The 141,315-nt window shown below is 45.2% G+C and overlaps 5 protein-coding genes across 6 annotated transcripts in view; 2 read left to right on the top strand and 3 right to left on the bottom strand.

The window, feature by feature from the left end:
* The window catches only part of HSPA12A (heat shock protein family A (Hsp70) member 12A), a 150,212-nt gene extending 134,003 nt beyond the window's left edge, over positions 1-16,209 (top strand). Inside the window, exons 8-13 of one of the 2 annotated variants that reach the window (XM_032878921.1) lie at positions 4,955-5,126; positions 9,101-9,187; positions 9,739-9,843; positions 10,725-10,983; positions 13,827-13,930; positions 14,849-16,209. In XM_032878921.1, coding sequence (XP_032734812.1) covers positions 4,955-5,126; positions 9,101-9,187; positions 9,739-9,843; positions 10,725-10,983; positions 13,827-13,930; positions 14,849-15,486 — 1,365 coding nt within the window. In that variant the 3' untranslated portion in view covers positions 15,487-16,209. The remainder of the gene's footprint in view (positions 1-4,954; positions 5,127-9,100; positions 9,188-9,738; positions 9,844-10,724; positions 10,984-13,826; positions 13,931-14,848) is intronic. The other variant, XM_032878931.1, reaches the window with a different exon arrangement.
* Positions 16,210-20,399: 4,190 nt separating this feature from the next.
* On the top strand, positions 20,400-27,261 carry CUNH10orf82 (chromosome unknown C10orf82 homolog). Its single transcript, XM_032878953.1, has 6 exons — positions 20,400-20,432; positions 21,853-21,918; positions 24,089-24,307; positions 25,727-25,913; positions 26,427-26,527; positions 26,649-27,261. Exons 2-6 carry the CDS (start codon positions 21,864-21,866, stop codon positions 26,792-26,794), a joined length of 708 nt encoding a protein of 235 aa, XP_032734844.1. The 5' UTR covers positions 20,400-20,432; positions 21,853-21,863; the 3' UTR covers positions 26,795-27,261.
* A 9,733-nt stretch (positions 27,262-36,994) lies between these two features.
* Positions 36,995-54,898, bottom strand: LOC116879209 (pancreatic lipase-related protein 2-like). Its single transcript, XM_032877249.1, has 12 exons — positions 54,850-54,898; positions 52,155-52,309; positions 51,258-51,383; positions 50,213-50,347; positions 49,384-49,495; positions 47,955-48,074; positions 46,691-46,810; positions 44,249-44,367; positions 42,112-42,241; positions 40,500-40,611; positions 39,466-39,633; positions 36,995-37,109 (listed from the first exon to the last, which is right to left on the bottom strand). The coding sequence occupies exons 1-12, from the start codon at positions 54,896-54,898 to the stop codon at positions 37,046-37,048; spliced, it is 1,410 nt and encodes a 469-aa protein (XP_032733140.1). The 3' UTR covers positions 36,995-37,045.
* A 7,118-nt stretch (positions 54,899-62,016) lies between these two features.
* Positions 62,017-77,190, bottom strand: PNLIPRP1 (pancreatic lipase related protein 1). The gene is made up of 13 exons (XM_032877261.1): positions 77,175-77,190; positions 77,007-77,055; positions 76,265-76,419; positions 75,622-75,747; positions 73,288-73,422; positions 71,870-71,978; positions 70,292-70,411; positions 70,069-70,188; positions 68,422-68,540; positions 67,520-67,649; positions 65,904-66,012; positions 65,137-65,304; positions 62,017-62,136 (listed from the first exon to the last, which is right to left on the bottom strand). Exons 2-13 carry the CDS (start codon positions 77,053-77,055, stop codon positions 62,073-62,075), a joined length of 1,404 nt encoding a protein of 467 aa, XP_032733152.1. The 5' UTR covers positions 77,175-77,190; the 3' UTR covers positions 62,017-62,072.
* A 9,796-nt stretch (positions 77,191-86,986) lies between these two features.
* On the bottom strand, positions 86,987-104,921 carry LOC116879223 (pancreatic triacylglycerol lipase). Its single transcript, XM_032877274.1, has 13 exons — positions 104,667-104,921; positions 104,482-104,527; positions 103,156-103,310; positions 98,282-98,404; positions 96,146-96,280; positions 95,282-95,393; positions 93,974-94,093; positions 93,747-93,866; positions 93,102-93,220; positions 90,640-90,769; positions 89,011-89,119; positions 88,285-88,449; positions 86,987-87,070 (listed from the first exon to the last, which is right to left on the bottom strand). The coding sequence occupies exons 2-13, from the start codon at positions 104,525-104,527 to the stop codon at positions 87,007-87,009; spliced, it is 1,398 nt and encodes a 465-aa protein (XP_032733165.1). The 5' UTR covers positions 104,667-104,921; the 3' UTR covers positions 86,987-87,006.
* Positions 104,922-141,315: the final 36,394 nt, after the last annotated feature.

A 141,315-nucleotide genomic window follows, 5' to 3' on the forward strand; every position in this document is an offset into this window, starting at 1 on the left:
AACATCACTCCAAGTATTTGCTGTGAGGGTATTTTTGAATGAGATTAACATTTAAATTGACTGACTAAATAAAGCAGATTGCCCTCCCTAAGGTAGGTGGGCCTCATCCAATCAGTTGAGGGCCTGACTGGAACAAAAGGCTGAAACTCACTAGAATAAGAGGAAATTCCTCCTGCCTGCCTGCCTCTAAACTGGAACATTGTTTTTCTCCTCCCTTTGGCCTCACACTGAAACATTAGCTCTTCCCAGGTCTTGAGGCTGCCAGCAAGGGAATGATACCATAAGCTCTCACGGTTCCCCAGCTTGCCAACTGTAGATCTTGGGACTTGTCAGTCTCCATAATGGTGTGAACCAATTCTTTACAGTAGATCTCTTTCTGTGTTTACATATGTCTTACTGGTTCTGTCTCTCTGGAAAATGCTAATACAGAACCTGAGCAAAAAACCATAGTTCTTGGGTCAGCCAGCTTCTGAGATCTGAGGATACCCACCATCCCTTGCCCCCAAAGTGCTGTCCATCAACCTGCCTTCAGGAGGAAGAGCTGGAAAGATGAGGTAGGATGGAACTCCATCAGGGCAGCTGGGAAATTGGTCACATCTCCCCTGCTTGCATGCAGGAAATGGAGTCCTTTCTTCAGGCTCCTTGGCAGCCCCATGAGCCCAAGTGCATGGCACAGTCAGATGCGGGCTGAGCTTCATTCCTCCACTGGCCTGGTGGGGTTGGGGGAAGAGGCCTGGATGCAGAGCAAGAGATGAGGCTCTGGGCAGCATCTCAGAAGAAACAGGCCTGGAGGGGATGGTTCCGGAGCACTTTACGGGAACGGTTTTATCTGTGAAACTCCAAAAACTCCTCTTGTGTCAAATCCCTGTTGAAAAAGTAGGTTCAGTCTCTATGTTTTATAATTCACTGCTAAGAACCCCATTAAACCCTCCAGGAGCATTCACTGAACAGATCATAACAGGAAGAACAGCTGATCCTCTTCCGAGGCCTTCAGGAAAGACCTAGAGTGGGAGACAGTTCCAACTGAGTCTTGAGGGATAGTCCTAGTGGACGGGAAATAGTCTAGTTGATTTTTAGAGGCATTTTGGCAAAAATGTATAACCCTCGTGGGTTCTGGAAACCTGTCAAATAAAAGACATCCCCTTACATAGGATGATCTCATTTAACGTGGAGTTACACTTTGCACTGCTGTGGAAAGGAATCACATCGGAGGGAAAATAACAGCCACAGCGGAAGGTTGTCATTCAGCGTTTTGGAGACAAGGGCCAGGACATCACAGAAGGAAGGCTGGCTGGAGGGACGGGGGGTTCATTCTCTCCACAGCTCCCGCCGAGCACCCACTGTGTGCTGCCCTCGGAAAGTGTAGCGTCTTGCAGGAGAGGCGCGGTGCGTCTGCATGATCTGGAGCTGGAGACAGAATAGGCTAAGTGCCCGGCCAGCGGGGCCCAGCGGACAGAGAGCTTGCGTGGAACCAGCGGACAGAGAGCTTGCGTGGAACAGCAGCTGCGAGGTACCAGCTTCTGAGGCAGAATTCGCCAAAGCAGCAAGCGCTCCCCTGCTCTGGTGGACCCGGGCCTGATCCTGGGACACCTGACAGCTGCCAGGCTATGGGCTTCTGCTGAGAAGGACTGCGAGTGTTTATGCAGGAAGAAAGCCTACCCTTCCAGGCCCTGGGCCCTTCTGCCCAGAGATAAAGACATCTGAGTTTTTGAGCATCTGGCAGATTCTTTTGCATTTCCTCCTTCTCTTAGAGTCCAAAAGCAGCTCTGGGACCCGTCCTCGGGAGCGGGAACCTGGCAGAGCCAGCCGCCTCCTCTTGCCTCAGCCCTTCAGCTCTCTGCCGTGGCCTCCATGGAAGGACATGGCCCCTCATCCTCTCTGGGGAGCAGGTTGGGGGCCTGTTCGAGCAGAGGAGTGTGGTTACTTTGTCCTGGGCCTCTCACGGATCTTACCTCCCACCCCCCGCCCCTGGTTTGAAGTCCTCTGCACCTCCATTCCCCATCTGCATCCTCTCCTGGGTACCATGAGGAACCCTCTGTGGAAACGGGTCAAAGCTTTTACTGTGGGCCTGAGGCCAACCCGGCTGGCGGGGGACAGATGAAAGGCCTCCCTGGAGGGGTGTGGCCATGCTGCTTGGGGCATTCTGGGGTAGCCTGTGTGTCTTTCATGTCTTGAGGATGTGGGAGCCTCCCGGGGGGAAGCTGGATTGTGTAAGTCACATACCAGGGACCTTCGGGCGCCTCAAGTTGTGTAACTGTACTCCATGCTTTTCACTTCTCTGGACTTCTTGATTTGGTTTTCTGTATAAATACTTCACAGCTGTTTTTTTTTTTTTTTAAGTTTTATTTATTTGGGGGGGGAGCAGAGAGAGGGGGGAAAGAGAGAATCTCAAGCAGACTCCTTGCTGAGCACAGAGCCTGATGAGGGTCTCGATCTCACGACCCTGAGACCATGACCTGGGCTGAAACCAAGAGTCAGACACAACGGAGCCACGCCAGAGCCCTGATCTGTCACGTCTGCCTCAGAGTGGCTGCTCACCGTCTCAGGGAAGGGGTGGGGAGGGATGAAGGCAGTTATTTTTTTCTTCTGTTCCCCTCCACTCTCCCCCTGCCAGGTTCAGGCCCCCCAGTGCTCTTCCTGGCCACGAGGAGGGAGACTGCCTGGGGGGTGGACATCCCAGGAGGACACAGGGCAGTAGTGAGCCTTCTCCTCCTTTCCCACCAGCCCCGGGCACGGCCCTGGCGCTCTGCTCTCCTCGCCCCTCCTCCCAGGCCTTTTTCCCTTCTGAGCTTCGGAAGACCATCGTAAACGCGTCGGCCTAGTAGCAACTAGTTTTTCCTTCTTTCTCACCCCGTTTTCTGGGAAGCTGGACCCGTTAGCTTCTATTCTAGGAAGCCCACAAAGGTGGAAAAGTCAGTCTTGGAGAGCGAGTCCTTTAGAGGGGGGCTGCTTTTGGTTTTATTTTGGATTTCTTCTGGGATCCTGGGGCCTAAGGCTCAGAAGTTTCCTCTTGCCTGGCGACACGTAGGTCTGTAAGCCTTGTTCCGTCATTGGGCGCTGCAGCTGTCTTGGTGCCAAGAATGTCTAACGTGACCCTGTGGGAGGCAGGGGGAGGGGGACTTTGAGTCCCTGGGGTCAGGAGTACTGGGAGATCTTGTTCTGCATCTGGGTCAGGGGCCTGTTGGTGGGCAGCAGGCCTCCTTCCATGCGGAGACCAAACCGATGGACAAGGAAGGGAGATGCTGCCGTGTGGTTGGCTAACAGCGGAGGGCGCAGAGCAGTAAGGAGGCAGTTTTCCTGCGGACGGTGTGGGCTTCCTAAAGTCGGTCTTCCAGAAGGGCTCCCACCGCTTGTGAGGCATCTGCTGTCGGCAGTGGGGAGAGCAAAGTCACCTGCCTGCCAGTGGTTTCTCATTAAGACACAATTAACTGGTTCACGTGGGGCATGGTCGTTGCGGAAGATTGACTGCACGCACTTAGAGGCGGTGTACCGTCTGGGCTGTCCCAGTAACTGGGTACAGAGATCCTACCTTGAAACCAGCAGAAGGAGGATCCTTAGAGACACCCTGGGAGTTTCATCCAAGTCAAAAGGCCTGGGTCCCACCCTGGTAGCTGGAGTCAATGAAAGCAGGAGAACAAAGAACCAATTAAAGAGCTGGTCTGCGAGGTTAAGACTGGGTCTGGGCTCGCTCAGCCACATACTCTTGCCACAGCCATGCACTGGAGCCTAAGACTGTCTGAGTTTCAGCCCTGAGAGCCCATGTCCCAGGAACCCCGGGACTGTTGGTCACCCTACTTCTCTAAGCCAGGCTTTCTTTCTCCATAAAGTGAAGGAGTTGAATAAAAGGCCAAGAAGGGCCTTTGCATTTCTAATACTATAACCTGAACCCCCTCCCTTCCTTGTCCAATAACAGAACCTTCTAAGCCCCTTCCATCTGTGACTCTAGGCTGGCTCCTCCTGGGCGGAGGTCACCGTGCACGTATGACATTAGGCAGACGGTTCACCCCCGATCTACAAGCTGAGTCCACCACCCCTTGTAGAATCGAGTCTCCTCCAAAGTGGGTGAGGTGCGAGGGCAGCACCCCGAGGTTCCCTAGGGAACAGCAAAAGAGACAGCAAACACAGTGGTGAAGGACACATAGCACGTTTCCGTCCCGTCATGCTGGTGACCCGGAAACCCTTGGGGCTTGAATGGCTTCAGCGAGTGAGGCCTCGTGCTTCAGTTCAAGGCCATAGGAGGTGGGCAGGGACCTGGCAGAGGCCATGCCAGGCTCATGTCTCCGATCTCCCTCTGTGGGGTGGTCCTGGAGTGTCCTGGCGGGCTCTAGTCACAGGGGCTGTGATTGGAACAAGCCAGATGTCAGAGCAGAAGCATGTCTACCATTAAAGGGGTAACAGCTTTGAATAAAATAACTGCCAGCTGCCTTCTGACCCATATTCTAGAAAGTGTGAGACTGTGTGATTCCAGGAGGGCTTTCTCCAGAGCCCCGGGGCCCTCCTTGGTGTGCTGGAGGCCCACTGGATTCCCAGACAGCCAAAGCCGATGCTTGTATAGCTGAGGTCCAGCGATGGCCCATTTGCTTTGCAAGCCACCAAAGATGGGGTCTGCCCTTATACCCTTTGGCCCATTGTAACCAGAAAGAGACCACCTGCCTTCCATCCTCTGATAGTTTTCAGAGTTTGGGGGCATCTTCCCCTTCATGCTGCTCAGTTCTGGGCCCAGGAAGTCCCAAATGAAAGAGGCCCAGGGCCCAGAGAGCCCTGCATTTCCCAAAGGCACCCATACATTTTCTTTGCCCCTCCACCACGTTTGGGGACCCAGGGGTCACCCCGTCACCACTGAGTGTAAGCCCTGCAGGGGAATTTCCCAGACAGACTCTGAGTGTCCCTTCCTGGAGGGCGTCAGCGCAAGGTGTGTGAGTGTCCTCAGAGTGGTCCCGCCTCTGTCTTCCAGGCAGGCCTGGCCTCCCCGGAGAATGCCGAGCAGCTCATCATCGCCTTGGAGCCCGAGGCGGCCTCCATCTACTGCCGGAAGCTGCGGCTGCACCAGATGATCGAGCTGAGCAGCAAGGCCGCGGTCAACGGGTACAGCTCCGGTGACGCAGTGGGAGCTGGGTTTGCACAGGGTACCTCTGCTCTCTCTCTCGCCTCCCGGCTCACTCCCCTCCGCCCCTGCATGGTTCTCGGCCCTGATTACCGAGAGGCCCTTAGCACTGTAAGGAAGGATCAAAATGCTCCGGAGAGGTCAACTCTAAGCGCCTCTGTCCTGGCCCCCTGACCTGGCCTCCCCGGGCACCCTCGGAAGCTCTGCGGTAGTTCCCCGGGGTCCTCACCTGTGCCTCGGGCAGGGGGAGGATGCTTGTCTCTAAGCACCTGGGGATGGCCGCAGAGAGCAGCTCTTGGTTCTTACATTTTACTAGGTTCTTAATTTTTCTTGTTTATTAACTGATTCTTAATTGAATCCCACTTGTCCATTATTAATTCCTCCATTAAGACTGTTGATTTACTGCTGACTCACTCATTAGGACCGCTTCGTGTATGGTGAGCTCATTCTGGGTCTTAGCCATGAACCTGGCAGAGTTTAAAACACAGATGATCAGCGCTGAGGCTTCCTGACCTGGCTGATGCTCATTTAGCTGTGAGAGGGGGACCACCTGGGGGGCTGGGATGGGAACTTCTGCTATTTAATATTTACCTGTGTGCAAGCTGGTCACAGCGTTGGTCTTCAGATCTGACACCCTAGGTCAGGGACAGAGCCACCAGCATGAGTGAGCACAGGCACTAAGGGGAGTGCTGTGGGTGCTGTTCCCAGAGGAGGGCCTCAGGGCCAAAAGCCACCCATCCCATGCCCACCCCATCCTGGAAGGCCCAGAGGAGAAGGAGAGGGGGAGAGCGATATCGAGAACTGCCACCCCCTGCCCCCACAACCCCCCAGCCTGGGTCCAAGTTTTCCTTGGTCCCCACACCGAGGCCTGTCTCTGCTCCGCCCATGGCATTGGGCCCAGGTTTCCCCTTCTCAAGGCCCGGCAACCTCTCCTCCAGAATTCTCCTCTTCCTCTCCACACGGTCACTCTGCTGCCCCAGGCTGCGGGTGTGTGTGTGTGTGTGTGTGTGTGTGTGTGTAAATTCTAACACCTCCCACCGAACTCACCTGTGGCCAATGAGAGACACTGCCCTTCCACTGAGGGCATGATTTGCCTTTTTTATTTTTGGCCATGCTTGGCCTCCCCCAAAACAGGCAGAGGCTAGCCTTCCTGCCAACTAAATCAAAGGTATTAACATTTTAAATACTCATGATGACATTTATTTACATTTTAATCGGAAAAGAGACCCAGGACTGACTGGGCTTTCCTGCCTTGCATGTGAGCTGTTACTGGTTCTCTCTCTCTCTCACACACACACACACACACACACTCACACTCAGGTTGGAATTAACTAATTGTAGCGCAGCTCTTCTTCATACGTCCTAAGTGTAACACTCACATTTGAAGGGGAAACTGTTTTCGAAAGCTAGCCTTCCCCGAGAGCTCAGTGTGGGGGTTCCTTTCCTTTAACTTTTTATTATTACTATTTTTTAAAGATTTTATTTATTTATTTGACAGACAGAGATCACAAGTAGGCAGAGAGGCAGGCAGAGAGAGAGGGGGAAGCAGGCTCCCTGATGAGCAGAGAGCCCGATGCAGGGCTCTATCCCAGGACCCTGGGATCATGACCTGAGCCGAAGGCAGAGGCTTTAACCCACTGAGCCACCCAGGCACCCCTCTTTCCTTTAACTTATCCTGCCCACCCGCACATTGCTCCGCGTCTGTGTCCTGTGCCTTGTGGAATTTTCTCTGGTCTTGTGCTCAGAAGGTCTCTTGGGTTTTTGAAATGCTCGCACTGCTGGGCACCACCCCTCAGAGGGGCAGAGAAGTAGGGGTTCCGGCTCAGCCTTGTCTTGTAGTTACGGCCCATCTCCCGGAAGGAGGGGGAGCTGCCTGGGGAGGCCTGGCAGAGCCCCTAACCAGAAGTTCCCTGGATGGCATTGGGGCCCCGAGTGCTCCCTCCTCGCCGTTCTCTGCCCTCTGCTGCTTCTCCATGATGGATGCCCAGTGGACACTACTGAGGGGACTGGGGCTGGCCCTCTGCCCCCAACACCACGGGGTTGCTCTCCACATTAATTTGCACCAAAAGGATTTCATAAGATCAGTAAAGGATCTGTGTTTTTTGGGGGTTTTTTTGTTTGTTTTGTTGGGTGTTTTTTTTTTTTTTATAATCTCAGGCTTAATTTGCCAGAAAACGTGATTTTTGGTTGTTTTGTTTTGAGAGGTCAGAATATGTTTTATTAGTCTGGCTTGGCCATTTTTAAATGAAAGACATCTAGATTGTTTTAGCAAACCAAATGCTCGCTGTGAGGTCTGCAGTAGAAGTTCATCCGGAGCCAGTGCTGGGAACAGGAGAGAAGCCCTGAGTTTGAGGATCCCTCCCAGGCCGGCAGAGACGCTAACCAGGACGACCTCACCCCTGGACATCAGGGCCCGAAGGACTTCAGAGCTGACTGGCTCTTCGCATTCTAATCCCCAGAGAAGACGCAGTTTTGCAAACAGGGTGCTCCTTGCTAGAAGAGGCTTGAGGGTCAAGGGTCCTTAATTAGATAACCAGCCACAGACGGATTTGTAGGACAATTCAAAGTCAACAGCACCAGTTTAAGGACTAGAAAAATTGGTGGTGGGGGCTGGGGCAAGGTTGTGGGATGGGGTAGCAGAGCAGTGGACAGAGCCTTTATCTGTAAAATTGGGGGCTGTTCTCAATTGTTCATTGTAGTGATCGTTTGTTGGGTACTGGCTCTCAGACTTGGTGTTTTGCCTTCCTTATCACCTACTGTGGTGTGCCCGGCGTTGCACAGTGCTGGGATGAAATCAGAGAATCAGGCCCTGCTCTGCCTGTGAGGAACTTAGGTCAAGTGTTATTTTTTTTTTTTTTAAGATTTTATTTATTTATTTGACAGTCAGAGATCATATGTAGGCAGAGAGACAGGCAGAGAGAGAGAGATGGAGAAGCAGGCTCCCACTGAGCAGAGAGCCCAAAGCGGGGTTCGATCCCAAGACCCTGAGATCATGACCGGAGCCGAAGGCAGAGGCACCACTGAGCCACCCAGGAGCCCCTCAAGTATTATTATCCCCATTTTATGGATGTGGAAACCAAGACCCGCTTAATCAAATTAATCACTTAATTAAATTAAGTGATTTGTCCCAACTGGGTACCTTAGCTGTGCCCCGATGATCTCCAGATACCCTCTCAGAGCACCTTGCTCATCTCTTAGCATTCGTGTTCTGCTTTTTTCACTGTAAATTGTTAAATCTCAAAGGCATGATGGTGCATGGTCCCAGGGTGGACTTGGAGCTGCGAGACAGTGGTGGGAACTGTAAACCCCTTAACCTGTTCTGACCAGGTTTCCTCCTCTAAACAGAAGGACGATGATTTGTGCCCTGTCTGCCTCCCAGGGCTGGCCTGTGAGAGATGCAGTCACCCCGCGCAAAGCGTCACAGCCACTAAGTGGCCTGAGCCACAGCCCTGTGGTTCCCCAGAGTTAGGAAAAAGGCCGCCAGGGCTTTGCTGGGTTCAGAGGGGCCGCCCTGTGGCTGAAGCGCCACCTTGTGGCGGAAGAGCAAACTGCCTGCGCCGGGGTTGGGAAATGGCTCCAGTCCCCTTTATCCAGGATCCAGATTAGGAAAACATACCCGACATTCCTTGCATCAGACAGAGTTCCTTGAGGTGAAGCTATTTAACCAAGCGCACTGCTAGCTACTTGGCAGACAAGTTCCTCCCTGGGACAGCAAAGCCAGGAATCTGGTCGAATTATTAACCCCTTCCCCCCAAACAGTGTCCAGGGAGGAAGGACTTCTTTTCCAAGGCGGCTGCCATGCAATGGATAGATGGAGGCTGGTGGAAATGGTCTGGCTTTGTGTTACCCGATGTCGTATTTATGTAACCATTTTGGTTAAGTATTGCTAAATGTTCTGTCCTTAAACCTTCTCATGCTGTTGCCTCCACTGACAGCAGATGACTGCCTGCTTTTTCATGCTTTCTTACCCGTCATTTTCGTTTTGTCGGCCACTAGCTAAGGAACACATACGGCGTAATCGGCAGAGTCGGACCTTTTTGGTGGAGAATGTCATAGGAGAAATCTGGTCGGAGCTGGAGGAAGGTAGTGTCCTTGAATGTCCTTTGCCCTTTGCTGGATTTGTTCTGTATGCTGCCGGCAAACATGCATTCCTGTTGGTTCCTTTGGCACTTGGGGAAGATGTTCGGAATCAGGTGGTTGTAAAGACCACCCGCCCAAGGAGAGCTCTTTTGGAGCTATAATTCTGCATGTTATAAAACCATACAGGCTCTTTAGAAGCGAAGTGGGAATTGGGACTGTCCAGCTCCGGATTAAGTCTTGTGTTAAACAGGAGGTCATTTTATGGCGCTCTAACCTTGGCTGGCAGTTGTCTGCTTGTACATGCCAGGGATGCAGCGGCATGTGGCAGGAATGCTTCCGTCTTAAAGATCCCCTCATCTAGGTTCTTTATCGTCCCTGGTAACCGGCACTCCCGGGCAGACATCACTGCATTCTCTTCAGTCGCAGACAACTTTGCTGTGCAGCTAAAGTGCAAAACCGTCGTGCTCACGAGAAGTGTTGATGGGTGTTGAGCTGGGAATACCAGGATGGGGCTGACAAGCGGTCTGTGTAAAGGATGGCTGTCTTTGTCCCAGGTGACAAGTATGTGGTCGTGGACAGTGGCGGGGGCACCGTAGACCTGACCGTCCATCAGATACGGTTACCGGAGGGACACCTGAAAGAACTGTATAAAGCAACAGGTGAGCCCCGGCATGGCTGATTTTCTCATTCCTGACAATTCTCTCTTGTCAGTTTTCTCTTGGTACTTCCTCCTCTTGGTTTGCTCCCGGCACGTGGGGTTCTAGGCCCGAGAGGGTTCCTGAGTGGAACTGAGGAGCAAAACGCAGTTAAATGTTCTCTAAAACACAAACCACCATAACTTGGGTTTTGGCATAAAATGAGCCTGTTTTAGATCCTAGACATGGGAATTTTTTTTCTGAAAGTTCTGGAAGGATCTGATGGTCCCCTGATTATCACCTGTGATTTCATGCTATGGTTAAGCTTTCTAGGGAGGTCTCGGGATACCTGGTCTTGGATCAAAGCAAGCCACAGGCTCTCTGCCTCAGTGGGGGGTGGGAGGATGAGTCTTTAACAGATCCGGGGATCTAGGTGGGCCTACTAATTTTCAGACCCTGTCCTTAGATTTCTTGGGTCGTAATACTGTGATGCTCCTACTTAGTTATATGTATCCATTTTATTTAACATGAAGTGGTATTATGGGGCTCCCGACTGGCTCGGTCAGTAGAGCATGAGACTCTCCAGCTTGGGGTTCAACCCATGTTGGGTATAGAGATGACTTAAAAATAAAATCTTTAAAAAATAAAATAAAATGTAATGGATTTTGAACAGCTTGTTGACAGGTAATTCTGTAGGAAAAAGTTTCTCCACCTGGTAGGAGAAGAACCTAAGGGTTTTAAAGCAGAAGTAAAAATTCAGAGCTGCAGTCTGTTGGCGAACTGGGTCTACGTCGCACTACTTGGAGTTTCCGAGAAGAACACATAGTACGCAGTTGCCCAGAGTTTGGATTCAGTCTGGCAGTTTCTAACATGGCGGGCTTTTGTTCCTTTTGTTCCTGACCCAGGCGGACCCTATGGATCCTTAGGAGTAGATTATGAATTTGAAAAACTTCTGTGTAAAATATTCGGAGAGGATTTTATCGAACAATTCAAAATCAAGCGTCCGGCGGCCTGGGTTGACCTAATGATTGCATTTGAGTCTCGTAAAAGGGCAGCTGCCCCAGACCGAACTAACCCACTGAACATCACCCTGCCCTTCTCCTTCATCGACTACTACAAGAAGTTCCGTGGGCACAGCGTGGAGCACGCCTTGAGGAAGAGCAAGTGAGTTGGACTCACCAATGGCTTAAGCCATTCTAGAGGGTGGGTGGTGTTGATGGGAGGGAAGAAGCGGGTGTAGACTCTGCCTTCCAGTCCTACAGAGAAGCTGTTTGACCTGGGGCAGGTGACTCAACCTCTCTGTTCTTCAATTTTGCATCTGGAAAACGGAGATGATGGTTCCACTTACCTCAAAGGGTTGTCGTGAGGATGAAGTGAATTCATACCTTAGGCACTTAGCACAATGCCTGGGACCTGGAAAGTACTATGTGTGTGTGTTAGCTTTTATTAGGTACTAATAATTAAGTTTTGTGAAAGCAGGGAATTTTGTGGGTTTTGGTCCCTGCTGTATCCCCAGTATCTGCACCAGAATCTGGTATAGACAGAGCAGGTTCTCTGTAAATTTTTGTTGAACGAATCCCGTGGGATTCTGGGTTTCCTGCTGCCCTGAGTCCCTTGGCTGCAGGCAAGTTTCTGTCGTTCAGCTTGTTGCAAAATGAACATTTCGAAGCTGTTTTAAAGCTGAATTACAAAATGAATAGACAAACATCGTAAGTTTCTCAAAGTCTTTTTAGAGTGAAAAATTTCAAACATTTCCTGTGCAAAATGAACCTTCATGATTCAGCTTCAACAGCTGTCAGTTTCCGGCCAACCTAAATCCTTGTGTACGCTCCCCAAGCATTTTAAAGCAAATCTGATTATCATCTAACCCGTAAATATGTTGGTGCGTATCTCTAAGGGGGGTGATGTTAAAATCATAACCCTGACACTATTATCACTATCACACTTAAAACAAGCCATTCTTCTATATCCTCAAATACCCAGTTAACATTAAAATTTCTCCCATTGTCTTCTAATTTTCTTCAGTTTGTGTTAATATCCAAAAGATGGCTATATGTAGCAATTCTCTGATATGCCCTTTAATATGGAGGCTCCCCCTCTTGTTTTTTCCTGACGGTTTATTAGGTGAGAAAGCTGATTGTCCCATAGCGTTTCCTCCAGTCTGGGGTTTTTGCTCAGTGCACACCCATGTAACATGGTTGGCCTCCTGGTATCTTTTTTTTTTTTTTTTTTTTTTTTTTTAACAAATTGACAGATTGAGCTGGAGATTTAGTCAGAGTCAAGTTTGAGTTTTTGGCAGGCCTACTTCCTGGGGGTAGTATTTCCCCTTACTTCACCTCAGGGAGCACGCACCTGCACGTTTGCTGGTTGTTTCTTTTGAGATGCTAACAGCCCTGGAGGGTTGTTGTCTTGAGAGAAACTCTTCTTCTCAGTGGTTTTGCCCCAACATGAGGACATGACGTTCACATAGGAAAGACAGGATATAGGCTTGGTTCCTTCCTTTCATTTATAAACTTTTTGTTAAAAAATACTGTTGATTTCCCAGCATTCTCCTGAGTGACAAATGCATTTTCTTTCTTTTGTGGGGACACAAGGGGAGTATCGTTAAGATTTCATGGATTTAGGCATAGTTGATGTATATGAAACTCTGGCGGTTTTATCCTGATGGATAGTCAGAATGCCCCATCTTGGCCAGTAGGAGCCCTTCAAGTTGGCTTCTGTGTCCCGTTGATTCAATGTGTTGATCTTCTGGTCTTCTGGTCGGACTTCTGGTTAGAAAAGATGCTCCCGGCTCATCTTGTATATTCCGCATCCCAGACCAGCAATTGGCCATTTCTCTAAGAAGCCTGGGTTCTGTTTAAAGGAAACAAAGCAGATGTGATTTTAGGTCTTCTTGCCCTTGGAGCAGGGTCCTGGCCAGACTCATACTAGGCTCATGTTCTCTCTGTCCACCAGCCACCCCCACAGAGGGGAATTCTCCAAGTTGAATCTCAAGTCTGCTCACACAGTGCTGGGGCCTGTCAGCTCTCCTTTGGGGAAGACTGGCCACAACCAGCCACCGGGTCATTCTACACCATCCCACACTGTCCTACGGCCGGGGCCGCAGGAAGGCTGCCTGGTCAGGGAGCCCAGCAGCATCTCGACTGTGATGCTAGGAAGCAGCTGATGCATGCTTTGCTTTACGGAGAGAGACACCATTCTCTTGGCCTCTTTGAACTTGAGAAAGGGCTGGTACGTGCAGTAATAAACAGTCTCTGGCATTCCTTTAGTGCCAGAAAGTTTCCAAAGTGTTTTCACAGACATGGTATTGAACTTCATCTTCACAACAACCCCTGTGAGGGGGATAAGACAAGTTGTATTATCCTTGATTTCCAGACCAGAGACTAGGGCTCAGAGAAAAGGCAACCCAACTTGCCCCAAAAGTCCCATAACCTCTGGGCGGTGGAGGCCATCCTGGAGCCCAGCGATCCTGACTCCCAGTCCAGTGCTCTTTCTGTTCCAAGCCATTGCTTTGGATTCTGCGCCTTTGACGGAGAAGGGGCATCCCGGTAGGCTTGGGCTCATCACTGTCATGGGACAGGTGCCTGCGGGGCTGAAGGGAATGCACCTGAGCCCCCAGGCTCGTGGCCTCATGCAGCACAGTGGACGCACCCTGTGAGCCTTTAATGGACTCGAATCGGACTATTGCTCGATTAAAACATGTGGTCATTCAAACGAGAAAGACCCCTTTCATTCTTTCCCTATCTTTTGCACTGGACTTTGGCTTCTACCACCCCAAGGGAAGGTTGGCCACAGCACGAAGCAAAGAGACACGGAAGAGGCTGAGTCTTAGCTTTTGCGCACGTAAGGGTCCAGGTTCTGGCGGTTGAGGATATTTCTGGGGACTTTGGAGCCCTTCTGCTCCCTCCAGTGTGACAGCTCTTCTGACAGGGCCCGTCTCTGTGCACCTAGACTGGGTATCGTTCTCACACTCACTGCTTATTTCTGTCTGTGCCACATCCCCGCAGTGTGGATTTTGTGAAGTGGTCCTCACAAGGGATGCTGAGGATGAGTCCAGATGCCATGAACGCGCTTTTTAAGCCCACCATTGACAGCATCATTGAGCATCTCCGTGAGTATCAGCCAGTGCTCAGCCACTCAGTGGGGCAGAGCCAGGAAGGGGGAACGGGCTTTTCTAGCATCACTAGCTAGTGTGTGTGAAGTCAGACTGGCAGGGGGTCTGGGACTGGGAGGCACAGGTTGGGGCCTGGGCAGGGGCAGACGGGGCCTGGGTATGTGTGTGGGAGCTTTCTGGATACAGGCTTTCCAGATGCTTCCCCGCAGGTACTATAAAGCAGCCCAGAGCCTGTCTTCACCTTGGCCTTGAGTTTGACTTCAGAAGTCGGTGCTGGGAGCTCAGCAGCATTATTTTCCTGGAGTGACAGGGCCTAGGGAATAGATTGTCTTTGCCTGGTCAGGACGCCTTAGGGTCTGTAATCTTTGCTGGGAAGGAGGACCAGCCATGTGGGCCATGGAAAGGTCTCCTGAAAGGGGGCAAACATTCTGGCCGTGTGGTTATTTTTCTACCTCCATGGCCCTCTCTTGGGGACATGCAGGAGACTCACTGGGGACCTTTTTTAATATCCCAGCCCGCCATCCACTTCCTACCCCACACCTACCAAATCAGAACCCCTTTGAAAACCAAAGGATGGTTTTTAGAACACCCTTCCATGACTGCCTTCAGAGGACCCCAGGCGGGGAGAATGTTGGGAGTCTTCATCTATGCCCAATAAATTACTACTTCAAATCGTCCCCATCTAGCCATAAAAATGAGTTTCTACTTATCAGCAGCTTTGGTCATTATTCCTGAGCGTCCTGGTGTGCAAACCCCAGACCAGCTCTACAAAGCTTTGGTCCCACCAGCTCAGCCATATCTGTCTCCCGGGGGCCCAGGGGGGTTGGTCTATTGCCCCCCATTCTTGGGGCCACCAGTCCCCCTAGCCAGCTGGCTTTGGGTGCCAGAACGTTGTCCCTTCCTCTTCGTTCTCAGGGGACCTGTTTCAGAAGCCCGAGGTGTCCACGGTCAAGTTCCTCTTCCTGGTGGGAGGCTTTGCCGAGGCACCCCTCCTGCAGCAGGCAGTGCAGGCCGCCTTCGGAGACAAGTGCCGCATCATCATCCCCCAGGACGTGGGCCTCACCATCCTCAAGGGCGCCGTCCTCTTCGGCCTGGACCCCGCCGTCATCAAGGTGCGCCGGTCGCCGCTCACCTACGGGGTGGGCGTGCTGAACCGCTACGTGGAGGGCAAGCACCCGCCTGAGAAGCTGCTGGTGAAGGACGGCACTCGCTGGTGCACCGACGTCTTCGATAAGTTCATCTCTGCCGACCAGTCGGTGGCCCTGGGGGAGCTGGTCAAGCGGAGCTACACCCCGGCCAAGCCCTCGCAGCTGGTCATCGTCATCAACATCTACAGCTCCGAGCACGACGACGTGAGCTTCATCACCGACCCGGGGGTGAAGAAGTGCGGCACCCTCCGCCTGGACCTCACGGGGACCAGCGGCGCTGCCGTGCCCGCCCGGAGGGAGATCCAGACCCTCATGCAGTTCGGGGACACAGAGATCAAGGCCACGGCCGTGGATATAGCCACCTCGAAGAGCGTCAAGGTTGGGATTGACTTCTTAAATTACTAACAGGTCTGCCCCACCCCACCGCCTGCCCTCCCTGGGACTCCGCTCCCCTGCATCCGCTGACCTCAACCCTGACTGTTCTTTCTCTGTCCTTGACCCTCAGCATTGCCCACCTGAATTTCAGCAGGGAAGATGGGAACCACTAGGGCTAAAAAATGATTAGGGATTTTTGAGGGCACACTGGAGTCAGAAAAAGCTGTCGGAAATGGAGCTTGAGGTTTGGGAATAAGAATTTTGAGGATCCCGGGAGAGCAGCTGGTTTCCATAGGTACCCAGTGGTGAAACAGCCGCCCGACACAGGGGTTCAGCCCGTTTCTGTAGCAGCCACTCAGCTTGCTTTGAACGGATCTCTGTTAGGGTGCCCTCGTCTATTTGAGACTTTCTACGTTTTTTGGATGGCAGTCAGTTTAAAATGCTGTCCCTCTGCAGTTCATTTCTTTTTGTCCTCACGTGATGAGAAGCGAGGACTCAGTGGGAGCTGGGAGCCTGTTCACCCGGCGGGAGAGGCCTGCCCACGCTGGGCACTATTTTAGAGTCTCATAATTTCCATTCTGAATAGGTTCAGGGAGGAGTTAAATATCGCCTGAGCTAATCTGCGAGGATTCCAGTGAGTGGGAGAGCTGACAACTTCACTTTTCAGCAGGTGAAAGCTTGCTTGGAGGGAAATGGTATTTAGGCGCTGCTGATTTATCCCAGATCATCTGCTATGGCATCATTCCCTGATGCCAGATCCTGATTTCTGAATTCATAAATAATTCAAGTCATCCTTGGGAGGCTTCTGTGCGGGGAAATGGGCGTGCTGTTTGCCTTGTTCCCATCCCCCAGCCCAGGAGTCTGGAACAGCCCCTCACCTTGACAAGGGTCCATATTTTAAATTAAGTACCCCCTCACCCTCATCTCCCAAAGAGTTTTGTCCCCACAGTACCACATTTCAAAAAGAATACATTGGTGATACATGGGTAGAGAGTCTGTACTATAAAATCTTCATTTTTTAAAGCTTAACTAAAAGAATTCATCGTCTATACATGACGAATTCAGCCAGGTCTTTCCAAAGCTGATCTGTGGGCCCCCCTCCTGAGAACTGCCTGAATGCCTCTTAAAAGCAGGTTTCTGGATCCTATTCCTTTTACAAATTGAAGTCAAGTCTTGGGGGATTGTGGGGGACAGGATTTGCATTTTCAGTAGACACCACAGGGGACTGTGGGTCCATGGGAATCTGAGAACGCCTAACTTCAGGTTTTGTTGGAAGCTGAAGTGTACACCAGCCCCTGCAGTCTACCCCTTGGGGAGAGGATTTCCAGGTGAAGAGCCGGGGGTCCTGTGCCCTGCCCTTTGTGAGTGGGGTTGGGGCTCCACGTGGCTTGGGGGTGGTTCTTTTCATCCTCATGCCTGGGCCTGTGAAGGAGGACGGTTGGAAGGGACCTTAAGAGAGCTGGGGAACCAACTGGTGTGTCTGCTGGAACTCACTCCGATTTGAAATCCCTGGAGGCATGCATAATGAATGAAGGGGGGATACACTAAGGCGCTGGCTCCGAAGGCAAGCTGGATTCGCAAATCCATTACCGTGGCCAGTCCGCAGATTCGAAATAGCATTTCCAGTTTCATTGGAACTTGGCTTTCCACACCGCCTGCTGCAGAATTCCCTGCTAGAATGTGAAACACGAACAAGAACACGCCGCTGACCTAGAGGATGCTAGCCACGTCCTTTCACTCCATAGCAGGATTGCACGTCTGGGCACACAGGTGTGTTTGCTGGGGTTCTCTTACTGCCTGCTCTGCTTCAAAAGCTAAATGTTCTGGGTCTTTCTTTGGTGTTGCCAGCCGTACTCTGCAAATAAGACTTCTCAAGTTAGTTATAAGTAATATAATTTTATGTACATATGATATTAGAATATTGTACAGAATCTTTATTTCTACAATGTGCTTTTCTTGTTAAAAAAAAAAGGAGAAATGCTCTTTGAATTTTGTTGATGACATTGCTGCCTTTCTTTTCCCATGGCTTCATTTCTTTAATTGCACTTACTTACCGATTTGCACCTGATACTAAGCTTATGGACTATGTATGTGGGACCGAGCCAGAGTCAGAGGTGCCGAGGCTCCGAATACTCTGGAAAAAGAAAAGGGGGACACCAGCGGGATCAACAGCTTCATCAGACCTTGCTTCCCTCACATCCTTCCCAAAGGCTCACAGTTTATATTGAAAGGAGCATAATCATGTATTGATTTTCCCCTCCAGTCTTTGAAAGCTGAGCATTCTGGTTCTATGCACCACGTGACTGTGCAGAACAATATACGAAAACTCTGTGCGTCCCTGCAGGGGGGTCACCTTCTTCTTATGGGGCAGAGCAGTTGCTCTGATGGTCCGGTGTGGTCTCCATGTGCAGGCCTGTCAGTCCAACAGGGTTCGAGGACGGGATCGAGTGGTGCACAAATCCAGATGTTCCACTCGATTACGTGTACGTATGAGTAATTTAGTGAAGTCTTTTTTTTTTTTTTTTTTTTGCTGATGTAAGACCTTTCCCACCTTGCACTGAGGATATCTCCTTGTCTGATTTCTCTTTAGCAAGTTGGTTGAATTCTGCACATGGCAAGCAGGTGTTGGAGAGGGTGATACCTTCACTGGACTTTGTTCTGGCCCCAGAAATGCAGCCCCGATAGTCAGTCTTCTTAAAGGGACTCCCGCAATCCATCCCTCCTCTCCTTCCTGCCCACGGAAATATTCTAGAATGAGAACACTGGATAAATACACGTGGACACATTTTCTGATCTTAGAAATTTTCTAAAAGGCCTGTTGTCTTGACCATTTCTCAGCCGTCCTTGACATATTATGAGGTTCGTGTTTTCGCAGCAGAACTTTGGAAGGATTGCCTTTCTCAATGCCCTCTGTACACAGCAGGCAGTAGTAAATGCTGAATGCCAGACAAGTCACAGACAAGATAGGAAAGAGAAGGAGACACACAGGCACTCGCCCAGAGTCGGAGATGGAGTCCAGATTGAGTCTGGACTAAGCTTGAGTCCAGATTGCAGAGCCTGCCCGCCCCCTAGGATGTTATTTAGATCAAGTTTAGCTTTTAGAGTCTAGGTCTGGTTAATTGCCAGGGTGGCAAAGAGTCGCATGCGCCCATATAAACAGGAGTCCAAGTGCACTATTAGTCGAAGATCGAATTTCACATTGTAGAGTTGAAGCAGCTGTAAGCTGCGTATTTATGCTGAGAAATGAATAAGTGGATGACTCGTATAAAAGTTGTCCGTTATGTCACACCTCTCATCTGCTTGGAACATGGAACTTTATTCTAAAATATCAGCCATTGGGGTCTTGTTCACTGAAAGATGAATTCACATTCCACGGAACTTTGCAGCTGTTCACGACGTGACGAGATTGTACTGTAAGCTCTGTCTTCACAGATGTCTAATAAAGCAAAACTCTGGATCTCGTGTGGCCCCCAATTTTTTTTTCTGCATATGAATTCGTGAATGGAATTATGGATGCATCATCTCTGATTTCCCCCTCCTCCCTGTCTCACTCAGATGGAGACTGATTTTCAGGTCTTTTCTTAAATGTTGCAAGCTTTTTAAAATTAACTTTCATTCCAACAAGACTGGGTCCTTTGCTGGGAACCAAGGCTCCATCCGTGTTCATGAGCCCCTTTTCCCTCCAAGCTACAGAAAGTGGGCTAGGCAGACAGAAGGCAGAGGAGCTGGGGCGGCTGCTGACCAAGGGTACCACACCCAAATGCAGATGGTTGAAAACAAAGCAGACGCAGACGGGGCTTAGCCCTCCCATCCTAGCAGGCATGCCAGACAGGCTGTCAACTAGAGCCTTGAGTTTACTCCAGGCTCTGTGTCTGGGTCATCCTCCAGAGCTGGCTTTAGAAGCTTCTGGAGAGTCTGTGGTGGAGTGCTGAGGACACCGACGGGGGTTCAAATGGGTCCTTCCTAAGTGGGCAGCTCCCCCCAGCTTTCATCTGAAGTTCAACTCCCAGGAAGTAGGTGTGGGACAGGGGGAGGCTGGGAGAGGCAGGGAAACAAATCTGTTGGAACGTAGTGCTCTTGGGCGATCAGGGGTCAGTTGTAGGCACAGAGCCCCCCTGGTACTAGCTGTCTGGAAAGGCCCTCATTCCCGCTGTCTGGGTCGCAGGTGGGCATCCTGGCTTCAATCCAGTATGATGAAGGCTCAGGCCCCCTTTAGCTCCCCCAAAATGCGGATGATCAGAAAGCAGTATGGCTCCACTTCCCTGGCACCGCCCTCTTCATTTTGGGGCATTACTCCTTTTCTATCCCCCTCCCTGTTCCTGCCCTCTGAAGACAGAGGACTAGGGGGAGGAGTGTGATGGGAAGTCACCACCCACACAGGCCTCTCCTTCCCTCCCAGGCTGCTTGCTGCCCCCTTACAACCCCTCTCTGCCGCTCTGACTCCCGAGAGGAAGGCGGGGTGCCAACCCTCTTACCTCCTGCCCCGCCCCAGGCCGCGCTAGTGTTGGTCAACAGCAGAAAAGGCGGCTTTGACCTAGATCCTCTCACGTAGCTCTGCCTCCAGTTCCAAAACCCAGAGGGGCCCAGCGCGGAGAGACCAGGTACCAAGAATCAGATAGGAGAACAACTTCAGAGGCCAAGTATCTGTTGGGAAACCCCTGAACTTCACGCCCGGGGGCTGACGCTGAGCGGGGATCGCGGCGGGGTCGGGGGAAGGGCCCCCCCATCCATTCGGGTTGATCCAAGGGCCCCCCCATCCATTCGGGTTGATCCAAGCCCCAGGCCGGCCGGGCGTGCTCGCGTCCTGTTTGGGCGGGCTCGCGAGGGGGAGGGGTAGCAGGGAGGGTCCGGCGCCTCCTTTCCCCTTTCTCCCCCTCCCCCGGGGCGCTGGTGAGCGCACAAAGGCCTGGAGCGCTGGCTGACAGGGTCGGCCTGGAGGGCAGGAGGCCTGGCTGGCTGCGTCCGGGATGGTCAAGGTGAGGACGCTGGAGTGCGGCTGCCCCGGGACAGGAGGCGGGGGGGAGGGGGGGGCCGGGAGCTGTGGTGGAGCTTACGGACCCCTCAGGGCCCCCACCCCCAGCACACGTCCTGTCCACGCTCTTCCTCTCCGATTCCACCTCCTCCAGGCAGCTGCCCGGGCTGCCACCCACCCTCACAGGACTCAGCCCCCTCCCCAGGGCCACGCCTTCGGATAACATAGCCCTGCCCTCAGAATATGGATGTCCTGTGTCCGTTCATAGTCCTTGGATGGGAGAGCCCTCAAATAAGTTACTTAGCCTCCCCGTGCCGTTTCCCCTCATCTATAAATGGGAGACAGAAATGGGAACTAATCCTAGGACAGCGAGGGTTTTACAGGAGTGCAGGCCCCTGTCAGCGGTGTTGTAGCAAGTGTCCTGTAAGTGTCTGACTGTGTTTAAAATTCCCACCACTGCTGACTAAACGCGGACGGTGGCCCTCCCCTCCACCCCTGAGACCACCCATCCTGGCCACGAAGACCCCACTTCTGAGAGGTGAATCGACTGGGAGACCTGGCATTGGACAGCATCAGCGGAAGCCCAGGTGCAGGACCTGGCCCTTTGCCGGGACCAGAAGCCATCCCGGAACGGGGATGGGGTCTGGCTGGGGTGGCAGTAGCCACATAAACCAATGCCAGGTGGTCACCCCCCCGCCACCCTCTGCTCACCCATCTTGGACTCCACGCCAACTCTTAGGGACCTCTGAGCCCTTCCAGCCAGAGCTTATTCTAATTCTTCCTTGTGGGGCTGCCCAGTGTCCTGTAGGATGTTTAACAGCATCCTTGGCCTCTTAAGTCACTAGGTACTAGTGGCGCCCCATCCCCCAATTGTGATAACCCAAAATGTCTCTGGACACTGCCCACTGTCCTGAGGGGGGTGATGGTGGGGAGGGGCAGCAGACATCCCCATTGCGACCTTTTACCCCCCGGAGAAAGAAAGGCTCTGGGAGTGGGAGTTCTTCATCTCTTCCCTCTTGGAGGTTTAGGGGTTCACAGGGGGGCTTCTGGGTCCCGCTCATCTTTATGTTCCTAACCACATCGCCATTGTTGGCCACGGTGTGTGTATGGTTCACCATGGCTGGCTGGCCGGCCCGCTGGCTGGAGGGTTGGCTGGATAGAGGAGGTCCCAGGAAGGGAGACGCTCGTGGATGGTGATCAGACCATATGTATGTAAACTCATGTAATAGGGGAACGCCTCTTGTTTTTATAACTGACACCAACTACGCTTGCCGGTTCTGCGTTAAGATGGCGGTGCTGCCTCTCTGTCCCAACCCCCCGGGCAGGGTCATTCTGCTCCCGAGGGCTCTCGCCACACACACAGTGAGTTCCGAGGCAGGGACACTGGATGAGATCATCTCATTCCCTATTCCCTTCATTAACAGCAAGCGGGATCATGGAGTCTTCCAGGACCTTCATGAGACATCTGCCAATCACACCAGGCTACAGTGGTAAGTAGAGATGTGCCACGTGGATCTGCCTGGCAGGGGAACCACGGTCCTGCTTGCCATCCCTGCCCTAGTCCACTGTCTGTGTCCTTCTGACTGGCTGGGCCAGTACGGGCACTTTAGCTTTTTAAGATACTTGTTGAAAACCTCCCTTGCTGAAGATGGCTGATAACTGAGTTCAAACTAATGGAGAGATAGAACTCAGGCCAGGTCTCACAGGATGTGGTTGGGCCTGTGGGAAGCACTTAATGGGTATCAGTGCCTTGGGGCCAAGATAAGGGATAGATGCAATGGATAAGGTCCTTTTTCCCAAGGTGAGATTTCTCAAGTTTTGCACTAGGACTGTTCTTAGGGTCCCATTCCTTCCTGGGTCCCCTAGAGGGAGAATGATCCAAGTGCCCTGATTTGTCTGGAATGGCTCTGGTTTTAGCACTGAAAGTCCTCAGTCCCAGGAAACCCCTAAGTCCTTGGCAAATAGGGATAGCCGGTTACTACCTAAAGGTTCTTGTCCTCAGGCTTCTGGGTTACTGAGAACTTACTTCCTGCATTAAGTAAAAATGTCTATTAAATGGGTGTATTAGTTTCTTAGGCCTGCCGTTTAATACAAAAGATCGTTATCCTCTCCCAGGGCTGGAGGCAAACAGTCTGAAATCAGGTGTCACTAGGGCCATGCTCTCTCCGAAGGCTCTAGAGGAGGGTCCTTCCTTGTCTCTTCCAGTTACTCGTGGCTTCGACTGTTCTGTGACTTACGGCAGCATGGCCCCAGTCTCTGTCCCCGCCACCCCCTGGTCTTCCCACGGCTCTTCTCGTGCCTTCTGCCCTGCACCTCTGTGTCTCTTCCTCAGATCCCCCTCTCTCTTCTCTTATAACAGAGTATTTTCAACAAGTGTCCTAAAAAGCACAAGTGCCTGTTCTGGCCCAGCCAGCTGGCCACACTAGACAGGGGACCAAGACGGAGACAGCTGGATTTAGGGCCCTTCCCCAGACAAGGATAATCTCATTCCCAAATCCTTAATGATGTGTGCAAAGACCCTATTTCCAGATAAGGTCACCTTCATGGGACCCATCGGTTAGGACTGGGACATATCTATTCAGGAGACACAATTTCAGCCCTCTACACAGGATAACGATAGGTCTCTCCTAAGATTGTCCTGGCCCTTAGTAAGATTCTGGGAAGGTAGCTTGAATTCCTCTGTGTGTACATATATACAATTACGTAAAATCTATCCAGGCACCAGGACCCCTCGGTTTCTACGATCTCCCCCAACAACACTAGGGTATCTTTTAATTGCCCCAGGGTTGAGGAGCCTCTCTGATGGGTGGAGGGCTTCGGGAACCGCCTCATAATCAGATTTTTCCAGAAGCGGCTTCTCGCAGGATGTGGGAGGCAGGGTTGCTACTCTTGACTCTGAAATCAGGTTTTCTTGCGGGACACAGGCGAAATGTGGGGCTTTGGTAATGAGCGAGGGGTACTTATTTATTTATTTACCCATCGAAAACCAAGTTCTTAACCAGTTTTTCTTCCTTTTGTGCTTTCAAAAACTAGTTTTATTGTGACAATGGTGTAGGCCCTGGGATTCAGCCTCCAGTTTAAATAAATACTTGTGTTTTACCCATACTAATTGTAATGATTATATGTTATTTTGTGGGAAGTGGTAAAAAATTGTTCTAGGGGATGGGCCCCACAGATAATGAATTTACCTTTTTTTGTGTAATAGGTCTCAGCTTTTAATAAGCCCCGCAATTTCCCGATGGTCCGACAAAAAAAAAGGATCCCAAATTGCATTTGGGAAGTGTCAAGGAAAATAAGCTTTCTCTCTAAAAAAGATGAATAATTTCAATTACTCCTCAGACTATCATTTTGGCCCATTAAATGCTTTCCCCATTTGTGGTTCAGACTGACATCAGGGTCTTTGCTATCAAAGAATATTACTGTCATCGTCTTTGTTGAAATGGGCCTTCCCTCCCCAGCTCCAAGGTCATTTTTTGTGTGTGTGTGGCCTTGGGAGGGCCCAGTGTGGTGCAGACAACAGCACTGCTTGTATTAATGGCCTTTGGGGAAAGGCAGTGCTGTCCGCTGGGGAGGAAATGCCACGGAGCGGGCTGGGACTCTGGGGAGCATCTGTAGGTTCCGACGGCCTCGCTGAAGGCTCCCATTCGTCGGCTCTTGCAGGCTTTGTGCCCTACCTCAGCTGCCAGCAGGCCACCAGCAAGGACAGCATGGCCCACTGTCTGAAGATCTTCCAGGAGATCACACAACGCTATAAAAACCAGATGGAGGAATTTCGTTGCTCGGTAGCCACTGCCCGGAGGCTGAAGCCCGTCTGCTCCGAGGAGACCGTCCTGCGGGCGCTGCACCAGTATTACCGGCAATATCACCCCCTGTGTCTGGGTACCAGCCCCCCGGAAACCAGTCCCCTTCTACTGGGGCCCAAGTGCAGGGCCCAGCAGGCCCACTGGGCCGGCCCAGGGAGCAGGGAGTCCAACCCACTTCCAAATCCCCAGGCGGTGTGGTGCAAGACGGAAAGGCTTGGTTTCATCCAGTGAGAAAGAAACATCTCCTGGGGGAGAGAGGGACCTGGTCCTGGTCAGGCCAGAGGGTGCTGTGAACGGAGACCCCCTTCCCCCTGCATGTGGCCACTATCGCTCAGACCGCACCTGCTGTCTCAGGATGGACGCTCTGGGGTTGCTTTCTCTGTGCTGGGCACCATTATTTCATGAGGTCAACATGATTATTCCCATTTTAGAGCTGGGGAAAGTGAGGCTGCGAAGGTAATGGCCCTTGTCTGAGTGAGGTTAGACCTCAGCTGGAATCCAGCTGTGGCAGGCACTGGAGAACAACCATGATAACAATGACAAAACCAACTTCTGATGTGATTCTATAAGGCTAACACAATGATTTGTCCTGGACCGTTCTTAAGGTCTAAAGATCTATAAGAAAAGTAATGGACTCCAGAACTGTCTTTATTATTAGAACTATAGTTGTGGGACGGCTAACCACACATTTGTTGTGCTTGAAAGTTTTCCGAATCATAACAAAGAGCATCTGCCCAAGAGTTTGAGATTTCGCCCAGCTCTGTGACTGTTTGCTGTGTGAACTATGACACATTGCCTCCCCTCTCTGGGCTGTAGTTCCTTCCTCCAGCGCAGGGAAGGATGGATTAGATGCTTCCCATAGTGCCTTCTGGCTCTGAGATTCTGGGACTCAGTGGCCTAATTCTATTCTGACCGCAACTGGAGGAGGCAGGCAGACAGGAATCTTTTATCTCACCAGTGGGAATTGGGCCGGGTCAGCCAGTCAGAGTCGTTCATGACCTGAGGCAGATTCCTGGTGCTGAGTCTGATGTGCTTTCTTCTGACCTGGATGCTTCTCCTGCTTCTTTTCTGTAAACTATACAAGAGGCAATGTGTGAAGCTTTTTTTTATTAATCTGAACGAGGAGCAGGATCTGTTGAAGACAAAGAACCTGAGACTCAGACAGGTGCAGGTTTGAAGCTTGGTCCTACCACCTCCTTGCTGGGTGACCATGACCAAGACTCTTAACCTCTGCAAGGCCTCCATGTCCTGTTCATAAGGTGGAGTCAATAATGGTGTCAGCCGTCCCAGTGTGTGAGAGAAGGAGCTCCGAGGGTATTTGAAAAGCCCCTATCCAGGTGCCTGGCTCACAGAATCAACCAACCAGGGGTAGCCGCTCTGAGGGCCTCTAGAGGCCTAGCGGCTCACCGGGGTAGCTGTAGGGGTGCAGGCTACCTGGGGAGGAGCCACTGGGTGGCTTCTCAAAGCCCTCAGGAAGCATGCTATCTTTTTACAGAATGCAAAAACATCAAGAAACCCCTCTATGAGCCCCCAATCCCGGGCTGGGCTGGCTACCTCCCAAGAGCCAGGGTCACCGAATTAGGCTGTGCCACGCGGTACACTGTCATGGCCAGAAACTGCTACAGGGACTTCCTGGGCATCATGGAGCAGGCCAGGATGGCACACCTGAAGCCATTTGAGGAGTGAGTCCAGCGTGGGGCTGGCGTGGGGCACAGCCACAGGTGACGAGAACCAGGGCCAGAGCTGGGGCTGGGCTGAGGGGGGCGTTTGTAGGGGCCCCACCCCAGTTCTACGGCTGCTTTTCTGTTTGGTTGGTTGTACAGAAGGAGCCTTGTTGGTAATAGCAAGGCCTTCACGGTAAGCAGCGACCCTCCACTCCCCGCCCCACCCAGAATTCTCCAGAAGCCTGCTTGCGGTCTTTGCTGGTTGCAGGGAGAGACCAGGAGTAAAAACCCACTGGGCCACCTGTCCTGGCAGCAACCTAAGTCCTGAGGAGGGGCATGGTAGGGCCCTGCAGAGGGGGGCTGTTTGGCCTCAGTTTTCCCTCCTGCATAATGGAGATAAGATAATCCTTTAAGTTTAGGATAAATCCCCATCAGGATTAGAAAGTAAGCTGCTGTGCTCACACAGGACAGATTGTATTTCTTTTCTTTATTATTCAAAAGAGGAGTAAGTCTATGACTTTTGTCCTTTAGAATGTATGGCGACAGGTCCACCCAACCTCCTTCCGTCCCTTCTCCAAAAGTTTTGCAGCATGAAGGACCGCTGCCCAAATGTCTGGAGTTTTCTGTCGCAGGTAAGGGAGCGCTCTTTCTTTCTTTCCTGCTACTTTTATAAAGGGGATGAGATGTTTGCAGTAGCCTCCCTGCTTAGCGGCGCCGTCGGCCTGTAACTCGTCAGGATGGTTTCTTTTCCAGGTGGCAGCTGTCTTGCCCACGGGAGACCCCTGACAGAGGAACCCAGACCTCCAGTGACATGTGGCTGTGCCCAAGGGACAAATATGTTGTGCAGCGGGAAGATTTACCTCGAGCCACTGTTCTCAGCAAAGTATGCGGAAAGCTGAGGCAGACAGCCTGCCAAGGAGAGGTGAACGTAGCAGGAGACTCAGAAACTCATCACTCTTGCATGAGAACCAGCCCCTCACCCACACCCAACAGGCCCTAGGAAAATTTCAAAACCTAAGAATCCTTTCAACTGCCACCGGCTCGCTGTCTGTTTGGCAACAGCATGTCATTAATGATAAAGACCTTTCACTGCGGTGTGGGAATAAAGAAGCTACTTCTCAGCATGCTGAAGGTTTCTGTGGGGGCTGGGGGTTCCTAGGTTGTGTTGACCTTGAGAAGAGCCGGGGTGAGGCTCATCTCTTCCTTACCTTGAGGTGACATTGTGCACCTGGATCAGACTCTTATGGAAGCCCTAGCCCAGCACACTAACCAACCAGCGGTCCCTGTCAGCCATCTTGGGTCCTGACGTGGTGGCACGACGGTATGCCCACCCAACCCTGGTGTTTCAGAATCCCACTCCTCAGGAGACCCCAACTGGCGGACACAAGATGTATTTGTTTCACAGCACTGCTGTAACAGTACCTCACACTGGATGCCATAAGACAACAGAAGTGTATTACTTCACGGTTCTGGAAGCCAGAAATCCAAATTCAAGGTGTTAATAAGGCCGCGCTTTTTTGGAAACCTCGAGGGAGAATCCTTCCTTACCTCTTTCTTTCCAGCTCCCAGTGGTTTGCTGGAAATCCTCGGCCTTCCTCGGTACATAACTACTATCCCTATCTTTATGGTCCTGTGATGTCCCCTCTGTGTCTCTGTGTCTTCACATGGCTGTTGTTTTATAAGGATGCCAGTCACCCTGGATTAGGGCCCACTCTTTTCCAGGATGAGCGTGTCTAAGCTTAGCTCATTATACCTGCAGTGAGCCCCTTTCCAAAGAAGTCCTAGGCTGAGGTACTGGGGGTTAGGACTTCAACCTTGCGCTATTGGGGACACAGTTCGGCCCAGCGCACTGGCTCATACTTGTTGCCACTGACAGGCACTCTCTCTGACCTCGCTCGGCATCCAGCGGCTTCAGAAGACCTCAAATGCAGCTCGTGGAGCAGCGAGACCACCGCAGACATCCAAAGGCTCAGTAATGGGCAGAGCCACAACAGTACAGCACTCGGGTCCTGGGAGACCTGCCCAGGGCAGAGAAATCAGATGCCAAATCTTAAACTCTAATGAGTACAAAGGACTTTGATGAGAAAACAATCACCTCTCTGTTTTTACGAACCTCCCAAGTGTGATTTAGCATTCCCTTCCCTTAACACAGCAAACCACAGGCATCCTGTCCCGTTGGCCTAATAGAAGCCACAGATCTGTCTGTATCATAACGTTGGCTGCGTGCAGTGTCGCAAAATGTTAGTGTTGATCGTACTGTATAATGATGTAGTTATTAGAGTGACTGTATCGACACTCTAACATATGGCTATTCAATCTGTGCAAGAAGAAGCTCATGGTTGGGGGGTGCCTGGGTGGCTCAGTGGATTAAACCTCTTGCCTTCGGCTCAGGTCGTGATCTCAGGGTCCTGGGATTGAACCCCGCATTGGACGCTCTGCTCAGCAGGGAGCCTGCTTCCCCATCTCTCTGCCTGCCTCTCTTGTGATCTCTGTCAAATAAATAAATAAAATCTTTAAAAAAAAAAAAAAAGAAGCACGTGGTTGGTTCATAGAATTGTCCTAATACTTGGATTCTATTTCAATGTAATTAGTTACCCTTGAAGTGTCACGTATTTTGCTTTCTGCATTTAAACACGTTTATTGTGAGAGGAGGCCCTCATAGTTCACCCGCCAGCCAGAGGGGCCTGGCCCAGACACGATTTCTCCTCCAGGGAAACAGCCAAAGATGATGTCCAGGGTGATTGTCATACAAAACAAAGCAGCAGCCCAAACCCCACAGGATTTGGGATTACCATCTCTCCCACTACCCAACAATGATGTGATAGAAGATTACTGTTACGGACAGATACTTATAGAACATGAAAAACAGGCCTAAAAACAGGCCATAAAACTACAGTTTTATGAACAATTGTTCGAGAACAATAAACCCATGTACACACACACACACACACACACACACGCACACACACAATGATCCTATTTTTTCATTTTTAAAACAGTGGGGGGAGGGGGGAGGACACTAGCCCATAATGCTTGTGGTGGTTATTTGGATGATGGTGTATCGTTAGTTATTTTTATTTTCTTGTTTGAGTGCCTTCCAATTTTCCACAGCCCATGTGTATTGTTTTCACAATTAGGATAAAAAAAAATCTTTATTTTAAAGATTTTAATTTTCTTGAGATTGTATGTTTACAGGAAAAAAGCCACGTGTCAATAGAGGGTAGCTGGCAGCTTGCTCAAAGGGCTGGAACAAACCTCAGTGAACATAGTTAATATTTTTTTCAACTTTGTTAAGACCCTGGAAGAATGACCCCCCCCCCCCGCCTGCCCCTGCCTCCATCCATGATGAAAGCAGGAGATAGATGGGACCCCTGCCTGGGGTGGGCGGGCCAAACTGCCACCGCTCTGGCCCCTTGGAAATGAGGGAGGTGGAAGCCGTTTCTGCCCAGCCACCTGTCCCAAACCCACAGAGTTTGTAGATGACGGCTCTGGACTGAAGGTTCTTGAGCTCTGCCCGTGAAATTAAGGGGTGCCAGGATTGAAATGATTCCTTGCAAGGAGCCCTCATCCTGATCTTGGAATCCTATTGGGCATCAGTGTTCAAGTCACTGACTAAATCAGTGGGTATCACCTTTGAAAACTGGCTTGAACTGTAAAACAAAAGCAAAAAACAGCAACCCAGGGACAGAGGTAACAATTGAATAACGGCCATCATAGCATGTAATTCGGCTACAACTTCATGATTAAGATTGCCTAGTTCAGTGTGCAAATCTGCAAGTCCTTTTGTGGACACAGTTCCTCACTGTAATTCTTTTCCTTAATCTTCCCCCTCGCTGCTCCTCCCTAGCCTGTAATTTCGGGAGCATCGTGTGTCGGTCGAGGCAGAGAGGTGATTTCTGCAGAGTATGGTATCATTATTAGCACAAGCTGCATCCGTAATGAGCTCATTCCTGCCACTAAAAACAATTCCGTTACCTGATAAGACAAATGTCCCTGGGTCTGGAGACGTGAAGAAACCAAAGTGAGGGTTTGTGTGTTTGCTGATGGACCACAGGGCCTTTTGTCGGGATCCTTTGGCTTCCCTAGCATTAAAGTGCTCTTTTGCGGTCACTTCTTTATCTTCCTGTGCCAGAATCCTCCGGAAGCAAGCTGTGGGGAGGGCCTGTCCTGTTGCCTGTCCTGACTGCCCCACCCCCGACCCCCCACAGACTGGGGACAGGCTGCCTCTAACCAGGATCTTAATCTTGGCTTTAACGTCGCTCCAGTATAGCTGTGAAGCCTGTGGCCAGGAGGGAGACTCCCTGAGTTCAGATCTCAACTCTGGGTTTTTCTGGTTGTGTGGCTCTGGATGCTTGCCTTAACCTCTCTGATCCTCCAATGCCTACTTTGTAAAAGGAATGAAGATAACAAAACAGCTCACTCAGGCGCCCTGTTGTTTATGGAAATAGGGAGCTTAGGCAGGTAAATCCAGCCCACACCTGCTCAGGAAGGATTGTCAATTACCCCTGGGGAAAAGGGACCCAAGAACTCAGCTGACATGGGTTGGGGATGGGTTGGCGTTATGTCCCTCGTGGTGAGTTATTAACACAACGCGGTTCAGAACCCCGGGCTCCTGCCCACGAATGGAGACTCTTTACCACTGGACGTTCCTCCCAGGGATTCTACCCCAGGAGGGAGGCTGCTCGGGCATCACTGACCAGTAATAAAACCAGCAGCAGCTGCTAATGTGCTTGCTTGTGTCAGGCTCTGGCCTAAGTCCTTCCCCTGGAATAGCTTATTTAATTAGTATTCTTTAAACATTTTCATCTTATGAATGAATAAATTGAGGCACTTGGCTCAGGGTCACACAGACAGTAAATGGCAGGAGGTCTGAGGTCAGAGTCGGCACGCTTAACCTTCATGCCACACTGCCACGTCAATGCCACGTCGTTGCCACGTCACTGCCACATCACTGCCACATCAATGCCCCATCGTGTGATCCTCTGAGGCCACTATCACAACATGAACTACTGCTCCAAGAGCTGCTGGATCAATTCAGAAAGAAAAGAGACGAGAGAATTCATGAGAAACCCGGAAGTATACGAAGTGCGAGAGTTGGTATAATGGGGTTCAGGATGTCGAGGGCTAGGCTCTGGGAGGCCTCACACCTGTTTGTGTCATGTGGCTGCTGTGTGATCTGGCAGGAAAAACTCACCCACTCTGAGCCCCAGTCTCCTGTTATGATGATGTAATGATGACGCCTTCTTCATGAGGTGATTTGAGAGGATTAAATGCACATGAACATGAAGGGCATGGCCTGGCATTTTGCCGGCACAGGGCTCACGGGCAGCCCTTGACCGAGCTGAAGGCCCTGGAAAGGAACACCACCACCAGAACAAAAGTTGAGAGGTTTGAGTAAGGCCAGAGCCTAGAGGGCCTCATCTCCTTGCCCTGCTCTAGGCCTTGCTCATCAGCCTCTCTCCCACCCCAAGAGTTTCAAGAGCTGGGGTCTTGGCTCCTTCCCAAAGGGCCTCTGAGTTCCTCAACCAAATTACCCCCATGTCACCCCGGACTTCTCCCCCAACAAATACCCAAAGTTTCCCCTGGTGCCCAGCCCAGAAGCAGTGCTCTACAGTAGGAGCCATCGTTAGATGGGAATACCCAGCAGGCAGAGTCCCCAACTGTCCTCTCCTTAAAAGTCTCTTTTTCTAAGCTGATGGAGATGAGCTTGGTGGGGAGACGGGGGGGTACACCAGCCTCCATAAGTCTTCCAAAAATAGCCCCCCCCCGCAGAGGCTGATATGTCCCCAACAAAAGCCTGTGTTTGCATCTGGATTTAAACTAGATTTTTTGAATTCTCCAAAGGCTAAGAGCATATACTCTACCTTCCCTGGCTAGTCTGGGGTACTATCAGGAAGGGGCACCAGGTACGCCATGACCTGAAGGGGCCGAACACCTAGCCCTTGTTTAGCCCTCGTTTCCAGTATGTGTTCTGAAGGTCACACCAAGGGCAAATCTCCCCAGGCTTCTCCATCTGGCTGAGGCACCCCCTGCCTTCCATAGCCCCGGTCTGGGTGACTGGCAGCTGCTAACAGATGTCTGGCTTAAGGCCATTTGAACCAAAGCCACTCCCATTTGCTTAAACTCAACACAGTTTTGGTGATTGCTTATTTTTCAACCCATTTGTCTAAGGACATTTAGGACTTATTTTATAATTTTATAATTTGTGTGCACGTTGATCACAACTGCAGCTTTGTGAAAGTTGGGGTTGTTTTATTTCTTGGTTCCCCTTTTTTCCTCATTTTTTCTAAAAACTTTTATCTAACATCTAATAAAAGGTTGAGAACCTTTTAGCCAATGCATCTATAAAGCTTTCTATGAAATTGGTCGTGGCGAATGCAACGTTTTATTTGAATGCTCCCTCAGCCCCCTGCCCTGAAGGTGACAATCCTTTTAATAAAGACATAAATTACTAAGGCCCTTCCTTTTAAACCAAGGTTTGAAGACTTTCTCTCTAAAGGGCCAGATAGTTAAATTTTCAGGCTTCTGGGCCATCTGGTCTCCCTCGCAAATACTCAGTTCTGTCATCTTAGCAGGAAAGCAGCTATAGACAATATGTAAATGAGCAAGGGTGGCTGTGTTCCCATCAGAGTTTATTTATAGGCACTGAAATGTTAAGTTCATATAATGTTCATGTATCACGAAATAGTATTCTCCTTTTGATTTTCATTAAAAAATTTTTTTTTAAATGTGAACATTTTTAGCTGGAGGGCCATACAAACAGGTGGCCCATGGGCCCTCATTTGCTAGTCCCTGCCCTAAACAACGAGTTAAACCAAGGATATGATGCTAGCCCGGGGCAGTCACAAATGATGCATCTCATAAGTAATTTGGGTCAAGCAGGGGCCCTCTTAAGAGAGACCCCTTTGGGGGCTCTGGAAAACAGAACCGCCATGCTCCCAGGACACAGAACTTCGTCCAGACCAGGGCAAGGTGATATGGAGCTCAGATTAGCCGGGAGGAAACCTGCAATGGGTCGAGAGAAAAGGTAGAGACAAAGACCTGGCAGAGGCTTTTCATACCCTGCATTACAGTTAAAATCTGATTTAGGTGAAAATAGATGCACAGAAATTAAATGTGCGTGTGAGGCTTTGGTGGCTAAGTTGTGTGCCCGTAATGACAGCGTTGCCAAATTTACTCCTGTGGCTGGGAAACAAAGATGCTTTTTGAAATTTGATTTTGTTGTTTTACAAATTGTTTTAGCTTTGTGGATAGTGCAAACCTCATTTCTGATCTGCCTGAAACAAAAATAGAACATTAAAGCGTTTAAGATTCAATCAAGGGCTTGCTGTGAGTGGCACAATATTAAAATAACAGAAAAATCAATTCAATTTTTATTTTGAACATGATTTATCACAAATAGCATTCTAATAGATAACACTGATTATATACCAAGCTCTACGCCTTTGTCAGAGTCATCATTAGGAAATTTGACACATATGCAGGAGAACAATAAACGTCAACTGAAATATATACCAGTTAGATATAAATGGGATGCTGAAATGTGCGATGCTGTCACACGCTGTACTTATAAGTAATAATATGCAGTCTAAAGTAGCTTGCGTTTTCAAACAAGAACTCTTTTTACGTTGTCATTTAAAATATCTCATATATCTGAAGGTCAGGAATAAATGGCACTACTAGCATTAAAAGCTAGTAAAAGAAAAAGTAATTTGTTGTTCATTTAACATAACATGTTATGTAATAGCTTTGTAAAGTATTCATTATTTTTCCCCCATGGAGGCTGAGAAGACAGGACGAAGACGCCTTGGTTCTTAATGGAGGGCTTTGTATCACACTCTTGTTACCATTCAATCTTGATTCAGTGAGATCTTTGCAGGAATTACGTGGTTTGTGGCAGGGGCAGGTAAACGCTAAGAAATAAAGCTGTCTTTCCCAATGAGGTCTCTGCCGGCTCTGGCAGGCGGTTGCCCGGGTCCTGGGTTTTGTCCTCATCGGTAGTGCCATTTGGTACAGGTGTGACCAACAGGACACTGGGGACGAGTGGCAAGACTGTCAGAGGCTGAAGATGGAGGGTTTTGATGTGATAGATGCAAGTTCCCAAGATAAAGAGGAGGGAGGCGCTTGCTGTGCATCTCGGGAACAGTGGCTGATAGATCAGGATTTGAATGCAAATCAGACATGGAACCATCTTGGGGTTCCAGAAACCACCCAGTCACCTCTCACCGGCAACCCCTCCTACCAGCCACAGCTTCTGAACTCCAAAATATTGTAAACCTCTCTTTCCCTTTTTTCTTTTAAAATTGGATACAAAATTAAAACTACAAAAAATAGCATTGACAAACACCTCTCTGACCACCATGTGAATTAGCAAAGATGAATGTTTTTGTCATATTGGCTGTGCATCCTATTGTAACAAAAAATAAATAATAATAATTATGTAATTACAATTATGGAAGTTAATAATAAAGATTCTGAGTGTCCATGTTTTGATATTTCGTAGTGTGTATGCGGTGGGGTAGCAGTACTTGTGCAATAATAATGTACATAAATGGTAATTTCTGTATCCAAATTGTGTCTTCCCAACATTTGCTTTTCTTCCCAACAGAGCCCTGGGGGGAATCTACCCATATTGATATATTGACCTACCCATATTGATACATATGGACCCTTCATTTCTTTTTTATTGCTAAAAACAGTGTGATGAGTACAAATGTCATGTTGTTAATTTCATTCATATTCTGCTTGTTACTGGCAAAGGTAACTCAAACATTTATTTTTTTAGACTTTTTTTTTTTTAAAGATTTTACTTATTTATTTGACAGACAGAGATCACAAGTAGGCAGAGAGGCAGGCAGAGAGAGAGAGAGGAAGGGAAGCAGGCTCACTGCTGAGCAGGGAGCCCGATGTGGGGCTTGATCCCAGGACCCTGAGATCATGACCTGAGCCGAAGGCAGAGGCTTTAACCCACTGAGCCACCCAGGCACCCCAAACATTTATTTATTTATTTATTTATTAAAAGACTTTATTTATTTGACAGAGAGCAATCACAAGTAGGCAGAGAAGCAAGCAGAGAGAGAGAGTGAGAGGGAGGAGGAAGCAGGCTCCCCGCCTAGGAAGAGAGCCCGATGCGGGACTCGATCCCAAGATCCTGAGATCACCACCTGAGCTGAAGGCAGAGGCTTAATCCATTGAGCCACCCAGGCAGCCCCCCAAACATTTATTTTTTTAAATTAGAAAAAATTTTAAACATTTTGTTTTATTCATTCCCGAGAGAGAGAGAGCGAGAGAGCACAGTGGGAGGAGCCGAGGGAGATGGACAGCAGACTCTGTGCTGAGCGCAGAGCCTCATGTGGGGCTCAATCTCCCTCTGCCTCCCCCCCAGCTTATGTTGTCTCGTTCGCTCTCTCCCTCAAATAAATAAATAAAATCTTAAAAAGTAATAATAAAAATAAATAAAGTAAAAATGAGATGAAAAAATGCCTAGGATTGGCCAACAACTTGGACAATGTACAGAGAAAGAAAGACAAAGGCCATTAAACACGGAAAAGATGTTCACCCTCATTCATAGGAAAACAAACACAAATTACAGTTTACGGAACAACAGCACTTCAGTCTACCGAGTTCAAAACTGGTTAGACAATTGCCCATGTGCGGAAAGGTGCGAAGCACTCTCCAGCTGGAAGGAACCGTGTGAAATTACCAGAATTTGGCTTTCTTGGCCTACGAGGCCTGCAAAGCGGCCTGGGTCCGTCCCCGGTGGTGTTGGCTGGAGTGTTGGTTGGTATGTTGGCCACAGAGGGCAACTTGGGAATCCTGACCAAAGGAAATCTAGCCTCAACATTTACCGGACCAATTTTTACGATGTAAAAGCATCACAAAAGATAGTAGTTGCATGAATATTCCTAATGGGGAAGTGCTGGAAAACACTTCTACGTCCATTAGCATAGACACCCGCCCCCACACATTCCTCAGTGGAAACGATGAAGCTGTAAAAAGAATGAAGAGCCTCTCTCCATATCATGAGAGAATGATATCCGGTTTATTGAGAGTGCAAAAAGCAAAGTGGATGGTACCTATTGTGTGCTACCCTTTGTCTGAAATAAAAAATGTGGGGCTGGGACTGGGGCTGGGGCTGGCTGTGTGAGATGGCCACACGTGTGTATGTGTTGAATATTTCTGGAAAAAAAAAACTGGTTGTCTCTGGGGAGAGGAACAATAGACTTGGCGGGTGAGGGCAGACAGCGACATACCTTGTATAAGAATACTCTTCTGGATCTTTTGCATTCTGGGCCACATGCATGTATTAATTTTTTTTAAGCCCCTCTTCCCTCATGCCATGGGAAGGCTTTAATCTAACTAATGATTGCGCTAGGGCGCCTGGGTGGCTCAGGTGTTAAGCATCTGCCTTTGGCTCAGGTCATGATCCCAGGGTCCTGATATCAAGTCCCACATCAGGTTCCCCGCTTGGCAGGAAGCCTGCTTCTCCCTCTCCCACTCCCCCTGCTTGTGTTCCCTCTCTCGCGGTGTCTTTCTCTGTCAAATAAACAAATAAAATCTTTAATAAATAAATAAATAAATAAAGATCGCACTGAGTTCTGCTGCAGGCTGTTTTGACATAGGGTCACTTCTTCCCCTAACATGTTAAGATTTATTTATTTATTTATTTGACAGACAGAGATCCTAAGCAGGCCGAGAGGCAGGCAGAGAGAGAGGGGGAAGCAGGCTCTCTGCTGAGCAGAGAGCCCGATGCGGGGTTCGATCCCAGGACCATGGGATCATGACCTGAGCTGAAGGCAGAGGCTTGAACCCACTGAGCCACCCAGGCGCCCCTCCCCTAACATGTTAAAAGCTGGGTGGGCAACACATGGGAGCAAGGATGACCTTATCAGATAGGAGAGACATTCCTTGTCTAAGGAAACAAAATACGAACAGGCCCCACAATGCACCCTGAAAGAGAGAGATGGTGGCAGGGGAGGGCTGGTGGCAGATTTCAGGTGTTACCTCTGGTCAAACGTGGCATCTGTCCCACAAATCATTTCTGAAATGTGACCCCAGAACACGGAGAATGTCAAATTAACACCTGGACGTCCAACAGAGGGCATTAAAAAATTTATTACAGCCAAGACGCAAGAGAGAGGACCACATTTTTAACAAGGGTAAAGAGATTGTAAAACATCTTCTTGGACCGTCTCACTGCTACAGAAATTGTACCTGTGGAGGAAAACATTCTCAGCATGAGACTCATTGACACATGGAAACGGGACCTCAGGGGAGCAGTTAACCAGCCCCCAGGACTCTGATCCCTCGGACCCAAGGGCTCTGCGACACTGAGCAGAGTCCAGATGATTCTCCATAAGCAAAACCCCTCAAAGAACGTCCTCTTCTCCTGTGGCTTCTTAATGAGCTGAGAATGAATCAGCTGAGTCAGGCCAAGGATTTTTTTTTTTTTCCCCAAAACCAAGAGAGTCTTTGACGCTCTGGTGGGCCTGCACTTGTAGACCTGACACTGTGTCCCCAAGGTTGCCCTAGCCTGCCCGCAGACGACTTTCCCTATAGAGTCAAGATCATGAATGTTCTTCATACACTGCTTCTGGGAACATAAAATGTGGAAGCCACTCTGGAAAGGCAGTCTGGCAGTTCTTCTAGAAGGAAAACCTAAAGTTCTCCTATGACCTAGTAATTCTGCTTCTATATATGCAAAATAAATGAAAATGAATGTCCACATGGAGACTTGGATATAAGCGACAGTATTCATAAAGTGGAAACCACCCAAACATCCGCCAGCTGATGAATGGATAAATAAACTGTGGTCCTTCTAGATGATCTAATTTGGTAATAAAAAGGAACGACTAAACAAGACTGGTACAGGCTGCACACGGAGGAGCCTTGCAGACCCTGTGCTGTGAAAGAAGACAGACATGAAGGACTGTATCTTCTATGATTTCCTGTGTCTGGAATGTCCAGAGCAGAAAAATCTAGAGACAGAAAATAGACTAGGGTTGCGTAGGCCTGCGCAAAGGGATAGGGAGATGAGCGGGTGATGGCTAATGGGTGTGAGGTTTCCTTTTGGGGTAAGGAAATGTTCTACAATTGCGAAGATGATGGTAAACTCAGTGAATATGCTAGAAGTCCCTGAATGGCATGCTTTACATGGGTTGAATTGTACGGTATGGGAATGATCTCTCAATAAAGATGCTTAAAAAAAAAAAAAGACAGGGAAGGGTTGTCACTCCTGAGCAGTGAAGCCTGGTTGGGGCTGGATTGGGGCTGGTACCCAGACATGAGATGCAGGGTACCCCTGGCCTCTTCCTGCCCTGGTGGTATCTCTGGCTAGAGAAGATGGCTGACCACCCAGCCTTCCTCGGGGCTTGGCTTCAGAATATAGCTTCTTGACGGGGGATCCCTTATGTGAGGGGCTGACTTTGGTACTTGCAGTATATCATGTGTGGGCTCTACTGTACTTGAAAACCGTGACTCCACCCAACCGCTACCTCATGACTCTGAGATCCAGACTATTCCGCAATGCACCCACTACCAGCCCTGATCAATTCTTAGCTCCACGTCTGGCTGTAGACGGGCCCCAAGGCAGGTAGACAGGACTGGCTGTCAGAAGACCTGGATCCAAGTCTGGGCTGCGCTAATGCTTGTGCTCTGGTCTTGAGTGTACAGAGGAAGATGACATCTGATCCTTCCAGCAACACTCAGATGAATCGGGATTAGTATGGCTGACCTCCAGCGCAATTAAATGACGCAGCTGAGCAAGATCTTGGTGTGTGTTTTTGAACACATTTTGAGGTCTAGTTGTCTTCCCTCCAGCTTCCTTGTGTGGCCTTAGACAAGTTGGATGACTCTCCATATCTGGCTTTCCTCATCTTAAAATGAGAGCAGCTGAGAGGGGATACCTAAGTTTCCTTCAGACCTTAACAGCCTGTTAGTTTATGATGATCTTCTTTGAAGGTGGGCTTCTTCCTTCAGTATTTTAAATACAGTTATATCCTCTCCCAGCCCTGACCAAGTAAGATTCTGTTCCCTTGAAGGAGAAGAGAATCTCGCCCCTGTGAGCGAGATCCCAACCCAGTTTCTATCCTTTTCATACCACAGTCTCCAAACAAACTAGTTTACATTAATAACTGCTCCCCAACTGGAATTAACTTCGAGATTTCCTACAAGTTCTGCCCAGGCATTTATCTCATTGTTCGAGGCCAAACAGTCTCACGTTCGCCTATTTCTCAAATCTATGCCTTATAACTTACTGATGCCTTGCTCCATTGAATTTGGGTAAGGGAAATGATATTTGATCAAATGATATTTGATCTGTCAAAGTGAATCAGAAGGCTAGATGAGGAGTTGAGATGAATAGTGGGGTAGATAATGGCTGGATGGCCAGAAGACTGGATAGATGACTGATGGCTGAATGGATGGGTGAGAGGTTAAGCAGATGGACAGAAAGGGAGCGACGAACGGCTGGTGACTGGATGGATGGACAGATGGGTGGATGGATGGATGTGTAGCTAGATTGGTAGGTAAATATAGATACTAAGATGTAGGTAGAATAAGAGATACGCACTCGGTCCCATTTTCACCACTTTGCACGGTGATTTGCGAAGCCCCCAGCTTGGTCCGGAAAAGATTTATCACATGGTTGTTCCAGAGAAACTTAACCTTCTGGATTTTTCCAACATTGAGGTCCATATCAATGTCACGGATATGATTTGCATGTGGTTTTAGGGAGCCTCTGAAAGCACAGACATAGAATATTATCTCAGCTGGATGTATGAATACATAGGATGATAGCAATGGCTGCTGTTGGTTTCTGCAAATACCCTGAACGACGTCATGAGCATCCAGGAGCTGCTAAAACACTAATATATTTGTGAAGCACACATCTGTTAAAAAAGATAGGACTCTAGATTTCTACTGTCTTAATTTGTCCTTAGGGGAAATCAAATGTTTGAGGAGGCATATTAACCTTATAATTATACTATAAGACTAATTAGTGCAATGTCTTATGTTTAAAGATGTATGTGGCTCAGCAGAGATCTTCTGTTAGGAATTCATATGGGGCATAGAAAGTTGTCAAAAAGCTTCAACTTAACATGAAAAGTATTATGGAAAAGTTAGTATAAAAAAACACAATATAATTTTACAGCCCACTCACGCATTCATCCAACACGTATTTACCAAGCACTTCATCTGACCAGCAAAAGCTAGTGGCTAAGGCTACCACCACAGCAAGAAGGTAGGTACGCCTGTGTGGGAGGTGGAGAGTACAGGTGTTGGGGGTAGTTGCCACAGAAACGTACCTTATTGGAAGAGAATTTGATACCATAAAACCAAAGTCAGAAAGCCATGACTGACCTTCCAAAAGAAGTTAGCACATATCTGATCTTAAGTAGTGAAGTCCCCCTCTGGGCCTCACTCTTCTCATCCGCAAAATGGGATCACTGGGTCAGCTGCCAAGATTTTCCTCCATCTCTGACATTCTAGGATTCAATGGTTCTCTCTAATAGATGGCCAGATTTAGAAAGCATTTTATGCCCAATCTCTTATGAATACTCAATGATGAAAAGTCTGACCATTTCACGTTACTGTTGAACTTACTTGAAAATTTCATATTGTTTTGAGTTTCTGTTACTTCCATACAAAGCAATCCTGATATACCCACTCGTTTTCTTTTTTCCAGCCAGCGTGACTGATACCCTGTATCTCCAACCTGTCCAAAAACATATAACCAATTCAATGAACTCATCTCGTTGGGAAAAAAAAAAAAAAAAATCACCCTATGGAAGGATTCTCGCTCCTAGCTCTGCATCTCCAGCCTGAAATGTCAATAGTGCCGAGGTAGAGAAACCCTAATCTAGAGCTTTCTCTGAACATTTACACGTACACAGATTAAGTTTACGAAAGAACATCCAAGCTTCTTTTCCCTTCCACAAAGAGGATGTGCCAATTTCTCTATTGTCTCCACCCATCCCCTCCCCAGACTGATCTGCCACCCTTCCCTACCTCACCCTGTGCTCTGGAAGGCCACCCCACCAGGGATCTCACCACTGGCGTTCAGTTGAGTTCAGCTGATAAGAGACTTATGCAGGAGATTGGAAGACAGGAGGAAAGGGGGGGACCCGTCTCTCATGCTCCCCTGCTACCTCCTGGCTCTGGTACTGGATGTCTGGTGGTAACTTCCCCTCTGGGGAAGCCATGCCACTCCAGGAGCCCCACAACCACCCGAAGCTGGGCTCCTTGGCATCCCTTGATTACTCCTTTAACCCCGACTACACCTCTCAAAGTAGACCCTTCAATAAAGTCTCTTCATTTGAACCATGTCGCTGCGTTTTCTCTCCTGTTGGGACCCTGACTGATACACTTTGTTTGCACTTAATGTATTGATACGTGTTTTTTTCGCCCATTTGCCTTTTTGCATGCTAGAGAGGATTTCTCTCTTCAGTACATAGAGCTATCTCCTTGCTTTCAACGGTTCACAGAGTAGCTGGTTGTCTACCAATTGGTGGGCATCTAGGTTTCTCCTCGCAAACTTTTGGTGTTAAAAACAATGCTGCAGTGAACGTCCTTGAGCACACCTTCTTGGCAAGTGTTGTCCCAAGGTATGTCTGAGAAATGGAACGTCGGGTTGAAGGAATATGCACAGGAGACGTTACAGACACTGCCCATCTGTTGTCCTCCACCATAAGTATTGTGAGGATTACAGGAGATACTACACGGGAAAAGTGCTATATCATTTTTTTAATTTAAAACTCCCTTGAAAAATAATGCTCTTGTATTCAGCCACCATGTATTATCACTTATGACAAATGAATGTTGATGATGTTACTATCTTGTACTTTTTTGGTGAGAAGCTGGGCAAAACAACACCAACACAATGTGTGTGTATGTGTGGATGTGTGTAGCATGCGTGATTGTGCAGGGAGACTAGTATGACAGATGATCACAGGCATGTCTTGACTTACAGGGATTTTGCCCCACATGACCCTCTTCTCCTGTTGATGGATTCACCCTTCCCGCTTCTGGGGTGGACAAACACGTGACCAGCCTGTGCCAATCACTGCACTTCACTCCGTCGATCAGGCTTATTGGCTAAATAATGTCCTTCTATTACAGCTAAGCTGGTTGGAGTTGTTTCTGTCCTGACTAATTAGGCTGGTACACCTTCCAAATTATTTGCAAAAGTTTTTAAATGAGTAAAATGGAAACTTACGAGTAAAGTTACCACTGTCTCCTGTGTTCAGGAAAAAGGTTTGTCCCACGGCACTGGTTTTCCCCTGAAACCGGTCAGCGTAGTGGCCCATTTGGGGGCATCCCCCAGTTGGACAAGGGAAACAGCTACTCTGGTGAAAAAACATAATTTGCTTGTTAGTGGTGGGCTTTGACTGAGTCAATCAATCAAGAAATTCATCTTCCCATCCATCCTCCTATTTATCTACCCATGTACCCCTCTATCCCCCAACCATCCTCTCATCTACCCACCCATTCAACCATCCACCCATCCGTTCTCCCACCCCTCCACTGACATCCATGCACTTATCCTCAGAGTCATGCACAGAACTGTATGAAACCCTGTTGTGTACCCAAAGAAGTACCCAGAGATCCTGGAGTATAGTTGGGAGACAAGTCATATCCAGGGAGCAATAATGTTCAAGTATGGAAGGGAATTGCAAGACATCTTCCAGGAGGAGTAAACTGGACCAATAAGTTCTTTCAAAAGAGCAGAGGAAGAGAAGGTCTGTGACCATCTTCACTTTAATGTGAATTATCTAACTGATCCCTGGGTGATGTTCCTCAAATAGTAGCTCATTAGTGGGGGCTGGAGGAGGTGGTTTGCTCTGTTCAGATCAGAGTAACATTTCAGGCTACAATGACACTGGTCTTCTTGCCCTCACCAAATCCACCTTCCATGGTGTGCATGGCTATTTTGCAATTTGGAAAGCACGAAACAAATGCTGGAGGCTGTGTATATTGTCATCCACACCCCCACAATAACGACCACAGCCAGGACTATGCAATGACTACCCTTGGACCCCGGGGATGGAACATGATGTCCTTTTGACCTTAGTTCAACCCAAGAACGTTACAGTCAAAATCAGCTTTGGAAGGAAAACGTGTGCGTATAAATATATTTTTATTTTTACTTTTGAGAAAAAATATTTTGAAACTTCAAACGTTTGCATCCCCAAAGTACCAACTGATTCAGGTAAGAAGCTCAACCTTTCATACTGGTTTGTTGTTGTGAACACTGTCACCTCGGGGGTAATGGGACTTGGAGAAATCTGGCAGATTTTTAAAATTTTTTTAAAGTCATCAAATAATGAGACAAAGTTCCACTAAATGAATGCCAATGCGTCTGGTTGCGTACACTGAGGACTCGAGAACACCCAGTGAATCGTGAAGAAATAACCAGACAAGTTCAGACTGTGGTTACTCTACCGAACACGTGGTCTGGAATCCTCACAACTGTCAATGTCTTGGAAGACCAGTGGAAGATGTAGAGCTGTTCTGGATTAAAGGAGCCTAAAAAAGGGGGTCTGGCTGGCTCAGCTGGTTGAGCGTCTGACTCTTGGTTTTAGCTCGGGGCATAAGCTCAGGGTCATGAGATCGAGCTCCACGCTGGGTTCTGTGCTGGGCCTGGAGCCTGCTTAAGATTCTCTCTCTATCCCTTCCCTGCCTACTCATGCTCACCCTCTCTCTCTCTAGAGAGAGAGAGATTAAAGGAGACTTAAAAAAAGGCCATGCAAGAAAAAGAAGGGAAGAAACTAGGGAGGGAGAGAGGCAGAGAAGAGAGGGAGGGAGGAGGAGAAGAGGGGAGGGAGGGAGAATGGAAGAAAGAAAAAGAAAGACATAGCTCTAGAGGACATTGGCTATCTGGAGAAGTCTGAATACGGACAACATATTAGAAAATAGTAGTGTATCAATGCTAAATTTCTTGGACGTTGTTCTATAGGAGGATGATCTTGTTCTCAGGAGATGAATGTATTTATGAGTGAAGTCTTAAGTTTGCTTTCACATAATTTAGAAGAAAACTACACATAGGCACACATTTAAGTGTCAACAATTGGTGCATGTAGGTGATGGGTAGACAGATATTCACGTGTTCTTGTTTCGACTCTTGTGTAGATTGGGAATTTTCCAGAATAAAAAGTTGGGATGGAGGGAAGGCCCAGCAGTCATGTCCCCTCCTGCCCACCCTGCTTCTGGGAGAAGTCTCTGTGAGGCTCCGATGTGTGGTCCCTCCTCCCATCAGTCATGAGGTTACAGCTGTGCTCTCTGCCAAGCCACAGGAACAAAACCCCCATCACCCATAGGGCCACGGACATCTTCCCCCTACTGGTGTGACCTACCTCCTGAAACTCATTGTAGGAGGCACACGGGTAGCCCAGGAAGCCATCAGGATTGAGGATGCTGCTGGAGTAATACTTGTAGCTTCTCAGGTGATTGCAAGCCACAAAGTCTCGGGTTCCTGAGGAAGCAAAGGCCATGGGAGCTCACAGGAGGCATTTCACTTTTAAAGGCTGAACCATTCGGACTGAGCGAGGAATTCCCTCCACATTGCACAGATGGGTGTGAGGGCGCAGTCTGAAAGTTCTCCTGTCAGTCAAGGGGGTTGTTTAGTAGCAAGGGTTGACCAGATGTCTCTCCTCTCCCTCCACTGTGTCCGTTAGCTGGGAAGCTGCAGGTGTTGGGGAAGCTGCTACTCAAGGGCCAGCAGGTGTTGGGGAGTGGCCGGCGCTAAGGAGCACATCTGTGCAATCCTGGGGGGCTGGGCAAGTAATGTAAAGGAATGATGAGGGCGGCGGGCCATGCAGGGGCAGTGAGAAATGTTATGCAGAGAGAGAGATCAAGAGATAGGATAATAATTGCGCAATTGCCTTTAAGGGGATCCTACACGGTCCGGTCAGTCGTTTTATGGTAAAGGCCCAGATTACTTGTTCTAAATTTTCACAAGAAGCCAGAATCTTGACTTTTCCGTGAAAATCTTTCCATGCTCAAATGATAGCCGTACCTTCCCACTTCTAAACAGTGACAGTGAAGGCCGGCCACATACTGCCGGGGGGTGCGATCTGCACGAAGGCTGGGCCTCAGTTTGCGAGCTGGACACAGCTGCCTTCTGAGGGAAGCAGGCTTCCCTATGCCTTCGGCCCCAGGCTGAGAACTCCTTCTTTCCTCCTATTCCAGGCACAAGGCAGAAGCAGTGGCCAGTACAATCACTGTGGCCTCTGGGCACTCTGTCACTGCGTTTTATGTGCCATTTTTTTCTTTAGACCAAAGTCCTCTTGTTTGGAAAATGGTTTTTCACTTCTCCAGCTACTGGGTGCAAAACTTCCTATGAGGTAATCCCTGGCAACAGCAGAGGTAGCTGGGGGGTCCCCTTGGGAGGGTCTGGTGGCTTCACCCACTATTTAGGGAGAAAGGCACATTCCCTTTGCATCTGGGAAGCAGCGGTAGGATCAGCCCCCCCACAGCTTTGGGCTCCATGTGCTACCCACCCCCATCCTGTCCCCAGTCCAGAAACTTCCTGCAGAAGCTGGTTCCATGTGCCCCACACCGAGGCTCATCACCAACAACCGAACAACCAACCAATTCATCCTGAATTGTTTCTTTCGTCCGGAACTGTGGCCCTGGGATCCCTGCGGCCCTGGGATCCCAGCCTCTGGCACAAATGGCTTTCACCGTTCCTCTGCTCCGCTCCTGGATCACTCGGAGCTGCACACACACTCCCGTGTTCATGGGCTTCTTCACTCTAACTTGTCTTTTTAATTAAACCTGGGCTCCCATTCTGGCTGGCCTGCTCAGCACTTCTGGTAGGGGGCAGACCTTCCTATGACTCTGGAGGGGCCTCCCAGGGAGCCCAGCAGCCGCATCCTCCTTGGGATCACTGGTGCGGAGCCCGGAGAGGGTTAAAACTTCTGTGGCTTTAGCAACCTTGCTCTTTAACATCAACATACAGAATAGAAAAATGCCACCAAAGGTCACTGAGCCCTGTGTAATGGACTGCACTGGGTGCTTGCTTTGGGCTAGACCCCGGTGGGTCTGGGAGGCCCTTGACACAGTCCCTGGCTTCAGGGAACTCCCAGCTCAGACAAATAAATCCTAAAATGAAATGATCACAGACTCAAAGCCTCCACTCTCAGGGAGGATAGTGAAGCCGATCTCAGGGCTGGGCCACAGGAATAACCGAAGGTCAGAACAAGGGCGGTGAACACAGATGATGCTTTAGGTCACCTCCTATTAGGGGCACTGAGCCCGTCCTCTCAGATGAATGGAGGTCCACACAAGCCTCATCCCCTAGAGCCCAGGCCTCGTTCTCCCAGCACGCTCTCCCCAAACCCGCAGAGCACGTCCCCCTACTTTGTCTTCCTACCAGCTCAGCTCTTTTCCGTACCTGGAACGTGGGCACAGTAAATGGCAAGAAAGTCTAAGCCCCTCAGATCTTTGCTTATACCCAGCAAGCAGTCCTTCAAGAAACAGGTATGGAGGACAGAAGGCCAAAGCCAGAGCTGGGTCTTTGCCGGTGAACTGGTCCCCTCCTGCCTCAGCATCTGGCCAAGGGGAAGATGGTGCCAGATGGCGCAAGAGGTCGGGGCTCTGCAGCCAGAAGTTGGGCTTAAACCTAGGGAACCCTTGGGCAAGTTTTATACCTGTACTGACCCTGTTTCCTTGTCTGTAAAATGGGACTGATCAGAGTAAAGACCTCAGGACATGGCCGTGGAAATGCCCGGCACCGAGCACACCCTGTTTCTCCCCAGGTGGACAGCAGCTGTCTTGCTTCTCTACTTACGTACCTTCCCACAGGCCGTCTATGTCAACAATGGTCGAAAGACTATTTTTCTGACATCCGGGCATTTGCTTTCCTCCATTTGGATAGAAGTCCAGATGGCCCACCTTTTGGCTCATTCCAAAACCTGAAATATTATAAGCAGAGGGGAGCAGGGAGGTGAGCGGTCCCAACATTAGGTTGTGGCCACAGACAGTATTGGTTCCTTCCAACCACAGCGAGAACCTTCTTGGCCAATTCTCTCCTTGGCCTCGCCATGCTGTCTGTGACTCTGCAGAAAGTGCTCAGAAATGGGCATTTGGCAAGAAAAGAAGGGAGGAGAGCACACAGGGAGAAGAGGGGGAAGCTGGGCTCTGGGTGTGCTTGCACACAGGTGTATTTGTATGTATGTGTGTCTGTCTGTCTTGGGGAGAACCTAAGCAGTACCGTCAGGCCCTGACACCACTATGTACTAGGAGCTGCATATCAGGACTGGTGCAGCTTTTATTCCTGTATTTGTTTAAGAATTTTGACTTTGATGTTATATTGTTCTACTGAGACCACATTCCATTATACCGCTATATTGAGAGCCCAGAGCAATGGTAGGAGTTTTGGTTTTTGAAGCATTCAGACCTGGGATCACAACCTATTCTACTTATAGACTTCGCCGTCATGTTGGGCAATTACTTGACCTTGTGAAGCCTTCGTTCCCTTGGCAATGAAATCGTAATAGTAATACCTACTTTTTAGGGTTGTTCCGATTAATGAGCTAATGTGTACAAAATATTCAAAGAAGCATATGGTAAGCATTCAATGAGTGATATAATTTTCATTAAAAACATACTTTCATTGGCAGTTTTCATGAGTGGTTGTACAAGAAAATCATGAAAAAAGAACATTTCTTTAGAAGAACCAGATAAAAGGATATATTTCATCTCCAACAAAACAAACTATAACCATAGCTTTGACAAAAGAAGTAAAAAAAAAAAACTCAAAAATTAACATTTGCATTTTGCAAATACAGGTGAAACATCAAGAAGAAATTTAACTGTCCCTCTGGATTTTGGTAGATCAGAAAGGACTAAAGTTTTGAAGACTGGTGAGGCCCTTCCAGGCTGTAGAAGTGTTTCAGGCTCACCTGGGCCGGTAGGCCAATCCCCTAAGGCTGGGGCCCGAGGTCTTCCTGTGGTTGGCCTTTTTGAATATCACCCTTGAGGTAAGCATGTGGGGTGCACCTGGACCCACTCCCATCCGTCTCAGCTGGTCACCAGGAGGTGCAGGGGGGAACTCACCTAGGAAGGGGATGATCGGGGCAGAATCCGTGTGGATCACATCCACAAACATGGCATCAGACGGGTCCAGTCGAACCTCCTCAGGCGTGCCCTGGAAGCATGGCTGTGCGGGGTCCAGTCCTGAAATCGGGGAGTAGGGTAGTCAGACCACACTCTAACACAATACAGGCTCTAAACCCTCTACACACAAAATCCATGGGGATTCCTGGGCCAGGAGTCCCAGAGCCCAACAGCCGTGATTTGGGGAATTAACTGGTCTGTAGCTCCTAGTCTGCTCTGGAGAGAGGAGTTGAGACAGAGAGGCTAAAAGTGGGGTCACTGACTGTCAACAAACATCCAGAAGTCCCCAGTGCCTGACTCTGAGCAGGATCTAGGGGGGTCCCCTTGCCCCCTCACATCCTTTGTCCTTTTAACCCTCACCTGTTACCAAGTGGTCACAGCTCTCCAAGACTGCAAGCTCCCCGGCCTCACCCGGCTCCACCCAGTGCCCAGTGCCCATTCCCCAGTCCCCACACTGTCCTCTGTGGCTGCTTCCGCTTTCCCCAGCCTGCTGTTCACTTCCCCACATCCTCTCCTAATCAATCTGTTCTCTCCAAGACTGGGCTCAAACACCACCCCCTCAGGGAAAACTTAGCCTCTCCTTTCTCAGTGCATGCCACCCACAGTGTATAGGGTTATTTTGTGTTTAATTAATTTCGCTCTGAATTTACTTGCCTACTTAACTGTCTGCCTGCTGGACCAGACTGTGGGTCTCCCGAAGGGGGCTGTGGCCGCTTCGCCTTTGAAGAGAGGCAGAGGGTGGAACCCACAGGGCACCAGGGACTCAGGGACCTATATTTAGCCCTGGTTTTCTGCTCAAGGTCAAACACCTGTCCCCTCCGACCCTCAGTTTCCTTGTCTGGAAGGTGTCGTGTGCGTTCATTTTGCCAAGTGACTCATTCATTTATTCAGTTATTTACTGAGCACTTCCCATGGAGCAGGTTTCAGGTGGCCACTTTTCACTCTCTGCCTGTGCATGGCTCAGCATTCGTATTTGTGGAACTGACGCACTAATTTAAAAAAAATCAGTTGTTGTTGTTATTACTGTTATTATTATTATTATTATTATATTACTCTTGCAATAATAACCCTGAAGTTTTGAATTCTCAGTCAAGTATTCCCTAATGAAATCATGGACAGTGACTTTCTGAGTGTGGTGGGGGCAGCCCCGACAGCCTGCTCCCGAGGGGCCTGCCAGGGCGCTCTGCCTGGGCTCCTGCGTGCGCCGCGCTCCCGTCTCGCCCACTCCGCTCCCCCCCCCCCCCCCCCCCCCCCCCCCCCGCCCCTCCCCCGCCCCTCCCGCCCCTCCCCGCCCCTCCCCGCCCCTCCCCGCCCCCCACCGTCCCGCCCCCCAGCCTCCCGCACCCGGTCGGGGCCGCGCGCCGCGCACCTGTGATCCTGCCCGCGTGGCCGCGCAGCCTCCTGCCCGCCTCGGCCGCCGCGTGCGCGCCCAGGCTGTGGCCGATGAGGTGCACGTTCTCGGGGCTGTAGCCCCGCACCGTCTGCGGACGGATGGCGCGTCAGGTCCCGCCGGGTGGCGGGGATGCGCGCACGCGCGGGGCGCGGGGCGCAAGCTGCAAATTCCGGAGGGGACCCCTCCAGGACGCCGGCGGGGACTGCACGACCCGGCCCCAAAGTCTGCATGGCCCGCGGGCCGGCTCGTGAGCGGGGCAACAGTGCTGACCAGCGGCCACCGAGTCAACTGCAGGCGGCCCGGGCGGGGACCAGACGTGGGCAGCCTGCTGCCACACCCCGCCGCCGCGGGGTCACCTCCCCTGGACCCTGGCGGGGGTCGGGCCTGTCGGGGAGAGCGCGGGTAGTGGGCCCGGCTCTGGGATTCTCCAGAATAGACCTTCCAGAAGGCTGTAAGGGGCCTTCCCGCCTGGGCTGTCTGAGAATGAAGCCTCATGTGGTGTCCCAGCGTGCTCTGGAATTCCCAGAGAAGCCTACAGGGAAGGCTTTCTTCCAGATGGAGAAACTGAGGCTCAAAGAGTTTAGTTCGCCTCCAGCCCCATAAGTAGGAGTCTTCAGGACAATCCAGGAGGGAGAAAAGGTGCAACTGAACCTTAGAAAAGGCCTTGCTTGGGCTTTTAGGCCCTGCCCCAGCCCGGGGGTCCTTAGGCTGCCTCTTAGGTAGCAGGAAGGTGGTGCTCGGGGGAGGGGGGAGGGGGGCCCTCTCTGCCCGCTCCCCACAGGATGTGGCCCAGGCAGGGTTTTACCGACAGATTTTGTATGAAGAAAGCTATCTCTGCTCCCACCACGCGAATGTTGTGAACGGCTTGGGTATATTTGGTCTTTGCCCCTCGTTTCCAGTCCACAGAGATGCAGTTTACCTTCTCCACTTTAAACATTTTCTGGGGAGGACAAGCAAGAGGGAGAGACCGATTTACCAACAACGATAAACTGTACACTCCAGAGATAGGCATCCACACCCGTCAAGCACATAGCTGTGCCAGAGCTCTAATATTCCTTGCACATGTCCAAACTTCTGCCACATCACTATTGATTGGGTGTGCTTATCCCCACTTAACAGATGTGGAGACTGAGGCCCAGAATGGATTAAATGACTTGTCTAAGGTCTCACAGATACTTAGTGACAACAGCCAGATCAAAAAGATCACTTCCTACATCAGGGGTTAGACTATTACGATAGGGCCAAACCCACCACTTTTACAGATAAAGTTTTATTGGAACGAGCCACACCCATTTGTTTACTTAACTGTTTACCTCTGCTTCTGAGCTGAAGCAGAGTTGAGCTGAAACCCTATGACCCAAATTGAACACAAATGCTAAAGTGTCTGCTACCTGGTTCTCTACGGGAAAAGTTCGTGGACCCCTATCGTAGATAGTCCAAGCCCTGGGTAGTGCAGCTGTTATGTACCCAACAGTACTCTAGGTGTTCTAGCCTGACCCCGGCTCCTGATTTGGACAGTGCAGATATAGAACATTCCCAACAGCGCAGAATGTTCTATTGGATAGCAAAGCTCTACACGCAAATTCAAGTTGCTTTCCTGTCTGGGACTTTCTGATTGGACCCTGGTTCCTTTCAGCCTCGAGAGGAGCTGATTGGCCAGAAGTTGTTGGGTTGGGAGAACTTGACAATGGATGCCCGGGGAACCCAGGTTTTCCTTGGTGGTTTTGGCAAAGGAGGGTTCTTTCCCTATTTCCTTTCCCGACCTCAGGGACACTGGGGCTGTGGGGTTTGCATCTGGGTGCTGATCTCCGTCTGGAGTGGCTAGGTGCAGGGTGGCGGGGGACCCCTACCTTGCACATGTCCAACAGCCAGTTCTCTTCCCCCTTGTCTATGAAGCCGTGGATGATAAAGCGTGTCTTGCGGTCCAGTTGGAAGTTGGAAGCCTCAACCGTGGCTAGATCAGTGGCCGTGATCAGCTGGTTTAATAACAAAAAAAGTGCTAAGCAAATGCCTGAAGAAGGATCACAAAGTAAAAACAGCACCATGGCCACGTCCAAGCAGACTCCCAGCTGGGAGCAGGGCATTGGTCCCCTAGAACCCCACAGTGGGCGACCTCATGGACCTATAGATAGACACCAGCTCTCTGAACTCTCTCAGGGAGAGCGGGGAGCTACTTGGATCCTGATCATGTCCCTCCTGGTCACTTCTGACCACCTGTAGGAAGCCTGTCTTGCTTCCACCTAACAGGCCTTCTGGGAACTGAAGGGTACCCCAGGGTTCCCCACCTTTTGTCTTTTGTGGCTATGTATTGCTTCTTTCCATCTGTCCTCTAGCTCCTCGAGAAGGATTTACTGTTCCCCACTCCACTCCACTGAGGGGCTTCTCTCCCTCCCCAGCCTGGTGCAGGAAAAAGACAGACCCTCTCCGGGAACGCCAGGCCTGGGCTTCTCCATAAATGCCACACAAACCTCCCCAGGAGCAGGCTGCTGCTGCTGGGAAGCTTCTGCATGTCCGTGCACGAGTGTGTGTGGATGTTAGTTTCTGGGTTGGGCGTCCATCGATTTCATTATTTATGCATAGCGGTCTGTGATCCTGAGAGCTAAGTTGGCTCTAGGTCTACCATTGGTGAGGAAGCCTCATCTGGAACGTTCCAAGGCTGTGCATTTTTTTCTTGGACGACCACGTGAAGGCTCCAGCGGGGGCAACCCAGTCCACCCACCATGCAGTGTTTCCACTCCCACTCTTACTTGGAAGTTGTTCGGATTTTCATTTGTGTACAGGAGAAAGTGGGTGTCAATGTCCTTGGGATCCCAGGGAAATAACTTTAAAGGCCGCTGAAGGGTCCCGCACCATGGCTTTTCATCGGAAAAGCAGCCAAGATGTCCATAACAGATCTCCTTTCCTGGGGCAGGAAGAGCAACGAACAGGGCCCTTGTGAGGTTCTGGAAAGAAGCCCTGTGTTCTCAGCTACACAAGAGGATTCTTCGGGGTGAGCCCAGGGCTGGCTCTGGCCAACGCTGGTCTTCACCTTTGCTGGCCGTTGTTCCCCAAACTTCAGTGGTGATGGGAATCACATGGGGACTGGGAGTGACTATACCTGTCACGTCTACACAATCCCAGGCCCCTCCCTCAGAGACTCTGATGCCCCTCACTCCCTAGGATGGGGTGTGGGAATAGCATGTTTAATGCTGTTTAACCCTTATCATCTGGCCAGTTGGGGAATCACTGAGAATTCCTGGGGCCCTTCCTCCTTAAAACTATTTCTCCCAGGAAACTCCCAGATGGCCTTGGACTTCTCTTCATCAAACATCAGGTAATTATCCCAAGTGTGAAATCTGTGGCTCGGTGCTCCCTGATTCCCCTTGACTTCTCCGTTACAACCACCACCAGCCGAAGCCAACTGTAGGCGTTCGTGGGTATTTGTCCCATGTCATCCTTTTACACACACTTTTGCCCCCAATTATGCTCTGCCATTTCAGATTATAATTCGCCTTAAAAGGAGAATTTTCTAAGAACGGGAATGATTTCTTGCTGCATCATACAGTGTGTAGTAGGGGTCCAACCCGCACAACTGATGAGGGCTTAACCGTAAATGCTGGTCCTTTCTGTGCCTACAACACGTACATTTCCACTAGCAGTTGTCACTGGGAGGGGGGGTCATAATCAAATCCGGAGGATTGCAGTGGGTCTCTGTCTTAGGCTTCCTCAGCTCCTAAACTGGTGGGGCCAAATGTTGGCCGTTAATTCAAAACTGGTGGTGGTTAATACTTGTTTACTGGGCGTCAGAGACCATGCTAGCAATTTACCAGTATTATCCCACTAAAGACTCAAAACAGCCCTGTGAGTAAGGAATTTGTATTATTGCACCCATTTTACAGATGAGGAAACCAAGGCACAGGGGACAGCCAGCGGTGGAGTCCGGATCTGAACCTGCGAAGTTTAATTGGGAATAAAGCTAGGTGTTGAGGAGATCAGGTTCAAACCCTGCTCTGAGAGCGAGAGGAAATCTAACAGGGAAGGAGGGACTAAAATAACTCTTGCTTCAGGTGCTAAATGCAGGGGCTTGGGGGCCTTGTGAAGACACCTGGGCTGTTGGGGGAAAGTGGGGAAGTGCTGGAGGGCATCGAACTGGTGAATCGAGGGGGCCCTGCTTCATGAAGGAGTTTTGTGGAATCTCGTGTAGGGGGCTCAGAGGAGGGAAAGCCTGGGAGAGGCAGGGGTGTGGAGTGGGGCAGTGCAGGGGCAGGGCACCTGGGGCGGTCAGAGGCAGTCTAACCTCTGACAACAGTGGAAATTAAGGCAAAGGTGAGGAGATGGGGGTAGGAGGTGACGTCTGAGCCTGGTTTGGAAAAAGTGAGTTTGAGGCATGGTGGGAGGTCCTAGAGCTCAGGAAGGTGGGAGGCCAGAGGCTAGGCAAGGGGGAAGCCCCAAAGCAGAGAAAGAAAGGTGGGGTGCCTGGGAGGGACTTTTGGGGGCTGCCCAAGTCTGGGGCAGGAGGTGGCAGCAGGCCAGCAAAGGGGACCAGAGGGCCCAGAAAGACCTGAGATGCAACCGCACCCATTCCAGACTCTGCTGTCGGGAGCCAGGTCTCCTTACAGGGCTGGGATGGGTAGGAAGACCCGGAGCGGGCTAGGGACAAGCCAAGGACCCCAGGGGGAGGAGTCTGGATGCAGAAGGAAGGCTCAGTAGGGACCCGAGGAGACCGTGTCTGCAGTTGTGGGAAGCATTCTCTAGCAGGGTCTGGGGAGGCCCAGCCAGACAGGGAGGGGTTCTGCGTGATGGGAGGAAGTGAGGGAGAGAGGGAGAGAGCCCCCAGAGGGCACCTGTGAGGTATACCTCTGTGAGGTGGGGTGATGGGCAGTAGGCAGTCTGGAGGCCCCAGGGGGCTGTGGCGGCAAAGGAGGTTACTTCTGTTTGAGGACAAGTAGACCTTGGCTTCTGTATCTGAATCTGGACAGAGGCCAGGGGACAGGGACTGATCGGAGCTGGGGAGACAGAGACTCTGTGAGGGGAAGGAGTGGGGGCCGTGGGCGGGAGGGTGGGCTCACTTGGCAGGCCTGTCCCATAATGTCAGCTCTGTGACATTAGTCTGCGGACATGTGCTTGGCCACTGGACGGACTGAGGATGTGGGGGGCCTGCCCAAACCGCCTGCCCCTCCCCCTGCCCCGGCAGCTGCCACCTCTCCCAGCCCCTCACCGCCCCAGAGCCTCTGCAGGAGGAACAGGACAGAGCAGGAGGATTGCCCGGGATTATCTGTGACAAGAACATTGCCACAGAGTCAACCCTCCCTGAATGATAGCAGTTAGGTTTTTCTTGAAATAATGTAATGCTGTAGTTCATGGCGGCAGTAATCCCGATGATAGTGTCTCCAGTGGCCTCACCCAAAGGCCAACCCAGGCACCGTCCCTTGCTCCCCCAAGGGATGGTAACAGCATCCTCACCTCTGACTGTGGCCAGCAGGAGAAGGCCGATGGTCCAAGAAGGCAGCATCTACGTGGAGGAAAACATAGACACACAGACACACCTGGGCACAGGTACGAGGCTGGCGGTTGCTCAGCCCAGAGAGGGCAGGAGGCCCGGGAGCACAGGGTGTGTGGAACCGAAGCCCAGCGCCTGGGCCCCCTGGGACTCCCCGTGGGGCTCCCCTGAGTCTGAGGCCTCCTGCCTACGCACATGGCATTGGGTGGCCCTGCTCTGAGAGCCGCGGTTTCTGGGTCTCCCCTCCGCAGTGACCCCCCCCGCCCTGTTCTGGGCTGCGTCCCTCTGGCAGCCCCAGCGCCCCCCACCCCGGATCTGGGCTGTGACTTACTGGGCAACACCAGGGCGTTGTCTCACAGCCCGGCCGATAGGCTGTGGCTTTTATACGCAGGCGTCTCCTTTGGACTCCCGAGATGGGCGGAAGGGAGGGCTAGATAGGGCTATGCACCTGCGTGCTGGAACATAGGTTATCACAAGCACGTGATACATACACACAGCTACACATTCGACCAGCTCAGCAGAGTGACCCAGATGCTCAAAAGAGGAAAACTTAAAAGGGGCTCCACTCTGGCTTTGTTTGGAAACAAACATAGTCTATTTTAAGACCCTTTCTGAGCTGTACTAGAGATAAGAGTAAGACTGACTGACTTTAAGTAAGATTGACCTAGAGATAAGAAGGTCACTTCCTTCACGGCTGAGAGGAGGGCCCGGGTGAACAGGCAGGTGCCGCCCTGCCATTTTTTTTTCAAATTGACGTATAGTCTAGATATACCACAGTGCATAGATCTTAAGTTTAAAGTACAGCATAATAAGCCTTGACAGCTGTGTACTCCTCTGCTAACGTCCCAGGTCAACATAAAAGATGTTTCCAGCAGCCAGATGTTTCTCTCATGATCTTTTTTTCCCCCTCTCATGATCTTTTAGCATCAAGCCCACACCCGTGCTTTGATTTCTATCACCATGGATTAGTTTGCTCTGTTCTAGACTTGCTTATAAATGGAATTATACCGTGTGTGCGCCCTAAGTCTTGCTTCTTTCCCACAACCCGTTTTTGAGATCCCGCCATGTTGTTACATGTGTGAGTAATTGGAGGGTCACTTTATTACTTTTAATTACTTTTTATTAGCTTTCTGTTACTGTGTCATATTAATTTATTTTTAATTTAACTAATTTATTTCTGCGTGAATATATCAACCCAACCACAGTTGGGTTATCCATTCTTTCATTGGTGGGTTCTTTCTAGTGTGGGACTATGTGGAACGATGTTGCTAGGAACGTTCTAGTCTGGATCCGGTTTTTAGGTAGACACATACAGTCATTTCTCTCAGGCTTATACCCAGAGGTAGAACCGCCCGGTCCTGTGGCGTGTCTATAGTTAGCTCTAGAAGATGCTGCCAGGCGCTCTCCTGAAGTGGCTGTTGCTCACAGAGTCCCACAGGCAGTTGGGTGAGAGTTCTAATTATTCCAGGTTCCAGTCCTGCCCTTGGGCCAATCCCAGAAACACTGACGTTGCCAGCCATTTCATCTGAGGGGTTTGAGTGTAGAAAACGGCTTCTTTTTTTTGGGTGACACTCCCTTCTGAGAACTCTGAAGTGAGCTGAGGGAAGCTAAGGACTGAACTTCCATTATCTTGAGTAGGCTTCAGAGAAGTTTCTGGAAAGGATAAAGTGATGATGAAGACTGACAAGGATGCCTGTGCCTCAAAGTGACCCCAAAGCCTAACGTTGCCCCTGGCGGTATCCAGCAGCAGAGAGAGGAGGTGAGGTCCAAGGTTCATGAAGGACCCCAGTGAGGAGCCTGGAGTGACATTAGGCTGAATGGAAGCCCGAGACCCGTGATAAGGCACCAGTGTGGTTACCCATTACTTTTGAGAAAACCCTAACTCCTTACCATGGCCCTTAGGGCACCTGGACCTCACTCCCCTTTCCTTCCTTACCTTGAGACTTGCTCACTGAGCTCCGCACACGCCAGTCATGGGCCATCTCTCTTGAAAGTGTCCATCTCTGGGTCTTTGCCTACTCTGTTTCTTCCTGAAACACACGACCCTCTCTCTTTAACCTCAGGGCTCCCCTTCAATGTCATACCCTCAAAGATGCCTTCTTCGATGTCATACCCTCAAAGATACCTTCTTCAATGTCCAAAGAAGAACCAGACCTTTCTGGACAACTATCACTGTCCTTATTTTTTCTTTCATAGAACAAATCCCAGTTGGTAATTTTATTTCCATGATTATTTGTTTGGATCTTGCCTTGATGGCAGGGTCAAGTTCTCTATAGGCATTTCTGTCTTTAGAGCCTAGCACGGTATCTGGTAGATTTGGGGTAATCAACAAACATTTGCTGGGTGAAAGAATGGGACATTGGAAACTGATGACTCATTGGGTTGTTGAGCTGGATAACCTCCAGATCTTTCCTGCCATTTCCTCCCTGCTCTGTGCCCTGCTCCATGGACTGCCTCCCTAGGCTACATGCCTTTGGCCTTCTAGTTGGCTTGAGCCAACTGGAGGCACCATAGGGAGACCAGAGGGCAAGAGGAGAGAGTATTTCTTCCCAGGCTCCCTCCCTTCTGTGCCATTAGTTGGACAATATCGGCACTTATTTCTCAATGTAGGGACATTGTCTCTGCACCAAGCTGCCCCCAAGGAGGGCTGGGCACCGCTTCCACAGTCACCAGTGGCCGAGGGCTGACACTGCTGGGTGCTCCCATGCATCCCAGAGCCTGATTGGTCTCTTTGGGAGGGTGGCCCAAGACAGGACAAGGCAGCCCCCCTCTCCTCTCTGGGGGCCTGAGGTCCTGAGGTCTAACATTCTGCCAGCTGTCTGTCTGTCCTGGGAAGGCAGGGAAGGCCAACACCTGTGGGAAAAGATGTTTATTTTTCACATGTTGGCAGGCACCAGGGTCAGGGCCTGGAGGAGCCCTCCAGCTGCTACAGCAGCCGCCCAGGGAAGGGGACGGCTGGGTTCTCCTTCTCCTTCTCCTTCTCCTACCCCCTAAGGTCTGTTGAAAACGGTCTGCTTCTCTCCTTCAGCACCTCTTCTGTCTGCTCCCTCCCCTCACTCCTCCTGCTCTCGTCCTGCAGCAGCTGGCTGGTCTCACCTCTCTCTCGGCCAAAGCATCTCCCCTCCAGGTCTCCTCCCCAGTCTCCTTCCAGCTTCGATCCTGTGGGGGGGCTCCTTGTTGCCCTCAGGGGTGTGTTTGGTGTGTTCTCTCCCTCACTCAGGCTCCTTGGTGTGTGGCTGCAAGTGCTGGGTGCTCTTCCAGCCTTGAGGGCACAACAGCGAACAGAACGGGCTACTTCCCTGCTCTCAGGGACGGCCGGCCCCCTGGGGCCCCAGCACGGATCACCTGCAAATAAATACACAATTACACACGATCAAAGGCGCTAAGAAGAACAAAAAGCACACCAAGGAACTTGTACGTCAATTGTATAATTTGGGCTGTATGCAAAGAGAGTAATTTGGGGATATCCAGTGGACAGGGGTCAGAATTTAACAGACCCCGAGGTCGGGTATGTGAGGTTGTAGGTTGAACTGTGCCTCTCACCAAAAGATATGTTGGGGTCCTAACCCCCAAGACCTCAGAATATGACCTTATTTGGAAATAGGATCTTGACAGGGATACATGAGGGAATTAGGGTGAGTCCTAATCCAATGGGACTGCTCTCCCTAGAAAAAGGGGATATCTGGACAGAAAGACGCGGACGCACAGGAAGAACGCTGTGTGAACACGCAGACATCGGGGCACAGTTTCTGCCAGCCAGGAAGCACGAAGAGTGCCAGCAACTGCCCGAAGGAGGGAAGCATGAGCAGATTGTCTCTGCACAGCCCTTCCGAGGAACTGAGCCGGCACCACCTTGGTTGCACCTGTAGCCTCCAGAACCGGGAGAGAAGGAGTTTCTGTTGTTGAACCGTGCAGTCTGTGGTACCTGTGAGGCAGTCCATGCAGACTAGTGTGGCCACCACGGGGGCCTCTGCCCAGCATGGCTCCAGCTGCTGCCCAGATCGCCTTCCCACCCTGCACGTGCTTAGACGGGAGGGCTCAAGGTTCTGGAACGGACCTGCCTATGTCCTCTTCTGAGCTCCTGCACCTGTGGTTGCCCTGTCAGGGATGGCTCTGTAGTCCCCCCACTCCCAGAGATGCCCAGGTCCCCCCAGGCCGTCCTCCTCCAGTCCTCTCAGGGCACAGACGCCCCTCCCCTCCAGGTCTTCCTTCCAGGGAACAGACTCTGCTCTCAAAACAGACTCTGGGACCTGCATGTCTCTCCACTTTCAGACCCAGATCATATTCAGACCTGAGTAAATAAATATGTGGGTGTCACCCTCACTAAAGATTCTCACAACCCCTGGAACATTCCCTTAACCTCACTTCATGGCACATCAACTCGGGAAACCAAGGTCTTGCTGCAAATGACTACAACAAGGAAAGCTTTGTCTCTATAACTGGTAATAAAACCAGACTATCCTCAAAATAAAAACACAAAGGCCACCTGGGTGGCTGAGTCAGTTAGTGTGTGCTCTGGCTCAGGTCATGATCTCAGGGTCCTGGGATTCCAGGTTCCACGGTTCCAGACAGAGCGACAGGGGATGCAACGCAATTTAGGAACTGGGCCTGGTTGTAACTGGTCAGTCAGGGCCTGTGGCTATTATGAGATGGTGGGTCGCTTAACGAGCCTGTGTGCATTCAGCTCGCTGGTCTCTGTGGGCCCTTGTGCCTTGATCGGGTTTCCACTGCTGAAGCCTCTTGCCTGAAAGTGGCCTCTACAGAAACTCCTTGTTCCAGGTCACCTTGACTGGAAGGTGGCTTAACGGGAACCCCGTTAGCTCAGTGCCTTTTCCCTTGCTTCCAACCAGACTGAATGTCCTCTGGGCTTTATGCTTATGAACTGAATGTGAACCTGGGGTATTTTCATCACCACACTGCCCCACTTTTGCCATATAAACAATAAAACAAAAACAAAGCCCAATCAAACTGGCCCCAAGGAGTGCCTGAAATCTGGAAAGTGGACCCAAGTTGGCCCAGGCACTGCAGTTGGACCCCCTGGGTAACTACAGAGAGCCCTGAACTCCCTCTCTCCCCGGGATGGTGTTTGGGTTGCAAATCTGTGGGGCTGAGCTTGGTCTTCCCCGTGGTGTGGGGAAGTAGATGCCCCATGACCACACTGGTACATAGCAAAAACGCACAGCAGGGATCGGGAACCTGCTGTTCTCTGCCTTCCTGGGAGTTTTTTCCAGCTGTGTATCTGATAAGAGGACATACATTTGAGGAAAAGGACGCGGGAGGAGAGAGCAGGGGCCTAGCCCCACTCAAGCTGGGGTCTCCACCAATGGCTCCCCGACCCTGGAGCATAGGGCCATCGCTTTAGCAGCAGGTGGGACACAGGTCACCCCAGGTCTCCTGTGGCTCAGGGCAGTGCCGGGCTGAGTGCCCATGATGTGGCCCAAAGCCTTGGGGATTCTCCCTAACTGGCTTCCTCCCACTATACCGCATACTTTTCTCAGTTTTCTCTTTGTTTTAAAATAATTTTTCCCCAAGTCTTAAGCTATTTCTGTCGGTCTGGGGAGCAGGTGAAGCCGGTTGTCTTTGGCCAGAGAGAAGGGCTCTCGCGGCCAACCAAAAGACCCACCCCTTCCGTTATACCTCAGTTCCACTTGCCGCCTTCACATGATCCTCATCACCTCTCCTCTGCATACCTCTAGAGCCTCCTCCTCGTAGATGGCCTCCCAGCCTGCAGTCTTGGTAGGACATCTTCCTGCAAACCTGGGCCTGGAACCAACAGCTCTCTGGAGACTTCCTCATCTTGCTCCTCCCACTCCTGGACCACCCTGTCCTGGGACATGCTTGCTTTTTGCACCATCAGGCGGCGTGGTGGTGTTTATCTAAGTGGTGGGCTCCCTACAGCTGTTCACACCTCCAGGACTGAATTCAGGTCTTGTGCTTCCTCGAGTTCTAGAAGCTGGTGCAGAGCTGGTGTTTGGTGCTGTATGTGGAGTCTACATTCTACTGGTTGAGCTCTTCTGCCAACATGGTGTGGCCTTGCTCAGGGGGTGGGTCCACGGCCAGCGCTGGGCAAAACTGTGACAAAGGGGCCTCCGGCCCAGGCTTCGTGTTCTCCCGTTCGGTGCCCCCACCCAAGGTCCTTTGCCTCCCTCTACCACCACCATCATTCATCCTCACCCTCCCCATGACCACTGTGGCTGAGCACTCACCTTGTGCCCTTCGCTATGAGACCCTGACTACAGGTGCTCCTTTAATCCTTACCCAGCATCTGCTTTCAAAGAACAATCTGGAGTTTGAATTCAAGTTTTGAATTCAAATTCAAGTGTGAAGGTCAGTCAGAGCTTGACATGCCACCAAGGGTGAAGAACAGAGAGGCCACGGCACCGAGACGGTCGTGATGGGATGTGAGGCCTGGTGACCAAAAGGGGAGTCACTCAGGGGAGGTGGTGACCTTCCTGGTCTGGCAAAGCTCCAGGGAATGATTACGGGATAGCCTGAAGGACACTTTCTCCTGTGTAGATGGGGCTTATGGCAAGTTCTGATTGGCTGAGTGCTCCCCGGTGACCCCAGCTGATGGATGACTGAGAAGTCCCTTCTCAGCAGAGGGGTGCCCAAGGCACTCCTCCCAGAAGCCATCCTTCCTCGGTGCCGAGCCCTGCCCTGGGACAGCCCCTGCTGGGGCCCAGGAAGAGTAGGGGCTGGAAGCCTGTTTGTGCTCAGCAAATACACCATCTCTGGATGCTGGGGCATCTTAGACCTTACCAAGACGTGGGGCTGCTGGGTAGCATGGCCTTTCCAGTCAGGGGAATGGACCCCCCAGCCCCCAAGGGGCCCCGGTTCACTCTGTGCTTGAACACCTACCTCCCCCTCTCCGGGCCTCCATTTCCTCACCTGTGAGATGAGGTGCAGGGGGGCTATAGGCTCTGCTGAGGCCACCATACGCCCATCCCCCAGTCGTTCTGTGTCACCCCCTGAGGTGAGGAGCAGACAGTGGACACGAGGACCATGGACCACGGTGTGTGGTCAGAAGTCAGTGGCAAGAAAATCAAATGTCTGGAAACACTTGGGACTTAAATGATCGACTCCCTAATGTCCCCAGGGGCCAGCTGACATCAGTGACAGACGTTGTGAGTGTAGATGCATCAGTGGTTTTATTGCTGTAACACAGTGACCGGATGGCACCTGGACGCTAACAGGGCATGAGGGTGAGCAGTACGTCCTCCTTCACCGTGCTTTCGCTGCAGAAGCTGTGCCTGCAGACAGCAATGAAAGCCTCGTGAGTGCTGGTGGCTTTACGTGGAGTTTCCAGTTGTTAAGAAACGGTAATGGCTGATTTTCAATTCATAAGGAATGAGGGGGACATTAGGGTTGTAGCTTCAATCAGTCCCTGGAGAACCAATTGGAGCTTGGAGCTTCAGGTGGCTGGTGTCTGGGACAAGGTCCCCTGTGGGCTCGTCTGCGACAAGGTCCCCGAGTGGCCCCCGTGTCTGGGACCTCAGTCTGACAGGACAGTCAGGACTTGAGACAGCAAATGGACCTCTCACTGGCCTCCTTCTCCACAAGTACCCGTGGGCCCTCCTTGAACACAGCAGACTGGTTTACAGATGGGCTTGCTCTGGACGGAGCCCCTCTGGAAATGGGATTTGACCTCCTAAAAGCGACAGTGAATTGAACTCCTACTCACTCCTGGCAATGGCGCTGAGCTGTGGAGACTTCACCCTCACAACCCATGTGTGAGGGGGTGTTACCATGAGTCGCCCAGAAAAGGAGAGGAGGCTGAGGCACAGAAGGTTCTCAGTGTGCAGAAGAACCAAGGTGCAAAGACAGGTCCAGTGTCACAGTCCACATTGTCCAGGACGGGGTCATCTTTCACATCTCCCTTGACCCTGCCTTCCACACCTGGACTCAGTGGCTCTTTCTCTTTGGGCTCCCCACTCCCTGCCTTCCAGCGGTGACACGGGGCTGGTTACTTGAGTCCCTGAGCCTCCATGTCTTCATTTGCGGAAGAGGACACATTTCCCTCCTGGGATTGCTGAGAATCCCGTGTTAATAATACAACATGTCATAACAGTAAATGTAAAAATGTATAAATTGATTTAAAACAATGCAGATAGAAGTGACCGTCATGCCTGTTATTCCAAGAACCACAAACTTGTTGAACCTCATCACCTTTGATCTCTGAGGCTTTGCTGGGGTTTCTCCCTCATCTTCACCATGGTCCCTTTGAATTTCATTTGTCTTTCCTTGCTGCCCTGACTCTATCCCTGATCCTACTTTCTGTTCTCCACACCTTGAGTCCTGTCGCCTGTGTTCAGGGCTCCCCCCGCCCCTCACACACCAAGCCCATTGCCCCTGCTCACGTCCTTTCCAGCGGACGTCCCTCAGCCCAGGAGATCCTTGTGGCCCCCTCTCCCCTCGGTCATTGCCTCCCCTGGCCTCCTGGCTCTGCCTTCCTCTCCAGCCACGCTCTTTGGGCTCCTCAGGTGAGTTGTTTCTTCGTCATTGACTTTCCATGTGAACCTGAGGTCCGTGGTGCTCAACAGCTATCGAGCAAACTCTTTGAGAGCAGGCTCGACCTTTGCATCTCCTACTGTTTGCCAGGCATACAGTAGGTATTAATAAGGTCAGACGGAAGGTGGGGAGAAGATGCTGGAGGCAGGGAAGAAACTGAGAGAGGGAGAACTACATTCTTCTTTTGAAGCCACATCACTGTGGGGAGGAACTCTAGTCAGCAGGCTCCTTAGTAGGACTTGCAATCCTAATGGGGCCGCTGGAAGAATTTGCAGGGTATCTGAGAAGAGCTTGGACTAAACTCTTGATTTTCCAAAGCCTCCCAGTGATGATGCTGATTTTTTTTTTTAATGTTACTTACTGATTGTTTTACTAACAGCAAAATATTTGAGTAATTTGACAAATTCAGCTTTTTTTTTTTTTTTTTTTACTTCCCAAACTCATTTGTGATGTTTGATGCTGTTTTGATTGAACTCTATTTTAAGAAACCTGATGTCCAACATCTAGCTTCCCTTAAGATAGATTTCTTCTGCGGTTGACAGGCAGGGGACTCAGGGACTCAGGGACTCAGGGGAAGAAGGGACTCAGGGATTCAGGCCACTGGAGGGTCCAGGTGGCAGTTGATGGACTCAGGGCCTCAGGGGTAGCCTCAAGTACATTCTGTTCCATTTCTAGAAAGTGCAGAAAGTTATGGCCTTTCCTCAGAAAACCTGGAAGCTACAATGCCCTGACTGATTTGGTCTTGTATCTCTTTCCTTCTTCAAAATCTGCCTGTGAGCAAGTCATCACCTGGAACACTCTGCATTTTTAAGGTTCTAATGATACCATCTTCTCCTGACACCATTTTAACCACACAGTTCCAGGATCCAGGCTCCAGTCCATTTCCTAACGGGGCCTTGGAAACTCACTTTAGAGGCTTATCGTCCTCCGAGGGGGGTGGGCAGGGAGGCCCCGGGTGATCACCTGGCTGGACCAGTCCCTTTCTCCTCCCTGACTCACAGGCATAGGGAGGACCCCACAGGGGTCATCCAGCCTGAGATGTGACTGTGACATTGGCCAACCCACCCTTGCTGCCTGGGGGAGTCACATTCTCTGAGGCCCGAGTTGAGCAACCTCACCTAACCTCCCAAACTTCAAGACCATCAGTGACCACGTTTCCAGGATCCCCTTCCGCAAAGAGACCCCAGAAGGGTTCTATTGATGACAGTTGTGGTTCCAGCCTTGGGGACAATCACTCTGCTCCCCTCAGGTCACCGTGCCCACATCCCTCCAGCTGTCACAGCAGAGGACTCTGAAAGTCAGGATAGAGATTCTGTAAGGATCACTACCTCAGCTCTCCCTTGTCCTATCTCAGATTTTATATCTTTTCCTCAAATTGCTTTTTTTATTGGCCTGAAATTTCATGATCTTCCTTCCCCTCTTTAAAAGGTAGCTACTCTTTAGCTTATACTTATAACTTTATACCCTCAGAAATTATTTCTTTCTTCTCTCTCTCACTTTTCCTCTTTATCTTTCTTAAAGGCAGGTGATACCATATGTATCCTTCTCAGATAGGGCTGGGAACACCCAAAAGCAATGCTTTATGCAGCCTGTCAATTGTTTGCCTGCAAAGAAAGGACCCCAGGTGGGTAGATGGTCTTGGCTCTTCTGGCTGAACCATGACTACCCTTGGGGCAAGTTTCCGTTACAAACACCAATCTCTACCAACATCCTTAGGCACAAGCCAGCAACGATATACATACACTGTCTTCTCATCTCCTTTCTGCACCGTGATCTTGGCCGCGCCCACTTTGGGGAAGGTTGGGTTTATCACGTGGTTATTCCAGAGAAACTTGACTTTCTCAATCGTTCCAACATCGAGCTTTGCATCAAACTCATTGGTATGGGTAGAGCCTGGTTTGAGAATCCCCCTAGAAATAAAGAGAAACATTCCCATGCATAGAAACAAGCTCTAATGACAGATTAAGGCCAAACCACTTTATTCTACTCGAGATTAATGATATCAGTTTTTAAAAATTAATTCTCACATAAAGGATGGAGAAATGGAGAAGCCAGTTATATGCCAGCAGCTGCACACTATTATTTGAATATTGTTTTCTCAAACTCAACTTAGTTTCTACCCAAAATATTCTTATGGAAAACTATATTATTCCTTCCTATTATTATTTTTTCTGAAATAATTATTTGTATAGTAATAAGTTATCCACTTAGTTTAACCCAATAAGCATGTGTTACTATGCTAATCGGGAAGTATGACATCTGGGGTAATATTAGATATATTATTTTAAAAATCTATTTTTAAAAATGGATCTACCAAAAGAGAAAAAACTAAATGCCTAGATTTATAATTGAGAAAAGAAAATTGTCAGCAGAAGTCTGAAACTGACTTTACCACCTAAAGTAAATAATTTAAAATCAATTGATAAAGAGACGTTAAGCATTTCAGTACATGGATTGGAAGGCCGTGGACATCAGCCAGAGAGATGAGAGGCTAAAAAAGGAAACTCACCTGAAGACATTAAATTGATGAGTGTTTCCCTTACTTCCAAACAAAGCAACTTTGACCTGACCTGTAGCTATTTTCCCAGACAGTGTTAGAGAAACCCCGTACCTCCAGCCTGCACAGAGGATAGAAAAGAGTTCAATTCATTCATGAACAAAATGGTTGACTCAAATTTCGGAATCCTGTCCCCACCCCTTACACTAAGGCATCAAAGTATAAGAAGTCCTTCCTGTTAATCTACACCTCAAACCAGGCTCTAAGGAGAAGTATGTCTTTAGCAGTAACCTGTCTAGACCTGTCCTGCCCAGGAAAGGGGCCACCACCCACATGCAGCTGCGTAAATTTAAATGCAAATTAAATCAGATCAAAAATTAATTCCTCATTCTTACTAGCCACATTTCGAGGGCTAGATTGCCACATGTGGCTACCGGCTGCTGTATTGGACAGCAGAGAACATTTCCATCATGGCAGAAGGTTCTGCCGGGCAGTTCTGCTCTAGAGGGACCGTGCTATGAGAGGAGATGAAAAGAGAAGGGACACGGGCTCGTTCCCACATTGGGAGAGCTGACCCAAGAGTGCAGTCCTGCGGGCACAGGAACGGGGTCTGGGTCCTATCTGTGCAGCCCCAGGGGCCCCGGTGTGTCCAGCAGAGAGTGGGGCTCAGTTCTTACCCAGCTCTCTGCCTGCCGGGCTGTCTCCATGCCCACGAGCACGCATACACACAACCTACACGCATATAACCACACGCTCACGCATACACGCACACACACACAGGCATACACACACACATAACCGTCCTGCACACACACATAAACACAGGCGCACAAGCACACACACATGCACACACCCACACATGTACACACACATGTACATAAACACACACATCATTTGCTTCACTCCTACTCGGCTTTCGCATCCTCAGACAGATTGTCCCTGCCCCTTCCAGGGTCGGGTCCTCGGTCCCAGGGTGCCACAGCAGTGACCCGCCAAGCCCAGGCCAAGTGCGGCTGTTTGCTCAGTTCCCGCCTTCTCTGCCGGGGCGTACATCTCACACATAGACCGCCTCACGCATCCCTGAACGCCCAGTGTCTAGCGTGGTCTGTGGTCCATAAATCAGTGTTGGTTGAGGAATGAGTATGTGGTTTTTTGAATGTTTCATTTGTTGTTTTAAAATATGGGCCAGCATTTCATGCATCCCTACAGCAGTAGAAGGATTGATGAACCAGGGTCCTTCTTAAAAATATGTAGAGTGAGGGAAATATTCTACATTTTGATTGCAGAGTTGGTTACATGGCTCTTCATCTACCAAAACTCTCATAGAACTCCACACTGCAGAGAGGGGTGTGTTTTGCAGTGTATAAATTGTATCTCAATAAACCTGACTTCAAAACCTAGATGAGACGTATATTATATTTATGTCTTTCTATAAGCACAGTGTCTTTTTTACAGACATGCAGACTCTTTCCAAATCCTTGGCTGAGTCTTACATGGGATCGTTTGGGCAGATGTGTCCTTTCACTACCAGAATGTGCTCGAGTATTTCAGGTTAGAGAAAAGCCCTTCTTGTCTATCAGAAGCTAAAGCGTCTTCACGTGGGGTGAGCAGGACAAAGTATAACTTACGAGCAAAATTGCTGGAATCCCCTGTGTTCAGGAAGAATTTCTGTGGCTCGCCACTTGTTTTGCCGGCAAATTTATCAGCGTAATGGCCCATCTGGGGGCACCCTTGATCTGGGCAAGGAAAGCATTTGTTCTAAGGAGAAGAGAGACATCAAGCTATAAGGTGTGAATAGGACTTTTTCTGACCCAAGCACCTCAGGGAGAAATTCTCCTATAGCCTGAGTTCCTTCACCTGTAACAAGGAAGGAGATCAGGACAGATGATGTCTAACTGACTTTCACCCAGGACAGGACTCCCGAGACTGAGGTACATCCCGTCAGGATATACAGATGCCTGGGTCCCAGGCTAGATCAATGACCCCTCCCATCATGGGATGTGCTGGTGAATGATTAACAGCCGACCCCGGGACAAAAAGCCTCCAGCGTAGCCTTTTCCAGTTTCCGTGGTGTAAAGACCCCGCTGTCAATTTCAGAGGCCCAAGCCCCCAGCTGGGCATCTAGAACACCAAGCATCCAGCTTTCCTTCTCTCTGGCGTATGAATTCTTCTCTCATACGTTCTTCTGTCCTTGCTCTGTCCTTGTTCTGCCCTTGGCAGAAATGCACACCCCTCTCATCCTCCTAAATTCTATGAGTTTTCAAGCCAGATTCAAACACTGCCTTTTGCAGGAAACTTTCTAGATCATTGAAAGGATGGGTCTTCTGTTTTCCCAGTGTCTTCCTCACCCACATGTCTTATCTGGAATTTTAGCCACCTCCTGCCCAATTTCCCCCCCCCCCCCACTCTGCTTCTCAGGATCATAAACTCAGAGGGACAATCCAAGACAAGTAAGGGATGGTCAGACCCTGCAAATGTCCCAGCAGGACAACGGTCCCACAGAGGGACTCAGAGAGGGATGATCACTTACAGACTCAAAGGCCCTGTAGGAAGCACAGGGATACGAAGCAAACCCATCAGGGTTGAGGATGCTCTCTGAGTAATACTTGTAACTTCTCAGGTGATTGCAAGCCACAAAGTCCCGAGTTCCTGGGGAAAGAAAGGAGGAAGTCTGCAAAGGCGGTTGGGGGGCCAAGAATTTCTCTCGTTCCAAGTGGACAGGTTCCAAAGTGGAACCACATTTTCAGAAATTTAAGGTAAGGTAAATTTAAGGTAAATCCACAAGAAATGACAGTTAACATAGAGAGCCAGATTTCCATGTGACAGGCAATGTTCTGAGGGCTCCACATGCATTGTTTCTATAATCCTCGCCTTTCTAGGGCGTGGGTAACATAGCATTCCCAAGTACAGAATGATATGCAGATTACAGCCTCGGGTGTGCAGATTATAGCGAGGAAGGGGCAGAGCTGGGGATTAAACCCAAGCCCATCTGGTGCTTGAGCCCCTGCCTCTCACCATTGTGCCATCCTGTGTCCCAGGGACCAGGCTGGAGGTCCTTGAAGACACAGCCAGATGTGAGGTGACTTCTCAGACATGACAAAACCAGGGCAAGGACAATTAGGACGTTGTCGTGCTGTGTTAAGGTGAATAAAAGGGAGAGTCGAGTAGCTTTAGGTAGCTCTTTTCTCTTTTTCAGAGCATCTTGCCTTTCCTGATCACCTTCCTTGGCACCTACAGCTCCTGTCAAGGGACAGAGGTCACAGCATACCTGTTGGACGTGCCATGAACTTGCTTGACCATTACTAATGGAGCGATTAGGCAACCCTATCCATGTAAACCCTCAGAAGGCTATAAGAGACGAACACATAAATTTGCATTCTTAATATTGGCTTTGATGGCATCCAAACATGCTGAGATATTTTGATCAAATTCAATAAAAATCTATACTCCTTACATATGGTCGGACCACTAAAGGTTTAAACCTGTGTGGTACCAAGTGATGAGCTGGGCTGAAAAATTCACTTATCTATTGTCCTTTTGACCTGATTAGAGGTAGAGTCTGTATCTGGAGGAGGACCTTTACCCCTGGAGCATTCCACCAGCGATAAGGATTAACGACTTCGAATAGCAGTCTCCGCGTAGCCTTCCCTACCGGTGATGGTTTCTCATCCCGACCCAAAATAAAGGAGTAGTGACTCTCATTGAGCAGATGACTTTGCCATGGAAATGACTGGGGAACATTCTCCTTCTGGCTACAGAATTGAAGCCAATTACATGTGCTTGAACGGTATCACTGACTCCCAAGGAAAAATTGGCGGAAAAATCCCCTTAAAACCAGGATGTCTGCTTTCATGGTATTTCTTTTCTTCATTAGGTAGCTACCAATTGATTGCTGGAGTTATGGCTTTAAGCAAGGTTTTGTCATTCTTTGTCGCTTGTACAGTCCAGGACACCCACGACAGTGTTTTAGGGAAGTATAAAATCCGTAGAGCAGAGATATAACAAATAATATGTAGCTGTATTTTTTCCGGAAGTAAAGTTTAGAAGGGGGAATTATATATTTTTAAAGAGCAAGGTGTTTTCATTTTGGAGATTTGCCATGGAGGATTCTGCTTCCCCCCCCCACGCCCCAGGCCCCTGCCCCAGGAAGTGATGCCTCTCTCTGTTCTGACTTTACCTTCCCAAATGCCATCTAGGTCCACGATCTGGGACAGGGCATTCTTCTTGCATCCTGGCATTTCTTCTCCTCCATTGGGGAAGAAGTCAAGGTGACCCATCTCTTGGCTTGCTCCAAAACCTGAAAGGTTTGGAACAGCAATGAGCTTTTCACCATACAGGGCTCCCTTGGTTAAAACGCAATGGCACATGCTTGCAGCTGAAGTGTCATTGGACTCACTCACCCAGGAAGGGGATCAGGGGGGCTGCATCTGTGTGAATCACATCAACAAAGTCAGCGTCGCTGGGATCCAGTCGAACCTCTTCAGGAGTACCCTGGAAGCTTGCTTCTACAGGATCCAACCCTAAAAGAGATGACCAGTGCTGCAGACCAACAGACCTGGCTGTGGGGACCAGCAGGACCACGGGGTACAGTTGCTCAGGCTACACACTGCTCAACCCAAGCGATGCCATGCTCTGCAGTGCTATGACCCTGTGCATGGAATATAGGGACAGAGAGTTTCAATATTTCTCCTCAGAAGAGGGCTCCAGTGCATGGATAAAGAAAGGCAGGTGAGCCAAGAGATTTACATTTGTCTGACCAAGGACTTTTCCCCCATATTACTTTCTCCCATTCACTTGCAGATCTTTCTTCTTTAGAGTTTTTTTTCTTCTTCTCAAGTTTGAAGAAAAAAGGGACAAGATAGTAAAGTATCATAGTTAAGACCACAGATTCTGGAACCAGGCATCCTGGCTCTAAATCCCTACTGAGCTCTTTCTTGGGCAAATGGCATGACCTTGGGCAAATCATGCAACCTTTCCTGGGGGCCTCAGTTTCCCCATTTATAAAACCCGGGTAATAATGTGGTTATACTAAGATTAAATGAGATAATATAGATATAGCTTTTAGCGCAGTGCCTGGCATATCGTCATGGACATATGAGTAAAATATTGATTATTATTATTTCTTCCTTCGTGGCAGGGCTCCTGAATTTGTCAATAGCTCTTTGGAGGTCTGGCCAGAGCAGACATAATTGTCTGTTGAAAATAAAAGGGAGAACTATAAAGTAGAGGCTTGCTTGAGCCGCATGACTGCAGAACTGGGTTTGAATCTCAGTTCCGCTCCTGATTCATTGCATGATTTGGGGCCGGCTATCCAATTTCCTGAGCCTCTTTCTTTAGTTCTGAGGATTCAATGAGAAAATATAAGGCCCTTGGCATAGCATTTGGGGTAAACAGGCATTTTGTCTAAGCTTGCTATGATAATGACAATAGCATTATTGTATTATGATGGTATTTTGTAGATGTATTTTGTTGCTGTTATTACAAATTAAAGGCTTTGCCTGGGTTAAAGGAATGCTCTGTAGGACTGGTGGCTGGGTTTCCTCTACCAGCAGAGGCAAAGGAAGGCTGTGACTCTGCCCTTGATTTCAAAGAGAAGGAGGAAGGGACTAACAATGTAGACTCTTATGTAGACTCTTAATTGTGTTTGTTCGTGTTCACACTAGCTTTCCTCTCCGTTTTCTTGGGTGCCCGGTCCTGCTGAGCCCACAGTCTCAGGAAACACGGATCTAGAGAGGAAGGATGGGGACAGAAGTGGAAGAAGCTAAAGGGGAAGAAAGGGGGAATGAAAGCACCCTTTGCCCTTCCACAAAGACAGGCCTCTTGGGGGCCTCCTGAAATGTCCTGTGCCGGCTCTAAGTGACTCTGCCACAGCCGAGGGGACAGACTACTTTGGGCCAGCTTTTAGCTGGCTTGTAGGTTTGCACCACATTCTGGGGCTACTGGGAACAAAACCTGTGGTCCTGCCCTTCAGGCCTTACCTGTAATCCTGCCCAGGCCTGGAGTCCTGCTCCCTGCCTCTCCAGCCACATGGGCTCCCAGGCTGTGGCCGATGAGGTGGACTTGGGAAGGGGAGTAGCTATAGTTTGCCTGGAGAAGGAAGATGGTATGTTCAGAACATTTTTGTGCTGTGGTTTTTGTAACAGGCCAACCTGACGTGACTCCTCTGCAGAAAACCTCCTGTGGCTCCCACCGCCCTTGGGATCAAGCCCAAACTCATTACAAGGGCCTCGGAACTTTCCTGACTCACCATTCATTTTTCTAGATGCTAGCCAAACCCTATGTGGAACTTTCAGGTCTCAGGTACATCGTATTCCCTTATCTCTGGTCTGGTGTGGACCCTTCTTCCTCTCACTGTCCACTCCCCAGCCACATGCCCAGCTCATGTCAACACAGCTGGACATCAGCTCTCAACTTAAATGTCTCTCCCTGGGAGACATCCTTAATCACTCCGCCATCCCCACTCCCCCCAGCCTGGATTAGCTGCCCCCCAAAAGTTCCCATTAAGCCCTGTAGCCCCCCCCCATTAAAACACTGATCACACTCTGTTGTCATGGCAAGTCTTCACCGTGAGCTTCCCCAGGACAGGGATGCGTCCCCTCAGCCTCTTAGCAGAGCTCCTGACCCTGTGCTACCCCCTCCCCACAATACTGCAGAACAAACGACATAAAGCTACAAGCGTTAGCACACTGGATCTCAGAGGTGTTCACCCATTTGTACTCATTCGTGGTTCCTTAGAGCTTCCAGAACAGGTTTTAAGTTTTTTTAAGGTTTTAAGTTTTGCAGGGGTGCATAGACCCCTTGACTTTGTGACAGAAACGGCTGGAGCCTTTATCTGGTATAGAATAGAGTCCGGAGGAATGAGTGACTTCCCTGAGAGGATTAAAGACTTAAAGAATTAGCCCAAACGGAAGAGCAGGGTAGATAAAAACAGCTGAATTGATTGTGACGAATGAAATTCTCGGAAATCAACAGGACCATCAACAGGGCAAATGCACCCCCCCCACCACCGCTTTGGTTCCATGTGGATCTCCCTGGCAATGCCATGTTTGCCGCACACAGGGTCCGCCTGGTGTTGGGGGGGGCCCTTGGAGCTGGACAACTCTGGTATTCCCCTGTGCTGTGCTTTGTGGGGGAAACTCTTTGACCTTCTTTGGCCTTAGTTTTTACGTCTGCTGATAGAAGATGATAATAATAATTCCCCCCAAGTATTAGCTATTATTGACTTTTCTTCCGCTGCTGTGTCGTTATTAAGGCAAATTCCAGTTATAGAAGTAAAATTCTGAGACAAATACCAGTTCCAGTTCTTTTTTAAGTACCTAACTCCCAGCTGCATCTTTAGCCCACAGAGGCCAGTGGGTGCTGCCTCCCTCAGCAGCGGCACCACCAGCGGACTCACCGAGAGCATGCCGAGCAACTGGGCCACCAGTGCGCCCACCACCCGCACGTTGTTGGCGGCCTGCGTGTACGTGGTTTGGGAACCTTTCTTCCAGTCCACACAGATGCAATTCACCTCCTCGACCTTGAACATGTTCTGGTGTTGGAGAAATGCCAGGATGTTATCATGGGAGCCCGCGAAACCGCATCCAACCAAGGGCTCTGAAATGGTCGCTAAGGGTTATTGCTGGCCGTTGTGTCTTTTCCTCGCTGGGGCACTGGGACACACTGGGCTTTGTTAGGAATCCTGCCAACAGCTGGGAATGAGCCCTCAGAGAGCTTGCTACAGGAAAGGCAAATCCATTCCCTCTCTAGCTGGCAGATTAATTCAAAGCTGGCCACACCCTGGTTTTCTTTGACCAAATTCAGTAAAGTTGATCGAGTGGTGTGGAAACAAGGGCATCGTTAGAAGAGCCGTGTTTGGAAGCAGAAAGCTTTCCAGTGCCCTCTCTGATGGCCAGGGTCTAAATGACCTTGTGGATTTGACGTCTAACCATCCTCTTAGCCTCGTGGAAATACTGCCAATGACTGACCTTGCCTTCACCCCAGGCGGCTGGGCATTTTAAGTTTTGACGGTCAAGATAGCACAGTATTTCATGGAGGAAACACACCGAGCAGCTACTTGAAAAACAAAACGGCACTGACTTAAAAGAGATTGAATAATTTTTAATGCGAAACTTCTTCCAGGATATCAGAGAAGCTGATCTATCCTTAGACCATCCTGCCAGGCAGTACTCGCGACCAGCTTGAGTTTAACATGGTGCTATGAATTTAAAATCCACTTAGAATTGTTCACATATGTGGGGCGCCTGGGTGGCTCAGTGGGTTAAAGCCTCTGTGTTCGGCTCAGATCATGATCCTAGAGTCCTGGGATTAAGCCTTGCATTGGGCTCTCTGCTCAGCAGGGAGCCTGCCTCCCTTCCTCTCTCTGCCTGCCTCTCTGCCTACTTGTGATCTCTGTCTGTCAAATAAATAAATAAAATCTTAAAAAAAAAAAAAGAATTGTTCACATATGTGATACTAATAAGTGTGGTCGCACACACAGAGAGACCAAGAGCTGTTTCTCAGGACCTTTCTTTTTAAAGTGTCCCTGAGGAATTTCTTACAAACCGGAGGAATTTGGGGGTGTAAACTGTATCTTACAGTTTATGCACTAAGATCCTTATTAACGAGGGGCCCCTGGGTGGCGGTGACTCAGTCAGTTTAGAAGCTGACTCTTGGTTTCAGCTCAGGTCATGATCTCAGGGTTGTGGGATTGAGCCCCACGTGGGGCCCCACTCTCAGTGCAAAGTTGTCCTGGGATTCTCTCCCTCTTCCCCCCACCAAATACATAAATAAAATCTTTAAAAAGAAGATACTTATTAATGATGGGAAAGAAGAGGTGGCAAGAGCTAAATGCCTGATAAATCAAGGTCAAGTGCAGAATGACTTTAATTTTCTAGGTTTGTAACTTTCCCTGTGGGCATTATAGATGGGAATTATAATGTTTTTATTTATTATTTATTTGACAGACAGAGATCACAAGTAGGCAGAGAGGCAGGCAGAGAGAAAGGAAGGGAAACAGGCTCCCTGCTGAGCAGAGAGCCCGATGGGGAGCTCGATCCCAGGACCCTGGGATCATGACCTGAGCCGAAGGCAGAGGCTTAACCCACTGAGCCACCCAGGCACCCCGTAGGTGGGAATTATTAATGTGTATGGAAGGTGGGCTGCTAAGGTACATTCTTAGGTGTCTGAAAAATAGATTGCATCAATGTACGCACAAAAGGAAAGGATGATGGTATGTCACGTATCTGTGCGTGTGCCTGTGCACGTGTGTGTGTGTTCTTCCCCTTCCTGTCCTTCTAACCAATAGATGCTGTCTTACATACAATTTTGGCACTTTCTATTCTGCCATTTGGTCTCCTGGTCCATGGTATGTTCTTCATTTCTCCAAATAAATGATTGTAGCAACACATCATCTCAGGGAATTGGGAGAGGCTTGAACAAAAAGAACATAATCCCTCACTTGCAGGCAAATGAAACTAAAACCAGAAGCATATCTTTGGCCCTGATTTAGCCAGAAGTAAGATCGTGGACATGTGTGCTCGCACAGCCAATGCCACCACTTCAGGCCATGGATGTGGTCCAGAAATGCGGAAGTCAATTCTTATTTTTTGCAAAGAGAGGCATTTTAATTGCATAAAATCCCCCTATGTGGGGATTCCATGTTTTCAAGCTCATCTGCTGTGCTTGCTGAAAGGGGCGGGAGGTGTTAGGGGATGGGGGGCAGACCGCGGGGCTGGGAGCTGGCCCCTACCTTGCACATGTCCAGCAGCCAGCTCTCTTCTCCCTTGTCTATGAAGCCATGGATGATGAACCGGGTCTTCCTGTCTGTTTGAAAATTTGATGCCTCAATGGTTGATGGATCAGAGGGAAGAAGAGTCTGTGACAAAAGCAGAGTTTGGCATTTTTTTGCAGCCCGGCCACTCTGCCAGCCTCTCCTTCCCCATCTCTGCCTGTCCCAATGCCATGATCTTTCTGAGCTTAGCACAAAAGCCACCTCCTCCAGGAAGCCCACCCTGACTCTCCCTTTCCTGCCTGCTTCTGCCCCCATTCCACCCCTGCTCAGTCAGGTATTACTACCTCCACTGGGGCTGGAATATAGCTCACAGTCTTACCTTCCACAGGGCTCTTGGTAGATGGCAAGCTCTTGGCCCCAGACCAGAATCTCATAACCAGTTAGAGGTTCTGGCAAATGTGAACCATTCATTCTTTTGAGCCAACATTTTATAGAAGACCTACTCTGTCCAGGTCTGGCTAGGCCCAGGGAGCAGCTGGAGGGATAAGGTGGGACAGAGCGTGGTGGGGGAGGAGGGTACAGAGGCAAGGAACTTTTGGTCTCCAGGGTGGGTACTACCCCTCCCCCAGTCACAGTGACGTTAGTATGACAGAGGTCTCACCTGGAAGTTGTCTGGGTTCTCGTTGGTGTACAGCAGGAAGCGGGTGCCGATTTTCTCGGGGCTCCAGGGGAGAACTTTCAGGGGTCTGATTGCAGTCCCGGCCCAGGGCTCCGAGTCAGAAAAGCACCCGATTTGTTCATAGCAAACTTCCTTTGCTGTAGAGAAAGGATGAACCTGCTCAGGGCTCAGCTCCCCAGACTCTGGAGGGTCAGAGCTGTTGGGTCCTCACTCCCTTGCCTGGGGGACAGCCTGAAGACAATGGAGACACCCTGCCTCTCTTCTCACTCTCAGGGCCACCCTCTGATCTGGGACCAGTGCCACTGAATCCCACAGAGACCCCGGCTGTGCAGCTGCTCAAAACCACTATCAGGGCAGAAGCAGTGTCCCACCCCAGCTCCTCCGATCGATTTATTTGACTAATGGGGTAGGGCACACTGACAAGTCAGTATGTTAACCCAGGCAGGTGTTTAATGCTTTACCTAGAAAAGTCAAGCCTAGAGCACCTGGACATGAAGACAGCTCAGTGCAGTGATGCTCTGAAGTGGGTCCCCGTCAAAGTGCCTACCCTCCCAGGCAGAGTATCAGTCCCACCCCTCGGCCCCACCACCCCTTCCCCCTCCGGAACCTCAGGGTCATTTGGAGCCACTGAAAGCCCTGCCCCGCCCCGGGTTAGGCTTTCTTTGGCCAGTGCTGAGATGCCGCATTTAAGCCCTTCCCAAGGGGCAGGTGCGATGTTTCCTACCTTTGACTGCTCCCAGCAAAAAAAGCGCGATTGTCCAGAGGATCTCCATCTACAATAAATTCGGACATTCTCAGCCTCACCAAGCATTACCAGAGCAATGAGCACAGAATCTCAGAATTCAAGGCTCTCTGCTTCAAACTCTGCTGGGAGGATGCAAAGGGGACTTACCCTGTGGGACGGTCCAGGCCTTTCCTCCCTCCAAGTCAAGGACCCAGGCCTTCTTTTTATACTGGAGCCTTATCATCTGGAGCCACTTCAAGGAAACAGCAATTGATAATGGAACATGCTGTGTGCACTTAGTATTGTAATCTGCCCAAACACACAGAACAAGGCTAGTTACAGTCGCCAAATCTTCCCACAAGTCTGGGAAGATGAAAGAATGCTTCATTCGAAGTGGGTGAAAGTTCCCTACCTTGGTACCTATGTACCTGTACGGGTAATTAGGAGCCAAGTGGGCCCCACTTTCTCATTTTCTATTTGTTCACCAAGTAGTTTACGCAGCCTAGGAAGGATGCGGCTTCAAGCCCTATTAGTGGAGGTGGCATTTCTCACTGAGAATGGATGGGCATGGCTCCCCCAATAGCTGAAAGTTCTGATCAAGAAAATCTCCTCTCTCAGTCTGTCTGTCCGTCTCTGTCTCTCTCTAAAGCTCTCTCTCTGGCAGTCTAGTACCCGAGCACAGGAGCTTTGGAGACAAATTCAGGAGCCCTGACAGGAGCCTATCACATAATCCCTGTTAACTACCTATTCCAGCGATCAGTTGCTAAGTAACAAATCAACGCAAAATATAATGGCTTAAAACAACAACTGTTGCTCTAGTATCCTATTAAGATTGTGAAGAGTTAGGCTCGGGAGCCTCGGAAAGCCCACGTCACCAGGCCACGTCACGTCTGTGGAATTTCCCCAGACGCTCTAAAGCTTGCACACCTGTCCTACGAGACCAGGTCCCAGCGAGGCCATCATGAATGACCCACTGACCTGTGCATCTGTGAGGAGCCTGGCCAGTTCACACCACAGGCAGATAAGCCTTCACATGGCAAACACCACTGGTGCCCTAGCACCCCCACACCAAGTTAAATATGCCTGAATGTTAAAGTTCATGTCTCCCTAAAGAACCAAAATTCTGGAAGATTCCAGAAAAGACTCCCCCTGGGGTCATAAAGAATAGCAGCCAATGGTCACCGAACCTTCCTAGGGCAGTCAGAGCACTGGGCACGTATTACCTAATTTATGTCTTCAACAACCCCATGAAGTGAGCATCATTAGTTGTCCACCTTTTTGAGTGTGGAAACTGAGGCACAGAGAGATAAGTAAATTGCTTCATTTTGATAAAGTCACCCAGGAAATGAGTGATGGGGTGGGATTTGAATTCAGACCAAAAAAAAGTGAAATAAGGACTGGTTGAACATTCAGTTAATCTGAGCAAGTTGTCTATCAGAGTTGTTGAGGGTCAACCACAGAGAATAGGGAAGATACGTAAAGAGAATAGTTGAAATAGAAAAAATCTTTTCCCCTGCAGTGGCAGACTTGAGTCGTATGTGATGAGATATAAAACTTTGGAAGTCTACTCATGTGGTCTAGGAAGATGCTGGAGCAATTTATAGACTGTGATGAAGTCAAAGGCATTTATGCTTTTCTTTGATGTTGCAGTGAAGAGATTCATGATAATGTAATGGTGGATGAGTAGGTAATCTGGTTGGTAGGCGATGTCAGATGACCCTGTCTGCCTCTTGGACCTCTTCTCCTTACCTTCCACATTGGCCTCATTGGCTGCCATGAAACATACCAAATCCTTTCCTGCCTCAGGGCCTTTGCACTTACTATCCCATCTCTAAAACTCTCCTCCCTAGACTTTCACTGGGCTGGATCCTTCTTGTCATTCAACAGTTAGTTTAAATGCCACCTCTTTAGTGAGTCCATCACTGAGCGCCCCTGAAGCCCTTTCACTGTCATCCTCTTACCTGATCCCAGATCCCAGTTCCCTAGCACCTTATGTGTTTCCTTCAAATCACTTGTCATGGGTTATAATTATCTATCTTATTCACCTGTTTATTTTTCTGCAATCACATTTTCCCACCTTGCAATGCAATTCCATGAGGACCGAGGGACAGAGACCTCATCTGTTTGGGCCGGTGCTATGACTCCAGCCTCTAGAACCATGGCTGGCACTGAAGTGGTTATGAATTAATGAAAGGATGAATGTACACATGAATGGAATTCCTTGGCAATTTACCCTTGTTCTGAGAGTGCATTTCAGGGCTGGGGAAGGGGGTTAGGACACTGTTTAAAGGAGTGGAAAAAAAGAGAAGTTGGTCTTCTGATGAGCAGTCAGAATGGAACTATCTTATTAGATTTAGGGAAACAGTCATCACATGATCTGCTATGATTTGCCTGGAGGGTCAGGTCCCCAAGCCTGCTCCCCCCTGCTCACCTCACTGCCAGTTTATCTCTGGGCTCCATGCTTACCCCAAGGGAAAGGCCCTGCTTCAAGGGTGCGATGGCTGAAACTGCCTCAGGGTGATCAGAGTTGATGGAGGTCAAAGCCTCCAAGCAGGACAAGAGGGTTAAACTGCAGCAGCCACGGGGGTCTGGCGGTGACAGTCAGTGTGAGCTCTGGCCCTGGAAGATAGGGACACGGGCATTCAGAGAGTAGTTTTCTTTCTTAAAAAAGCTGTATTTCGGGGCACCTGGGTGGCTCAGCGGGTTAAATAAAGCCTCTGCCTTCGGCTCAGATTATGATCTCGGGGTCCTGGGATCGAGCCCCGCGTTGGGCTCTCTGCTCAGCAGGGAGCCTGCTTCCCTTCCTCTCTCTCTGCCTGCCTCTCTGCCTACTTGTGATCTCTGTCTGTCAAATAAATAAATAAAATCTTAAAAAAAAAGTTAAAAAAAAAAGCTGTATTCCACTCATGTTTGTAAATGGGTAACGCACGCTTCTCCATACAATCCAGCCAAGAACCTGGTATGTTACAAAGTTAAAATGGTTCCTTTACCAGCTCTTTGTGTGTCCTTCCAGAGATATGTCTATACATAGTATATTTTACCTAAAAATATAAATGGTTGGGGCACCTGGGTGGCTCAGTTGGTTAAACATCCAACTCTTGGTTTCAGCTCAGTCATGATCTCAAGGTCTTGAGATCACGCCCTACCTTGGGCTCCTCGCTCAGCATGGAGTCTGTTTAGGATTCTTTCTTTCCCTCTCCCTGTGCCCCAGCACCCACCACCCCCCACTGCCTCCAGTCACATGCATGTGCTCACTCTTTCTCTCTCAAATAAATAAATACATTTTTAAAAATAAAGATACATAAATAAAAATATAAATGGTTAATATATAGTACACACTATTTTGCAACCTGATTCCAAAATATTAAGTGTGGTCCTGAAAATCACTCCTTATCAGTGCATATGGATCTGCTCCAATATTGTTTCCAGCTGCACAGTATTCCAATATTTGGATATTCATCAACCCTCTTCTGATGAACATTTGTTTGTTTTTAATCTTTTAGTATTAAAAAAATGCCTTAATGAATATTCTTACACATTTGTCATCTAGAAGGACAGTGTATCTGAAGGATGAATCCCTACAAGTTGAATTTAAGGGTTAAAAGATATGTACATTTAACATGTTGATAGAAGTTGCTGCCCCAGGTTTCATCATCTGAATTCCCTGTGTATGTTGGCTACTCTCCCAACCCTACTCTTGAAATAATAGTGAAGTAGAGACCATGAGTTATTTCAACAGTCAGCTTTTAGAAGTATGCTAGTTATGGTTCTTTTGGTTGTAAGCAACAGAAATCAATTCAGGCTAGCTAATTTTTTTTTTTTTTTAAGGAGAGATGTATTAGAAGAATATTGCAGCATCTCATGCAATCCATAAAGTTGTTAAACCATGAGACATAGGGAAGCCCCCAAAATGGGACCACCCTAGAAACCTCAGCAGGTTGCCCTCAGATCCTTTCTGTCTTGGACCTGATACTGATGAAGGCTGTGTGCATCTCAGCCCAGAATTTTTATTTACCAGAAAATTGGCTTGGTTAGGTCAGAACCTGTCCTCCAATTAATTAGCAATGGGATATGGATCCTGTTGGGTGTGTCTGCCCCAGGGGACCAATCCCTGTGCACCCAGACATGGAGTTGAACCTGTGAACTGGGCAACTGCTACAAGAGGGGTGTGGGTCTGCAGTAAGAAAATAACAATCCTGAATCAGCTGACTCGCATTCTGTACAAAATTGCAGTTGGTGGCTCAATGATGGCAGGTGGGAGATTTCTTTAAAAGTACCGCTTGGGTTTGTCACACCTTACAGTCGTGATCCTTATGAGTTATCAAGAGTCAATGATGACTGTGGAGCCTGGATCTCCTGATCAGGAAACCTGATCAGGACCGTTGTGTTGTTTTAAGGTAAGAAGCAGCAGCCCTGTGTTCATTGGCCTCGGTTGTTCTAGATGAAGTGAACTGTATTGGACCACTCTGCTTTCTGCAAAAGTCAAAAGCAAGTGAACCAAAAAGGAGCCCTCACTTCTGACAACAGCAGTGAGGTCAAGGCAGTATGAGAAGTCCCGAGACAAGGTCAGCCTGACCCATGGCTAGGAAAACCCTCCTGACCCCTGACTTGCCCCCAGACTTCAATGGGGCAGACAAACAAGTTAGGGATGATGAGACGGGTGGTGAACATGGCCACAGTTCTTCACCCCCCTCTTCTTTCCCCACCCATGCCCTTTGCAGGTGATCTTCCCATCAACAACTGGAGTCTTTTCCCCCCATACTTGTAACTGGGCCAGTTGTGTGACTTGGTTTGTCATTAAATGTGATGGCAGCAACATCTTGGACCATCTCAGAGCTATCCAACCCCAAGTACGTGAGACATGCAGCCAAGATTAGCAGCACTGATGACTCAACCCACTCTGACCAAAGACACGTGAGAGAATCCAGCCAAGAACAGAAGAAGCACCCAGCTAACCTGGAGATTTGTGAGTGCTAATATATGCCTACTGTTGGAAGCCATCGAGTTGGTGATGTTGTGTTATGCAGCAGTAGCTAAGCAGTACAGGAACCCGGCTGAGCCAGGCCAGGGATTGGGAGAGAACAGTTCTCATTGAGCTCACTGGTGCCATTCTTGGGCACGCAGCATCAGATGAAGGTGTGTTCTTTCCTAACACAGGGAGAAAACTCCCCCATCTGTCCACAGACACCGTGCTCTAAAGCACTGGCTCCTAGTTAATGCCCTGGAGGGTAGATTGGTCTAATAGATGAAGATAAGCCTGTAAAGTCTCTTAGACTAATTCATTCATTCTGTAGCAGATAGAAAGATTTCTTTAAATAATGGTGACAACTGAAATATGCTGAGTGAACTTCTGGGTCAGCTTCAGGGAATTGGGCAGGGTTCATATGTACACAGATCTATGGATCTTTTTTGGAAACTATGATTCCATTTCTACTAGACAGCTCTCCTGTCTTCACTGTGTATGGCTCCTGGAAGGTCACAAAGGAGACACTGAAGCTGCCAGCTGTCATCTGGGGTGTCCACATGCCTGGATGGGGCCAAAGAGCTGCTTTCCTCCCGCCAATCAGCTCTGTCCTTGTCTTCTCCTTCAATATCAAGTTCAGAATATCCAGGTACCTTGTAATCTGGTGAGAGAACAATCTTTTGAATTTGGGGAGAAGAATAGGGTTGGTTCAAACTTGGTTTGTCTAAAGGGGTTTTTGTCTTGAGAAAGCTATTTTCTAAGTCTTCCCCATAGCCTTGACACTTATACACATTCAGTGGAAAAACACAAGTATTCTTGTATTAGAAGAATTTGTCCCTGTGTATTATTATGGAAGTGGGTGTAAGACTTACCATCAGTCAACTCTTGACTTCTTTTTCTTCTATCAGAGATGACCTGTCTGTGGGACATGAACTCAGCTGTGGAGTGTAGCCCAGATTTCCTGAGTCCTTTTCAAAGCCATTAGTAGAGCCCATCAGTTCATGTGGGCTGACTAACAAGGAGAAGACTGAGGACACACAGACCCTATTGCCACCTGGGGAGCATTAGGCGCTAAAATCTGGATCCTCTGTGTTTCCTACTTTATGAAGCCTTTCTCTGTCCTACCCTTCCCTCTACCTCTCCCCCAAAGTAAACACCAACTCCTCAGTCTTCTCAAAGTAACTTATACTTCTCTGAGACTGATTCCTGTTTCCCTGTCCAGTTCCCTCACCAGACTATAAACTCCTGGGAGGATGAGGAATGTATTATTTATTTCACATCCATAGTGCCAAGAGTGATGTCTGGAATATGGTCTTGGAGACTGCACGGATGTTTGTTAAATTAAGTAATACACTTAATTTCAGTTCTAATGAGGATGGTACCAAGCTGGCATCACTTACAGAGAAACCTGCAAAGGAACAAGGTGGGACCCTGTGGTGCCCACAGAGGTCTGCCACTCAGATCCCTTTAGGAGAACCTCCTGTACAGGAGGTGACTGACAGCTCAGATGCCACCTGTTGGACCCACCATGTCATTCATGCAGAGGCCACACTTCCACCAGCTGCCCTCAGCTAATGACCGAGCACGGCAAAGGAACAAGAGCCCATTCACTCCTGCCTGAGGTAGGATCCTTGCAAAGGGCCTCCTTCACTTGGGGACTCTCCATGAACCTGACCAAGACTTCTTCAGAACTTTGCTGAGGTCTGAGTCTCTTTCAATCCAATCTTGTCTTCCCTTTCTCCTCTCCTCTAACACCTGCATTGCGGTCTGATGGTTCTTCTTATCTACTCTCGCTTTCTCCTCTTTTACTCTTCACTGACATTTCCCTGAATAAATCTTTTGCATGTCTGATCCCATCTTGGGGTCTGGTTCTCAGGAGTTGTATAATAACCTCTCTGTGCTTCATGCTTCCCCTGAAAATGGGGATAATAGGAGCACCTACTTTATAGTGTGTTGTCAGAATTAAAAGAGTAATATGCATAAAGCACTTAGAATCGTGCCCTGGTGGATTGTAAGTGTAATGCATATGTGAGGGAAAACAAAAACAAAATAGAGGGGCAGTCAGCTGCCTTTTCAAGGAGCCTGTCAGAAAAGAAAGTCCAGCAAGGAACGGGTTAGAAATCTCAGGCTCAAAGGGAATCATCTATACATGGACTGGCTCATCCTTTCAAATGGATCTAGAACTCCTACCTAAAAGGAGGAAAAAATCTGAGTTGGGCCTCTAGGAATAAGAATATTTCCAGGTCACCTGGGTGGCTCAGTGGGTTAAGCCTTTGCCTTGGCTCAGGTCATGATCCCAGAGTCCTGGGATCAAGCCCTGCATCAGGTTCTTTGCTTGGCAGGGAGCCTGCTTCCTTCTCTCTCTCTGCCTGCCTCTCTGCCTACTTGTGATCTGTCTGTCAAATAAATAAATCAAATCTTTAAAAAAAATCACTATCAAGTGATGTTGTTTAAAAAAAAGAAAGAATATTTCCTAAAAATTTACTGAGATCAGAATTAGGTAAATGATCTGAGCAAACAATTCATTTAAAACAATTAGAAACTTGCAAACTGCTCCATTATGATGAAAATGGATATCCTTCCTTCCTAACAGAAGGGTTTTTCACAGATGTATTTTGAAAGATTTAATTCTTTGAAAACCCTTTGTTCCACCTTGTTACTTGAGTAAATTTGTAGACAATCTTTTTATTCATTTCTTTCATTATTTGCTATTCATCATTATTAGTGTATTATAGAAAAGTTCCAAGAACAATTCATAGTAATTATAATTAAAAACAGTGATTAAGCCCTCAACATGTATTAAACGTGCTCATCTCAAAAAGTTTCGTGTACACACTGAAGACACCAAAGTTGATGTGTGTAACCAGAACTTTACCCTCAGTTCAGCTCTGTACTCGTATATTTAACTTCTCAATTGACATGGCAATTGGATGTTTGATGAGCATCTCAAATTTGACAGGACTAAACCTGACCTCCCTCCTCAAATCTGTTCCTCCGTCATTTCAGTCAATGGTATCTCCATCTAGTTGCTCTGGCCAAACCTCCAGGAGTCCTCCCTTCCATTCAAATATTCATTCCTCTCCCATATACAGGGTCCATGTGTGTTGCAGATGCTGGCTTCCTACATGATCCAGTAGTGCACGCTGACTGGGGTAAGCCAATGGGCACATTCCATTTATCAGGCCACAGGCCAATCAGAGTGAGTCTCGGGGATTTTATTTGGGAAAATGGGGAGGGAGATATACCTTTGGTCTCCTACTGAATGTAAAAGAGAAGGTCTGGATAGTCTTAACTGTGGTAAACAGCCCTTCTTCAGTTGGGAGAGGAGCAAGCCTAGGTATAAAACCATTAGACACCATAGACAAAAAAGCATGGGAGCAGGAAAAAAAGTGGCTCTTGAAGAGGTCATGAAGTTGTTGGATCAATAAAACCTCAAGCTTCCCCACCTCTGGGCTTTCTAGTCATGGGAACCAGTATATTCCTTGTTGTAAGGCAGTTTGAATTAGAGCTTTCGGTTCATATGGAAGCATCTTGATTAATACAGATCAATGTTCTCAAAACACATCTTCATATGTTGATATACTTGCATATACTTTGGTGAAACATGGAATGAAAAACATTTTCACATCTCTGTGGTTTTGCCTATGTTGTTGCCTCTTCCAGCCATGTCCTCTTGGCAAATCTCCACCCAACTTTCAAGACCTAGCACAGATTGGTGCTCAGTGATTGGACATGGCCTAATTTTAAATACTTGACTCTAGTGAAGTCATTCATTCTTTCCTTCAGTGAGATGGTCATTGGTCATTGAGATGGTCCTTGAGTAGGTCACTAGTCTCCTACTACTTGCCAGGCATTTGCCAGCCATATAGAACACATAAACGCCTTAAAGAGAGATATGCAGACTAGTAAATAAGCAATTCTGATCCAGAGAAAGAAGTTCTGAGATGGAGGAAGTTCTGGGTGCAGCAGTAATGCAGTGGGGGACCTCTCATCCAGTCTTAGGGGATGTGGAAATGGAGGTGAAGAAAGACTTCCTGGAAAAAATGCTGTCTACACACAAATTTAAGAATCAGGAGGAGTTCAATAGGCAAGAAGACAAGAGAAAGAACATCCCAGGATGTGGAAGAGTTTGTGCAAATGTCTAGCCACAGCTGAGATCAGGGCCCTGTTGGGGGTAGTGCGAGCATATCGATTTCTAGAAGGAATTTGGTAGAGATGGTGCTAGAGTCCTCAGTTCAAAACTGGACAGAAGGACCTCAAAGGCTTAATGAGGGATATGGGTTCTTTCCTGGAGACCATTAGGAGGATCTTTGATTTGTGCTTTAGAAAGATTAAAAAGGCTGCAGAGAGGAGAGGAGTTTGAGTTTGCTGGGAGCAGGGAGACTGGTCAGGAAGCATTGGATCTGCCCCATCCTTGTCTCCTTATGTGTCATCTTTCCTGAGATGTCTGATTAGGAGCAGACACAGAACGTAAAGATGATGGGAAAGTGGCCAAGTTTGATACTTGCCATGTGTACACCCTGGGATGTGGGTCATCTTGGATCTGAAAGTCTGTCTTAACTGATCTGGATGACAACAATAATATTAACAATGGATATGACATCTCTGCCAAGGAAACAATTTTCTCAAGCTCAAATGCCCATGTAATATGTAGCAAACTTCAACCATCATTTGTGGTTCTTCAGACCAACTCCAAATTTCGGATTTTATTTATTTTTTTTTTAAGATTTTATTTATTTATTTGACAGCAAGATAGAGATCACAAGTAGGCAGAGCAGCAGGCAGAGGGAGAGGGAGAAGCAGGCCCCCTGCTGAGCAAGGAACCTGATGTGGGCCTCAATCCCAGGACCTTGATGATCATGACCTGAGCCAAAGGCAAGTGCTTAACCGTGCCATCCAGGCGCCCCCAATTTCAGATTTTAATTGTGTTATCCAAAAGAGTCATGGGAAAAAAGAACATGATAACGAAGAGATGTATTGCTTCACCAATAGATTTTATTAACAGTAAGATATGCAGTGGTCACATGTCAGTGACTCCTAACATGGGGTAAGAGTGAGCAGAATATCTTCCCTCACGGTTTCTTGACTACAGAAGTTGAACCTGCAGAGAGAAAACAACAGAAAGTCAGCTTTTCCTGGTGGACTGCTGGTGTGTTGAGCATAACACAGCCTCTCATCTCCCCAGTCTGAGCAAGAACCACTCCCTGTGCCTGAGACCAGACACTGGCCAAGGGAACACAGACCTCTTCTGTATAAAGGACTGCATTCTCCTTTCCAGTGTTCTTTCATAGCTGCGCAAGAGCCGAGAGGAAGTGTCATTGGATGCCCCCAAGGACAGGGAGCGTTCATTTGCCATATCCTAAAGCACCCACTAAACACTTGGCTATTGTCAATCAGTGCAACCTAGGAAGGGCAGGGTCAGTGGCATGATAAAAAATCAGCCCAAGGGAAATTTCCGAGGTCCTGGTGTTACCTTCACTAGGCATTCTTACTTAATTCAATAACCAAATTGAAATGACTAGCATTACTCACTAAGACTGAACAAAACTTAGTTTGCCTAGGAGCTCATTTTCTTCAATGACATACATAAGCATGTGCAAAGGGCTTGGTACATAAAAGGTACTCAGAAGGCACTCTCTTCTTTTCATCTTCATTTCCCTCCCTGTGGTCTGATGGCCAGAAGACTCGCAGATAGAAAATTAAAGGTTAAACATTACTAGTGATAAAGGACATGAGAAAGGAAAGGCACACATGATCGGTATATGAATAAAAGTGAACTGAATTTGTTTTGTGGTAGTTAAGAACTTGCTGGAGTCAAATTTCCTGCCAACGAATTATGGTACCAAGCTTTCATTTAATTATCTTTAATGGAGACAAGAATAGTACTCTCATCCCGTCACCACCATCAAGAGAGTAAACATATCCATTACCCCAAATTACTCTTCTGTTCTTTTGTAATCTCTCCTTCTTGACCCTGCCCATTTCCCCTCCCCGGAAGCAGCCAGTGACCTGCTGTCAGAGTCATGACACAAGGCTCAGTTGCTAAATGAAATCCCTCTTTCCACTTCAGGATCATGAAGCCAGATTCTCAGTTTAACACTTTACTTGCATCAAATGACACATCGTATCTACAAATCTCTCAAAGTTCTTCCTGAAAATTCTGCTCTTTTTCCTAAAGAAACAGAAGGTACTAGGAAGCAACGGTGACTATGGCTTAGGAGAACCATTGTCGGAGATTGAACCTACAGCAGACTTCCAGTGGGAATAGTGTGAGTGACTCAGGACTGCAAATCTCTTGGGGTTTTTATTACTTACACTTTTCCATCGTTTCTTTCCACCATGATCTTGGACGCTCCCACTCTGGGTAGAGTTGGGTTGATCACCTTGTTGTACCAAACAAATTTAACCTTCTGCAAGTCTCCAACGTCCACATCAGAGTCAAATTCATTGGAGTGAGTGCTGTCTGGCTGGAGAGTGCCCCTTGGGAGTTGAGAAGTTAATGAAAACATACATCAACATACAAATATATACATAAGTATTTTTAAAATGAGCTTACAATGTATCTCTAGTAAGATGATCGATGGTACATTCGCCATTCTAAGGTATTAAACGCAGACACATATGCCAACTCAGTGGTAAGTCATTTGCCAACAATAACTCATATTCCTTTAAAGTCATCCTTACTTTAATAAAACTTCAAATATGTTTTAGTCACAAACCTCCCACAACTTAATGAAGGATGACATCATCATGTCATCTTTTCCCGGTTGTTTTGTGGGCAGAAAAATTATTTACTGATTATAAATCAGATGCCATGCATCAAAGCAAACATCAGTGGTTTTCTCAGGAACTAGCAGAGAAAAAATTCAGAAACAGAATTCTGAAATGTATTAAGATATAAGATAAAATTATATCTTCCTTGGAATGATGTGTGGTGGTACTATACTCCCAAATATAATGAATAAATGTGTATGTTCATAACTGCATTATATGGGCAAAGGATTCCGACATTTAAGAAGTGTAGGATAATATTTTACTCACTTGAAAATTTCATACTGTTTAGAATTTCCTTTATTTCCAAACAAAGAAACTAGCACATGTCCCGTAACCTTCTTCCCAGACAATGTGACAGCCACCTTATACCTCCATCCTGCACAGGGGGAAAATATTTGCAAACTGTCAGTTTGTAGAGAAGATATGTTTAAAACAGGCTTACTTGGATGCCATTGCTGCTGAATTTTGGATAATTTATATATAGGATTGATTGTTCTTCCAATCAAATAATCTCCTTTACCTAAATGTTCAGAAGACACGTGTGAAGCCAATGCAGGAACACTGACTCTTTCCAAAGTCAGTAGATATCAAGTAGTATATGTAAGTCATATATTCTGTTTTCAGTTTCTTAACCTAACAATTTATTTTGAATATTATAAGAACTATATCTTAAAAGAAAGTAGGAAGGGGGCACCAGGGTGGCCCAGTCAGTTAAGCCTCCAACTCTTGGTTTCAGTTCAGGTCATGATCTCACAGTCATGAGAGATGTGTCTGTGTCTGGCTCTGAGCTCTGTGTGGAATCTGCTTGGGGATTGACTCTCTCTCTCTCTCTGTCTCTCTCCTTCTGCCTTTCCCCAGCTGGCGTACTCTCTCTCTCTCTAAAATAAAATAAATAAAATCCAAAAAGAGAAAAGATAAAAGAAAGTGGGAAGAGGGTAGAGTATGACATTTTCAGCAGTTTACTATTTTTTAAAGATTTTATTTATTTACTTGAGAGAGAGATAGCACAAGTTAGGGGAGGGACAGAGGGACAAGCAGACTCCCCACTGAGCAGGGAGCTCAATGTGGGGCTTGATCCCAGGACCCCGAGATCATGACCGGAGCCGAAGTCAAGTGCTTACCGGACTAAGCCACCCAGACACCCCTCAATTTACTATTTTCATAGGTCATCACATTTTAGAGTCCTATTTTTTTTTTGTCTACATTGTCTACATTTATTTTAAAAAATCTATTAATTCAGCTTTACCTTGCCATCAGAAAGTTATTAAGTTATGGTAACCATTTTGTGGTATTAGTCAATAGTTAACTAGCAGCTTATGCCAGTTAGAGCTAGCCTGGGCCAAATTGAGGAGGGAATAAAACTTGGCTTATTTTTTGCAGTGCAGCCAACACCACTGGCTCTAGTCTAAATAGTTTCTTCCTCTGCAACCTAGGAAGGAACATGTCTCACCATCCCTGTACCCACTAATTCCTATCACCCATGGAGCCTCCCACCCTAAATATCTCTTAAATCTGTCAGCTCCCTACCATTCCCACAATCTCTGGTATCTCTCTCCCGGATTACTTTTGTGCTTATACAGAACCTCAGAAGTTTGCTTCCATGAAATCTCTAACTGAATTGGAAGAGTCTGGAGCAAAAGAAACCTCCTGAATTTGGCACCAGAATAAAACACGAAGAAATTCCTTTTCCTATCATTGTTCATTCAGGCTCCCAAATTCTGCTCTTTTACTCCAATGAGCTAGAGTTACATTGAACACAAGAGCTTTTGAAAAGTTTTCCATGTTGGAAAGGAGCATTTACAACTTTTGTACTGAAGAACAGTTCCACGCATTTCACTGAACGTGGTAAAACATGGTAAAATAGCATTGTGAATTTAAGGCACATATAATACTTACGAGCAAAACTAATGGCATCACCAGTGTTTAGATAAAATATCTGGTTCACTCCATTTGTTTTTCCAGGAAATCTGTCAGCGTAATGACCCATCTGCGGGCAGCCTTCGCTTGGGCAGGGGAAGCACTTGTTCTAGGGGAAATTAACAAATGATGAATGAGGACACTCTTTCTTTTAACAGTGTGTCATCTTTTTCCACCTGTTGTTGCAGTTCAAATATTTGAAAGCCAATTCTGTCACGATGGCAAAAGACAACTTTCATAGTGTTTCAGCAAAGGTAGAAAATGCATTTCATTAGTTACGATGACAAATTTGACTGTTAAATAACATGACACTAACAAAAATGCAAAAATCATACAAAAAAGGGAATTTAAATATATACTTATACATATATTTTAATCTTTTCCTTTTTGCTTCTGTATGTTGCTCAAGACATCCATTTTCCTACATATAGTTAGATTTTATTTTAGAAAGATTGCAAAAGAAAGAGCAAGGGGTGATCATCAGCTCCGATATGCAAAATAGTACCCATTAGGAGTCAGGTTTTTCTCACATTTTTCAGTTCCCACTTTAGCATATTAAGGTCTGAAGGATTCAGACCTCACAATTTTCCCAGTGTGAACAGAAAATGCCCCAGTTGGCCTTAAGTACTTGCTATGAGGTTGGGGTGTGGAGAATACACATATCACTTAGGAAAATGTCCTCTTTCTGGGCCAGGAGTTATGGGAAGAAGAGAGGAAGAGGGAAAAACAGAGTGGGAAGGACAAACATCACAACTTTTTCTATGGAAAGGTAATCCTACTCCACAGTAGAGGCGCAGACTCTTGGATCAATGAACCAGATGGGGACTGGACCAAGTCTCAGGGTCTGCATCTGACAAAAGTTAAGGAGAGACTGAGCCGGTCAGGAAGAAATGGCCAGAGCTCTACGGGGAAGTTGGCCAAGCCAGAAGAGTTGATGTTCCTAGACATTATCTGCAGACACCAGCAGCACATCCATCAATAATGCAGACCCCCAGGTCCTCCCCTCTGCCCTACACACATACTGGCCACCAGCACCATAACCACTGTGCCCAATACCAGCTTGGAGAGAAGATGATGAAAGGGTCCAAAGGCTGAGAAATATGCAAAACTGAGAACTTTTCCTTATAAAAGTGTCTGAACATCACCTAAAAAAACCTGTTTATATTACTGAACTCAGACTAAATTTTAACTGAATAAAACCTAAAGCTTCTTTGTTAATTTTCCCCATTATCTAGAGATTGGGGAACACGATAAAAATAAAGTTAAACCAAAGAAAGGGGATGGTGATCTTGTTTGTGCACAGCTCTACTATGTATCCTCCCAACACACATAGAGCCAACAGGTGCTGAATGCCAATTATGGTATTTTAGATTCTGAGCTAAGGAACTAAAACATATCTCATTAAATGCTCCCACAAAACCAATGGAGTTTACCGTTATTATTTACATTTAGAAATGAAAAAACTGCCTTAGAGAGAGGTTAAATATTTTGTCCAAATCATTCAACCAATTAATGGTGAAACCAGCTTTCAGGTCCTTTCTCTTTGGCACTAAGTTATACATCTTGATAATTATGACTTCACCTGGTGTGTTATTTAAAATTTTCTTTATTAAATGATATAGGTTGTATATTTTTATTGTGAAAAATTATAATGAAAGGAAGAACAATAAAAATTAACAGGCAACAGATACATCATTTTCAAGATCACATGTAAGGATCCTAATCCAGATACCTAGCGAATACCAAACAAGATGAAAACTCAAAAGCAAGCAAGCAAACAAACAAAAACTTGGCAATTATGAGGTTGCACAGAAATATCCACAAGCACATAATGATATAGTTTTATAGAGTCAGCATTTAAGACAAGTTTTCCATATTTATCAGCATCCTGTAGCCATAGCTCAGATGTCCATAGACTTTTTTTAGTTATAATTATTTCTAAAACCAGTTTGAACTTTTGCCTGATACACACTGAAGGGATAGAGAACAAGTTAGATACGGAACATCTCAGTACACAAGCCCATTTTTCTAAAGTTCTCCAATGTCTCATCACTATTATGATAAATACATATGTCAACTATATTTCATTAAAAAATAAAAATATATAGAGGCACCTGAGTGGCTCAGTGGGTTAGACCTCTGCTTTTGGCTCAGGTCATGATCTCAGGGTCCTGGGATCAAGCCCCACATGGGGCTCTCTGCTCAGCAGGGAGCCTGCTTTCCTCCTCTCTCTGCCTGCCTCTCTACCTACTTGTGATCTCTCTTTCTGTAAAATAAATAAATAAATTATATATATACATATATATATATATATAATTAAAAGTATAATGTGGCAATCATATAGTGACATTCACTGAATGCATGTCACATACAGTGAACTACACCCATTATGAGAAGTGATGGTCACAAAATTCTTTAGGTACAAGGCAGCTTCTACTTACTGCAATGAAAACGCTGTAAGAGGCACACGGGAATCCAGCAAAGCCATCAGGGTTGAGGATGCTATCAGAGTAATATTTGTAGCTTCTTAAGTGATTACAGGCCACAAAGTCACGAGTTCCTTTGAAATCAGACAGTACACATTAATAGCAGATTTTATTTTGTCAAGTTAATGTCACAACTAGAACATGGTGGTTGAATAGAATTTTCTAATTCGTGGGAGCTCATGGTGGTCATGGAACAAAATCATCTATGAAGTGTATTTGTGATTTGTGATGCAATTAGAAATTAAATGTCATTTAAGATTTTAATAGCAATGCCATAGCTAAATGAAATAGAAAAATAACTTCAGGACCAAGAAATTCGTCATCTGAAAAAGGAAGAAATTCATCCATATGGATAGAAGGACAACTTACTAAAGCATTCCCTGAATTAGGAAATTCTGAATTGGAAAGTTGACTACAAATACATTGTCTTTCTACAGTCTCCTCCTGCCCACTTTCCCCAGTGAAAAGCCTATATTTTGGATTAAAAGTCCTTTGTTGTAGAAAAGATGAGACCTGTACCAAAATATTTAACAAGTTTAGTAAAAAGTGAAACACAAATTTTGCCCTAAGAAAATCTCTTCATGCACATAATGGTTTTACCTTCCCAGATCCCATCTATGTCAACAATCTGAGAGAGAATGTTCTTCTGACATCCGGGCATTTCTTTTCCTCCATTTGGAAAGAAATCTAGGTGGCCTACAGTTTGACTCATTCCGAAACCTAAGGAATATTAAAATATGAGAAAGTTGATGTTGATGTATAGACTCAGACACTTTAGAACACTCTAATATGTGGACCCAGAAACACTTGCAGATGACTTGACTCACCTATGTTGGGGATTATAGGGGCAGCATCTGTGTGAATTACATCCACAAACTGGGCATCACTGGGGTCTAATCGGACTAATTCAGGCGTGCCCTCAAAGCACGGTTCAGCTGGGTCCAACCCTAAGGTAAATAGAATGTGTCGTGTTAATATCAGTGTACACCCACATTGAGCTTTCTTCATTAATTACCCACTCAAGTGCAAGCATTGGCGGGAGCCATGACTTGGGCCTGGAATGAGATAAGCTAGTTCTTCCTGACCTTATCATTTTCTTACACTTTCTGTGTCTAATTTTCTATTTGCATTATAGTGAATTTTCCTCAAACCATGGAATTTGGCTCTACTTATGGATGCTTAGTCCCTGGGCCAATCCCAGCTACTAAGAGCAGTTACAAGGAAAGAGACAGATTCTGGGAGACTCCTAAAAGCTGGTCAGGATAAAGGAGTTCCCATTCTACTGCAAAATCCTGTGAGGCAAGACTTTGGTATTCATGGTCACCAAGACCACAGCTTCGCAGAGGGCCTGGCTGAGCAGGCTCTTGTAAACATTTACGGATTATGAGAAAGAATGTTGTCTCCAGCAAACTAATGATAGACATCTAGATGCCCCCACCAATCCAAATGTGACCAGTTTATCCAAAATCAAAAAGAGTCAGAAGGTCAGAGACAGAGTGGGATGATGGAAGAGGAAAGTGGGTGCTTCCTGAAGTGGTCCCCTCACAGATCCAGGATAGCAAAGTCTTTCCTATAAGGTTGCAAGGTTGTTTTAGGGTCTGGGTATGTACCATGTGATCCCACTGGCCAAGTGCAACCAGTCTGAGATTTGTGAAATACTATTTTTTATCTAATGAGAGCATGCAGAATTGGTTAGCCCATCCTGATCACCTGTTCCCTGCCACTCTTGGCTTGTGTTCAATGAGGACTGGGATAATTATCAATTGCTACTGAAGCAGAATATAATTAATTATGCATTTTTGAGCTTCTTGGGTTTAATTCTCTTTGTTATTTATTCTATTATTTATGCTATTTATTCTATTTATGAAACTTGTCCTTTGTGAATGCCTGACAATAGAAAAATAGACCTCCCGATGTTCTTAATTAAAATTTTAGTCATATACTATATATATATATATTTTTTAAATAAAGCTCTGTAGGCCAAAGATCAATATCAACAAAAAATTCACAAGGCCTCAGAACAGACTGATTTCTGATCGTGTGGACCAATTCAGAAAACGCCAAATTTCCATCCGTTTGGACCTCATATAGGCTACACTGAGTCCAATTTTTCAGTATTTACTGTTTTGACCAACCTGTGATTCGTCCAACAGTCCCGTTGGTCCTCCTTCCGGCTTCTCCAGCTGCGTGCGAGCCTAGGCTGTGGCCAATGATGTGGACATTGGAAGGTGAGTACCCAAACGCTGACTGTTGGAAAGAAAATCTCTTCAGAATATTTCCTAATACTGCAAACTTCAAGATGGCCACAGAAGGAGATCCTTGCAAAACATGAAAACATGCCACCCCTTCAAAGCAACTGATTTTCATGACTTTTTTTCAGTTGTCATAGAAAATGGCAATGGTCTAATGTTTAAGCTGGTGGAATCTGGGCTCTCTTTTGTTGTTTTACTATGTAGAGGAACCCTTGCTGGGTACGAGGAATTGTTACCCAGAAGTGGTAAAGCAAATATATGGGTTAGCAAATAATAAAGCAATTACTTGAGGAGATTCCTGTTTAACATTTTTTTAAGGTTTTAGTTACCAAAGCAGATTAGTTTGGTGTCATTGTGCTCTGTTAAAAAAATTAAAAATATAACCAAAACCAAGGTAGTTTCATCTTGAAGTTGACATTATCACACCTACTTGGTTTAATAAACGGTAAAATGAAAGGAATACTGATGGAATTCAGTAGCAGCAACCTAGCCAATTGCTTGAGTAACATCACTTAAAAAAAAAAACAACTAGTTTTCTTTTTATTTTAAGAGGAATATTGATGAAGCCCAAATCTAGATTGGTTGATGATTGATTTTGCATTTTTCTTTTCAACCACAGGCAAAGTCAAATCTTAATAGAGGAATGTCTTTAGTAATTATCATGCCTACAGCAATTTTTTTTTTAATTTTTACAGAGAATCTGGAGAGCAATGTGCATGGACTTTTATACAACCTAGAGGGAGTTACCTGAAGAACTTCAACAAAATAAGCCACTTCTGCCCCCACAATCCGGATGTTCTGGGAGGCCTGCGTGTAACCAGTGCGGGAGCCACTTTTCCAGTCCACACAGATGCAGTTCACACTTTCCACTTTGAACAGGTTCTGATGGAACAGACACAATGAATAGGTAAAGAATTCAGGATATTTATAAATTAATAATTAACACATTTGAGAATGAGGGTAAATTTCCTCTATGACTTATATATCATCAAGCTTATTTTTAACCCCACAACAATGAACAAAACTATGGATATGAAATTCTTTTTGAAGTTTAACATTGGCTCCAAATTGAGGGTCTGGCCATAGCAGGAACTGGTTATCTTAGGCTATCTACAGATGCATAGACATTTGTTGCAGGGAGAGATGTATAAAATGGGGTACAGTGGATTGTCTCATCAGAGCATCATAAATGTCATAAGCCTATGTTGTCCTTACTAGAATGCATCCCAGGACATTGTCCCTTACTAGAAGGCATCCCAGGAATGTTTTGTTCACTGTTGTATCCTCAGTGCCTCAAATAGTTCCTGGCACATAGTAGGTGTTCAATAAATATTTACTGGATGAATGAATAAATGAAAGGCTATGTTAGGGCTCCCTTAAATAAATATACTGAACATAAATGGGTAAGCTTTTCCATGATGGAAAGAACAATCAAAGTTTTTGGATGAAAATATTTTATTTTATATTACTGATGAATTACTTCACATAAAAGCATAACCCACTAGATATATACTGGAAGCTTTGTTGATGCAGGTCAATGATAGTTTCATGAATATTAGATCTGGGAGGAATTTTGTTTGTTTGGGTATGTGTATGGTTATACATATCCCCACCTTTTCCCCAAGACCTTCAGGAGGATGAAGCAATCTTAGAAATCACCTCCAATTCTTTTATTTTATAGATAGAAATCTCCAAAGAGGGAAAATGATTTGCTAATGTCATGGTTGGCTAAGGATAGAGTTAGAACTAGAGTCTAAGACCTTTGACCTTCTAGGGTAATCCATTTTTGGGTTTTGTTTTTTTTTTTTTTTTGGTTTGTTTGTTTGTTTGTTTTTACCACAAAGAAACCATGTAGTTGCTCACAACCTGTGAAGACTGTGTACACATATCTAAAAAATTTTAGATACATATATCTAAAAAAATTTACATTCCCTTTGAGCTAAGAATCCCTTTGTCTTTTTCCTTCATTGTATAAAAATCGATTTCTACCCTCCCCCTAACAATCATTGGCTTAAATTATTTTAGAAGACAAATTAGGGTTTTGCTGATTATTTTTACACTTGTGAAGTGAAGCCTGTTTATTTTGTCTGTCTCCAGGATCGGCGGATAGTCTCTAGAGTTGACTCAATCCAGCCTTTGGCTCAAGTCATAGACAGGTCTGAAATTAATAGTGTTTAGGATGATCGTTGTGTCTTGTTTTTTGGACCTCAGAAGAAATGACTGCACCTGTGCTCCATGCTGGCCATTAATGCTTGTTGAATAGATGAATCAAAGATAATGTTCCTCAAGCCCTGGCAGTTGCTAGGAAAAATATGTTCTATTTGATTTTCTATCTTTTAGTTCTTCATTATCCTGGGGCACACGGCCAAAGGCAAATTAAAGAAAATTGGATCACTCTGGTTGAAAAAACAGAAGCTGAAAATGAAAACCTACACAGTTTTCCCAGATATTGCTACCACCGGGGATCAAAGAGTAGCAAGTGAAAATCAAAGGAAAACAATTAGTTTGGGCAAAATAAGTTATCTTAGTTCTTCATATAGAAATGAAAACCTACTGAAAAAATTAAAGTTATTGAAAACACAACTAATATTGCATCAGTAGGGCAACATCTGTTGCTAAAGTTTTGAAATATCTCTGTATTAGTTATTAAATAACCACTACCTAGAGCCACCAAATGCTTGCCAACCTGGCTGCCCTGACTGTCCCTGGTCCCCTCTACACCCTACCACCCCTCGGGCCTCCCCTTGAAACCCCAGGAGAGTCCGATGATTCCCTGATGCCATGGTGGCTGGTATTTGTCCTGATCGGTTGCAACCTGTGCCTTCCCCATTGTTAATCACCATTCTGGGAACAACCTTCCCTTAATTGATTATCATGCCTCACCTTGCACAAATTGGACAACCAGTTTTCTTCTCCCTTGTCTATGAATCCATGAATAATAAAGCGGGTTTTTCTATCTGTTTTGAAGTTGGAGTCTGTGATGGTTGATGGGTCTGCAGCAAGTTCCTATTTGGGGAAGAAAAGTGTTTAATGTTCAGTTTTTTATATGTCCAACAGAACCATTTGTACATGGAGGAAGGCAGCAGGTAGGAGAACACCATCAAGACTTGAGATCCTTGTGAGTAAGGATTCTCCTATTACAGGCAGGTTATTTGCAATCATCAAGTTCCAGACATCATAACATTTTTGCAGTTGTTCTACTCAGAATAAATGTCGGCTATAATATTGATGTAGGGGTTTTGTTTCCAAACAACAGAAGGCTTTGTGTGTGTGTATGTGTGTGTACAATTTTATACACACATACACACACATATATAATGCTGGGATATTATATATAATATTGGGAGAGTTTATATATATGTATACATATATTATATATAACTATATTCAGAGTGTTTATTACATGGCGACATGGAGGTAGGATAAAAATGATATCAAGTTCCAGTCAAGACAAAGGGTGGTTGAGTGGATTAAAAAAACAAGACCAATCTATAGGCTGTCTACTGGATCATTTTAGATCATTTCAGATCTAAAGACTAAAAATGAGGGGATGAAAAAAGGTATTCTAAGTAAATGGAAACAAAAAGAAAGCTGGAGTAGCAATACTTATATCAAACAAAATAGACTTTAAAACAAAGGCTATAATAAGAAACAAAGAAGGAATTTATGTAAAGATAAAGGGATTTATCCAATATGAAGATATAACACTTGTAAAAATTTCTGCACTCAACATAGAAACACCTAATTATATAAAGCAAATACTAATGGACGCAAAGGGAGAAATTGATAGTAATACAATAATAGCAGGGGGATTTAACACTGTGTTTACATCAATGTATAGATCTCCCAACAGAAAAGCAATAAAGAAAAAGTGATTTTAAATGACACCTTAGAACAGATGGACTAACATATATTCACAGAACATTCTATCCCCAAACAGCAGAATATATACATTCTTCTCAAGTACATGTGGACATTCTCCAGAATAAGTCAAATGTTAGGCCACAAAACAAGCTTCAATAGATTTAAGAAGATTGAAATCATATCAAACATATTTTATGATAACACTGGCATGAAACTAGAAATCAACTATAAGAAGAAAAGTGGAAAAAAAATACAAACAGGTGGAGACTAAACTACATGCTATTAAACAATCAATGGGTCAAGGAAGAAATCGAAGATCTAGTTAAATCAATATCTTGAGATAAATAAAAATGTAAATGCAATATTTTCAAAAATCTATGGGACACGGCAAAAGCAGTTAGTTCTAAGAGGGAAGTTTACAGTGATACAGGCCCACATCAAGAAATAAGAAAAGGCTCAAATAAACAATCTAACCTCATACCTAAAGGAACTAAAAAAAGAAGAACAAATAAAACCCAAAATTAATAGAAGGAAGGAAATAATAAATATCAGAGGGGAAATAAATGCAATAGAGACTTAAAGAAAACTATAGAAAAGATCAATAAAACTAAGAACTATTTCTCTGAAGTGTAAACAAAATTGATGAACCTTTAGCCAGACTCATTAAGAAAAAAAACAGAGAGGGCCAATAAATAAAATGAAAAGTGAAAAAGAAGTTGCAGCTTATACCACAGAAATGCAAAGGATTATAGTAGACTACTACTAACTGTGATATGACAACAAGTTGGACAACCTAGAAAAAAATGGACAAAGTCCTAGAAATAAACGATCTTTCAAGACTAAATCAGAAAGAAATATAAAATCTGAACAGACCGATTACTAGTAAGGAGATCGAATCAGTAATTATACTCTCAGCAAATAAAAGTCCAGGACTAGACTGAGTCGCAGGTGAATTATACCAAACATTTAAAGAAAACTTAAAACCTATCTTTCTCAAACAATTCCAAAATACTAAAGAGGAAAGAATGAATGTTTCTAAACTCATTCTACAGGGTTAGCATTAATCTAATACCAAAACCAGACAAACACTATAAAACAAACAAACAAACAAACAAACTCAGACCAATATTCCTGATAAACATAGATGTAAACATCTTCAACAAAATAGCAGCAAACTGAATTCAAAAATACATTAAAAGGATCATTTATCATGATCAGGTGGGATTTATTTCAGTGATGCAAGGATGGCTCAATATCCACATATCAACTAATGTGATACAGCACATTGACAAAACAAAGAATAAAAATCATACGATCATCTCAATGGATACAGAAAAAGTATTTGACAAAATTCAACATTCATTTATGATAAAACCTCAATAAATTGGGCACAGAAGATATATAACCCAACAAATAAAAGACATATATGACAAACCCACAGTTAACAGCATACTCAATAGTGAAAGCTGAAGGCTTTTCTTTTTCTAGAATCAGGAACAAAATAAGGATGCCCACTCTTGCCACTTTTATTCAGCATAGTATTGTAAATCCTAGCCTCAGCAGTTGGGCAAGAAAAAGAAATAAAATCATCCAAACTGGAAAAGAAGAAGTAAAGCTGTCAGGATTTGCAGATGACAGGATACTATATATCAAAAACCCTAAAGCCTCCACCAAGAAACTATTAGAACTAAAAAATGAATTCAATAAGTTGCAGGATACAAAATCAATATACAGAAATTTGTTGCATTTCTATACATAATAATGAAATATGAGAAAGAGACATTAAGAGAACAATCTCATTCATAATTGCATCAAAAAGAATAAAATACCTAGGAATAAATTTAACCAAGGAAGTGAAAGACCTATCTTCTGGAAACTATGACACTGATGAAAGAAAGTGAAGGCAACACAAATAAATGAAAAGATTACCTTGCTCATTGACTAGAAGAATTAATATTAAAATGTTCATGCTACCCAAAGCAGTTCAATGCCACACAAATTCAATGCAATCCCTATAAAAACATCAATGACACTTTTCATAGAACTAGAACAATAATCCTAAAATTTATATGGAACCACCAAAGACCCTGAGTAGCCAAAACAATCTTGAAAAAGAAAAACAAAACTCTCAATTTTAAACAATACTACAAAGCTATAGTAATCAAAACAATAAAGTACAGGCAAAAATACAGAAACATAAATCAATGGAACAAAATAGCCCAGAAATAACCCCGTACTTATATGGTTAACTAGTGTACAACAAGGGAGGCAAGAATATACAGTGGGACAAAGATAGGCTCTTCAATAAATGGTGTTGGACAGACACAAACAAAAGAATGAAACTGGAACCCACTCTTGCACCATATAAAAAAATAAGCTCAAAACAGAGTAAAGACAAAATGTAAGACCTGAAACCATAGAATTCCTAGAAGAAAACATAGGCTGTAATTTCTTTGACATTGGCCTTAGCAATATTTTTTGCTTAGCGATATTTTTAGACAAGAACAACAAAAGAAAAGGTAAACAAATGGGACTACATAAAACGAAAAAGCCTTTGTACAGCAAAAGAAACCATCAACAAAAATGAAAGACAATCTACTGAATGGCAGAAGATATATGCCAATGTTATATTTATTAAGGGGTTAACACCCAAGTTATATAAAGAACACATACAACTCAATATCAGAAAAAAATAGTCGGATAAAATAGTGAGTGGAGAATCTAGATAGACGTTTTTCCAAAAAAGATATACAGATACCAAAAGGCACATGAAAAGATGCTCAACATCACTCATCACCAGGGAAATGCAAATCAAAACCATAGTAAGATATCACCTCACACCTGTCAGAATGGCTGTTATTAAAAAGACAAGAATTAACAAGTGTTGGTGAGCATGTGGAAAAGGGGAACCCTCATGCACTGTTGGTGGGAATGTAAACTGGTGCAGTCACCAATAAAAAATGGAACGGATGTTCCTCAAAAAATTAAAAATAGAACTACCATATGATCCAGCAATTCCACTTCTAGGTTTTTATCTGAAAAAAATGAAAACACTAATTTGAATAGAAATTTGCACCCCTATGTTCACTGCAGTATTATTTACAATAACCAAGATAAGCAGGCAACCTAAATGTTCACTGATAGATGAATGAATAAAGAAGATATATAATATATGTTATTATATATAACATATAATATTATATAGCAATATTACTCAACCATAAAAAGAATGAAATCTTGCCATTCATGACAACGTGGATGGACTTAGAGAGTATTATGCTAAATGAAATAAGTTAGATAGGACAAGTACCATATGATTCTACTTATATATGAATCTAAAAAACCAAAACAAATGAATAAGCAAACAAGACTCATAGACACAGGGAGTAAATTGAAATGGTAGTCAGCAGGGATGGAGGTGGGGGGATGGATGAACTAGGTGAAGGGGATTAAGAGGTACAACCTTCCGGTTGTAAAATAAATAAGACAAGAGGATTTATGTACACCATAGAGAATATAGCCAAAAATATTGAAACAACTTTGTATGGTGACATGGTAACTAGACTTATTATGGTGATCATTTCATAATGGTTTTATATAACGAATCTCTACGTTGTACACCTGAAACTAATACCATATTGCATATCAATCATTCTTTAATAGAAAATAAAGTGAATCTAAATTAAAACAAAAAGAGAATAATTAAGTTAATCCATTAATCAAGTTAATGACCTTTTATAAAGTTACGTAAAATAATACTTAACCTCACTGCCCCAAAAGTCTACAAAGATGCAAATTCCACTAATCTGTTCTCTTTGGAAAACTTAAAAATTTAGTAATCTTATTACATAAAATGGATAGGACTTAGTTCTGAAAATAGTGAGTTCTCTTACTTGAAAGTTATTCTGGTTCTCATTAGTATATAGGAGGAAGCGAGTATTGACATCTTTTGGAGCCCAAGGCAGTATTTTGAGGGGTCTTTCCACAATTCCTGCCCATGGGGCGTCATCACTAAAGCAGCCAAGTCTTGGGAAGCAGACTTCTTTTCCTGTAATCACCCAGAAGCATTTCAAGGATGTTAGTTTAATCAGAATTCTCTTTTTTTAATGGTCTTTCTGCCAAAATATGAGTTAAATTACATTTTGTGGGCTCTTTGCTTCCTTTGCATCCCCAGACATCTTCCTATCAATGTACTCACAAAACAGCTTCAGCATCCCAGCTAAAGATAGGCTTCTGTCCCTCATTTTTACAATGTACAACCACCCGACTCTCCTCGCATCTCTGTCCAGTCCCGTGCTGGGACCCAGTTTTGCTTCTCAATGTGGATGTCTTCCTTGGGCCACCGGTGCCCAAGGAAAAAGCAACCTTGTGTCTCCAAGCCTTTATAGAGAGGGGTGAGGTTTTCAGTTCTTTACAGAACATCTTCTCATGTTGGGCTTTGGGTAGAAAGCTTAAGTTTCAAGCAAATGCCAAAACTTTATATCTCTACCTCGCTGAGAATTTAGGTCTCTGACCTATGTTTGACAAGCATTCTGGATTCCCATGATGAAGAAGCGGCTCGTGAAAAATCAAGCAGAAAGTCTATGGTTTGACACAACTCTATGCTTGGATGTTAACTCATACAAGAACAACACAAAGGAAGGGATATCCGGGAGGATAAAGTATAGATTAATAGTAGGCGTAGGAGCAGTAGTTGTTGTGGGGGTGACATTCTCAAAATGTCACTACGTGCCAGGGGCCAGGTAAGACAATTTACAGGACTTATGTAAGTCTCACAATTATCCTGTGTTAGCATAGGTATTATACGCCCATTTCACAGATGAGGATAGTGAAGCACAGAGAGGGTAAGAATTTTGCTCAGGTTAATACACCTGTGGCGGGTAGAAACGGCTCAACTTCCACCCTTGATTCCAAGCCAGGGTTGCTAGATTACCAAATGAAAATAAAAGTCACATGTGAGTTTCAGATACACAATGAATACATTTTAGTATAACTTTGTGTCACATATTCATTGATTATCTGAAATATTTATCTGAAGTTCAGATTTAGTTATCTTAGATTTTATCTAGCAACCCTACTCCAAGAGCTTGTACTCTTAATCATGTATCTTTTTTGTTCTACTCCTTATGCCATAGTGACTTGAGTTCAGGCATCATAAATTTTCTGGAAAGTGTGAAGCAGGAAGTCACTTACAGCACTACATAAATATCTTTTCTTACCTACGACTGCTCCCAGCAGCAGTGATAGGGTCCAGATTAGCAGCATCTAAAAAAAGTAAAAAATACGATTGAGTGTGGCTAAATAAGTTTTTAAAACATTAGCATAATTCAAGTTCAGTTAGAGCTCTGAAGGAAAATCGGTAAATTCTAGTAAATGAGGCTTGGGAAGCACGTTCCTGACTCACCCTGGCAGTTCCATCAGGTTCCACACACAACCAGATAGCGCCTTGCAGATCCTTTTATAAGCAAACCTTATCAGTTTGAGAAGTTCCATGGAAAAGTGGCATGAAAACAGACGACGTTCCAAGTGTGCATTTATAATTTTAATCATAAATAAACCAAGATTGATAGAGTAGGTCAAGTTTCCTTGTGGGAAGATGAGAAAAGGGTTCATACAGACTGTTCTCTTCCAATGAGATTACATAATGCTCAGAATCACCGTAATTTCATTGTAGCGAAGGATTCTAGTCTGCCGCCTCCCCCACCTTTTTTTAATTTTACGTTCACAGTTCTCTGTGCTGCTGTGTGCATATGTGTGAAACTGAATTGTTTTCACAGATTTGATAACAGCAGTCTTGAAAACAAATACTAAAATCTTACCAGCTTCAGCAGTTTTCGCATAACCTTGCCTTACCCTCAAAAGCATGAAATTAGAAGCCATTCTTCAAGAGGGCTCATTCCTTTTAGGAAAGTTGTCGTTATTTTAGTTTGATAGCCTACAGAACTAGCTTATTTCTCAATAATAACATGGAGAAAAGAATAAATGAACTGACAAAAGGAGTTGGGGGTCCTTCCAAGAGCCAAGAGGTGGAAATGGTGACCTCACCATCAAATAAGATTAAGAATAGGAGAGAAAAATAAAATTCAACCTGGAAAAAAATCGTCTGGGGAAAATACTCTGAAAGAGAAGCATTTGATAGAGGAGAACTGAAATGTTTTCAGTTGGTGATAGATTGCTTAAAATAAATTTTTAAAATACTGTAATGGGATACCATAATTTTAAGAGATTGGAGCCATTCAGCTTGATAGTGTCACAGATATAAGTTGAATCCTATGAAATTGCCATATTTGCCGGTCAAAAATGGTCAAGGAATAATTCAGTTCCTTGACAAACTTTATAGGTACAGGAAAAAAAGCAATGAAATTATTCGTGTATAAGGAGAAAGTTCAAAATAGTTGGGCAAGGACAGAAGGACAAAAAAAATCAGAACAGAAGACACCAGGAAGGGATTCCATGGATGGGAGTCAAGCCAATCCCCACGGAGTCCTTCTTGTCTCAGCATTTGATCTCTTCCTTAGGGACTCTTGTCTAACCCTGATTAAGCTGGTTTCCCTCTCTCCTCGGAGCACACCTCTCTTTTGAACTTTCTTCATTTGCCACCCATCATGATCAGTTGTGGGCCAAAAACTTTGAGAAGGGTGGAATTCTCTGGGCCTTGTTGTCCCTCCTTAGCGTGGAGCCCACCTGATACATCGCAGGCCCTTATACTTGATCTTAGCCAAAAGGCTGAGAAGCAATCATAGCAGGTCCTTAACACATGTCTGTGGGATGAGTGAACAAGTGAGGAAACGGATACAAAAAGCAATTTAGTTTGCATAATTGCTCCAAAACAATTATCTACACAGTCTCTTAGTAAATTATAACTTTCTTCTTTTTTCAAGATTTTATTTATTTATTTGACAGAGAGAGAGAGAGAGAGCAAGTGCACAAGCAGGAGGAGTGGCAGACAGAGGGAGAGGGAGAAGCAGACTCCCTGCTGAGCAGGAGCCCGACATGGGGCTCGATCCCAGGACCCCAGGATCCCAACCTAAGCCAAAGGCAGACACTCAACGACTGAACCACCCATGCACCCCTATAATTTTCTGAACCTCTTTTAACTCAGAACAAGCAAGTAAACAAATGAAAAAAAAAAAAAAGAGAGAGAGAGAGAGAGTGAGCCAAACTCTGGATTTCACTCTGAAGTAAACTACATTCTTGGTGAATTACCAAATTCACACCAAATTTTCAGGTGGGAAATTTTAGACAGTACAAAACGTAATCCATAATTTGGGCCGTCTTTATTCAATATAGGCTATAGATTTAGGAATAACAGTCACCAAATTCTGAAAGTGAGACTAGCTAGAGTTCATAGGGGAATTATTTTTTTAAAAACTGAAATAGATTGATATTTTAGAATGTTTGGGGAAGATTTAATTTCCCAAACTGTTATACAAGTTAAGAAGGGAATTGTATATAATCAGCAGCCTATCATGCCGGCTCTTCCCTTAAATTCAATCTGGCTTAACTCTTGAACTGGGTTGTAAAATTTTATGAGCCATATTGCTTCCTTGAGATCACACACATGTGATCTAGAAACGTCTGGAGTATGTGGCAGAGATTGTTGGCCTCTTCCTACAGAGGACAGCATTAGGCTCTATTACCCTATCTTCTTTGCAGGAAGATGGGCCACAGAATCAACTTCTGGACAATGAGACGCGAGTGCACAGATATGCCCCAGTTTCAGTCCTGTTCACGTAAACCCACACGGGATCCTCCATGCGCTTTTACTTTCCATGGCTTGAAGTACACAAAGACAGTGAACTTGAAGGCCAAGTGTGAAAGCTGGTGAGCCACAGGATGGAAGGAGTTTGGTTTTCCTGCTTAGAGGAAAGCCACCCATAAACCACAAACATCCATTTTAAAATCTACATGAGCAAGAAATAAGTTCCCATTGTTTTAAGCCACTGATATTTCAGAGTTATAACAACTACCATTAACTTAACCAATATAGATTATGTTGTTGTACAATGATTTCTCCTACTTTCAATAACGTTCAGGTAGAAAACATTGAATCCTTGGCTGTACCTTTTACCATGAGATTTGGACGGTATACATGCATAATATTAATACTTTGACAGATTATTTTTTCTCATTTTTTATTTAAAAAAAACCTTTCCTGCTAGTTCTTAATTTATAAAAAGTAATTGCTAACTTCTTCACTCTGTTTTTGTAGAATTTAAATTCTAATGGACATTTTTCAATTTAGTCTTTGATGGTGACCATTGTTTTGCAAGCAACCCGAAGCCTCATAATATCCCAAGGTTTTGTGAAAATTCATCCAATATTGCCTGGGCTCTGAGATACAACTTAAGTGTAGTTGGAGTTACATTGTGCTGAATACATTGGAAATTCTCAAGTCCTGCAGGGTGGGTGGGTTGGAACTATTTCCCAAGCTCTGCTTTCCATCGGCCTTTGTTATTCCTTGTGTCTCAGGGTTGTGGGCTCTGAAGTGGGCCCTGTAAAGGATGGTAGAGATTTGGCATTCCTTCCCCAGGTATCCCATGCCATTGAAAGTGGACTCTCAGAAAAATAATCTCATGTATCCTGAACTCAACAGCACATTACCTGACATTGACTCAACGTTGACTCTCAAACCCTGGACATTTAAAAATAAAAATGTAAAACTTGGAAGTTTCTAATCCAGGAGCAATGTTTGCTGGGGAAGTAAATATTGACATACGCTTTGGCTCTGAGTCTGAAAACCTTGTGATAGCCAACTCAACGGAGGGAAAGAAAAGCTTTGGGACATCTGTGTGGCCAGATAGTCCGCATGTTAGCCGAACAGGGTCTCATTTACTTAACCTTCAGAGAGCCTGTCCTAATCCTTCCTTATCCAGTTCAGCCTACTGCCAGGGCCGTCAATGGGAGAGAGAACTGCTCACCTGAGGAGGCCAGACTGCTCTGAGCAGAAGAATGTCTCACACCATCCAGAGCAAGAGTCTTGCCAAGTGCGAAGACCCAAGGGAGTGAAGTTATAGTGAACCCTGCATTTTGCATGACAATGGTTTACTTTGTGGCATAGAATAGCAAGCAAACCTACAGTTTTATGGCATTAGTTATTTAGTTTTGCATACTTTTAAAGTTTTTTCCTTTAATATCCCACAGAACCTGTGGACGCTTTAGCTCTTTTTCTTATGAAAGTAGTGAGACTCAAGAGAGTTTAAGCAAAGGGTCACACAGTTGGTAATGAGCAGATCTAAGTCTGGAGGGACGGATTCTTTCTACCAGCTCCAGATTAGTTGTTTGTGTGAAGCCACAGAAGGCCAAATTCTCCCAGGTTGTGTTAGTCTAGAGTTGATCCAAAAAAATGTTCAGGAATGGATAACAGCAGGAGGTGTTAATATGTATATATATATATATATATATATATATATATACACACACACACACACACACACACACACACAGTGCATAAGACTGGTTATCTGCATTCCAAAACAAAGTCACTCACATATATTTTGGAAAACTTATTTTATTTGTACTTTGCATCCATACTACTAATGCAGCAAGTGGCGACTTTTTCAAATAGAGATACAACTTCTGTAACATCGCATATGATAATCAATTCTTTCATGGGTCAGCACAAGAGTCTTCTCATTGTTTTCTTTGCCCTCAGACTGTCCCATCTTCTGTCTCTCTTCTACACCCTGCTTGATAGTCAAGTTTCAAATGCAGACTGGCCATGCTACTGTCCTTCTTAAAACCCCACTCCCCTTCCCCTGCTCTGTGCTTTCAGGTCAGTGCTGCCCTGTAGGAATATATTGTAAGCTACATTAAAAGAAAAAAAAAAAGAAAGAAAGAAAGAAAGAAAAAGAAATAAATATATTTTAATAATTTATTTAACTAAAATCCCCCCAATATTATCATTTCAACATGTGGCAGTAGCCACAATTCAAGTGATCAGTGGTCACATGTGGCTAGTACCTATCATATTGGATAACACAATTCTGGATCATATTTACTCTTAACCTCACAAAATAAGACTTTAAAGATCTGGTTAGCTTCTCTGAGGTTTATAACCTTATTGCAAACACATTTGGCCCATTTTCCAGCTACTCTAAACTCCTTTTACGATATAAAATCTCAAGAACTTTGAATGGAATCCAATTATAGGGTACTTAGAATAGCATGATTTTCCAGATGTCATTGAACAGGAAGAGAGCAAATAGAAATGCAAAATTCAGCAGACCCAGAGATCACAGCTTAGGAGCTGTGATGAAAGGGGGGAAAGAGAGCAAGCAAAAGAAAAAAAAAATTGTACCAAAAAATCCCCCAAAACAAAAAACCCTTTTTATTCTAGACCCAAGGTGTTTTGGCAATGAAACTAAGTATTGGAACTGATTTGAGGATCCTCACAGAGAGGGAGGCAAAACCAGAGACAAATACACATGTGTATTTCATAACCAACCTTGTAAGACAAGTAACAAAGTCCATTTCAAAAATTATAAGCTGAGGGACTTCTACATTCTAGCTTTGATGGAGCAACTGGCATCAGAGCTGCCTTTTTATCATAAATAATTGAAAGACTAGACAAAACTTATGAAGTAATGATTTTCACAGACTGGGCAATAAATCGTAAAAGATGGCAATAAGAGAGAAAAAGAAAAACTAATGAGGTGAGACCTTTAGTCTCTCCAGATGTATGGCCAGAGGCATTTCCTGGACCTGAGCAAAGGGAGGGAGATCCAAGCAGAGCAAAGAAGACTCATGGAGCTGATCAGAGTTCAGGGAGGCTAAAGCAGTTAGAATTTACAGAGCAGAGTACTGGAGAGGAGGAAGCTACAAGGGGAAGAGTTTCAGAAACTGGCGTGGGGTCCACCTGAGTCTTAGGATGAATGCCAAACTATCAATGTAAAGAGTGAAATTCCAGGAGGCCGATCAAACAACTACCGGGGAACAACCAGCCATTGAGAGAATTTATCATCCCAACAACTCCTGGAGTTCACACACAATTGGGAGACACTCAGCCCAGGGGAGTAAGAGATTTCATTGAACATTCGAGGCCTTCAGCAGCTACCCCCCAAAGGCCATGCCTTAGGAGAAGGGCTAACCTAGCCCAAGAATAAAAGCTAATCCCAACCTAGTTTAACAAAACAGAAGAACAAATTTGAAAAATATCAAACTGACCTGCAAGTAAGTTAACTAAAAAGAAAAAATTTTTATTTTTAACGAAAATTAATGAAAAATTAAAAAATGAATAAACGTCTTTCTCTTTATTAGAAGACAACAGTGAACTCAATACGGTGAAACTGCAAACGCCTGGCTCTAATCTCAAATTATTAGCATGCGAAGAAGTACAAAAATATGGCTCATCAGTCAATAGAGAAAGAGCTCCCGAGCTGATGGAGATGATAAAATTAGCAGACAAGAACTTTACAATAGCTGGTATAGTTAATATAAAAATATTTAAGAGTCAAAGGAAAGCACAGACATGATAAGTTGAGGAGGAGAAATTATAAGGCATAAATTTAATATCCGATTATAACACTTTCAAAGAAAAGATCAGTAAGCTGAAGACATGGGAATAGAAAGTATCCCAGCCGAAGGAAATCGAGAAGGAAGATCGGCAGCGACCTGTGGAAACATAATGAGCAATAGAATGTACAAACAACTGGATTCCCGGAGCAGACGTTAAGTAAACTATATAAAGAAATAATGGCTGGAAATCATGGCTGAACATTTCTACTATTGATTTTAAAATACAAACCCACATAGGTAAGAAGCTTTATCCCCAAAAGTATAAATCAGTGAAAAATGCACAAAGGCATATTGCAGTAAAAATTTACTATACTGTAGTAAATTTACCACTAGTAGCTGAAACCCAATGATGAAAAAAATCTTAAAGGCAGAAGGGGGAAAGAGATGCATCATATATAGAGAAAACAAAGGTAAGGATGACTACAGACTCATCAACTGAAACAAGCAAGCCCTGTAGTGAAATGGCTTATTTGAAGTCCTCAGAGGGGTGCCTGGCTGGCTCAGTCAGTAGAGCATTAAATCTTGGTCTTGGGGTCATGTGTTCAAGCCCCATGTCAGTTGTAGAGATAACTTTAAAAAAATAAAATAAAAAGCAACGACAGTAAACAAGTGAAGTGCTGAGAGCCTGACCTAAATGCAAAAGCTTAAATTAAAACTCTTTGATAGAAGACATAGGGAAAAAAAATCATTACGATCATAGGGTAGGTAAAGATATCTTAGTCAGGAAATATTTATTAAAAATAGATCAACGGGACCCCCATGAGAATGAAAAACCCTCGTCTTCTTCTTTTAAAAATATTTTACTTATTTATTCCACACAGAGAAAGAAAGTGCCAGAGCAGGAACACAAGCAGGGGGAGTGGGAGAGGGAAAACAGGCTCCCCGCTGAGCAAGGAGCCACGTGAGGCTCAATCCCAGGACCCCGGGGTTAACAACTGAGCCGAAGGCAGACACTTAACAACGGAGCCACCCAGATGCCCCAGAAAAACCCTGTTTTTTCCAAAGACATCTATATGAGCAAAACGACAAAAGTCTGATGGATGAAAGCCAAAAAGAACTAAATAAATAAATAGGGAGAGACAAGCGAGACTAAATAAATTGGGATAGGGCGACTCAGTATTATTTGCTATTCCTAATGGGATCCATTAATTCAATGCCATCCCAATGAAAATTCCAGAAATCTGTGGCTATTGACAAACCAGTTCTGAAGTAGATATGGAGAGGCAAAAGACCCAGAATGACCAACACAATACTGAAGAAGAAAAACTCTACTCAAGACTTACTACAGAGCTACAATAATCAAGACAGTGTTATCTTGGCAAATGGATATACAAATAGGTCAACGGAACAGAGTAGACAGCCCAGAAATAGACCCACAAAAATATAGTCCACTGATCTTTGGTAAAGGAACAAAGGAAATACAACGGAGCAAAGATAGTCTTTTCAAGAAATGGTATTGAAATAACTATTTGAACTGTACTCGGAATGGGTGCATCTTCTTTTATGTAAATTATACTTTAATAGCATTAAAAAAAATTTACATGCCTGGCCCACAGTTAAGTGCTCAGAGACTATTTGTGGAATTAAATCTTGTGAAACGTGGATTCTGTCCATTAACATACTCTCCGTACTTGGATTCTGGTAATTCACTCACGCATCTTCCTCGATACTGTCATAGGTCCTGGGAGTGAATAAGACCCAGAGCCGTCTCAGATCAGCAATGAAATAGTGAGACTTGCCCAGATTGAAGATATATTTAGAAGGTAGAACGGATAGGACTTGGATGGAAGTGAGGGAAATGGAGATGAATTAAGAATGACTCCAAAATTTTGACTTGAGCAACTGGAACGTTGGAGTTGGATTGACTGAGATGGTGAAGACTGCGTGTGAGCCAAGTGGGCCTGGGAGTGGGGGTGCTACCTTTGACATCTTAAGAACAACCCCCTTCCTGGCTATAAGCTCTGTGGGGTTCTGTCCTTCCTTACCCCAGTGAATCTCTTTCCGTCTGTGTTACAGCTCACAAAATAACCACTATGAGGAAACTCAACGATAAACTAGGCAGAAGAATGGGCAAAACACTTTTCCTTGTGTCACGCATGCCAAGAACCAACCCTACCCTGCACACTAGGGAGGCTGTCTGACTGTAAAGTGAAACATGCCTCCCGCACGCTCAGAATAATAATTTCACATAGTTTGTTGTTGATACTATGTAGCATCCAACAATGTCATCTGATAAGGGGATTTGGCTGGTAGCTCATTCTTTGTTTTCCTTCCAAAAATTATATGTATCATTATTATTGTGGCTCCTGGTTGGTTTTAAAGCCTCCTCTGTAATCGTGTAATTTAAAACAGCTTTTGCTACAAAAAAAATGCAATTTTAAATAATGCCTAAATAGTCTGGAGTTAGTTTCTGCCTTTTGTGGCAAGATTAATTGATTTAATCCTGGAAAGCATTAATTTTTACTTATTCTGGGGAGAAAAGCAATTTACTTGAGCATACCAATGTATTATTTGAAAATATGAAAACAGAAACAATATCAGTTCTGCTTTGGGCCAAATATTCTTGCTAATCCTGCTGCAGACTGGAGGTAGGGTGTACAGCACAAAAGAATGCTGATCTAGTACAATCCCCATTTCGATCATCACTGTAAACCCTAGTGGCACCATCACATTGTCACATTTGTTTCGAGAGCTCAAGATTCATGCATGACATTCTCACCGGAGTCTTATCTACTATTTAGCTTTATGAGTTTATTCTGAACTATGGTATTTGTGCTACTATAGTGTCTTTTCACTTCAATGAACCACTTTTGAACTGTTGGTTCTTTTTTTGGTGTGTGTGTGAAAATAAGAATATAATTGAATAGAACAGGAATGACATAAAAGGGTATGTTTAACACAAATGATATGAAAACGCATTAACCTAGAAGAATTGTCCTCTGGTAAGAAAATAGTGCTAAGGCAAAATGCATGTGTCACCTGTACCGCATTTGGCCCCAGTTATTAATAAGGGAAAGGAGGGGCACCTGGGTGGCTCAGTTGGTTAAGTGTCTGACCCTTGACTTCTGCTCAGGGCATGATCTCAAGGTCATGGGATTGAGTTCTGCACAGGCCTCCATGTTCAGTGTGGAGACTGCTTGAGATTCTCTCTCTCCTGCCCCTTCCCTGTCCATGCTCACTCACACTCTCTCTTAAATAAATAAAATCTTTCTTTTTTAAAGATTTTGTGTATTTATTTGACAGTGAGAGAGAGCACAAGCAGAAGAGGCTGCAGGCAGAGGAAGAGAGAGAAGCAGGCTTCTTGCTGAGCAGGGAGCCCAACGCAGGACTCGATCCCAGAACCCCAGGATCACGACCTAAGCTGAAGGCAGCTGCTTAACGAACCGAGCCACCCAGGTGCCCCTTAAATAAATAAAATCTTAAAAAAAAAAGGAATTTCTGCAGAACTCTAATAGATTTTACACCTCAGATTTGTCAAAGGTAGGTGAACAAATTGTTTTATCACATTCTTTACTGTAACTGGCAAGCCACCTAGATAGATTACAAAAATGGTCCTGACGTCCTATACTTCTTTCTGTCCAAGACTCTTGGAGCATGACTTTTTACTTTCTTCCATCAAGAGGTAGAATCTACCCACCTTTGAATTTAGGCTGGTCTTGTGGCTTGCTTTGGCTGATAGAAGTTTGTAAACATGACAGTTTGTAAGCCCTGAGTCTAGGCCTCAAGAGGTCTTTCTTGCTTTCGTTCATTTCCTTAAACCCCTGGGAGTCTCAGATCAATAAGACCAGGCTAGCCTGCAGAGGGATGAAAGATCATGTGGAGGACAGTCAGAGCAGATGAGGCCATCCTAAACCAGCCAGCACTCTGCTGACCTACTGACTGACTGCAGACACATGTAGGAGACCAAGAAAGGACAGCCAAACCTGGTCCAGATCACCAGAACACTCCAGCTAACCCATGGAACAATCATAAATGCCTTTTGTTTTAAGTCACTGAGTTTGGGGGTTGTTTGTTATGCACCATTAGCTGACTAATTCACCCTCTGTGGTCTATCTGATATCTTTGAGAAACATTGAATTAGAGAGAAAACTCCATCAAGGTGTATGGATCATATCTGTATTTTTAACTTCAGCTCCCCAATATCTACACTAGAACCTTGTACAAGGTTAACACTTTGTAGTTATTCAATTAGTGAATTAACCAACTTCCTGCCATCAGCACCAAGAACATTGTGGATTTGTGTCTTCGTGAATGTTATCAGCATTTGCTCTATACATTTTTGGAAATTGAGAGAGATGCATACAACTTGCATCCATTACTCTGACAATGTAACCTGGTTTAGAGATCATAGTTAAAAGAGGTCTTAGGCCAAGGATAGCAATAGGTTTTAATTTGTGTGTCTGCCATAATCAGTGGGTTATAACCATCTGGAGCCCTGGGTGAGGAGGATTCTGGAGTCTCATTTAAGGTCAATGGAAAGAGAATAGAAATGAATGAACAATGTGTGTTCTGGGTTGGATGGTTAGAAAGACAGCAATCTGCTTTGTGCTTGCCCATCCTTCATTAAGGTGGTTACTCACTGCCGAACTAAAGCATAAAGTGTTTGTATTAGTTTATTATCGTTGTTGCCACGAATTCAGTTGCTTAACAGAGCACAAATTTACTATCTCAGTGTTCTGAAATTCAAAAGTGCTCTACAGGATTAAGATCAAGATGTTGGCAGGGCCATGTTCCTTCTGGAGAATCTAGGGAAGAACACGTTTCCTTATCTTTTCCAACTTCCAGGGCATTCCTCGGTGTGTGGTCTCCTTCCGTCTTCAAAGTTAGCCATGTGGGGCCAAGTCCTTCTTATGATGTCATCTCTCTGGTTCTTCCTCTTCTACCTTCCTTTCCCACTTTTAAGGACTCCAGTGATTACATTGGGCCGATCTGTATAATCCAGAATAATCTCCCTATTTTAAAGTCATCTGCAGCAATGTTAATTTCATCTGCAACCTTGATTCTCCTTTGCTGTGTAACATAACCTCTTCACAGGTTCTGAGACTTGGGATGTGGGCATCTTTGGTGGGTGGGGGAGGCATTATTCTGCTGACTATAGGCTTCGTACACTGAACGCAGACTCTCAGTCCTCTCTGACTAGGAGTTGGGGGGGGTCTCTCTTTGATGCTCTTGGGACTTTATTGGTGATGATTAATTTTTGAGGCTATTGTGACTGATTTCTCCAAAGAGTTAGGAAAAATCTGGCCCACACATGGTTTTCTGTAGACTATCCTGTAGGGTACTTGGAAAAATAAAAGAGCCATAAACCAGTGGTGTCAAGTCCTGGGGAACATTACAAAAGTTTGGATTTCTAGGATGTGTCTTAAACATACTGAATTAAATTTTTCAGGGGTGGTACTAAGGAATCTGTACTTTTGAGAACTTCTTCTCATGACTCTGATACACACACAAGTTTGGGAAACACTAGTGTAATGTCCTGGGTTACATGACTCCCTTCCAGAGGGATGCCCAGATTATGCTAAGCTGTATTTCCCTAGCTGACCCCAACACCTGGAGGCACAGACATTTGAATTTTCTCAGTCAAACTTCTGGATGTTTCACAATCTGTTCTGAAAAGAAAGGCCTAGAAACCGATCAAACCTAACTTTAATATAAAGACATTTACTTTTGGATCATTCTAGTAGTTTAGACCCCCAGTCCTGCCATGTTTTCCAAACTGATGATACAGACACTGATCATTTTCTCACTCTTGACGGACATGCTTTCATGCACGTACATGACACCATAGACGGTATATTTCATCTTTATACAGAACCTAATCATTTGAGAAAGTACTTTGGAAATCATGAACAACATGACTGGCATCTCTGGTATTTTGATAATTGGCCTGACCCACTTCACAGGTCATAGCACAAATACATCAGCAAGGCACCCACCTGGGCTAATGAAGATACATAAATCTTTGGTATCTCACCTTCTCCAGCAATTGGAATATCCTCAAGTAATCTCTTTTTGGGAGTGATTGTAATAATGCTAGAAAATACAATCTCTTGATAGACAATTACTCAGTCAAGACAGTTTTTCAGCAATGTTGTCGCTTTACGGCAAGAGCACATGGGGTTATGGCTTTTGAACACAAAAGACGAGCTCGCTGTCCTCCTCCCACCGAGCCTAGGCAGGCTGCACCCCTGTCCTACCATTTATAACCCCCTACCCCTAACCCAGACCCTGGGGAAGATCTCTGCAGACCTCCAGTCCCAAATCCCTTCCAGGTAATGATGACAACAGGTAGATGAGATTTTTGTCCTCCCTTGATTTACTGGCTTTGGTTTTGACCAGATCAGTGGGGGAAACAACAAGTATGTGTTATAACCAGGAAACTGGGAGCACAGTTCTGCTCTTCCCGATCTTATCCCCATTACCCAGACCTCTCCCAAACTCCGCCCCACAGCTCCTCCCTAGAAAGAGCAGTCCAGACACTCATTTCTTTGCTAATGATTGCTATTTACCTAATTGCATGTGGTTTTTCTCATTAACTCTCATGTTCATGAGGTGAGGCCCCCATCGCTGGGTAACCTTGAGTGCCTCACACTCACTCCATTTGGGTGGATCCTCTTTGGCATTTGCTCAGATTCTGGGTCCTTAGTTTTCTTCACTCTTGTGGTCCACAGCAAGGGTCGGTGAATTTTTTTTCTATAAAGGGCCAGGTGTCAAATACCTTAGGCTTTGTGGGTCATAGGGTGTCCACTGGCACTACTCGACTTGGCTACTAAACCATGACAACCAGCATAGACAACATGGAAACAAATGAATGTGTTTGTGTTCCAATAAAACTTTATTTATGGGCACTAAAATTTTAATCCCATATAATTTTCATGGATCACGAAAATATTATTTTTCTTTAGATTTTTTTTTTTGACTGTAAAAACCATTCCCAGTTTACAGGCTGAAGGTGGCAGGACGGATTTGGCCTGTGGGCCACAATGTGCAGGTCTAAACTCAAACCTTCTACACTTCTGCAGTGAAGTATATGCACACAGAAAGCAGATTTTCTAGGTGCGGATCTCAACACTACTGTGTGCTGATGTGACCTTAGACTTGGTGTCTATGTCTTTGTATCTTAGCTTCTTCATCTGTAAAATAGGAATGTTCTAGGACCTACAATATCAGGTTCCTGTGAGGAATAAATGAGACAAGACAGGTAAAGCCTGTAGAATGGGGCCTGGCACATAGTAGGTCCTTAACAGGTATTATTATTATCATTATTATCCTGATGAAATTTTCCTGTTTTATTTGTATTTCTATAATGCTTCACAGAATTTACTACCTATTTTATTTCTTCTCATTAACTCAATACCTTTTCTTCCTCTAAGCCAGAACTCACCTCTGATTAATACCCTACACTTAACACACAATTTGATATTTTAATTGTGAATGACACATATCATCAAATCTGAGATTAAGTATATACATATTTTAAAACTTGATTATAAGAAATAGTTGACAAATAATTAATAGTACATAAGGAAAATCACAGCACAACACAAGATAATTAAGCCAATTACTTTTTTTTCATTTACATGATGACTGTAACTATGTCCAGAGAGTACTAAACACATAGATGAAAACATTTGGATAATTGAAGTTAAATTAAATATAGTTTAAAGTTAAATTAAATTACACTTTCTCTAAAATATCCCTTCCTGGATAAGCAGTTATGTAAAATATTTCTTAAATATATGAGAAAGTTGTATGAGTCATAAGAATTACTGGAAATAATATCCAATTTTTTATGGGTGATATCATTCCTTAGTCACTGCCATGTCATGACAAATACTTTTTTCGATTAAATATTGCAAGAAGGGTAAAAATATCCTGCAAAACTATCTGGGTTGAAAATGCTACTTTTAAGTATTCATACTTTAAAGTGCTCGCAATTCTCTTATGAAATCAGACTTGGTTATGCATTAATGACAATTGTGTTTCTAGTTAGTATCCTGATCAGGATTTAGCAATGGGTACGATTCACTTTTTGGTTCCCAAAAGTTGTTTTGAAGAGTTAGGTCATAGGAAAAGGCATGAAAATTTTAGAAAAATAGATTCCTTTAGATGAAACTAACTCATTGATGGATAATTTGGATTAATTCTATGTTTGTAACAAACCTGATTTCCCAACAGTTTTCTTATCTTCCCTCACCCTCATAGAATCCTCACAGAACACTGGAAGTCTTTAGAATAATATTTGAAGTTCTATTGCGTTCAAAAAATAAGAATTAGATAATATCAAATATTTAGCAAGTTTGGCAAAACATAACATGTTCCCTGGAAAATCTCTCTATACACATAATGGTTTTATAGTCCCAGACTCTGTCTGCAGAGGGTAGGAGAGAATTCTTTTTGCACATGATATTTCTTGTCCTCCGTTTGGAAGAAATCTAGATTTTTCCTATCCAAAGTGTGGTCCACGGGCAGCAGCATCAGCATCACCTGGGAGCTAACGGGTTAGGAATGCAAAAGCCACGTATCGGACTGAAAGAGAATCTGCACTGTAACAGGATCTGCAGATTTTGTGTGCACGATCAAGTTTGAGAAATGCTGATCTGGGTGGCCTTACTTTAGCTCATCCCGATATAGGATATACATTAAAAGGGAGAAAATGAAATTCATAAACTGCCAATCAAAAAAAAATAGCTGATCACTTTTGGAAACTGGAGTCAAGTTTCATCCCATTTGGAGATGTTGGAAACTGCATGGACAAACACAGCATCAATGACATCTTCATAATCTCTCAGTCTCATACTCAGATCCAACCCTTAAACAAATATTTACACATCATGTTAATACCAAGGTGTGAATGCACAGATTCACTGGCCTTTCAGAAAATGAAAGTGTGCATAAGCGCCAGCTTTACAATGGGTCTATGTATGGGACCAGAGAAACCCCCATCTCCCCAGTTACCAAAGTGAAATTTCCTAGGTTGCCATTTGGGGTCAGAAGAAATTTACAGAACATGCTTCAACTTCTTGAAACTTGTTTTGTTTTCTCTGTGAAATGGAAACAAGGATGGTAACTTCATTGCAGAGTTTTTGTGAGAAATATACAAAATAATGCCTGTAAAGTCCTAGCACAATTTTTGGCACAGAGTAAACTCACCAAACGGCAACTGTTGCAAATACTTCAGGAATTCCTGGCTGGCAGGATCTACGGCTTCCTGGGGAATTGCTAAAATCCTACAGCTCAGCTGTGATGGGAAACTTCTCTCCAGCAGATAAACCTGCTGGAAATTCCAAATACCAAATTTCTCCTCTTGGACATTTGAATACAACCAGATTTCCTTAAAAGTATTGATGAAAGCCACACAGAGAGGAAGTTATAGGGAGATGGTTGGGTGTTTCCTGAGATGCTCCTCGTCTATCTGGGGATGTGGAACTAGCTAGCACCCATGTGATTGAAATCTACAAAGCTGACGTTGTGCATCATCAAGGTAACAAGAGCATTCCAGGCCTAGAGATGCGGCCCACCTGAGGTTTAACTGATTATCCAGCAAATAGGACCTAGAGAGTCTGACTTCCTTCTGTGACTACTGTGGGAAAATGCACACTATCTGGGGGCAGGCCTGCCTCAGTGAGGGATTGCAGTGGAACCTGGCTATCCTTGGTTATGCAGTTTTGAGCTGTGCAAAGTTAACTCCACATGCTTTGCAACACGAATCTGGGAGATTGGGTATGGCTGACTGAATGAACATGAATGTAAATGAGGTCTCTCTGTCAGGTAAATCACTTATCTCTGTTTCATGAAGGTGTATTTCTGGAATGTTATCTTGTTCCTTTGTTTGCAACAGACTTATCTGTTTTTGTCTTGTTTTGTTTTAATTTCCTTGTAGTCTCTGTGTTGGTTTCTGTGCATTAGACTAAACAGTTACCTCTTCTGGTCTTTTTTTTTTTTTTTTTTTAAGATTTTATTTATTTATTTACTTAGCAGGGAGAGAGAAAGAGAGACAGCAGAGAGAGGGAATACAAGCAGGGGGAGAGGGAGAGGGAGAAGCAGGCTCCCCACTGAGCAGATAGCCGGATGTGGGATTCGATCCCAGGACCCGGGGATCATGACCGAGCTGAAGGCAGACACTTGAGGTCTGAGCCATCCAGACACCCACTCTCCTGGTCTTGACCAGAGTGGAGATGGGCTTTCTCCTTCAGGTGGACCTTAGTTCTTGGTTGTCCCTCAAACCTTTGGGCTTATCCAAATTTCTTTTTTGTTCTTAGTGGCCCACAATCACTGAGGGTGTGCCAGATCCATCTCCATGTGGGTTTTTTCTTATTCCCCCAATGTGTAGGAGTTGCTCAGTGAGTTTTTGGCTATCTTTCAGAGGGAATTGCTCTTCCATATGTAGCTGTAGATTTGGTGTGTCCATGACAGGGAGTGGGTTCAAGAGTGTCCTCTGTCACCTTCTTGAACCAGAACCTCCTGAATGAGGTAACAAAAGCACCTGAGAACTGACTTTTGAGTCTCAGGTAAAACTTACAAGTGGAACATGATCTGCCAACTCCAAGGTTGTATCAATAAAGAGAAAGTCCTACTTACCCCTAACTTCTCAACGTGGAATTTCTAATCATGTGGTTTAGGACTGAAAACCCTTGGGAACTGCTCTCCCAGGCTAATGTGGAACTATCTGAAGTTCTCTCTTAAATGTGTTGCCCATCCTACCAACGTTTGCAGGATAGACAGGCTGTGATTCGCCTTATGGCCCCACCTACCCTCTTTGCAGCCTCCCCAGGGGAGTAGGAGCCCAAGAGTGTCCCCTGATGAGAATCTCAGGAAAGGAATGCCCACTCTGGGAAGAGTAAACTGCTTCAGAATGTTCTGGAATGAGTCAGCAATAAAATATGTATCTAATGGGACTCTTGCCAAGATACCATGACAATAACATCTAAAGGGAGACAGTGGGATTTGGACCCACTTAGGGAAGATATGAGAGCATTCCAAATTTTCATTAGTCATGACTTTTTTATAGTTATGTAAGAAAATAAGAGTACATCTAACCCTTCAGGTAATTAATTGTCATGAGTCCTGATCTTGCCCCTCTATGAAAAGAAACTAAATTTAATGATGAGTCACTTTAGGAGCTTGCAACTAGGAAAAAAATGCATTAAAAATTAATATTGAAAGTAGTTACTTAACCTCATGAAAGGTAAGCCTAAGATGATTTTCATATCTAAGTAAGTTTAGCTGTTCATTCATCCCATGAGGTTATCCATAGAAAACCAATTTGATGTTTTAGATGAATTATAGCAATTTCTTAAAATTAAAACTGATGATAGATGAAATTCAGGCCAGAGTAATTGCTTGATTAAATTGTTTCACATATATTTGTTTTTTTTTTAAAGCAGAATTGACTAACAAAGGAAGTCAAGCTGACTTCTGATGAGGTTTTTGTTTTGTTTTGAATATTTTATTTATTTGACAGAGAAAGAGAGCACAAACAAGGGGAATGGCAGGCAGAGAGAGTGAAAAGCAGACTCCCTACTAAGCAAGGAGCTGGTTGATCCCAGGACCCGGGGATCATGACCTGAGCCAAAGGCAGAGACACTCAAAAACTGAGCCAACAAGTTACCCCTGGACGAAGTTTAAGATATTTGTCATTCATAGTTCTTCTCTGTTTAGTTAAGGGGAGAAGCATCTACATCCATTATCATGCTGATGCCATTGTGTTAGAACAAATTCTGCAGAGCAAAGCCTGTGGGATCCTTTGACTCTGGAGATTTACCTCATCAACACCCACAAAAGGTTTATATCACTTTCTGCAGCCTTTCTGTGGGACCTGAGTTTATTTCCTTCCTATGCTTTCTCTGTGGTCAAGACAGATGTGTTCAACTTCACCTGAAAAAATGCAGGAGCTCTAGGACAGAGGGAAATCAATCAGGACCCAAGTGCCTTCTCTTTTAGTACATTTTAGAGCATAAAATGACGTTTTTTCCTGTCTTGCTAATTTTGGTCATTCTAACTGGTGTAAGGTGATATCTCAATGTGGTTTTAATTTGAATCTCCCTGATGGCTAGTGATGATGAACATTTTTTCATGTGTCTGATAGCCATTTGTATGTCTTCATTGGAGAAGTGTCTGTTCATATCTTCTGCCCATTTTTTGATACGATTATCTGTTTTGTGTGTGTTGAGTTTGAGGAGTTCTTTATAGATCCTGGATATCAATCTTTTGTCTGTACTGTCATTTGCAAATATCTTCTCCCATTCTGTGGGTTGCCTCTTTGTTTTCTTGACTGTTTCCTTTGCTGTGCAGAAGCTTTTGATTTTGATGAAGTCCCAAAAGTTTATTTTGGCTTTGTTTCCTTTGCCTTTGGAGACATATCTTGAAAGAAGTTGCTGTGGCTGATATCGAAGAGATTACTGCCTATGTTCTCCTCTAGGATTCTGATGGATTCCTGTCTCACATTGAGGTCTTTTATCCATTTTGAGTTTATCTTTGTGTACGGTGTAAGAGAATGGTCGAGTTTCATTCTTCTATATATAGCTACCCAGTTTTCCCAGCACCATTTATTGAAGAGGAAACAACATGTGTTGGAGGGGATGTGGAGAGAGGGGAACCCTCTTACACTGTTGGTGGGAATGCAAGTTGGTGCAGCCTCTTTGGAGAACAGTGTGGAGATTCCTCAAGAAATTAAAAATAGAGCTTCCCTATGACCCTGCAATTGCACTACTGGGTATTTACCCCAAAGATACAGATGTAGTGAAAAGAAGGGCCATCTGTACCCCAATGTTTATAGCAGCAATGGCCACGGTTGCCAAACTGTGGAAAGAACCAAGATGCCCTTCAACAGACGAATGGATAAGGAAGATGTGGTCCATGTACACTATGGAGTATTATGCCTCCATCAGAAAGGATGAAGACCCAACTTTTGTGGCAACATGGACGGGACTGGAAGAGATTATGCTGAGTGAAATAAGTCAAGCAGAGAGAGTCAATTATCATATGGTTTCACTTATTTGTGGAGCATAGAGGATAGCATGGAGGACATGGGGAGTTAGGAGAAGGCAGTTGGGGGAAATTGGAAAGGGAGATGAACAATGAGAGACTATGGACTCTGAAAAACAATCTGAAGGGTTTGAAGAGGTGGGGGGGTGGGAGGTTGGGGGAGCCAGGTGGTGGGTATTGGAGAGGGCACGGACTGCATGGAGCACTGGGTGTGGTACAAAAACAATGAATACTGTTATGCTGAAAATAAATTTAAAAAATGACGTTTTTTCTACTTTATAGATCCTCATGCACATTGTTAATCTAAAGGCAATAGAAACTCATTGGGATAGAAGAAAATTTAAATGTTGTAATCCAATATATGGACTCTCTCCTTGTATTTTAAATTTGAACCCAAACTAGAAGTTTAATCCAGGTGGTAACTTGAATCATGGGAATTTTATTATAGGCATAGATGTTTTATTTTTTAAATATACAAATGCAGTATCATAGGAGGTTATGCAATGTCCAAGCCCTGATTCTTGTAGTGCTATATGCAGAATCTTCCACTAGAGGGCCCCTCAACTAAATATATTGAAGGGAGATGAAAAAGGATTTTTTTTTCCATGATGAAAAGTCCATTACAAAAAATCAAAAGGCTTTTGAATCTCCATCATTACTGTATATTAATGGAAGGTTATTTTACATGAAAACATACAGATATTCAATGAGAGCTACAAGCTTGGAGTCTATGGTCAGAGGAGAATGTCACAAACAAAATAAAAAAATAGAATCTTAACAATCTTAGTGCCGGATGGCAACTTTTAAATGCTAACAAAATAATTATTTTAGAAATACTCTAACTTCATTACAAATATTGTTTTTTTAAAAAGGAAACAATCTTAGAAATAATCTCTAACATTCTCCATTTTATTGAAATTGGAGAAATCAAGGGCCAGAGTTTAAGTCTGGACAAGATGTCAGGCTCCTGACCCCAGTTCCAGGCTTTTCCCATTCTTCTCCAGTAAATCATATTCTCTATTCAGTCTACCTGTATCTGTATCTGTCTAGAATAAATGTCCTTCTGATTCTCAAGTCCTGGAAAATATTACCCCCTTCCACGACTTTCAGGCTGAGCATTAGGTAATACTGTGGTTAAGTCACTGGCATTGTGGTCCCCATTGCCACATGCCTCTGGTCTTAAATTATACCCAGGCTCTCCACTGGGTTTTGCTGTGTCAATTTCTGGTAATGTAAATTAACTGATTGTAATCACTACTATTTGATTTTAATTTCTCTACTTTTTAAAAAAGATTTATTTATTTGAGAGAGAAAGAGAGAGTGCATGTGAGTGGGAGACACAGGGAGAGAGGGAGTCTGAAGCAGACTCCCCACTAAGTGCAGACCCTGACTTGGGGCTCCATTCTTGGGACTCCATCCCAGGACCCCTGAGATCATGACCTGAGCCAAAATCAAGAGTCAGAAGTTAACCGACTGAGCCTCCCAGGCATCCCTAATTTCTCTACTGTTTTCTTTCTTTCTTTCTTTCTTTTTTTTTAAGATTTTATTTATTTATCTGACAGACAGAGATCACAAGTAGGCAGAGAGACAGGCAGGGAGAGAGGAGGAAGCAGGCTTGCCACTGAGCAGAGAGCCGATGCGGGGCTCGATCCCAGGACCCTGGGATCATGACCTGAGCCGAAGGCAGAAGCTTAACCCACTGAGCCACCCAGGCGCCCCTCTACTGTTTTTTAACTATACTTCTGTACGTTATATTTTTAGTGGTTTTTCTAGGGACATATATATCCCAGTGTATACACATACATACACTATATCCTTATGTATATACTATACCTAGATGGTATATCCTTTATACTATAGTTGTCCTATCTATTACATCTGTATAACATTACATATCTCACAAGACTATTAAAATGAAGTCACAAAGTTTTAAAAAATGAGAGTAAAAAATCATCTTTTTTATTTGCCCACATATTTACCATTTCCAATGTACTTCATTCCCAGTCCCCTTTGGGATCCTTCCCTACAGCCTGATGAACTTTTTTTCAAGATTCTAAAACTATTTTATGAATACAGGTCTCCAAGCAAAAATATTTGGCATACCCCAAATTTTATCTATTGTATAATTTCAAAGCATATGATTTTATCACTTTACAAAAGCTTTCGTATGACATTTCTTTTAACACAGAATTTGTATTTATCTGTCATTACGCCCAAAAGCAGCATCTACAAAAAGACCCCCCCCCAAAAAAAAAAAGCTGAGTGTAGCTTTAAAAGAATGGAAAAAAAACTGAAATAACTTAAAAATCGTGGTAATACACGCATGACATATCATCTATCATCTTAAACATTCTTAAATATACGGTTCAGTGACATGAAACGACATTAAGTGACATTCCCACTGTGCAGCCATCACTCCCATCCATCCACAGATTTTTTTTCATGTCGCTAAACTGAGACTCTGTGTCTGGTTAATAATAACTCCACACTCTCCCCTCCCACCGTCTCTGGCAGCCACCACTCTACTTCCTATCTCTATGAATTTGACTACTCTAGGGACCTCATATAGATGGAATCACACAATATTTGTTCCTTGGTAACTGGCTTATTTTACTTACTATATAAAACATCCTCGAGTCTTACCCATGTCGCGGCATATTCTAGAATTTCCTCCATTTTTAAGGCTGAGTAATATTCTATAGTGTGTATATGCCACATTCTGCCTATCCATTCATCCCTCAGTGGGCACTTGAGTTCTACCTTTTAACGATCGCGAATAGTGCTTCTATGAACGTAGTTTTATAAATTTCCATTCAAGCCTCCTTTTCAGTTTCTTTGGGTATATAGAAGTGGAGTTGCTGGATCATATGGTAGTTCTACTTAATAATTCAGTTTTTTAAAAAATTTAAAAACACTTATAATACTATTGTATGATCCCTATTATAGGAAGGTCAGGAACAGGGAAAACTGTTAAAGTGATAAAGTGGGTGCCTGGGTGGCTCATATTTTTTAAGTAAATATGACTCAGTAAACTCAGAGCCATGATATATTTAAATTTGATTTAAATATAGATGGATAGCTAGGAAATCAATTTTACATGTTTAAAAAACCATTTGTAATATCTCATTAAACAGAGCACATTTTCCAAACTCACCAGGCAGTTCTAGGAAATTCTACATGTCATGCTAGAGTATAAATGCCATTTAATAGGTAAATGTTTCCTTTTCCCTAGAGTTCCACAGAAAAATAATAAGAAAAGAGAGGGTTCAAAGGCTATGTTTCCAATTTTAACCATTTTAAAAGCTTACATCAGTAGTACCTGAGGGAAATTCATAAACATACACATAAAATTTATCTTGAAATCTGGGTAATCAATGTTTAAATAAGTCACTCTTTTAATGTTTTTAAAATTTTTGTTTTATTTCACAATTCTGAGTATATATGTGTTTATGGTTGAACAAGCTTTGTTACCATAGAGCTTGTTGCCAAACACTAAAAATTACCTGCCCACATATTTTTTTCTGCGAATAGCTTGTCTAACTCACCGCAAATTCAGAAACAGAAAATAAAGACACTTCTGCATCGAGCAAGATAATTCACTTTTTCTAGAAAAAGGGGAGTTAGGATATGCATGCCTGGCTGATGGACCACTCAATAATGCAGCAGAAAAGTGAGCTAATGGAAGGCTTTGTGGTTAAAGCCTGTGGAAAGAGTAAGTTACAGGGTTACCTCATGAAGTTAGGAGAAAGGAAGCTGAGATTCAATTTGGAAAATTCTATCTAGAGGAAGAAGGAGTCAGGAAAGATCTCTGGAGGAGAATCTGAGATTATGTGTTCAGTGTCTATTGACTCCTAAGCTCCCTGTGGACGGGAGCAGGGTCTCACTGTACATCATGGAGCTGGTACCACTGAGTCCTGATTACGCGTCCCTAGGAAAGATGATTCAGTGCCCAGATGAGGCATGAGGTGTGCAAACAAGAAAGATAGAGGGATAGAAGGGCAGAGAACTTCATGTGTAATGAGTGATCAAGAGGCTTGATGAGTGGCTGCTGGAGCTGACAGTGTGGAGGAAAGGACTAGCTCAGATAACATCTGACTTTAAGGTTAGAGGGAGTCAGTTAGTTACCTGGGATGGTGGGACCAGTCTCAAAGACGCCTGCAAAAATCTTACGCTGAGATTTTAACAAGCTCTTTTTAATCTCAAAACTAGGGTAGAACATCTGAGGATAGAAACTTCTAAGAATCAAAGTCCTAATTCTTCAGGGGATTGGGTCATGCAAGGCTCCAGCCAGCCTCTCCGCCCCGGCCAGAGCCGAGTCTGAGCTTGTCATGAAGGTGAGTCTGCCATGAAGGTAAGTCTGCACCGTCTTTTGGCTGCCATTTAGAAAACACAGCATCGAATCCCCACGGCAGCCTTTCCTACTTATAACTGTGTTCCAAGCATATCTACTAATTGAAACATTTAAATATAAATTTTAAATTTAAACATTTAAATATAAATATAAATTTAATTTAAATTTATTTATTTAACTAATTTAAATTTATTTAATTTATTAAATTAAATATAAATTTTAAATTTAAACATTTAAATATATATATATTCACTTATTTCCTTGTAAAACAGAGAGAGAGAGAGAGAGACTCACTTTAGGCCTTGAATCACTTTTTGAAAAATTAATATTGAATCGTCAGAAGAATGTTTACAGGATGTATGTATAGTATAAACAGTCACGATCAAGTGTCTGTTCATCCTTCGCTCAAAAACTCCATTTCGTGTCAGGTCTCCTTCACAGGAAAACCAGTGTTCACCACGACCCTGCTCTCTGACCCTGTCTCCTCCTACCCGACCGCTGGGTTCCCTCCACCCCAGCTGCCCGCTGACTGCTTCCTCTCAGACCTCTGTCCCTTTCCTGCCTGCCACTCACCTTCCCACAGGGCCACAGGGCCGGGCCCGATTTCCTTCTGGGCTTCACCCAAATGCCACCTCCATAGGGAGCCGGTCCCTAGCCAGCCTGAATACAATTTCAACATCTACCTGAGGCAACACTTCCTCTGTGCTCCATTTTAAAAATCCCTTAACATTTATCACTATATAACATATATTATTTTTTAATCACAGTCATTTGCCCATCTCCAAGCATCAGAAGTCCAGAGGACAAAATGTCTATTTTGTTCACTGCCGTCTCTGTGATGCACAGAGGACTTCAAAGAAATATTTGTTGAATGTGTGTGTGAGTCAACACGCTTGTATCTACCAGGCAATGGAAGGCATAGGACGAGTCCCCTGCATGACGCCCCTCTATTCTGTCCTCCTCCCTCCCCCAGCAGAGGTAGCCACACATCTAAATTCATCCCTCCCCTGCTTTGCTTTAAGCCTTGTGTGTTTGAAATGTAGTATGTGTTTGTCTCCCAAAGTTACACTTTATAGTGTTGCATCGTCTTGACTTGCTATAAGGGCAATCATACTCTAGGCACTCTTCAGCAATGTGGTTTTCCTTACCCAACATCATGTTTCAAAAATTTGTCCATGTTTTGTATACCTTTGATTGAGTTGTCATCATCATATGATAGTCTTTTTTTTTTTTTTTTAAGGATTTCATTCATCCATTTTTGTGAGAGAGGGAAGGACAGAGAGAATGAGAGGAGGGGAAGGGCAGAGGGAGAAGCAGGCTCCACACTGAGCAGGGAGCCCAATGTGGGACTCGACCGCGGGACCCTGGGATCATGACCTAAGGCGAAGGCAGATGCTTAACGACTGAGCCACCCAGGGGCCCTGTAGGATATTCTATAACATGATTTCACCACAATTAATTTATCCATCTTGCTCTTTATTGATATCTGGATTGTATCTAGTTTTGGTATTACGAAAATTGTTGCTATGAACCTATGCAATTATGCAAATTCTTTTAGATTTCCTATCTAGGCGTGGACTTGATAGGTTGTAAGATCTTTTGTCCTTAATCTTCTTAAATAGTGTTAATTATTTCCAAAGCAGTTGCTGTAATGTACATTTCCTGCAGCGCTATCTAACTATTCTGGTTGCTCAACATCCTCCTGTAATCCCAGGTTATCAGATTTTTACATTGTCGCCAATCTGTTGGCAGTAAAACAGCCCAGTGGTTTCAATGAGCATTTACTCGGTTATCAATGACACAGAGCTTTTTTTTTTCTTGTATTTGAGTTCCTTCTTCTGTAAAGTGTCTCTTGACTGTTTTTATTGGGTTATTTTTCTCTTTTTATTTGCAAACTTCCCTTATATACTCTGGATAGAAATAACTTGTCAGTTTTACATGTTGCAATATATTCCCCTAGTCATGAGATTATGGGCTTTTTATTTTCTTTATGTTTTCTTTTCATGAGCAGGAAATTCTTTCTATTTTAGTGTAATTGAATATATATATATATATACATATATATATAGATATGTATGTATTTTCCTTTATGATGTACTTATTTTTATATTTTTTCAAAGAAATCCTTTTAAATTCAGAAGTTATAAAGATATTTGACACTGTCTTTTGTTTTATAGTTCTTCTTTTTACATTTAAGTGTTTAATCCACCTAGAATTGATTTTTTTTTGAAACTATGGTATGAAGCTAACTTTAGGTGTGTTCTATTTGTTGAAAAATCCAATCTGTTCCCACTGGTCTGTATCTGCAGTGTTCATATTTGTATGGGTCTCTGTCTTTTGTTCCCTTGGTTTCTTTGTCTATCCTTTCACTCAGAATTTGTTCTCTCTCTCTCTTTTTAAAGATTTTATTTATTTTAGACTTCCCACTGTGCGGGGAGCCCCAAATGAGGCTTGATCCCAGGACACTGGGATCACGACCTAAGCCAAAAGCAGACCCAGGCACGCCCCCCCATATTTGTTCTATTAATTTAATTTTTATTTTATTGTGGCAAGAACACTTTAGATGAGATCTAAGTGTACAATACAGATGCTTATCTATAGGCACAAAGTTGTACAGCAGATCTCTAGAACTCACTCATTTTGCATAACTGAAACTTTATACCTTTTGATTAATAATACCCAATTAAAAACACTTTAGAAAGTAAGAATAGAAAGCTACTTCTTTAATGTACCAGGGAGACTTCTCAGGAGCCCATGCTTTAATGGTGAAGGGCTACAGATATTCTCATTTGTACTAGATAAGACAAGTCTGTTCATTATTTATTATAATTTATATTGTTCTGAAAGTGCTAAATAATGCAAAAATCTAATAACAAGCAGGATGCCAGCTGGGAAGGAGAGGGGCAATATTCCTTTATTTCCAGATGCTATCACTATAGTTATGGAAAATTACTGAAAACCGCAAAAGAATGTAAGGTGGTCAGTCAGAATTTACATCCAAAGGAACAGAATCTTTTTAATGGAAACAATATCATGAAAGAAGAGATTTTACTCACAAAATCAGTAAGATACAACATATCTAAGAATCCCATTACATCTAAGAACAAAGGCCGGCTGAGGTGGGGGACTTTTTTACATTATCACTTAATCCTCAAAACAAAATACAAGTAGGCATTGTTGTTGCTGTTATAACCATCATGTAATGGAAAACACTGAGCTTCAGGAAGGTTCCATAGCTTCCCAAGGTCATTCACAGAACACAGCAGAATCAGGATATTAACTGTTAGGCAAGGTTCTGCCTTTCCAAAGAAAACCATAGGACTCTACTAAGGATTCATAAAACACCCAGCTCAGTAGAGATAAGTCTGGAAGAGGATGGCAGCATGTCATGAAGGATGGCCATTCTTACCAGGTCACCCTGGAGTTAAAATCACACCCAGTAAAAATCCTGCCAGAATTTTGTTTTTAGGCAACAAACTTATTGATACATAATTAATTTTTCACAGCAGGATTTTTCTGTTAATTCATGAAGTGATTCTAATTTCTGCAGTCTAAACACAGAAATTCTTAAAAAAAAAAAGTGGGGGAGAATTTGCTTTAGCTGAGACTAAAATATACTATAAAACTCTGGTCATTAAAATAATGAAGTACCAGGATAGAAATAAAGCAGCATTCTCTATCTGGGGCAATTTTGCCCCTCAGAGACATTTGACAATGTATGGGGACATTTTTGATTGTTATAATTGAGGGATGAATTGTCACTGTCATCTGTGGAGGGCAGGGATGTCATGAAACATTCCCACAATGCACAGGACACCATCTTCCTCCCACCCCCAACAGTACTCTGGCCCCGAAAATGTCAAAGGTGCCAAGTCTGAGAAACAAAAACAGACAAACAAATAGAACAGAGTAGGGAATGTAGCATAGATCTAGGTATCTATTGAAATATAATTGGATATAAAGGTGTCATTAAAGCTATGGAAAATGATGAATTTTAGATAGTTACTGAATGATTTGAGGAACAAAGGAAAAGCTAATTCTAACCTCATTTCTTGTACCAAGTCTGAGAATGCATGAAAATTAAAAGCATCCCCACAGTACAACCTGGGGAAAATATCTGCACTACACGTGTCAGACAAAAACATTACTACCCCTGATATACAAAGAGTTTTTACAAACCAATAAGAAAATGTCAACCCATACAGATAAAACAGGCAAAGCACACAAACAGGATATTCAGAAGTTAAAACATATATAAAATACAATGATGAAAATTATCTATATAGTGCAAAACATATAGAATGTAATGATAAAATAGGATAATGAAAAATGCAAATTCAAATGAGGTATCATTTTGACAAGAAAAACTACGAAAGCCCTCAGACTCTGAAGGCAGAGTCTTGAGTCCCATCCCAGGAAACGAATCCTGCTGTGCCTTCCCTTACCGTCAGCAAGAAGTATTACTAGCAATATAAGCTTTCTCCTCTCCACTCTCATCGGAAAGCAACCAAGGGCACTCACCGCAGATGCGGTTACATAATGAGTAGTCTAAATTTATGTTGCCCCAATGCTGGCTAAACAGCATTCTTTTATATAGACTGACCTTATTTGACTGTATAAATCTGTACAAATTCAATATTCCTGGTGCAAATCCACTAGAGGCAATATCAGGAAATTTTATTAGGTGTAATGATTTATTCAGGCCTCTAGAGTGCGATTTATTTCCCAGTAGAAAAGTAGTTTGAGTATTTCAGTATTTCATTATTCACTGATTTCCACTTAAAGTCCATTAAAAAAGTTCAAGTAAAAAAAAAAAATCTCCTACTGGGCTACAAACATCTCTAATGTTTCAGGCAATAGTTGTGAATATTTCTGAGGAAATAATATTTGTACATAACCCTAGTGTCTTGAAAGGAGCTATTCTATATTAGGAAAGAAAATTATTTTCCATTTGCTGTCCCTGACTTGCCTGAAATTCATGATTTGGTACAGCCCTCGAATATGACTGTCATTATTTATCATGGCTAAGGAAATTGGGATTTCCAGGCAGCCTGAGGTCAAGCAAAACCCCAACTCCCAGTGCAGATTTGCCCTGTGCTGCCTGCCTCCCTGGAAACCATTTCTGTGACACTGAAGCTGCCCCATGGGCCAGCCCACAGAGGCACTTGGACACCACAGGTGGGCTGCTTGGTCTTGCACCAAAACCTGTCCTCCTATGGCACATCACAGCTCGGGATAGCCCGACCATGTCACCCTTGCCCAGCTCAGGTCCCTGCCAGCCACAATTGCGGATGGCGGCGGGGGGAAGATAGTTCCCCTTACTGAGCACAGGGATCCTGCTGAGGCCTGTGGGTTGCGTGGGAAAAAATGACTCAGAACCAAAGTGTTTAGGAAAGGAAAGAAGTTACACGAAGTCATTCTTCAGAAGAAGAATAAATAAAACACCCAATAGGAATTTAATGGGAAAAAACCCCACACAAGATTATGAAGCTCGCATCCGTTAATGGCAAGCCCATTCACAAAACTTGGGACATCTTGAGCCAACAGCTCTGCAAACGTGAAGTAAAGTTATTCTGTGAGGAAACTAACTTACGGGAGATGCTCAGAATCTTCCACTGGTTTCTCAGTGTGCTTGGAACGAATTTCCAGGTCTTCACCATGTCTTATAAGGCAAGTCCTTTTGCTCCCTGACATATCCTCTCACTTTTTGCTTCCACTCTGGCTCTGATCACACTAGATCCTTTGCCGTCCTTCAAACCCATCATGCAGGCCGCTGCCTCAGGCAAATATTTATTGAATGAATAAACAAGCATGAGTCTAAAAGTCTGACAAACAAGGTCATACAGAAAAAACCCAACAACTCTTCCCGTGTCTTCCCCTGTGGCCGCCAGGGAGGTGCGGTGAGGATGTTGCCACAGGTGCTCAGCCGAGCGGTGGAATTCTCCCAGGGCCCTGTGGACACATGTTGTTCCAGCAGAAGCATCCTGTCTTACCTCCTGTAGGCCTGGCAGCACCCGGGAGCCTCCACTGCCAGAGCCTCACAAGGTGACATTGGCAGACAGTGGGCTTCTGTACAGTAACTATTCTGGGCACAGAATTTTCCTCCAGCCCAGCACCGTCACCCCACCCCCACCCATGCTATTGCTCCCCGCAGACCTCTTTAAAGTTTCCTCTGACCGTTTAGCTGGCTATTTAAGGGGTCTAATATCCTGGCACACTCAGGACTCCCTAGGGCTGGGGTGGAGGGCAGGCAGATCTCAAAGGTCAGCTGCACTTGGATGAAGCTGGTACATCCAAGCATCTGAGAATGGTGGTCACAAGACTCCCCAGATGTCACTAGGTAGCAGAAAGGATCAAAAAGGAAAGAGGTAAAGTTCCTCTGATTCAGTGAAGGTAACTTGGTTGTTGTGAGTTATGAAGAAGAAGAAGGATGAGAAGGAGAAGGAGAAGAAGGAGAAGGAGTGGAGGAAGGAGAAGGAGAAGAGGAAGGAGGAGGAAAAGGAGGAGGAGGAGAGGGAGGAGGATGGGGGATAAGGAGAAAGGGAAGGAGAAGGGGAGGAGGAAGAAAAAGAGGAAAAAGAAATCTAAACTAGCTAATAATTTGTGCCAAACTATTTCTTTTGTCCCCTCCCTAAGAGAGCCTTGTGATCAACCTTCATTTCCCAACCTTGGCTGCCCATTGGAATCACCTAGGGATCCTTGAAGAAAGTATTGATGTCTGGGACCCACCCCCAGCGAGGCTGGTATAGTTGGGCAGGAGGGCGGTCTGGATGTTGGGCTTTTTAAAGTTCCCCACTTGAGATTCTGGTCTGTACTTTTATATCAGCAATTAAAATGATATGTTATCATCATTTATAATGATTTTGGCATCATGTTTCATTAAATCACTTATCTATATTAACAAATACAATTGGCAGATACCTTGGGGATCACACAGAACTACAGGGATATATTGGGCCACTCTGCCCAGACATCACTTGGTGTGTTTTACAGAGAGAATGCGGAATATCTGGGAATCCAGCCATTCTTACTAAGGTTGAGTAGAGGACGTTACAGAAGTTTCTTCCTTATTCTTAAACATGTGTCCGTTTGATGGCAGGAGTCAGGGCCAGGGGGTGGCAGGGATTTGCAAGTGATGGGAAAGCATAAAATCTCGGAGAGCAAGCAATTTTTCATTTAAGAAGAGCAGCGGGCTCTCCTCAAAAATTCTTACATTTTATTGCCAACATTAAAATTTGTATTTATCCAAGAAGTGAGAGGTTCAGGCGATTGCAGAAAATGACCGTATTGCTGAGGTACCTCCCTTGAAGCCACGAAACAGATGACATCAGGGCTATTGAAGAGGCTTTTGTCTCCTTCACAGGAACACACTTCCCCTCAGAACTTAAGCTCAGTTCACACGGCATCCTTGGTGTGCATCGCATGGCCTCAAGACTGTCCCAGTCAAAATGCCACCCCATTTCCAGTGCCGTGTCAGGATCAGACAGCACTTGAAAGCTGACCAACTATGCTTTGCAAATTTGGCCAGGCCTTCCCTGGCATCCTGGTGCCACGCTTGTCAGCCTCTCTACTGCGAACACAGCTGGTGCTGTCTGTCGTGGTCCCCACACACCTTCTCCGGTTTATCTGACAGCTCATGAGCCACCCGTCCAGCTGGATGGAAGTCATTCCTCCTACAGCGCCAGCTTTCAGCCTCACAGGACGAGAGGTCATCACACGCTTTCCTTGCACGCTTCCCTCACTCATCCTTCCAGAGTCACTGGAGCCGGAGCTGGTTTTAAGTTTATTGTAGTATTCTGTGCTATGGTATTTGCGCCTGTTGTCATCTCTGATTTTCCATCTCGATGAACGGCTTTTGAGCCATTGATCCTTTTTAGTGAAATTGGTGTCCTAACAAACACAGAAGGAAAGACAAATCATGCAAATTAACAAGTTTGGTTGAAAAGTGGACCCACAGAGGATGTGAGACTGAGAAGAATGTTCTCGCAGTTGCAATGCTTGCTGCATCCCAGGGACAGGATCTATCCTCCCGGTGCATGCTGCTATTGTTAGGGAGAAAGCAAGATTTTTGTGGAAATAATAGCCAATGTTCCATTTCCTATGTGTCATATTTTGAGAACAAAATTGTTTCAACCTTATTCTTCTGAAACCTCCAAACCACTGCTAACCCCTGGACAGGTCGCCCTCTGAGAAATGTGGGACAAGCTAATAGGACCATGTCCAGATTTCCCCCTTTCAAGCCCTCTTGGCCAGCCTGGGAGCTGGGCACCATCAGTTCTGTAGATGCTCTTGAAGAAGCGAGCACTTCCTCCACTACGAGCCCCAGGAAGTGTTCATGATTTCTCCCATGTCATCGTCTCTACTCTTAGATCCTCGGGCATGTTAGGAAGTAGATGCAAGCAGATTCTATTTTTCTGTCTACTTAAAGTGCTTGAGGGCTAACAGTCACACCTGGAGCCTGGGATGACAAATTGTTTTTGATTTGCGTGTCAACAGTAATTAACTGGTAGGGACTGCCTGGTGCACTGGGGTGGGAGGGATTTGAGGTCCCTTCTGATTGCGGTGGGAAAGGGGCTGGTGATCAATTAGTCATGCCGTAGTGGGCTGGGAGTGAAAAATGACACCACACTGGCCATGTATTTCCGTTCCTATCTTTAACTTCATTATTTTGACAGCAGAAAACGAAACGCTTTAGGTGTTGATGGTGGAATTTAAGGTGCCAGCCATGAGTTGAAGGAGGGATTGAGGAGGTTAGCCTTTTGATGGATTCTCCAAAAATCCCAAGGCTTTACCTGCCTTCAGTCTGCTCCATGAAGGATAGTAGGTGAGGTTTTGGGGATAATCAGTGACACAAATCAGGGGTTCTCATACTTGTCTGAGCACCTGAAATACCCATGGAAGTTTATAAAAATCAGTTCCTCACTTGAGGACTGTGAGATCATAATCTCAGGGCTCCGTATTTAAAAAAAAAAAAAATCCTCTGTTGACTCAGCTGCACACAAATTTGGGAAACAGTGATAAAAATCTGCTAAGGGGAACTGAAATCTGACTTCTTCCCAGCAGGAGGCCTAGGAAGCTGTTTGTCAAAGCTGCTGCTTGAGGATTTTACACAGCAATGTGAGGGGAGATAGTGTATTTCTAGACTTTGATGTCTAGATATCTGATTGTCTCTCTTTTGGGGGTGTTGGCAGTCATTGGAAATCACTGCCTCGCTCCTTTAATTCATTACGGTTTGAAAATAATAGTATTCTAATTACATCATTCCTTTTTCGTATTTCAGGTGGGCTATTTCTGTAAAGAGATCTTTAATTCTTTGTTTCTATTACTTGCCTCTTTAGTAACTGTTAATTATCCCAAGTTACAGTTCATACAGGAAAGGTAAGATAAACGATCGATTTTTCCATTTATATGTCTGTTTTCAAAGTAATGAATTTAGCATCCTCCAAGGTAAACAATGAAATTTTTGCCTTGTTTTTTAGTATCATTTTGGTCTCATGGCTAAAACCGTATTAAAGTATTTCGGTGCAGTGATATATACCTACTGTTTACTCATGCTCATCCCATCATTCTCTTGGCAACCAGTGGGAACATCTTTAGGTCAATGGCTCCTTAATCTTTTTGACAGGACTCTAGTAACCTCTGACAGTTTCCTTGCTTTTTGGTCTGACAAGAGGTTCCAGCTTCCTATTTTATCTAGAATCAACCATTGCTCCAAGGAGCCTTGTTTCTTTTTGGTTGCAAATGGCATCATGAGGTCACAGCCTGGGTACTAGGGGTACTCATCACAACTGAGTTGGTCATTGTTTCTTGACCTTTTTTTTTTTTTTAAGATTTTATTTATTTATTTGACAGAGATCACAAGTAGGCAGAGAGGCAGGCAGAGAGAGAAGGGGAAGCAGGCTCCCTGCGGAGCAGAGAGCCCAATACGGGGCTCGATCCCAGCACCCTGGGATCATGACCTGAGCCAAAGGCAGAGGCTTTAACCCACTGAGCCACCCAGGCGCCCCTTTATTTGACCTTTTAAAAACTGATTTGAAAAAATATTTTTTTAAAAAGATAAAATAGATGATGAGTTCACCTTGGAACTCCCAATTTAAATTCAGAATTTTAGGATTTTACTCAATCTCTTTAATCATGTGTCTGTGTATACATATTTTTCCTCCATGCCCAAACTCTCAGTCGTTGATGACACCAACCCAAGTTTTCTTCCACTTTATTCCACCGTGCTCACACACCTCCTTCAAAATGACAACATCACCATTATCCATAACAGGAGAACACCGAAATAGTTTTCATGTTTTTAAAAAAGATTGTTATTTTTTAAAAAAAGATTTATTTTTTATTATTTTTTTATTGAGAGAGAGAAAGAGAGAGTGAGGTGAGGAGGGGCAGAGGGAGAAGGAGAGAGAGAATCTCAAGCAGACCCCCCAGTGAGCAGGGAGCCTGATTCGGCACTTGATCCCAGGACTTTGGGATCATGACCTGAGTCAAAGGCAGATGCTTAACTGACTGAGCCACCCAGGAGCCCCTACATGATTTTCTGTTTTCGTTTGTTTTGTTTTGTTTTATTTTGTTTTGTTTTGTTTTAAGTTCTTTATGTTCTTAGGGTTATCCCATGGGATATGAATCAATTAACTGTTATAAAATCACTTGGAGTGGTTTTTCTTTGTGTGATTATGAAAATCAACCAGATACACACTCAAGTTCATTTATTTGATTTTGCTTTCAATATTTAGGGATTGCTTTTCTATTAGTTTATTTTGTAATCATGGAAAACACTTACATGATTCCAGAACCAAATATACAAACTCAGTTCATTGAGAAAAGTCAAGTTTTGTTTCTGTCTTCTTCACCCGATTTCCCTTCTTGCCACTGGTAATCATTTAATTTTTTAAAAAGTTGATCCTTTTGTTTTTTTAAATGCAGTCAAGTAGATATATATCTATATCCCCCCTTTCTTATTAATAACGTTTTTAGAAACATTAACCCCTCAACTGAAATATAAGAGGCATTTCTTAAGGCAAAATATATATTTAAAGAATAAGTTTTTTTTCAGCAAATATTGCCAGTTGGTAGCAAGAGCACACAGCCGTCTGTGGGAGAGTCATCCCAAGCTGCGTGCTCATGGCTCCCATCTCCAGTTGGCACAGGCTGCTTGCAGAATGAGTTTTGCAATCATCCTTCCAGCAATGATATGTAGGAAAAAAATGAGACACTATAGATTTTTACTTTTTGTCTTTTTTCTTTCTCTCTCTCTCTGTCTCTCTCTCTCTCTCTTTTGTTTTAGAGAGAGAGAAAGCAGAGGAGTAGAGCATTGGAAGAGAGAGAATCTCAAGCAAACTCCACACCCAGCCTGGAGCCTGATACAAGGTTTGATCTCACGACCCTGACATCATGACTGGAGCCCAAACCGAGTCTGATGCTTTACTGACTGAGCCACCCAGATGCTCCAGTTTTTACTTTTTGATTTACTGGCTCTTTGTTGATCAAATCAGTGAGAGAAACAACAGACCACATCCACGGCACAATCTTCCCCAAATGCGTCCACATATCTTCCCCTCAACGCCATCTACACTCCCTGTTTCTCTGCTGCTTCTACTATTAAGTAAGTAAGTAATTTGCATTTTTTTTTCCTTCGTAGTCATCAAACTGGTTCATTGCCAGGGCAACTAGAAATGATGAACCCTTATTTCAGGTTTCAGTAGGCCTGTATGCTCTATTGATTAAGTTCCAAACATCTTTTTGGTTTCTGTTGCTCCTATGATCCAAAACATGTAAAACATTCACCTTTTTGCAGTACTGCTGACTGACTTTGGAGCCAGACTTCCTGAGTCTGATTCCTGTCTCTGTCATTTACTGGCTGTGTGACTTTTGGCCATTTGCTTAACCTCTCTGTGCTTATATGCCTCATCTGCATAAGTACCTATCTCATAGGGTTGTCCTGAAAATTGAATCAGAAAATGTACAAAGCCCTTGGAATTATAGTTGGCAGACAATGGGTGCCCACTGGATTTTAGTTTTTATTATTATTCTGCTGATCTCTTACTGATTTAGATTGTTCCTGTAAAAGATCATGTCAACCTGTTTAATCTTCTGTAAATTCCCTGAAGTGATTTATTTTACTTCTACTAATTAAACCTGACAGTTTTCCCTCCTATAGTGCAAATGATTTGATCAATTTCTCCCACTTAACATATAACTCAGTAATTTAACTCTTATATGACCATATTGCCAAGCTTGAATTTAATAAATACTGAAAAACATGTGATTGATATTTTATTTCAATATTACATTTAAAGATTCTAGACTAGATATGAGACAATTCTTTTTTTATTTGTATAGATACCACAATTATGTCTCTAATCATGCAAGTTTATACAAATTTCAGATAAAACTGCTCTCAGGTTAATTCAGTTTAAAAGGGAAGTTTGCCTAAAATGGGCTAACCTAAATGGTTAGTCACATAACAACATATTTTTAGTACATTGGGTGATTAGATGAGACTTTAATAGTAATTATGATTAAAACTTTTGAGAGAATGAATAAAGAGATGGGGTATTTCACCAGGAAACTGGAATCTGTAAAGAGGAACCAAGTAGAAACATGTAGAACAAAAATGAGATAACTAAAATTGAGTCCAGTGGTTGGGTTTACTAGCATGTCAGAAACAACAGAAGAGAAAATTAGTATATTGGAAGAAAGAGCAGTGAGAAGTATCCAGATTAAAGCACAGAGAAAAAAACCTGGTAAATATAGAAAAGGCTATAAACCACATACAGTACACAAAGACAAAATCTAATACATGTGTGTGTGATTTCCCAGAGGAGAGGAAAGAAAGAATGAGGAAAAAGCAACATTAGAAAAGGTACTGGCTGAGAATTTTTCAAAACTGGTAAAAGACCCTAAATAGCCAAAGTATCTTAAGAAAGAAGAACGGAGTTAGAGACATCACACTTCCTGATCTCGAATTATATTATAAAACATAGTCATCAAAACAGTGTGGTCCTGTCATAAAAACAAATAGACCAATGGACCAGAAGAAAGAGTCCAGAAATAAGTCCAAGTGTAAATGATCAACTAATTTTGACAAGGACGTCGAGAATATAGGATGGGCAAGGACAGTCTTTTCAGTAAATGGTGCTGGGAAAACTGGATATCCACCTGCGAAAGAATGAAGTTGGATTCTTATGCCATAAGC

Source organism: Lontra canadensis, unplaced genomic scaffold (assembly GCF_010015895.1).
Source record: "Lontra canadensis isolate GAN:19392208 unplaced genomic scaffold, GSC_riverotter_1.0 scaffold3, whole genome shotgun sequence".
Classification (NCBI taxonomy): Eukaryota; Metazoa; Chordata; class Mammalia; order Carnivora; family Mustelidae; genus Lontra; species Lontra canadensis.

Bases quoted from the DNA above. Each gene is read 5' to 3' on its own strand.
- CUNH10orf82 (XM_032878953.1), top strand. From the start codon at position 21,864: ATGGAGTCTTCCAGGACCTTCATGAGACATCTGCCAATCACACCAGGC. The intron at 25,914-26,426 runs GTGAGTCCAGCG...TTTGTCCTTTAG, and splicing joins CACCTGAAGCCATTTGAGGA to AATGTATGGCGACAGGTCCA. The intron at 26,528-26,648 runs GTAAGGGAGCGC...TTTCTTTTCCAG, and splicing joins TCTGGAGTTTTCTGTCGCAG to GTGGCAGCTGTCTTGCCCAC.
- LOC116879209 (XM_032877249.1), bottom strand. From the start codon at position 54,898: ATGCTGCCTTCTTGGACCATCGGCCTTCTCCTGCTGGCCACAGTCAGA. The intron at 50,348-51,257 runs GTAGGGGTCCCC...TGTCCTCCCCAG, and splicing joins GGCTGTTGGACATGTGCAAG to AAAATGTTTAAAGTGGAGAA. The intron at 37,110-39,465 runs GTGCGTATCTCT...TTTCCTCCACAG, and splicing joins AGTGGTGAAAATGGGACCGA to GTACAATTTCTGTAGCAGTG.
- PNLIPRP1 (XM_032877261.1), bottom strand. From the start codon at position 77,055: ATGGAGATCCTCTGGACAATCGCGCTTTTTTTGCTGGGAGCAGTCAAA. The intron at 71,979-73,287 runs GTGAGTCCGCTG...TTCCTTCTCCAG, and splicing joins AGTTGCTCGGCATGCTCTCG to GCAAACTATAGCTACTCCCC. The intron at 65,305-65,903 runs GTGAGTTTCCTT...CTTTATTTCTAG, and splicing joins CATCAATTTAATGTCTTCAG to GGGGATTCTCAAACCAGGCT.
- LOC116879223 (XM_032877274.1), bottom strand. From the start codon at position 104,527: ATGCTGCTAATCTGGACCCTATCACTGCTGCTGGGAGCAGTCGTAG. The intron at 96,281-98,281 runs GTGAGGCATGAT...CTGTTCCATCAG, and splicing joins GGTTGTCCAATTTGTGCAAG to AACCTGTTCAAAGTGGAAAG. The intron at 95,394-96,145 runs GTAACTCCCTCT...TCTTTCCAACAG, and splicing joins ATTTTGTTGAAGTTCTTCAG to TCAGCGTTTGGGTACTCACC.